The sequence below is a fragment of the Chiloscyllium plagiosum genome, unplaced genomic scaffold (genome assembly GCF_037043375.1).
Source record: "Chiloscyllium plagiosum isolate Xiang-an unplaced genomic scaffold, Cpla_swu_hap1 HiC_scaffold_6, whole genome shotgun sequence".
NCBI lineage: Eukaryota > Metazoa > Chordata > Chondrichthyes > Orectolobiformes > Hemiscylliidae > Chiloscyllium > Chiloscyllium plagiosum.
This window is the reverse complement of record NW_028270144.1, coordinates 116,449,273-116,593,451: the sequence shown is the minus strand read 5'-3', so window position 1 is coordinate 116,593,451 and position 144,179 is coordinate 116,449,273. Positions and strand designations below refer to the sequence as shown.

The 144,179-nt window shown below is 43.8% G+C and overlaps 2 protein-coding genes across 10 annotated transcripts in view; one reads left to right on the top strand and one right to left on the bottom strand.

Annotated features, from left to right (window-relative positions):
- Positions 1–47,908: 47,908 nt before the first annotated feature.
- Positions 47,909–114,964, top strand: LOC122550913 (interleukin-13 receptor subunit alpha-1-like). 5 transcript variants are annotated; one of them, XM_043692344.2, is made up of 11 exons: positions 47,909–48,035; positions 76,710–76,846; positions 79,041–79,186; positions 83,572–83,713; positions 86,275–86,395; positions 88,664–88,845; positions 93,323–93,462; positions 98,246–98,384; positions 99,646–99,742; positions 106,726–106,816; positions 114,324–114,964. In XM_043692344.2, exons 2-11 carry the CDS (start codon positions 76,759–76,761, stop codon positions 114,390–114,392), a joined length of 1,215 nt encoding a protein of 404 aa, XP_043548279.1. In that variant the 5' UTR covers positions 47,909–48,035; positions 76,710–76,758; the 3' UTR covers positions 114,393–114,964. The 5 variants fall into 5 exon arrangements, with proteins under 5 accessions (XP_043548279.1, XP_043548280.1, XP_087844508.1 ...); XM_043692345.2 differs by lacking the exon at positions 47,909–48,035 and adding an exon at positions 50,164–50,183; XM_087988382.1 differs by lacking the exon at positions 47,909–48,035 and adding an exon at positions 54,773–54,908.
- Positions 114,965–121,315: 6,351 nt separating this feature from the next.
- Positions 121,316–144,179, bottom strand: part of LOC122551172 (interleukin-21 receptor-like) — a 61,469-nt gene continuing 38,605 nt past the window's right edge. For 3 of the 5 annotated variants that reach the window (XM_043692798.2, XM_087988386.1, XM_087988385.1), the window contains exons 5-9: positions 142,761–142,894; positions 140,342–140,474; positions 128,764–128,857; positions 127,491–127,575; positions 121,317–125,029 (exon numbers count right to left, since the gene is read on the bottom strand). In XM_043692798.2, coding sequence (XP_043548733.2) covers positions 124,946–125,029; positions 127,491–127,575; positions 128,764–128,857; positions 140,342–140,474; positions 142,761–142,894 — 530 coding nt within the window. In that variant the 3' untranslated portion in view covers positions 121,317–124,945. Of the gene's footprint in view, positions 125,030–127,490; positions 127,576–128,763; positions 128,858–140,341; positions 140,475–142,760; positions 142,895–144,179 lie in introns of all 5 variants that reach the window. The other 2 variants (XM_043692801.2, XM_043692797.2) reach the window with 2 other exon arrangements.

Sequence of the window (144,179 nt, the reverse complement as noted above, 5' to 3'; positions counted from 1 at the left end):
CAAGAAGCCTGAACAAATCAAAGGTAACAGGAGCAAGCTCTTCACTGGTTGGAGTTATACCTGGCATATGGGAAGATAGTCAAGGTTGTTGGAGGTCAGGCATCTCAGCTTCAGGGCATCTCTGCAAGAGTTCTTCAGAGTAGTGTCCTCAGCATGTACAATATCTGGGCTTGAGCTGGAAAATGTCAAGTAACGTTGACATAGAACATAGAAAAGTACAACACAGAACAGGCCCTTTGGCCCACGATGTTGTGCCGAGATTTAATCCTAATGTAAAATATAGTAATTTAACCTACACACCCCTCAACTCATTGCTAACCATGTGCAGAAATTGACGCCACAGAAATGCTAGGCATTTACCATTTCCAGTAAGAGACAATCTAATTATTGCTCCTTGATATTCATTAGCATTATCATCAGCGAATCCCATGCTGACAACATCCTTGGGATTATCACTGACTAGAAACTGAATTGGGCTCAGTAGGAAAACTGCAGCAAGTAACTCACCTTCTAACTCCTCAAAGCCTGCCCACTATCCATAAAGTACAAGTCAGGAGTGTGATGGAATACTCCCCACTTGCCTGGATGAGTGGAACTCCAACGACACTCAGAAGTTTAAGCCCATGCAAGACAAAGCAGCCCACCTGATTTAGATCATATCCACAAAGATGCACTCCGTCCACCATCGATGCTCACGATCAGCAGTATATACTATCTACAAAATATACTGAAGAAAATCATCAAAGATCCTCAGACAGCACCTTCAAAACCGATGACCACTAGGAGGGCAACAGATACAAGCGCACACCACCACTCTTAAGTTCCCTTTCAAGTCACTCACTATGCTGACTTGAAAATATATCATAGTTTCTTGACTGTCGCTGGTCAAAATCCTGGAATTCCCACCCTAAAAGCATTGCGGGTCAACCTACAGCACATGGGATGCAATGGTCCAAGCAGGCAGCTCACCACTATCTTCTCAAGGGCAATAAATGCTGGGCTAGCCAGCGATGTCGACATCCCGTGAACAAATAACATGAACTATATTTAAAAAAACCTTCCATTACCTTGCTCAATAATTGGACTGTATTCAATTTACATTGCTTATTTATGAAAACAACACACCTGGATAGTTTTCCATCTTATCATGTAGGTGCTAGCATGGTAGCTGAACTGCACCCACTAGTAGCTGAACTGGAATAGTATGGCATTAGACATCACTGGGTCTTGAGAATGTGTTTTTAGTAATCGAGCCAACAGCATTCTTGGAGGCTATTGCCTTTGCTGTGACAGTACACGTTAAGCGAATTGATTTGGCAGAAGATCTGGCATGCTGGGATCTTAAGAGGAAGGCAAGACAGATCATCTATTCAGCAGTTTTGGCTGAAGAGAAATCAAAATATTCCGGCCTATTCTTTTGCATTAGCTTAACTCCACCGTCATTAATGATAAAGGTGTTCATGCAGCATCCTCCGCTTAGTTATTGAATTATCTACATTTCAAACCAAGAACTATAGGTCTGTACAGCTTTGCTGTGATCTGTTGCTTGCACATTTCCTTAGTTACGTCAATAGTATGCCAATTCCACCATGTCACATGCATTTAGCCGTGTGTTGTTACCTCACTCGATTGATATTTTATTCTTTTTGGTGTGCCTGGTGCAAATCCCTGGTATGCCCTTCAAACATTAATGATCCAGATTTGATGGTAATGGTGAAGGGATATACCAGACTGTAAGATTACAAATTTATTCTGATGCAGTTGTTGCACAGTTCCTCATGGATGCTCACATTGGCATAGAACCTCTTATATGATGCCATTGCACCTACATGCATAGATTTTCTAATATGTTTTTGTCTTCTTCCTGGTGAACAAAGTTGTTATTTAGCAGACATCAACAGCAACATGTTTATGAATGCAATAACTTGTAAGCAGAATATTTTAAAAGTGATCACTTCAAATTCCTTCGATTGGTTAGTCCAGTTTTGGAATACTGTGTCCAATTCTGGTCTTCCTGTTATAGGAAAGATGTTGTGAAACTTGAACGGGTTCAGAAAAGATTTACAAGGATGTTGTCAGGATTGGAGGGTTTGTGCTATGGGGAGAGGCTGAATAGGCTGGGGCTATTTTCCCTGGAGAGTCGGAGGCTGAGGGGGTGACCTCATAGAGGTTTATAAAATAGCGAGGGGCATAGGAAGGGGTAAATAGAGAAGGTCTTTTTCCCAGGGCAGGGGAGTCCAAAACTAGAGGGCATAGATTTGAGGTGAAAGGAGAAAGATTTAAAAGGGACCTAAGGGGCAATTTTTCATGCAGAAGGTGGTGCATGTATGGAACAAGCTGCCAGAGGAAGCGGTGGAGGCTCGTACAATAACAACATTTAAAAGGCATCTGGATGGATATTTGAATAAGAAAGGTTGAGAGGGATATGGGCCAATGCTGGCAATTGGTACTAGATTAATTTCAGATTTCTGGTTAGCATGGGTGAGTTGGACTGAGAGTGTTTCCATGCCTTCCATGACAGTAAATACTGAACAAAACCACCAATTCTTCACTCTAGTATTGAAACAATTAAAATGCTCTCTCCAGCAGTCCAAAAATATTAGAATGAAATTTATCATCACTCTCCTGACCACTTTTCACATTTCAAGTGGATATATTAAAATTTGCTTTATTTCTTTTAAATTTTACAGCAAGTCTGATAATAAGATTCCTTCCACGAGCACAATAAGCTTCTGTAAAAAGGATCTGGATAAGAGAGGCTTCTCTCGGATTAATCTTATGTGGTTGTATGGCAGCATCTGTGAAGTGAAATCAGAGTTAACATTTTGGGTGAGATGACCCTTCCTCAATTCTGATTGAATAGCTCTATCAAAGACCTGACAGGGAGGATGGGACAATTACCTCCTTAAGATTCTTTTGATCCTTATTGTAGGCAGTTGTGAAGCTTGTAGGTGGCTGAAGCACTCCGTTTTGGTTTATTACACAAAAGGGCCCTCAAATTTAATTGAGTTTTTGATGGAGCAGACTTAAATGTTTTTCATTAGCATCACAACTTGTATAATGCCTTTTATGTTCCAGAAACTTCCCAGCGCTTCCTGGGAATGTTACAAAATGAAATATAACCACATGAAAAACCAAAAGAACTGCGGATGTTGTAAATCAGAAACAAAAACAGAAATAGAAGGAAAAGCTCAGCATTTCTGAGGAAGGGTCCCGGACCCGAAACGTTATCTCTGATTTCTCTCCACGGCTGAGCCTTTCCTCCAATTTCTGTGTTTGTTTCTGATTTACAGCACCGACAGTTCTTTCAGTTTTTATGTGATTGTATATCATAATTATACCCCCTTACTGTTGACCTTTCAACCAAGGGGAACAACTGATCTCTATTGATGTTCCGAGGAAGGGTCAAGATCGAAAACATTAACTCTGATTTCTCTTCACAGATGCTGCCAGACCTACTGAGCTTTTCCAGCAATTTCTGCTTTTGTTTCTGACTTATAACGTCTGCAGTTCTTTCGGTTTTTAAGAGATTTATATTCATACTGTCTATGGTCTTCATAAAAAAGGGGGCAACCTTTTTACATAGTGTAATGTGGATGTGGGTTTGCGCACTGAAGATGTTACCTAGCATGGTGACGAAACTTCAGAAAATAAACCTTCCAGCTCAGCAAACAAACCTACATCCAGAACCTCAACCTGAGCTACAAACCTTCTCAAAGTTCGCTAATATAGTGTGTGGTTTGTATGTGGAATGAACTTCCAGAGGAACTGATCGATGTGAGTACAGTTACAACATTTAAAAGTCTATATCTCCTCCAACCCCCAGCTACCATAAAAACACTATCCCTTACTCCCAATTCCTCCCCCTTCACTGTATCTGCTCCCAGGTGGAGCAATTTCACTCCAGGACATCCCAGATTGCCTCCTATTTCAAGAACCACAATTTCTCCTCATATGTGGTCAACAATGCCCTCCAGCACATCTCCTCCACCTCCCGCACCTCCACCCTTGAACCTCACCCCTCCAATTGCAGGAAGGATAGTTCCCCCACACCCCAGTTCTCATCTTCCAGCCCACCAATCTCCAGATACATTGCATTATCTTCTGCCATTTCTGCCACCAACAGTCAGATCCCACCACCAGAGATATATTTCCCTCGCCACACCTATCAGCATTCCGCAGAGACCATTCCCTCAGTGACTCCCTTGTTAGGTCCACCCCCTCCCCCCACCATACCACCCTCATTCCCAGCACCTTTCCTTGCCATTGCAAGAGGTGTAAAACCTGCGCCCACACCTCCCTCCGCTACTCCATCCAAGACCCCAAAGGATCCTTCTACATCCAGCAGAGATTTTCCTGCACTCCAAACACTTCATCTACTGCGTCTGTGCTTTCGATGTTGTCTCTTCTACATTGAGGAGACAGAACGCCAACTTGAGGAATATTTCAGAGACCATTTCCAGGACACATGCACCAAACAACCCCACCACCCTCTGGCCGATCACTTCAACTCCCCACTCCCATTCTGCCAAGGACACACAAGTCTTGGACCTCCTCCACCACCAAATCCAAACCACCAAATGACTGGACGAAGACCACCTCAACTTCTGACTTGGGACCCTCCAACCACCCGCCATCAATGTCAATTTCACCAATTTCCCCATCTCCCCTCCCCCCACTTCATCCCAGATCCAACCCTTCAACTCGGCACCGCCCTCTCGAAGTGTCCTACCTGTCCATCTTCCCCCCACCTATCCGCTCCACCCTACACTACAACCTATCACCATTAGCCCTGATCTGCATCTGTCTATTGACTTCCAGCTACCTTACCCCTAACCCCCACCCTCCTATTTATCTCTCAGCCCCAGTGCCCCCCTACATTCCTGATGTAGGACTTCTACCTGAAATGTCGATTCTCTTGCTCCTCGGAAGCTGCCTGACCTGCTGTGCTTTTCCAGCGCCACACTTTTTGACAACATTTAAAAGTCATTTGGATAAGTACATGAATAAGAAAGGTTTGGAGGGATATGGACCAAGCGCTGGCAGGTAGGATTAGTTTACTTTGGGATTATACTTGGTATGGACTGTTTGGCCGAAGGGTCTGTTTCCATACTGTATGACTGAATAACTCTATCAGATCCTCCTTCGATCTTCACTGCTCCAAAGTAAACAACCTGACTCATCCTGCCCTTTTCTTTGCTGAAATGCTCCAATACAGACAACATCCTGGTGAATGTCCTTTGCACCCCCTCCAGTGAAATCACATAGTGGCACAGTGGTTAGCACTGCTGCTTCACAGCACCAGAGACCCGGCTTCAATTCCCGCCTCGGGCAACTGTCTGTGTGGAGTTTGCACGTTCTCCCCGTGTCTGTGCGGGTTTCCTTCGGGTACTCTGGTTTCCTCCTGTAGTCCAAAGATGTGCAGGTTAGGTGAATTGGCCACGCTAAATTGCCCATACTGTTAGGTAAAGGGGTAAATGTATGGGAGTAGGTCTGTGTGAGTTGCTTTTCGGAGGGTCGGTGTGTACTTGTTGGGCCGAAGGGCCTGTTTCCACACTGTAAGTAATCTAATCTAATCTAGTTAAAAATCACACAACACCAGATTTTAGTCCAATAGGTTAACCTGGTGTTGTGTGATTTTTAACTTTGTACACCCCAGTCCAACACCGGCATCTCCAAATCATAATCTAATCTATTATATGGTGACTAGACCTCCACAAGATACTCCAACTGTGGCCTAACCAAAGTTCTCGACAGCTCTGACGTGACCTCCCTACTCTTATAATTAATGTCATTACTGATAAAGGCAAATGTCTTGTGTGTGTTCTGAACTACCCAAATAACTTGCCCTGTTGTCCTTAGTGATTTCTGAACAAATGCCCCATGACCCCTCTCGTCCTCTGAGGGAAGTCATGTTCTCAACCCTGGGAAAACATATAACTTTACAGAATGCTGAAAAAAAACTATTCAAAACGGAATGTTAAATTCCTTGCTCTCATTTAAGCCCAAGGGAGCAGATTTCAACATTAATAAAAAAAATCTGGCGCAGATTTGTTGAGAAAATGCAGATGCACAGCAGAAAAGACAAAAGCATGGGAGAATAGGGCTGTTATGAATGGCCGATACAGTTCAGGTTGTACATTTGCTCGCTGAGCTGGTAGATTTGTTCTTGACTTCATCAGAGGCTCACTGATGAAATTACCTAGCATGGTGAACAAATCTACCAGCTCAGCGAGCAAACTTACAACCTGATCCACAACATGAGCTTCAAATCTTCTCAAAACTATAAAACAGTAACCAACTAACACTCCTGACTTAAGGATGACTGCATTGCCAAATACCAGACTAATGCCATTTATGAGTTCGCTGATGACACCACCATAGTCGGTCGAATCACAGATGGTGTCGTAATAGATACGGACGGGAGGTGGAAGATCTGGAAAAATGGTGCATTGAGAACAACCTAGCTCTCAATGCTGGCAAAACCAAAGAACTCATTATTGATTTTCATTGTTACTTATGCCCTCTACACATTAACAGCACAGAGATGGAACAAGTAGAGAGTGTCAAGCTCCTAGGAGTGGTCATCCACGACAAACTTTCTTGGACCGTTCATATGGACGCACTGGTTACAAAGGCCCAACAACATCTCTTCCTTAGGCAGCTGAGGAAATTTGATATGATGGCCAAATTTTATAGGTGCACCATCTGTTTGGATGTATCACTACCTGGTATGGCAACTGTACCATTCAAGATTGGAGACAGTTACAGAGATTGGTGAACTCAGCCCGGACAATCACAAAGGCCAACCTCCCATCGAAAGAATCCAGCTACCAGGCCCGCTGTCAAGGAAAGGCCGCCACCATTCTCAAAGATCCATCCCACCTTGGCAATGTTTTTCTACAACCTCTACCATCAGGGAGAAGGTAGGTACCAGCCGGTTTTGCAACAGTTTCTACCCTACTGTTGTGAGAATACTGCATGGACTCACAAACTCTTAGCATTCGGCTATACCTGTGTTTTTGTTTTTTTCCGCTGTTTACCTATTATTTACTATCTATGCTATTTAACTGTGTGATCTGCCTGTATTGCTCACAAGACAAGCTTTTCACTGTGCATTGGTACATGTGACAATAAATTCAATTCAATTCAATGCTTCCAGTAATTGTTCCAGGTTTTATTTTGGGAATTCTGATAGTATTCAACAGTATTTGGTGAAGAAGTTAGGGAAATTAGCCAATGGCTTAGAAATAGCTAAGTTATTCAAGAGATACCTGTGACAAATCAGTAAGGTATTTTGATGTTAGGAAGATGGTTTCTCAGTCTACAATGTAGCAACCAGGCAGAAATGGGTTCAGGACTGAGCAGAAGTGTTAACCAGAAAATTTTCCAGGTCATTCCATTCTCCAACAATACTTCAAGAAGTGCAAAAATGTCAGTGTCATTGATGACATGATCTACAATGAAAGGTTAGTTATTCCAAGAGTCCTTAGACATGACACTCCTCAGGTGATACACTAAGATCACTCGGGTATTACAAGATGTCACGGTTGAAAACAAAATTTCCTGTGATGATCAGGAATTCAAAATCAGTGAAAGGAATACGATCATAATACCATAAGGCAAAGGAGTAGGCTGTTTGACCCCTGTTTTAGGGATGGCAGGATAGCACAGTGGTGAGCACTGCTGCCTCAGAGCACCAGGGACCTGGGTTCAATTCCAGTCTCAGCAACTGTATGTGTGGAGTTTTCACACTCTCCCTTTGTCTGTGTGGGTTTCCTCTGGGTGCTCTGGTTTCCTCCCACAATCCAAAGATGTGCAGGTTAGATAAATTGGTCATGCTAAATTGCCCATAGTGTTCAGGGATGTGTAGATTATTTGCATTAGTCAGGGGAATGGGTCTGTGTGGGATACTCTTCGGAAGGTTGATGTGGACTTGTTGTGCCGAAGGGTCTGTTTCGACACTGTAGGGATTCTATGATTCAAATCTGCTCCTCCATTCAATAGAATCGTTGCCAATTTCAGTTTCCTGCCCTTTTCCCTATATTCCCCTACTGACAAAGAACCTGTGTGTCTCATATATACACAAGGGCTCTGCCCCACACCTCTATGTGACAAGGAGTTCCAAACACTCTCTATGACAAGAAAGCTTTCCTCATGTCAATCTTAAATTGGTGCCCCTTTACTCTGAAAATGTGCCTGCTGTTCTTAGTCTGTCCCATGATGGGAAAACATCCTCTCAGCCTGCCAAGCCTCTTAAAGAAGTCCCTAACACTGATCCCAATCCTAACACTAATCTTCCATGCTTTAATAAGGTTCATCTCTTTCTTTGAAATTCCAATGAGTAGAGTGCCAACCTGCCTAACCTTTGCTTAAAAGATAAGCCTTCCATATCAGAGATCATCAAAGGGAACATTCTGTAAACTACATTCAAAGAAATAATATCATTCCTCAAATAAGGGAACCATAACTGCACGCAATACTTGGTAGTGTTTCACTAGTACCCTGTATAGTTGCAATAAGTCTGCCCACCACTTATACTTTAACCCCTTTCAAATAACATTCCTCTAACCTTCCTGATTGCCTGGTGCACCTGTGTGCTAGCTCTCTCTGTTTCCTGTCCATGTAACCCCAATTCCCTTTGTGTTACAGGTATCTGCAGTTCTTTTTCTCCATTTTAACAATTCTTTGTTTTCTCTTCCAAAATGAACAACTGCACATTTTCCCACTCCATTTACCAACATTTTGGCCACTTACTTAATGTATCAATTTCTCTCAATTAACTCGAAAATTAAAAAAGAATTGCCAATGCTGGAGATCTGAAATAAAAACATAAATTGCTGGCAAAACTCAGTGGGTCTAGCAGCATCAATGGGGAGAAACCATTTTCAGTCCAATGCTTCTCCATTTCCCATTCTAGGATTGATAAGATTATATTTTTACTGTCTATTTAATATCTTCAGATTTATGCAAGTAGATAATTTAGATTAAACTATATTATCTTTGTTCTTTTCATAATAAATTTCCATCTTCTTGTTGAACAAAACCTGCAGCATTGTGTGCTTCTGTTTCAGTGAGAGACCACTTTGTTAAAACTAAAACAAATAAAAATATGATCCACCAAGTCAGGTTCCTGTTTAAGATCTAACATGACCCATCATGACATCAGCTGAGAATGGGGGGAAGGATGGAGGGGGGGTCGATAAAATGTGCTGGAAAAAGCACAGCAGGTCAGGCAGCATCTGAGGAGCCGAAGAGTCAGCATTTCAGGCAGGACCCTACATCAGGTCCAACATCTGCAGTCCTCAACTATCTGGAATCAGCTAAGAATAGTCAATCTCCATCATCAGTGATGGACAAAATCATATGACTATATACCCTGCAGAGAATTAGTTCTGTGTTAAGTATCATGTTGGATTTTACATCAAACAGAGGAGGAAGTGCTGGATGTCTTGAAATACATAAAAGTGGATAAATCCCCAGGACCTGATCAAGTGTTCCGTAGAACTCTGTGGGAAGTAGCGAAGTGATTGCTGGGCCTCTTGCTGAGATATTTGTATCATCAATAGTCACAGGTGAGGTGCCGGAAGCCTGGAGGTTGGCTAACGTGGTACCACTCTTTAAGAAGGATGGTAAGGACAAGCCAGGGAACTATAGACCAGTGAGCCTGACGTTGGCGGTGGGCAAGTTTTCGGAGGAAATCCTGAGGGACAAGATGGACATGTATTTGGAAAGGCAAGGAGTGATTAAGGATAGTCAACATGGCTTTGTGCGTGGGAAATCATGTCTCACAAACTTGATTGAGTTTTTTGAGAAAGTAACAAAGAGGATTGATGAGGGCAGAGCGGTAGACATGATGTATATGGACTTCAGTAAGGTGTTCGACAAGGATCCCCATGGGAGACTGATTAGCAAAGTTAGATCTCATGGAATACAGGGAGAACTCGCCATTTGGATACAGAACTGACTCAAAGGTAGAAGACAGAGGGTGGTGGTGGAGGGTTGTTTTTCAGACTGGAGGCCCGTGACCAGTGGAGTGCCACAAGGATCAGTGCTGGGTCCACTACTTTTCATCATTTATATAAATGATTTGGATGTGAGCATAAGAGGTACAGTTTAGTAAGTTTGCAGATGGTACTAAAATTGGAGGTGTAGTGGACAGCGAAGAAGGTTATCTCAGATTACAATAGGATCTTGATCAGATGGGCCAATGGGCTGGGAAGTGACAGATGGAGTTTAATTTAGATAAATGAGAGGTGCTGCATTTTGGGAAAGCAAATGTTAGCAGGACTTATACATTTGATGGCATGGTCCTACGGAGTATTGCTGAACAAAGAGACCTTGGAGTGCAGGTTCATAGCTCCTTGAAACTGGAGTTGCAAGTAGATAGGATAATGAAGAAGGCATTTGATATGCTTTCCTTTATTGGTCAGAGTATTGAGTACAGGAGTTGGGAGGACATGTTGTGGCTGTTTAGGTCATTTGTTAGTCTACTGTTGGAATATTGTGTGCAATTCTGGTCTCCTTCCTATCGGAAAGATATTGTGAAACTTGAAAGGGTTCAGAAACGATATACAAGGATGTTGCCAGGGTTGGAGGGTTTGAGTTATAGGGAGAGATTGAATAGGCTGGGGCTGTTTTCCCTGGAGCGTCGGAAGCTGAGGGGTGACCTTATAGAGGTTTATAAAATCATGAGGGGCATGGATAGGGTAAGTAGATAAAGTCTCTTCCCTGGGGTGGGGGAGTCCAGAACAAGAGGGGATAAGTTAGGATGAGAGGGAAAAGATGTAAAAGAGACCAAAGGGGCAATGTTTTCACGCAGATGGTGGTATGTATATGGAATGAGCTGCCAGAGGAAGTGGTGGAGGCTGGTACAATTGCAACATTTAAGAGGCATCTGGATGGGTATATGAATAGGAAGGGTTTGGAGGGATATAGGCCAGGTCCTGGCAGGTGGAACTAGATTGGGTTGGGATACCTGGTTGGCATGGACAAATTGGAACGAAGGGTCTGTTTCTATGCTGTACATCTCTATGACTTTTTGACCCTATAACTATATAAAGTGATCTCGGACTAAGCCCCACTCTCTGCAACTGGATGCTCAGTTTCCTGGCTCACAGGCCACAATCAGTGAAGATTAGAGACAATATTTCATCCTTACTAACACAGGTGCGTACTCAGCCCCCTACTGTACTGACTGTATACCTATGACTGCATCGCCAAATACTAAACTAATGCCGTTACACGTTTGCTGATGACACCACCATAGTCGGTCGAATCTCAGATGGCGATGAAACAGACTACAGATGTGAGGTGGAAGACCTGGAAAATTGGTGCACTGAGAACAACCTAGCTCTCAATACCGGCAAAACCGAAGAACTTATTATTGACTTTCGGTGGGATGTTACTCATGCCCCCCAACACATTAACAGCACAGAAGTGGAACAAGTGGAGAGTGTCAAGCTCCTGGGAGTGGTCATCCACAACAAGCTTTCTTGGACCGTTCATGTAGATGCACTGGATACAAAGGCCCAATGATGTCTCTTCCTCAGGCAGCTTCGGAAATTTAGCATGACAGCGAATGCACTTGTCACCTTAGTTAGGTGCGCCATCGATAGAAACCTGAACACACTCACCAGCCGGTTTCGAAATAGTTTCTACCCCATGACTCACAAACTCTTAGCATTCGCCTGTACCTGCGTTTTTGTATTTGCCGCTGTTTACCTATTATTTACTTATCTATGCTACTTAGCTATTTGATCTGCCTGTATTGATCACAAGACAAAGCTTTTCACTGTGCCTCAGTACACGTGTCAATAAATTCAATTCAATTCAATTTAGTCCTCACTTTCACCTAGTAACTGCGGAAATACGACTGACATAATTGTAATAATACAGGCCTCGTCTGTGTAATTTCCGGGATTTAGTCTTCACGCATTTACGCAGTCTCATTATTGAAGATTGTCTCCTCCGCTAGGATTTGTAGGCCTGTCTTTAATTAATGGGAAGGCTGTTTTTGGTGTAGCATGTTTGGTGAAGAGTGTTTGCAGAAATGCTAACTGGAAATGAGCTTAATATCAAGAAAAGTATATGACTAGTTTTACTTTGAAAACCCAGTTGGAGTCTAGTGTTCCAGCTGTTATCTGACACATGCTCTGTATGAATTCAGCAAAATCCCTGTACTTCTATACCTCATTCATTTCAGTGACCATGCAGAGCTCTCTTTGTCAGTCGGTGGTATTTCCTGATACAATAAAAAACATACACTTCCTGGAATATTGTTTCTGTTGCTCAATTTGCATACGTGGGGGGTCCTTATGTTTTATTGTATCAGGGAATACCACAGATTGAGCAAAAAAGCTGTGCAGGGGCAGTGAAAGGGATGAGTTATAATAAGTTGGGAAGGTTTGCTGAATCTATATACGGCATGCATAAGACCACAGCTGGAATATAGGACACCAGCTGGATTTTCAAATTAAAACTCATCACTAATACTTTTCACTGTTTCCAATCGGCAATGAGTCAACCTATCTAGGAATATTATGACACCACTGGAGCAGACAGAACCCGAATCCAGGCGGCTTGACTCAGAGGCAAGGAGAAAGTGAGGACTGCCGATGCTGGAGATCAGAGCTGAAAATGTGTTGCTGGAAAAGCGCAGCAGGTCAGGCAGCATCCAAGGAGCAGGAGAATAGACGTTTCGGGCATGAGCCCTTCTTCAGGAATGAGGAAAGTGTGCCAAGTAGGCTAAGATAAAAGGTAGGGAGGAGGGACTTGGGGGAGAGGCGTCGGAAATGCGATAGGTGGAGAGAGGTTAAGGTGAGGGTGATAAGGCGAGGGTGATAGGCCGGAGTGGGGGCGGAGAGGTCAGGAAGAAGATTGCAGGTTAGGAAGGTGGTGCTGAGTTCGAAGGTTGGGACTGACACAAGGTGGGGGGAGGGGAAATGCGGAAACTGGAGAAATCTGAGTTCATCCCTTGTGGTTGGAGACTTCCTAGGCAGAAGATGAGGCGCTGTTCCTCCAGCCATCATGTTGCTATGGTCTGGTGATGTAAGAGTCCAAGGACCTGCATGTCCTTCGTGGAGTGGGAGGGGGAGTTGAAGTGTTGAGCCACGGGGTGGTTGGGTTGGTTGGTCCGGGTGTCCCAGAGGTGTTCTCTGAAATGTTCTGCAAGTAGGCGGCCTGTCTCCCCAATATAGAGGAGGTGAATTTGTGACGTATACGGAAGGATCCCTTGGGGCCTTAGAGGGAAGTAAGGGGGGAGGTGTTGGCGCAAGTTTTGCATTTCTTGCGGTTGCAGGGGTAGGTGCCGGCAGTGGAGGTTGGGTTGGTGGGGGGTGTGGACCTGACGAGGGAGTCACGGAGGGAGTGGTCTTTTCGGAACGCTGATAGAGGAGGGGAAGGAAATATATCCCTGGAGTTGGGTCCATTTGGAGGTGGCGGAAATGACGACGGATGATACGGTGTATATGGAGGTTGGTGGGTTGGTAGGTGAGGACCAGTGGGGTTCTATCCTGGTGGCGATTGGAGGGGGCGAGGCTCAAGGGGGGAAGAGCGGGAAGTGGAGGAGATGCGGTGGAGAGCATCGTCGACCACGTCTGGGGGAATATTGCGGTCTTTGAAGAAGGAGGCCATCTGGGTTGTACGGTATTGGAACTGATCCTCCTGGGAGCAGATGCGGCGGAAACGAAGGAATTGGGAATATGGGATGGCGCTTTTAAAGGGGGCAGGGTGGGAGGAGGTGTAGTCCAGGTAGCTGTGGGAGTCAGTCGGTTTATAGTAAATGTCTATGTTGATTCGGTTGCCCGAGATAGAAATGGAGAGGTCTAGGAAGGGGAGGGAGGAGTCTGAGACGGTCCAGGTAAATTTGAGGTCGGGGTGGAAGGTGTTAGTAAAGTGGATGAACTGTTCAACCTCCTCGTGGGAGCACGAGGCAGCGCCGATACAGTCATCGATGTAGCGGAGGAAAAGGTGGGGTGTGGTGCCAGTGTAGCTGCGGAAGATGGACTGTTCCACATATCCTACGAAGAGGCTGGAATAGCTGGGGCCCATGGCTACTCCTTTGGTTTGGAGGAAGTGGGAGGATTGGAAAGAGAAGTTGTTCAGAGTGAGGATCAGTTCAGTCAGTCGAAGGAGGGTGTCAGTGGAAGGGTGCTGGTTGGTACAGCGGGAAAGGAAGAAGCGGAGGACTTTGAGTCCTTCGTGATGGGGGATGGAGGTGTACAGGGACTGGATGTCCATGGTGAAGATAAGGCGTTGGGGATCGGGGAAGTGAAAATCATGGAGGAGGTGGAGGGCATGGGTGGTGTCCCGAACGTAGATGGGGAGTTCTTGGACTAAGGGGGACAGGACCGTGTCGAGGTACGCAGAGATGAGTTCGGTGGGGCAGGAGCAGGCTGAGACAATGGGTCGGCCGGGGCAGTCAGGTTTGTGGATTTTGGGAAGGAGTGGGCAGAGGCAGGGAGACTATGACTTTATCACACAAGCCCTCAATGTTAAATATAAATAGATTTTCCTATTTTTCTATGAAGATTAGATATGTTAGCTTCCAACTGATTGTTCTCTTGTCCCCTATCTTTGAATAATTAATGAAAACAATGGGAGCTGTCACAAGTGACAGCTCCGAAAGCGGTAGAACAATACAGCATGCCCTCAAGTTTGCATTGGGAATGACTAACCTTCCAGACTTGCATTTGAAACCACAACCTTTGCTCTCAGTGCTAAGCGGACTGTCACTGAACCACAGGGAGAAAGTGAGGACTGCCGATGCTGGAGAGTCAGAGTCAAAAAGTGTGGTGCTAAAAAGCACAGTAGTTCAGGCATTATCCAAAGAGCAGCAGAGTCAACATTTCGGGGCATAAGCTCTGAATCAGGAATATGTTGGCGTGGGGTGAAGGGGGCTGAAAGATAAATAGGAGAGTAAGGATATGGCTTGGTGGGGGAAGGTAGCTGGGAAGGCAATAGATGGATGTATTTGGTTATAATTGTGATAGATCAGTGGGGAGGTTGGAAGGAAGATGGACAGGTAGGACTGGTCATGGGGGGTGTGCTGAATTGGAGGGTTGGATCTGGGATGAGGTGGGGGAAGGGAATTTTGGAAACTGGTGAGGTCAATGTTGATACCGTGTGGTTGGAGGGCACCAAGGTGGAAGAAAAGGCGTTCTTCATTCAGTTGTCGAGTAGCTTGGATTTGCTGGTGGAAGAGGCCCAGGACTTGTATGTCCTTGGCAGAGTGGGTGGGGGAGTTGTGGAGGTCAGCTACAGGGCGATACAATTGTTGAATGTGTGCATCCCAGAGATGTTCCCTGAAATGCTCCGCGAGTTAGTGTCCTGATTCTCCGATGTAGAGGAGACCCCCATTGAGAGCAACAGACACAGTAGATGAGGTGTATGGAGGTGCTGGAAAATCTCCGCTGGATGTGAAGAGATCCTTTGGGCCTTGGATGGAGGTGAGGCGGGAGCTGTGGGAACAGGTTTTACACCTTCTGTAGTGGCAAGGGAAGGTGCCAGGTGTGGAGGGTGGATTGGTGGGGGTTGTGAACCTAACGAGGGAGTCACAGAGGGAGGGGTCACTGCGGAACACAGATAGGGCTGGAGAGGGAAATATATCTTCGGTGGTCGGGTCTGATTGTAGGTGGCAGAAATGATGGAGGATAATGCGCTGCATCTGGAGATTAGAGGGGTGGAAGGTGAGGTTGGAGGGCACTGCTTGTCACTGGCCACTCGATGTTTTTTCTCCCTGGCGGTGGAATACAAATAAAGTTTTCTGCATTTGATGTTTCTTCACTGTGTCCTGCACCTACACACACATGACATGGGTGCTGGGGAAAAGTAAGCCATACTGCTAAAAGGAAAAAAATATATATATACAGCCAGATTAGAATCTCCTCAACTGAGAAATGACTCTGAGTTGGCGGTCACAGCTCTAGTGAATAAAGGGTGACTTAGTGACAGGACATCCCTTCTACGCAGTTATTTCACCTAGATACAAGGTACCAGTGTCAGATATGAGCCATGTGCTAAAAAAGCAAAAACAAAACCACCATTAATCCAGCACACAGTGTCCACCAGTGCTCTCGAGGTTTTCAGGGCGAGGTGGGCATCGTGGGGCATGGGGTGCTTTGTTTCCCCCGCCAAGCCTTTTTTGATTTAACCCTACTCAGCCCTTCACTTTTTCATTCACACAGGCTTTGGCCTTAAGGAACAGGGCCACTGGCCACTCGGGGTGTTTTTCTCTTCCCTAGTGGTGGAGATGCCTAGTAGCACTGTGGAAATACTTGCTGAACAATGTTAGAATCATAGAATCCCTACAGTGTGGAAGCAAGCCATTTGGCCCATTGAGACACACTGATGCACTGAAGTGCATCCTAGCCAGACCAACCCCACCCCTGTAACCTTGCATTTCCCATGGCGAATCCACTGAGCCTGCACATCCCTGGATACTCCAGCATGGCCAATCCACCTAGCCTGCACATCTTTGGACTATGGGAGGAAACTGGAGCACCTGGAAGAAACCCACACAGACATAGAAAGAATGTACAAATTCCACACAGACAGTCGCTCGAGGCTGGAATTGAACCCAGGTCCCTGGTGCTTTGAGGTAGCACTGCTGACCACTGAGCCACAGTGCTGCCCCAACCTGCAGTCTGGATCCCTTGGTACCAATTTGGCCTGGGGAAGGTGAGAGGCAGTGTTCTGTCCATCATGCTTATCAATATCTATATCATTAAAGCAACATCAGTAAAGATACAGATAATCCGCTCATTCTCTGATCAAAGGGTTCGGGTAATGACATGGTGCAAGGACAATTCTCCCGGATCAAAGTATCATTTATATAACATGATATTTTGTTATATATCATTGTTACATACATTGTATTTTTCATCGTATTACTGGCAAGTGACGGAAATGGTTTCAAAACGTACTGTGTAAATGTTTCCAAAGTAAATATTCTAACCTCTCACATGAATCAGCAGTAAAGCTTCCTGAAAGATAAGGAGCTATTTAATGCCATCCAGTTTATAACTGGATAGTCATGTCAGAACCCATTGTCAGAATGCATTATTCATTAGTATCTTCCAAGTTTTCTTTTCTGAGGGCTCCTTAATGCATATACTATATCTCAGTCTGGTGTTCATCCACAATGTGATCACAGTTCTGCTGAGCTCTGGAGTTGAATTTTGCCAGTAGGAGCCCAATCACCAAACTGTATTGATAAATCCAGCCTGACCAAGTGAGGCACCAAGAATCCCAGCGAGACTGGGGTCATTTGCAAGCAGAGACAGATGTTCTCAATTGGCTGATGTCATATTTAGCTCAAAGGAAAAATGGTGTTTCAGAGGTAAATGATTTCAAATCAGGACACTTGTACAAGAGTTACTCAGGTCCAACTTGGGATACTTGATCAATGACTTTAACTCCATCGTAATGTCAAAAGTATGGTGTTCATTGATGATTGCACAGTATTTAGTTTCACTTACAACTTCTCAGCTAGTGAGGTTTGTGAATATATGCAACAAAACCTAGACAACATTCAGGCTTGGGCTGATAAGTGGCAGTAACATGCACGCCGCACAAGTGACTGACTATCAACATCTCCAACAAGAAAAGAATCGCAAAACCTCCCCATGATAATCAATATTTGACAATCAATCACTGAATCCTGAGGATTATCATTGATCAGAAAGTGAACTGCCCCAGCCATATAAATAAACAGCAGGTCAACAACTAAGAATCCTACACTGAGTAACTCACCTCCTGACTCCCCGAAGCATGCCGAACAACTACAAAGGTACAAGTCACAACTGTAATTGAATACTGTCAACTTGCCTAGATAACCGAAGATCTAACAACACTTTGAGATTTTTGACACTGTTCAGGAAAAAAATCATCCAACTAAGTTGGCACCTCATGTACCACCTTAAATGTTCACTATCTCCATCACTGATGTACAGCAGTATTTCAAATTTGCAAGATGCACAGTGGCAATTCTTCAAGACTTCTTTGGGTATACCTTCCAAATTTGTGACTTTACTGTTTTATCACCTTTAAGAAGGATGTCCCTTTGAGAGATCACCATTCAAATGAGTAACATATCTGGATGCTATCACATGTCGACAGGTCACAGACTGTCTGCACTGTAGCATCTGAGGCACAGGCTGTGTCTGGGGATTATCTGGACTGCGTATGTTAATTTAGCTGTGAGTAAGTCCATCAGATATCTTCAAGCAAATAGAATCCATGCATCGAATTTGAGTAACATTGAAATAACTCAAGAATATTCTTGCATCTTTCACCTTGATGAACAAGGGGTATAGGACCTGTAACTAATTTCCTATTCAAGTTGCGTACTGTCCTCATTTGAAAATATATCATCTTTAATTTGTGGTTGCTGGAATGTTTACCTGTGTTGTGAAAGTATCATCATCTGATGGATTGCAGTGTGTAAGTAATCAGCTCACAAAGATATTCTCAAAGGCAGTTACACATGAACATTAATAACCCTGCCCTCATCCTGATGGCCACCTTTGTGCATGCTACATCAAGCTGTATGTAAACCCTGGGTAGACAAACACCAAGTGTCACCATTTACTGAGGTTCTACCTGTCCTCGTGTTGTGAAGGATGGGATTGACCTCGATCCTGTGGAACGCTCCAAGTAGTTGGGCTGTTCTGTATCACTTGTCCTACATCGAGAAATTTGCAAAGTAAAGCACCTTTGACCACAAGACCATCAGGAAGTGGTCAGCATGCAGTGTCCTTAAGACTCTGTGGGAAAAGGAGAGAGTGGAACCTATCATGTCAGTTCCCTGAGCAGACTGTCAGACATTCAACAGGTTGCCTCATCGCCAGAACTTCCCAACAGGCACCAAGACATCGCTGGGCTGGTGGTGCGAAGGGCACTGCCTGTGAGACCCTTCATGTACGCTAGGTCGGTCTGAGCCAATGCACCCTGCCCTTGAAATGACTGCAGGGGTGAGACTGTCACACATTCCTGCTGGAATGTGCCTTTACAGTAGAAGTCTGGAGGAAGATGCAATGGTTTGTGTCGAGGTTCATCCCAAGTAGCTCTGTGACACAGGATTCTGTGCTCTACGGTTTGTTACCCAGGACACACACTGAGGCAAACATCAACTGTGCCTGGGGGACCATCAGCTCAGTGAAAGATGCTCTTTAGTCTGCCAAAACTTGTTGGTCTTCCAGAACAAGGGGTTGACCCTGACCCTGACTGGCACATTCCAAGACGCAGGACTACATCCTGAGGGACGCACTGTGAGGAAAGACCACCATCTGAGGTCTTCCTGCTGAAGATAACTGGGGGCCTGTGCAGTTATCAGATCCTCCCAATGCCTCACATATGTGTAAATATTAGCATTGTATGTGTAAGAGAGGTCTTTGGATTTTTGGACATAGTTAAACTGCAATGTTTTGTTTATTTACTTAATATGCAATTGTACAGAACTATAATGCATTTGTGACAATGTATATATACAAATAGATTTTTTATGAATAAAGTGTATTTATTAAATAAAGCTGGCCTAGCCAGTAAAACCCACATCTCATGAATAGTAAAATAAAAGCTCGACAAACCTTTGCCCTTCATGTATTTATCCCATTCCTTTGTAAAAGTTATTGTTAAACCTACTTCCACTACCCAACTAAGCTGTGCCTTCCAGAAGAGAGCAATTCACTGCAAAAATAAAGGCGTTCTCCTCGTTGCCAGACCCTGTCACCTTTGCCACTAATTTCAAATCTGCCTCCATCAGTTATTTACTCTCTCGGTAATAGAACAATTTTGTTTACATAGTACTACATGAAAATCCTTTATAATTTTGAAGATATTCTTCCAAAAGCATTATCACAGCTTGCTACAGTCTGTAGCTACTGCTGTCAGACATAAAATCATGGAATCATAGAGTCCGTTCATTGCAGAAGCAGGCCATTTGGCCTATCGAGTTTACACTAACCCTCCAGAGAGCATCCCACCTAGACCCAACCCCCTCCCCTATCCCTGTAACCTTGCATTTCCTTGCTAATCCACTGAACCTGCACATCCCTGGAGATTGTGGGCAATTTTGCATGGCCAATTCACCTGTCCTGCACATTTTGAACCTCTTCCATTTAAAAAAAAATGTTCATTATATTAGCAAGTTTTGAGAAGATTTGTAGCTCAGGTTGAGGTTCTGGATGTAGATTTGCTTGCTGAGGTGGAAGGTTCATTTCCAGATGTTTCGTCACCCTACTAGGTAACATCTTCAGTGGGCCTCCAGGCAAAGCACTGCTGATAGTTCCTGCTTTCTATTTATATGTTTGGGGCTCTTTGGGTTGGCGATGTCATTCCCTGTGGTGATGTAATTTCCGGTTCAATTTTTTTTCTCAGGGGGTGGTACATTGGGTCTAACTCATTGCGTTTGTTGATATTAGATGTGTGAACCATTGGCTGGGCCGGCATTTCGTGCCCTCCCTAACAGTCCTTTGAGTCAAGTGGCCTGCATGACCATTTCAGAGAGCTGTTGAGAATCAACCAAGTTATTGTGCATCAGGAGTCACATGTAGGTCAGACCAGATATGGATGGCAGGTTTCCTACCTGAAAGTACATTCATGAATAAGATGGGTTCTCACAACTATTGTTTCATGATCTCCATGAGGCAGCTGTTAATTCTAGCTGTTTGTTGAATTCCAATCACACCATCTGCTGTGTCCCCAGAACGTCAATCGCGGTTCTGGATTATTTGTCCAGTCAAATTGCCACCAGACCATTGTCACTTTCCTATACAATTGTCACACAATTGCAGCACATCTATAACCACAGTGTGATGTCTGTCATCCAACTATGCCTGAGCCATCCCCTTTTTCTTCTTAACTCCACTAAGCCCAAAACTCAGATCAAATGGACAAAATTCAGATAATCATGGAATCATAGAGTACAGAAGAGGCCCTTTGGCCCATTGAGTCTGTACTGTCAAAATTATATAGGCAAAAGTGAGGACTGCAGATGCTGGAAACTAGAGTTTGGGTCAGAGTGGTGCTGGAAAAGCACAGCAGGCCAGGCAGTATCTGAGGAGCAGGAGAATCGACATTTCGGGCAAAAGCTCTTCATCAGGAATAGAAGCAGGGTGCCTCCAGGGTGGAGAGATAAATGGGGGGGGGAGAAGGTAGCAAAGAGTACAATAGGTGAATGGGGGTGGGGATGGAGGTGATAGGTCAGAGAGGAGGGTGGAGCGGATAGGTGGGATTGGCAGGTAGAACATGTCATGGGGACAGTGCTGATCTGGAAGATTGGAACTGGGGTAAGATGGGGGGAGGGGAAATGAGGAAACTGCCAAAATTATATGGTGACTTACACTAGTCCCACTTTCTTGCACCAGGCCCATAGCCTTGAATGTTATGACACTTCAAGTGGGTCACCCAAGTATTTTTTAAAAGTTGTGAGGTTTCTCGCCTCAACTATCAGCAGGCAGTGCATTGCAAACCCTCTTCACTCTGTGAATGAAAAGTTTTTTTTTTACTCAATCCCCTCTAAATCGTTTGCCTTTCACCTTAAAATTGTGCCTGATTGTTATTGATCCTTTAACTAAGGGGAATAACGCTTTCTATTCACCCCATCCATGTCCCTCTCATTCACCTCTATTAGGTCTTACCCCAACCTTCTCTGCTTCAAACAAAACAGCTTGAGCTTATCCAGCCTCTCTCCGAGCTGAAATACTTCATCCCAGGCAACATCCTGGTGAATCTCCTCTGCACTCCCTCCATTACAATCACATCCTTCCTGACATTTTCTTTTCTGGTTATCACTTTTTAAGAGTTCTTTTTTGCTCTTGCAATTTGAAGCACCTCTTACTTTGTTTTATGATCAGTAAATGGAATGTTTTAGCATGTATCTTAGCATCTGCATTTAAAAGACTTATAGACTTTCACAGATTTTTATTTATTGTCTAGGTTTCTGAGACTTTTAAGGACAGGGACAAAACAAAGAAGGACAAAGAAAATTTACAGCCCAGGAACAGGCTCTTTGGCCCTCCAAGCCTGAGCCAACCCAAATCCACTGTCTAAACCTATCGCCCAATTCCTAAGCATCTGTATCCCTCTGCTCCCCACCTACTCACGCATCTGTCCAGACCCACCATAAATGAATCGACCGTGCGGCCTCTACTACCTCCGCTGGCAACGCGTTCCAGGCACCCTACCACCCTCTGTGTAAAGTACTTTCCACGTGTATCCCCCTTAAACTTTTCACCTCTCACCTTGAATGTGTGACCTCTCGTTATTGATCCCTCACCCTGGGAAAAAAGCTTATCTCTATCTACCCTTTCTATACTCTTCATGATTTTGTAAACCTCAATCAGGTCCCCCCTCAATCTTCTTTTTTCTAATGAAAACAATCCTAACCTACTCAACCTCTCTTCATAGCTAGCACCTTCCATACCAGACAACACCCTTGTAAACCTTCTCTGCACCCTATTCAAAATATCCAGATCCTTTTGGTAATTTGATGACCAAAACTGTACACAATATTCTAAATGAAGCCGAACTAAAGTCTTGTACAATTTTAACATGACCTGCCAGCTCTTATTCTCAATACCTCGTCCGATGAAGGCAAGCATACTATATGCCTTCTTTGAGGAGAAAGTGAGGTCTGCAGATGCTGGAGGAGCATTCTTGAAGAAGGGCTTATGCCAGAAACGTCGATTCTCCTGTTCCCTGGATGTTGCCTGACCTGCTGCGCTTTTCCAGCAACACATTTTCAGCTATATGCCTTCTTGACCACTCTATCCACCTGTGCAGCCACCTTCAGGTTACAATGGATCTGCACTCCCTGATCTCTCTGCTAATCAACTTTTCCCAAGGCTCTTCTGTTTACAGTATAGTTCATTCTTGATTTAGACTTCCCAGAGTGCATCACCTCACATTTGCCTGGATTAAACTCCATCTGCCATTTCTCCACCCAACTCTCCAGTCTATCTCTATTCTCCTGTATTATTCGATAGTCCCCTATGCTTTCTGCTACTTCACCAATCTTCATGTCATCTGAAAACTTACTGATCAAACTAACAATGCCCTCTTCCAGATCATTTGTGTATATTACAAACAAAAGTGGCCCAGCACTGAACCTTGTGGAACACCACAGGTCACCTTTCTCCATTTTGAGTAACTCACTTCCACTCTCTGTCTCCTGTTGCTCAACCAGTTCTTTATGCACCTAAGAATTTAGCATGTTATGAGATTTTATGAGTTTTCCTGCTGTTAACACTTCACAAAATTACTTATAACAGATTCTACCATGCTTCTAATTTGGCACTGCAACTATCATTCTTTTTGTTATCTTTTGTCCTAAGTAAGCAAATTATCTACTTGTTCCAGAATGACAACATCCTCTTCATCGTCAATCAAGTTTCTTCTGATGTATTCCTTTTCCCACTGCTCTTGTTTTTGGTATTCATACTCAAGCCATATTTTACTTGAGTTATGATATATGTAGGCCCTCTTCAGATCCTACATATAGCCCTGTGGAGTCCCAAGTAGTTGTATAAGGGTGGGAAGGCCTGAAAGGGTTAATGCTGAGGAAGGTGTCTTGAAGGGAGGAACAATATAATAACGTCATGCAGACTTGCAGGACAGACAGCTTAGGACCTTCATAGACTGAGACCTAACATTTCCCCACAGTCTCCATAACAACATTAATCAGATTAATGCAACTTGTAGCTCATTAATATGTAACACATCACATCTTGTTTAAGATGAAAACCTCTTCTCATTAGACTCACAAATGGTTTTCACAGAATTGCTACAGTGTGAAGCAGTCCATTCAATTCATGAAGAACATCCCACCTTATCCCTGCATTTGCCATGGCCAGTCTTTGGATTGTGAAAGGAAACCAGAGCGTGTGGAGAAAACCCATGGAGAGAATGTGCAAGCTCCACAAAGACAGCTCCCTGAGGTTGGAATCGAACACGGCTCACTGTCACTGTGAGGCAGCAGTGGTAACCACTGAGCCACCATGCTGCCCAACAACATTGCCTTGACCTTGACCCTGTAGATGCCTACTAGGTAAAGGATGGTGGCAGCAAATCTAGCAGATAGCTCATATATCACAAGAAGCAGCAATGGGAGTTCATCATATTGCACAAGTCTGTGATATATTATTACCCCTGAAGTGGAACTGGTCTGAATATTTGTTCTCTGTGCAGTTTAAATTATTCAGGTGACAGTACATAACCTAACTGGACTGCTGTCTTGCCTTATCTGAAACTGATCTGATTGTCCATTGTTTAGCCTGATGTGTGCCACTTAGGCTCTGGACAAATCTCATATATTTAGTGCCCATGTCAGATTTCAGCAACATGCCTATTAATTATTGGTGATATGTTTGATCAAATGCTTTTTCATAGTCTATGAAACGTATGTAAATATTCTTGTTTCTTTCTAGATACTCATCATAGATGAATTCTCAGATTAAAGTTAAAAATCACATGACACCAGGTTAGAGTCCAACAGGTTTATTTGGAAGCACTAGCTATCGGAGCAGGTGGTTGGGTTCTCAGGTTAAATATATCCCTTTCTTGTTCCTTCTCAAGGTCTAAAACCATTTTTAGTTCTTGGTTTAAAAGACTGCTTTTCCCCAATTTCAGTTTCAGTATGTGTTATTATTAAGGTCTTCATTGGTCCCATTAATGAGTCATTAAATTTATAGTTCTAGAGCAATTGCACTCCTTAAGAGAGTAAAATTGTCAGTGAGTTCACTGAAGGTTAATGATCATGTCATGGAGTTCAATTCAATTCCTATGAAATTCATATTTGACTGCTGGAAGATTGTAAATAAGTGTTATCAGAGAAGGACATATGGTTAAAGCGCTAACCACTTCATCCTTCTTTCAATTCCTTTCCCGGTCAACAGGTTTAAAATATATAGAGGATGTGTCAAGACCAGCCATAATGTGATAAATGCTTCCACTAATGAGGAAGGTTTGATTTCAGCAATGGTGATATATGTGTCATGCATCATGTGTGCCCTGACATATTTATTTATACCTCAGCTCAACTTTCAACTGAAAAATGTCAACAACACTTTTTTTTAGTTGCAGAAAGTTAGGCAAAGCTGCTTCATCATTATGTTGAATTTGCAACAAGCCATTTGGTCGAATTGTTCTTTTCACTAGCCCTTTGTTCTTACTTGGGACATGGGCACCACTAACAAGACAGGCATTTGTTGCTCTTCCCTAATTTCCCTTGGCTAATCGGGTCTCTTGGCTATCTCAGAGGGCAATGTCAACCATGTTGCTGTGGATCCAGAGTCACATTTAGCCAGACTGAAGAAGGATGATAGATTTCTGTCCCCAAGAGCCAGCTGGGCTTTTAAGACACTCAGCAATGGTTACCATTAAACTTGGGTTTTCCTTAGTTACAGGTCTGGTGAATTCAGTTTTCACCATTGGTGCTGGTGGCATTTAGGCACATGTTCCCAGGATGTTAATGTGGGACTCTGGATTACTTATCCAGTGAAAATACCACTATACCATCAGGTCTCCTCAGTGTTTCAGCTCCAAATAGACCTTCTGTTACTCAACTCCTCTCAGTCTTGAGGAGATGATGGCCGAGTGGTATAATTACTAGACTCTTAGTCAAGATAACGTGCTGAGTTTTTGGATTCACATCCCATCATTGTAGATTTTTGGACTCAATTAAAAATCTGATATTAAGGGTCTAATGATGAGAAGTAAGCCATTGTTGGTTCCAAAAAAAAAATCCAGTTCACTCATGTCTATTTGGGAAGGAAACTGTCATCCTTACCTGGTCTGGCTCCATGTGACTTCAAACCTATAGGAATATAGTTGATTCTTAAACTTCCCTCTGGGCAATTAGGGATGGGCAATAAATTCTGGCCCAGCCAGTAACACCAGTATCCTGTGAATGAATAATAAAAAGAACTAGCTGGCATAATGTTCTATTCCATTTTCTTGTAACCTTCACATTAACTGTATCATCCACCGACATTTCCATCACCTCCAAATGGACCCCACCACCAGGGATATGTTTCCCTCCCCACCCCTTTCCACAAAGACCGTTCCCTCCGGGACTACCTGGTCAGGTCTACGCCCCCCAACAACCCACCATCCTGTCTTGGCACCCTCCCCTGCCACCGCAGGAATTACAAAACCTGCGCCCACACATCCTCCCTCACCACCATCCAAGGCCTCAAAAGAGCCTTCCACATCCATCGAAGTTTCACCTGCACATCTACCAATGTCATTTATTGTATCCGTTGCTCCCGATGCGGTCACCTCTACACTGGGGAGACTGGACCCCTCCTCGCAGAGCGCTTCAGGGAACATCTCCGGGACACCCGCACCAATCAATCACACTGCCCTGCAGCCCAACATTTCAACTCCTCCTCCCACTCTGCCGAGGACATGCAGGTCCTGGGCCTCTTCCACCTCTGCTCCCTCACCACCCGAGGAGGGCTCCACCCTCCCCCTGACCTCCATCCCCACCCCCATTCATCTATTGTACTCTTTGCTACCTTCTCCCCAGCCCCACCCAAACCGCAACCACCACCCCCCCGCCACCCACTCTGATCTAAACTCCGGTTTCCAGCATCTGCAGTCCTCACTTGTGTCTAATATTTAAGCAGTCTTCCCTATGTTTATCCAGTCAAACTCCTTCATAATTTGTAAATTTAATCTGTAGAACAACAATGTTGATAGTTCACCGCAAAAAGTGTTGTAAAAGGATATTGAAAAGCCTGATGAGGGCCAAGTCATGCAAGGCAGGATATTACAAAGACTGAGGGAAAACAATCACAAAGTCCCATTTAGATTATCTTTTATATCAATATTAAGTGCCAAAGATTGTGAGTGTTATTGTTGTCAAGTGAAGGCCAGTACAGAAAGAAACCAAGTGCAAAAGGCAAAGTTTCCAACTGCAAGTGAGATCGGAAAAAAGGAGGCCATGAATAGATGATAGTCATGAACAAATCCAAAAAAAGATTCAGGACGAGCTTCAACCAGAATGTGGAATGTGAAACTCGCAAGCAGAACGAGTATCATAGGGAATTAAATGGGAGGATAGATAAACACATGGTCTGAGATTGGAATAGAAAAATATGCTGAAGAGGTGAGAGGAAGTGTAGGGGGATGTTCTTGTGAAGTATAAACCTGCTGAGCTGAATAGCCTGTGCTATTATTCTTATTATTATGTGATAGCATAAACTATGCCTCTTCAGAGTTAATAGTTGGACATAAGACATTTCTCCAGCAAGTATCCCCCATTATTCAGGTGGGAAGGACAACACTCACCACATTTTGTTCTTAAGTGTCCAGTCACCGCCAGACAATCAACTGTAATGGCTTCTCTTCCCGTCTCAAGTCTCTAGGATCTTGAGGCTCCTTAACTTGCTTCTGATTGGCAACTACCAGCTGCCTCTTGGCCGCATCATCCAAACCCACGACATTAACTTCCAAGTGTGCATTGAAGACATGCAGACCTTTTTTTCTCATGCTTGATTCTTTCAAGGGACCTGCACATTGCTGGTAATGCCACCATTTGTTGTCCTCCTCTGACCACCTGAGCAGTTTGCTTGGCCATTTCACAGTCAACCACTTTGCTATGAGTCTAGAGTCACATGTAAGCTCAACCAGATCATGCTGGACACCTGTTGGAGATGTGTCCTATGTGCAACCATTACTCTGAGGAGCATTAGTTTACTGTGGTCACAATTGCATATTAAAAAGAATAACAGTCTAGACCATTCAGCTTAACAGGTTTATACTTCACAAGAACATACCTCTAATCTTCTTCACCTCATCTTGGCGACATATCTTTCTATTATTTTGTCTGTCCAACTCTTGTTCTCTCCCTCAGGGTTCCATTTCCACCTGTCATTTACTCCTTCACCACCCCTACTTCCCCCACCCCACCCTATCTTCTGCATACATGCCAACCTTTACCTAGCTACAATCAGTTCGGAAAAAGGGTCACTGGACCTGAAATGTTAACTCTGCTTTCTCTCCATAGGTGCTGCCAGACCCGATGAGATGCTCCATCAGTTTCCGTTTTTGTTCCTTGAACTGAAATTTGTAAAGATGCCTGAATCTGGCACACAGATTATAGAACTGATTCGTTAAATTCATATTCCATTGTTTGCAGCAGGGATTCAAACCCATGCCATCAAAGCACGGAATAACTCCAAACATGTCCAGTTGAGGTGGATTGGCAATGCTAAATTGCCCATAGTGTTCAGGGATGTGCAGGCAAGATGGATTGACTATGGGAAATGCAGGGTTGCGGAATTAGGGCAAGGGGGTGGGTCTGGGTGGGGTGCTCTTCAGAGGGGCAGTGTGCACTCGATGGTCTGAATGGCCTGTTTCCACACTGTAGGGATTCTCTGATTCTCTGAGTCTCAGGATTACTTGTCCACCACTATTAGCTGCTATTTACTACTCCATCATTTCTCAACCTCAACTCTATAAATACAACTTGTAATTATATATATAAGGAAAGACATCAGAATATCTCATATTATACTGAATTAAATTGAACTGTAAATTTGAGTTTTAGGATTAAACAATATTGTTTCAACTCATTGAGCCAGATAAACGTTGAGATAGTGGTAATGTGACTGGAGCAGTAATCCAGACACCCAAGTTAATGTTGTGGAACACAGTCTTGAAATGCATCTTGGCAGCTGGGGAAATTTGATTTCAATAAAAATTTATCATAAGAAGTTATCCCAATGGCCACCTTGTAACCATTGCTGATTGTCAATTAGGTTCACTAATGGCCTTTAAGGAAGGAAATCTGCTGTCCTTATCATAGTCTGGCCTACATGTGACTCCAGATCGATAGTAATGTTGTTGGCTCTTAACTGTCCCCTGGTCAAGCCAGTGATGTCTGCATCCCATGAGTAAATTTTAGAAAAAAGCTCTCAATACAACAGGATGCCAACTGTCACCTCCTGCACAAATTTTGATGGTTTTACAATTGCTGGTGGATGCTTAGGGAGAGGCTTGTACTGTCAAAGGTAAGCAATGTATACTAGTGCTAGTGAGGAGAGGAAGTCTGTACAGTACAATACGTCCTGCTCCGTAGACTTACTACATATACTGTATAAGCATAAGCATGTTTGTGACAGTGGCTGGCCTGACATTGTCTCAAATGCAAAGAAAGCGCGCAGGAACATGATCAAACAGCTCTGCTGCAGAGAATCTTGGAAAGAAGATGCAGATCCAGACTTGCTGAATTTCTGAAGTTTGGTTCTTTGAATTTCCCTGAAGTATACAAATGCGCCATCATTGGACAAACACCATCTGAAGACTGTTCCTTGGAAAATATTGAGACACGCAAAGTTACTTAAAAGTTGTTTTTAAAGATGTTGCAGATGTCAGATGGCCTCTGAGTCAGTTGAGTTAAGTCAGCTCTATGATGGGCTGTTTCACCAGACTTCAATTCCCTGAAATGCCCTGAGACAGCTGCCTTATGGGGTCCCCACTGAAGCTAGCAATGCTCCAATCAGATAGCACCCTGCCTCCGTTCAGTGCTTTTAACATGAATTCCAAGGAATTCCATAGTTGCACTTCAAGTGAAACTTGACATTGAGCTAAATGAGATCACACTCAGGCAGATAGCTAAAAGATTGATCAAAGGTTTTATGTGTTTTTGGGAGAAAGGAGACGTAAGATGGTAGAGGAAAGTGTAGATTTCTCATTCTCTTTTAGTCTCTGCTATTTACTTTGTATGTCATTTCTTCTTGGTTAAAAATCACACAATACCAGGTTATAGTCCAACAGGTTTATTTGGAAGCACTAGCTTTTGGAGTGCTGCTCCTTCATCATTCTGGCACAGACAGTCTCACAGGGGGCACCTCACACCTTAAATGCATTATCTGGGCCAACATGACACCAGTTGTTAAAGTTCACTTGAGAATGTAACTTTTAAATGTTCTGCGATTTACATATGAAAGAACTGAAACCAACATGTTCATTCTAAAAGATGACAGACTCAACAAACAATCCAGGTCTTTTTTCAATATATAATTTCAGTTACATCACACTGTAACTTTTGCTATAAATTCTGTGTCTTACAATTTTATACTCCACAACCACAAGATGAAGGAGCAGCACTCTGAAAGCTAGTGCTTCCAAATAAACCTGTTGGACTATAACCTGGTGTTGTGAGATTTTTAACTTCTTTGAAGTAATTCACAATATTAAGAAATAGGTACTAAGTAAAGATTTTCCAGACAATCATGGCAATAGATTTCAACATAAGTGTAGTTACATGTATAACCAAAGTATAATTGGGAAAAGCTAATTAGTCTCAGGAAATGCTTTCCTTTTCTCTGAAAAGATGCCTGGCCAATTCTGAATGATATAGATTATTTGCAGCTTATTATTTATGAAGTGCTAACAGTACAATTAGCTGTAAAACTTTACACTTTATAACTAACTTTACAACAGAAATTAATATTGCAGATCTTACAGCAGTTAGTTAAAACCAGCAATCTTTTGTATTTATATACGTAGTTGGGACAGTGGAAATTAAAAGAGGAATAATAGAGTTTGATAGAGATAGCAAATGGAATACAATGAATAACAGAATTCAAACAGTCATAGAGTCACAGAGTTATAGAGATATACAGCACGCAATCAGACCCTTTGGCCCAACTCATTCTTGCTGACCAGATATCCTAACTTAATTTAGTCCTATTTGCCAGCACTTGGCCCATATCCCTCTAAGCAGGTGCTGGGTACTGCAGGTGCTGGAGATCAGAGTCAAGATTAGAGTGGTGCTAAAAAAAACACAGCAGGTCAGGCAGCATCCGAGGAGCAGGAAAAATCCAGATTTCAGGCAAAAGCCCTTCATCAGAAATGACCCATATCCCTCCAAAATCTTCCTATTCATATACCCATTCAGATGCCTTTTAAATGCTGTAATTGTACCAGCCTCCACCACTTCCTCTGGCAGCTCATTCCATACACGCACCACCCTCTGTGTAAAAAGGTTGCTCCCTAGGTCTCATTTATATCTTTCCCCTCTCACCCTAAACCTTTGCCCTCTACTTCTGGACACCCCCACCCCAGGAAAAACACCTTTTCTATGTAGCCTGTCCTCGCCCCTCATAATTTTGTAAACCTCTATACGGTCACCCCTCAGCCCCCGATACCCTTGGAAATAAGCAAGTCTGGGACAGACCCGAAGTAGTATAACCAGTAACTTTGGAATGTTAATTAATAAGATGCATTGAAAGATCACAAGGTCTGGAGATTACAATGTCTGCTAATCACCATAAGAGCATGGGAATCTGAGGCTTTCTATAGGAATGCCTATCATTGGTTAGATGTTTCACTCACTGGGTGTATGGAATAAGGGGATAGGACACAGTGACCACACTCTATATAATTATTATAAGACAGAATGTGTAAAAATGCTATCTTTCACTGTAAAAATCGGAATGCATCATTGATCTCTCTTCTGATCTGAGCCATATATTAAGAGAATGACTGGGTTCTCACATCAAGGCCAGATTCTGAGAAAGTCTTTGGTTCACTCCCTAGATTAGCCAGTTGTTGTTTGAATGAATGACTGCTACTTGCCTGAATCTCGCTTGCCTCCTGAGTGTTTGTCCCCAGTCATGGGCTGTTACGGTCCTACAGACTCTATCCCTTCTATGATGAAGCACACAGAACTGTAGACAATACTCCAGCTGGGTGAAGTAATGGCCTAGCGACATCATGGCTAGGCTATTAATCCAGAGACCCTGGTAACATCCTGGGACCTAGGTTCAAAACGTGCGGTGAGCAGATGATGGAATTTGAAATCAATCAATATTTGGAGTTAAGACATTAATGGTAAGGTCCTGGAGAGTATTGCTGAACAAAGAGACCTTGGAGTGCAGGTTCACACCTCCTTGAAAGTAGAGTCATGGGTAGATAGGATAATGAAAAAGGCGTTTGGTATGTTTCCTTTATTGGTCAGAGCATTGAGCATAAGAGTTGGGAGGTCATGTTGCAGCTGTACAGGACATCGGTTAGGCCACTTTTGGAATATTCCGTGCAATTCTGGTCTCCCTGCTATAAGAACGATGTTGTGAAACTTGAAAGGGTTCAGAAAAGATTTAAAAGAATGTTGCCTGGATTGGAGGAGTTGTGCTATCGGCTATAGGAATAGGCTGGGGCTGTTTTCCCTGGAGCATCAGAGGCTGAGGGGTGACATTGCTGAGGTTTATAAATCATGAGGAGCATGGATAGGATAGATAAACAATGTCTTTTCCCTGGAGTGGAGGAGTTGAGAATTAGAGGGCATAGGTTTAGGGTAAGGGGGGGGGGGTGGGGAAAGATATAAAATAGGCCTAAGGGGCAACATTTTCACACATAGGCTGGTGTGTGTATGGTTTGTATATGCCAGAGGAAGTGGTGGAGGTTAGTACAATTACAGCATTTAAAAGGCACCTAAATGAATATCTATGTGAATAGGAAGGGCTTTGAGGGACATGGGCCAAGTGCTGGCAAATGGGACTCGATTAGGTTGGGATATCTGGTTGGCATGAAGGAGTTGTACCGAAGGGTTTGTTTCCATGCTGTATATCCCTATGACTCTATGACTCTAAGAGCCTGATAATGACTGTGAAACCATAGTTGATTATCAGGAAAAGAAACGTCACTAATACCTTTTAAGGAAGGAAACTGCTGTCAGGAAGGAACTGTTGACACTTAACTACAGTCCAGGAAATTAGTGATGCCACAGCCCATGAATAAATTTAAAAAGAAATAGTTGAGGTCTAACTAGTGTCTTAACATCTCTCATTGCATGGACACCCAGGTTTCTCTTCTCTCACACACCCACTTTCATTAATAGTGCCCACTTTCATTAATAGTGCCCACTTGTGTTCTTTGTACTAAAATGCATCACCTCACACTTCCCCACATTGAACTTCATCTGCCACCTATCCACCTACTTTACCAAAGAGACTTAGCAGTTCAAGTGCGTAGACCTCACAAACAGCTGCAGAAAGTGATCAAGGACGCTAATGGAATGTTGGCCTTTATGTTGAACCGACCAGAGTATAGCAATATAAAACTCTGGTTAGATCTTACTTGGAATACTGTTAGCAGATCTGGGTATTACATCTTAGGTAGAATATATTGGCCTTGGAGGGAGTAGAAAGGGGGTTTACAAGAATAATTTCTGGGCTTTTGGAGTTAAGTTATGAGGACAGATAACACAAATTAGCACCGTTTTCTGTAGAATTTAGATGTTTAAGAGGTGATCTGATAAAATTTTTTAAGATTTTAATTGGAAAAGACATAAAGGTGAACAATTCCACTGGTTGGGGTTTCTAGAATAGGGGACATAGTCTGAGAGTCTAGATTAGAGTAGTGCTGGAAAAGCACAACAGGTCAGGCATCACCCAAGGAGCAGGAAAATCAAAGTTTTGGGCAAAAACCCTTCATCAGGAATGGCTGATGAAGGGCTTTTGCTCGAAATGTCAATTTTCCTGCTCCTCAGATGCTGCTTGACCTGCTGTGCTTTCACAGCACTACTCTAATCTTGACTGTAATCTCCAGGATCTGCAGTACCCACATTCACCTAGTTGACGTAGTCTGAGAATTAGGGCCAGACCATTCAGGTGCGATGTTAGGAAGCACTTCGACACAAAAAGAGCAATAAGGATTTGAAACTCTCTTCCACAAATGGCAGTTGATACTAGATTGGTTTAAATATTAAATCTGAGGTAAATAATTTGTTTGTTAACCAAAGCAAGGGAATAGGACCAAAGGCAGGTTTATGGAATTAGGACACAGATCGGCCATGATCCCATTGAATGGCAGACCAGGCTCAAGGGCTGAATGACCTCCTCCTGCTTGGATGTTATTATGCTTCACGAATGCATCTATGTTTTTTGACTTTCTACACTGTTCTTCAAACAGTTCACAATTCTCCCAAATTTCATATCATCCAAAAATGTTTGAGACTGTTCCCTGCAAGAGATCTTGATCATTCATGTATGTCAGGAAAAACAAGTATCCCAGTTTTGACATGTGAAGAACTCCACTACAACTCGCCTTAAACATCTCTATTGGCCACTCCACCCTGCTTCCTGTCCCTTAGCCAATGTTGTATCAATGTTGCTATGGCACTGTTTATTTCACAGATTATTAGCATTCTCGCATTTCTGTTGTGAGGCACTGCATCAAAACCCTTTTGGAAATCTATGTATACCATGTGAGCCCTTCCCTCATCGATGCTCCCTGTTTCCTTCTCAAAAGAATTCCAGCAATTTTGTTACATAAACTTTTCCTGGAACAAATCGAACTTCTTTTTTGTCAATTCATTTATGGGATGAGTGGCCAGTATTTATTGCCCACTCCAGAGGGCAGTTAAACAGCAACCACGTTGCTGTGGGTCTGGAGTCACATGCAGGCCAGACTTGGTTAGGATGGCAGCTTCTTTCACTAAATGAAGTTATTGAACCAGATGGGTTTTTCTGACAATTAACAATGGATTCACTGTCATCATTAGACTCTTAATTCCAGATATTTATTGAATTTAATATATTGACTTACAACTTTGAAACAAACACACACAAAAGAATTGAATTCCAGAGGTGAGGTGAAAGTGACAGTCCATGGGATCAATGTTATATTTGATGGAATGTGACATCAAGGAACAGGAATTAACGGGGGCAAATTCTCCACTAGTTGGAGTCATACCTGGCACAAAGGAAGATGGTTGTTGTTGGAGGTCAGTATCTAAGCTACAGGACATCTCTGCAGAAGTTCCTCAGGGTTGTGTACTGGACCCAACCATCTTCAGTTACTTCATCAATAACCTTCTCTCCAACATAAGGTCCATCATCAGAACTGAGGACACTCGCTGATGATTGCACAGTGTTCAGCATCATTTGCAACTCCTCAGATACTGAAGCAGTCCATGTTCAAATGTAACAACATTGAGACAATATCCAGGCTTGGGCTGACAAGTGGCAAGTAAGATTCATGCCACACAAATGCCAAACAATGACCATCTCCAATAAGAGGCAATCTAACCATTTCCCCTTGATATTCAATGGTCTTATTATCACTGAATGCCCTACCATTAATATCCTGGGGATTGCTATTGACCAGAAGCTCAACTGTACTCGCCATGTAAACATAATTGCTTCAAGAAGGTTAGCAACACTGTGACAAGTGATGAGTAACTCACCTCCTGACTCCCAGAATCTGTCCACCATCTACAAGGCACAAGTCAGGAGTGTGATGGAATATCCCACATTTGTCTGTTAGAGTGCAGTGCCAACAACACTCAAGAAGCTTGACATCATCCAGGACAAGGCAGCCCACTTGATTGGTACCACATCCACAAGGATCCATTCCCTCCGCCACTGTTCAGAAGCAGCAGAGTTCATTATCTACAAAATGCAGTTCAGAAATTTGCCAAAGATCCTCAGACAGCACCTTCCAAAATTATGAACCCTTCCATCTAGAAAGACAAGGGACAGCAGATACATGGGAACACCCACCACCTGGAAATTCCCTCCAAGCCACTCACCATCCTAACTTGGGAATATATTGCCTTCAGTGTTGCTGGAACAAAGTCCTGGATTTCCCTCCTGAAGATTGTTGAGGGTTAACCTACAGCGCGTGGACAACAGCAGTTGAGGAAGGCAGCTCACCCCCAGCAATAAATGTTGTCTAGCCAGTGATGCCCATGTCCCATCAGTGAATAAAAGTATTTTTACTTGTTATAACTTTAATTATATTAACCTTACTCTTTTACTATTAATAAACAATGGAATAGAAAGCAGAGATTAGAGTTGGAATTCTTCACCCTTATTCCTGAATCAGCTCCCTCTCCTCCAGTAAAGTCTTTCTTTCCCCCGTGCTAGTTTTGAAATATATTCTTTCCAAAGTTCAATGTTTTTCTTTCAAGGGATGTGTCACTGACCCATTTTCTCTTTATCTCGCTTTCTTTCTATCTCTATTTCCTTTATGAATCTAAACAGTGTACATTTCCTCTTTTTATGTGGTTTCCATTAACCAGTTGTTTTAAGTATTGTTTTTTTTTCACTCTCTACAAAATGCTAAAAAACACAGAATCAGCTGACTCATTGTCAGTATGTTCGCTGTCCCTTTCAGGGAGGTATCTGATAAGTCCTCCTTGTGAAACCGGATAGGTCGGTTTGCCTTTATGGGAATTTTAAAGAAATGGTAAATGCTTTTCGCAGCTGGATAAATACCTGATCACTTGATAGAGGATGTATATGCAAAACTGGCAGTGGGGCTGTCCTTCATGAAGTTGGATATAAGCCTTCAGTCCTTGCAATTTCTTTTGGAGGAGGATTCCCAGAAGAATGCTACAGTTACTGCTCATAAGGGTTTACACCAATATACAAGATTGCAATTTGGGGTATCATTAGATTAGATTCCCTACAGTATGGAAACAGGCCATTTGGCCCAACAAGTCCACATCAACTCTCCAAAGAGCAACCCACCCAGACCCATTTTACTTTGACTAATGCACCTAACACTATGGACAATTTAGCATGGCCAGTCCACCTGACCCGCACATCTTTGGACTGTGGGAGGAAACCCATGCAGACACAGGATGCATGTGCAAACTCCACACAGACAGTCGCCCAAGGCTGGAAGCGAACCTGGTTCCCTGGCACTGTGAGGCAGCAATGCTAACCACTGAGCTGCCATGCTGCCCTTAGCCTGTACAATGTTTCAGCAAATGATGAAGAGCATTTTACAAGGTCTATCCTAAGTCGCCATTTATCAAGATGATGTGCTAAAAACAGGGAAGACCAATAAGGAGCATTGAGAGAACTTGGAAATAGTCCTTAGATGTTTCACCAAGGTGGCTGTATGCCTTTGAAGGGAAAAATATATGTTCCAAGTGACCTAGTTGGTCTACAGAGTTGACAAGACCAATTACTCCTGTTGGAAGATAAAGTGAGTGCAATCAAAGGTGCCCTGGCTCCCATGTCTATACCAGAGTTCAGGTCTTTCCTTTTTAATATGATTTATTATTGTCACATGTACCTAGGTACAGTGAAAAGTTTTGTTTTGCATGTAGTATGGGCACAATACAAAGTGTGTTAGGGAAATAGAACAGAAAAATGTGTTGCTGGAAAAGCGCAGCAGGTCAGGCAGCATCCAAGAAGCAGGAGAATCGACGTTTCGGGCATAAGCCCTGCTTCAGGAACATACAATGTTACAGCGGCAGAGAAGGTGCACGAAGCGCGAGAGCAACATCAAATTTAAAATTGGAGAGGTCCATTCAGAAGTTTAATAATCACAGAGAAGAAGTTGTTCTTGAATCTATTGGTACTGTGTTGAAGTTTTTGTATCTTTTGCCTGACTGATGATATTGGAAGAGATCATTACCAGGGTGGGAGAAATCTTTGATGATGTTGGTTGCCTTCACAGGGCAGCAATATGTGCAGATGAGGTCAATGTGTGGAACACTGGTTTGCATCATAGATTGGGCTGTGTTCACCACTCTCCGTAGTTTCTCACGGTTCGAGCACAACAGTTGCCATACCATACAGTGCTGCATCTGGGTGGAATGCTCTCCACAGTGCATCTATAAAAATTGGTAAGAGTCTTTACAGACATACCAAATTTCCTTAGTCCACTGAGGACATAGAGGTGTCATTGTGCTTTCTTAACCGTAGCGTCAAATGGGTGGGCAGGACAGGTCTTGGTCCTTCGGTTGATGAACTATTACTGAAGGTTCATACATAACCTGGCGTCCATCCTGGCACCTTTGCATCAACTCTTAAAAAAGGGTCAGCCTTGGGAATGGTCGTGTAACCAAGCCATAGCCTTCAAGGAAGTGAAAAAACAGCTTTCATCCTCTAAGGTCCAAGTGAGATCTGGTGTTGACATGCGCTGCCTCCTATACAGCATTGATGCTCATGGGTGGCAAACGGATAGAAACGCTCAATAGGATATACACCCAGGACTTTGGCTAATGCAGGTGTAAATATGCTCAGGTAGCGAAGAAAGGCTTGTCAGTCATATTTGGAGTCAGCAAGTTCCACCAATACCTCCACAGTTGTGATGTTATAATAATGGACCACAAGCCCTTGCTAGGTGTACTTGAAGATGATAAGGCAATGCTGCCCATAGTTTCAGGCTAAATTCAGCGATGGGCTCTAATAGTAAGTGCTCATAATTACAAGTTGGAACACCATCCAGGAGGCCAAGTAGCAAATACAGATGCATTGACGCACCTCCCCCTGGCAGATACATCACAGATGATACCACCGCTGGAAGAGTCTGTAATGGCTTTAAATTTTCTGAACACACTTCCAGTCACAACTGACAATATCAGACTTTGGATGCAGGAAGATGGCAAAACTGAAATAACTAGAAGTGATTGGAGGGCAAAAGGGCTGTCAGGCCAGAAATTGAATCTTTTTTGGACCTGGAGAGGATGGCGTATTATTATGGAGCAAAGGTTGCTGTCAGATACTGGCTGTACTCCATCCAGGTCATCCAAGGGTTTGCAAAATGAAGACGTTGGCAAGAAGATATGTCTGGTGCCCAGGATTGGGGGGGGCAGTGCACACTGTGCCAACAAGGGCAAAAATTACTGCCAGCAGCTCCCCCATATTCATGGAAATGGCTGGGTAAACCTTGGACTTGGTTCGATGCTCACTATGTCCTTTCACGGGCTCAATGTTCTTATTCATGGTGCATCCCTACTCAAAATGGCTGGGTGCCAAAAAAAAATGTGTGCATCACTTGCAACGCACAGATTCCCGGAATTGTCGGTCACAGATAACAGGTCATCATTTATCAGCAGGAAATTTGCATATTTTCTAAAGTCAAATGGTATTCAACATATAAGGATAGCTCCAAATTATCCATTATCTAATGGTTTAGCAGAAAGAGCAGTCCAGACTTTGAAGACAGGCTTAAAGAAACAGACTACAGCTTCATTGGATACCAAACTGTCCCGGTTCCTGTTTAATTACAGGACCACCCCTTCATACAGCCCCAGGGATAACTCCAGCAGAGTTGCTATTGGGGAGAAGATTCTGCACCAGGTTAAATCAGATCTTCCTGGACCTGTGGGTGGTGCTTGGGGTGATGTGCTCAGTGAGTGAATAGTTTTTCTTCAGAGTATGAAATTTGGTGTAAGAACTATGAGAATGGCTGTAAAGTATAATTTTGAGTTCAATATGACTGTTCTTCAGAATACCAGAATTGCTGTTTCTTTAAATAAAAACCAATATTCCATTTGCTTTCCCCATTACCTGCTGTATTTATATGTACACTTTTTATGATTTCACATGAAGGCTGCCTCTGTGTTATAGCTTTCTGTAGTCTTTCTCCATTTAAATAATATTCACATCTCCTCCTCTTCTTACCAAAGTACATACCCTTATAGGGCAACTTTATCAAACAGAGGGTAGTACATGTATGGAATGAGCTGCCAGGGAAGTTGTGGAGGCGAGTACAATTGCAACATTTAAGATGCATTTGAATGGATATATGAATAGGAAAGGGTTTCGAGGGATATGGGCTGGGTGCTGGCAGGTGGGACTAGATTTGGTTGGGATATCTGGTCGGCATGGACGGGTTGGACTGAAGGGTCTGTTTCCATGCAGTACATCTCTATGACTCTATAGATTCTTTGCATCATTCTCACCACTTTCCTTCCCAGTTTCTTTTTGTCTACAGGTTTGCCTATACTATGCTCACTTCCATCATTCCAATTTAAAAAAGACCAAAGGAATTATTCATTGGTGGCTAATTCACTTTTTTTTATTCATTCACGGATGAAGGCATCACTGGCCAAGCCAGTATTTATTGCCCGTCCCTAATCTCCCAGAGAGCAGTTAAGAGTCAACCACATTGTTGTGGGCCTGGAGTCACATGTAGGCCAGCCTGGGTACAGATGGCAGATTCCTTCCCTAAAGGACATTAGTGAACCAAATGGGTTTTCCAACAATGGGCAATGGATTCACGATCATCGTTAGACTCTTACGTCCAGATTTTACTGAGTTCAAATTAATTAATTTGCTGTGATGGGATTCGAACCTGGGTCCCCAGCACATTACTTATTCCACAATTGCACTTACAGAAGTAGGGTCATAGGAATGCTATCTAACTATCTGAGAATCTAGACCCACAGGGGCACTACTGAGGCCAAATCTCAACCTTGGAGGCTAGGAGACGTTTGTTGGATCAAGGATTGAGTATTTTTAAATACAAATCAAGGTCCTGCTTTCAGTTTGTGCGTATTTTAAGTAATCATTAAAAAAATACAAAAGCCAGAATTGTCTGCAACACTGTCCCCATCCCAGATCAATTCATTACTGTAGCAATTTTCTGCGAATCACAGCAGTTTGTCAAATTTGAAGTTTCTTCAAACAAGACATTCCTTTTCATACTGGGGCAGAAAAAGGGTTTAAATTGTTTCAAAAGATTTTAAATTTTGTGAAAATAAAATCTTATCTGACTGCTGTACACAATTGAAATTTTACAATGTTACTGTATAGATTTTTAAAAGGTCAGCCCACACCTGCATCTCTGCTCTACCTTACAGGCACCTTTATATTTTTTTTAAAAATGCAATCAAATTACAGTACAAAGTACTTTATAACGCATACTCTAATTCTAACAAAGTCAAGCAATTCAATTGTTTCCCATCCAAAAATCTGAAGTGGAAACAGAAATTGCTGGAAAAGTTCAGCAGATCTGGCAGCATCTGTGGAGAGAAAACAGAGTTAACATTTCAAGTGCTGTGACCCTTGTTCAGAAGTTCTGAAGAACAGTCACAGAACTCGACGTGTTAACTTGGTATCTCTCTCCACACATGGTGCCAGACCTATTGAATTCCTCCAGTGTTTTGCTTGTTTTAACTTGTTCCTGCATTTCCTCAGCTAAAAATGTAATACAAAAGTGTGGAGCAATCTTGGAAGGTCAACCACTTGAAGTGTGAAACACTTTATAAGTTATCAGTCTGAGTTTGGTGAGAAAACACAGATCTGTTCACCTCAGTATTCGTTTTTAGTTGCTTTAGTGCCCACTTATATCTGACTATAACTCTGTAAAACAGACATGGGGAGGTGGTTTTATGTTAAAGATGCAGTGTGAGATGTTATTGCAATCTGTGTCAATCAACTAATGCTGCCATACTAATTTTGGCAGCCTATTAACCTGCACTTCTTAACAAATGCTTAATTGAAGCAGTAATCCAATGTGAAAATATGCCATTAGCAAGACCTGTCTTGCAAAAATGTGCAGTAATTTCCTGGCAGGTTGTGTGCAATTCTTTCTCAATTATTTGAAAACAATCACTTTGTGCAAAGTTAGCCTTAATCTCTACCCTTGCTTTGTCTGCATGTCTGTCTCTACCAACTTAACTCAATGGGAAGTGAGGGATCTCAAAGAGTAGACTAAAGCAGCTGAGCTTATTCTCTTTAAAGAGGAGGCATTGGAGAGGAGACGTGAGGGAGGTTCAAAATCAACAGGGGAGAAGCTGTTCCAGACTCAACAGCCAGAGAGTGCCAATTCAAGGTGATTCGACAATAAAAGCCATGATAATATTGAGAAAAACTGTATTTCTGTTACACGTGTTTGCAATCTGAAATGACATGGTAGGACATGAAGGAAGGAGATCCAATCAGAGAACTGAATATTTAACTTATGGGAAAAGAGACTCACATGGCTTTATGATAACATTAGGTCATGTAATGGTGTAGCGGAAATATCTCTAGTTATAGAGTCATAGAGATGTACAGCATGGAAATAGACCCTTCAGTCTAACCCGTCCATGCCGACCAGATATCACAACCCGATCTAGTTCCACCTGCCAGCACCCGGCCCATATCCCTCCAAACCCTTCCTATTCATATACCTATCCAAATGCGTCTTAAATGTTGCAGTTGTACCAGCCTCCACCACATCCTCTGGCAGCTCATTCCATTCTTGTACCACCCTCTGCATGAAAAAGCTGCCTCTTAGGTCTCTTTTATATCTTTCCCTTCTCATCCTAAACCTATGCACTCTAGTTCTGGACTCCCCGACACCAGGGAAAAGACTTTGTCTATTTATCCTATCCATGCCCCTCATAATTTTGTAAATAAGGTCACCCCTCAGCCTCCGACACTCCAGGGAAAACAGCCCCAGCCTGTTCAGCCTCCCTGTGTAGCTCAGATCCTCCAACCCTGGCAACATCCTTGTAAATCTTTTCTGAACCCTTTCAAGTTTCACAACATCTTTCCGATAGGAAGGAGACCAGAATTGCATCCAATATTCCAACAATGGCCTAACCAATGTCCTGTACAGCCGCAACATGACCTCCCAACTCCTGTACTCAATACTCTGACCAATACAGGAAAGCATACCAAACGTTTCTTCACTATCCTATCTACCTGCGACTCCACTTTCAAGGAGCTATGAACCTGCACTCCAAGGTCTCTTTGTTGAGTAACACTCCCTAGGACCTTACCATTAAGTGTATAAGTCCTGCTAAGATTTGCTTTCCCAAAATGCAGCACCTTGCATTTTTCTGAATTAAACTCCATTTGCCACCTCTGAGCCCATTGGCCCATCTGGTCCAGATCCTGTTGTAATCTGAGGTAACCCTCTTCGCTGCCCAGGATGTGGTGGAGGCTGGTACAACTGCAACATTTAAGACGCATTTGGATGGGTTTATGAATAGGAAGGGTTTGGAGGGATATGGGCCGGGTGCTGGCAGGTGGAACTAGATCGGGTTGTGATATCTGGTCGGCATGGATTTGGTGTCATCTGCAAACTTACTAACTGTACCTCTTATGCTCACATCCAAATCATTTATGTAAATGACAAAAAGTAGACGACCCAGCACCAATCCTTGTGGCACTCCACTGGTCACAGGCCTCCAGTCTGAAAAACAACCCTCCACCACCACCTTCTACCTATGAGCCAGTTCTGTATCCAAATGGCTAGTTCTCCCTGTATTTCATGAGATCTAACCTTGCTAATCAATCTCCCATGGGGAACCTTGTCGAACGCCTTACTGAAGTCCATATAGATCACATCTATTGCTCTGCCTGCACAAAGCCATGTTGACTATCCTGAATCTGTCCTTGCCTTTCCAATTACATGTACATCCTAGTTAGTAATCCATAACCTACCAGGCTAATGTAATCATAGCAGATTGTGGCCTTTGAAAGGAAGCAGAAATAAAATTTGTGATGAAATGCTAGCTAATGGTTAACATTGTTGTTAAAAACATACCTTGTTCACTAATCTCCTTGAAGAAAGAAATCTGGCCTACATTTGACTCCAGACCTACAGCAAGTCCTGAAGTCAATGATCAGTTCTTTAGTTTTGCTGATTTGGAGGTGCCGGTGTTGGACTTGGGTGGACAAAGTTAGAAATCACCAGGTTATAGTCCAACAGGTTTATTTGGAAGCACTAGATTTTGTAGCGCTACAGACAACCACCTGATGAAGGATCAGTGCTTCGAAAGCTAGTGCTTCCAAATAAACTAGTTGGACTATAACTTGGTGTTGTGTGATTTTTTTAAATTTGTCTTGCTAACATTGAAAGAGAAATATTGTTATCATTGCACCACGACAACAAATCCTTCCTGTATTGTGACTCATCATTGTTTGATATTCATCTTAGAACAGAGGTGTGTCATCAGCAAACTTGTCGATGGTGTTCTAATGAAATTTAGCTATAGTCTTGAGTGAACAGGGAGTACAGTATGGGGGCTGAGTGTGCATCCTTGTAGGGTGGATATTGTGGATTAGTGTGGAGGAGTTACTGTTGTCTATCTTCACCGACTGACTGTGCGTCAGGAAGCTGAGGATCCAGTTGCAGAACAGAGCTGAGACCTAGGTCTCGGAATTTTGAGATTAGCTTCATAGGGCTTATCGTGATGAAGGTGGAGGTGTAGTCGATAGGTTGGAGTCTGAGTTGGGTATCCTTATTATCCAGATGTTCCAGAGATGTGTGTAGCGTGTAGTGAAATGGTGTTAGCTGTAGACCTGATTCACTTGTTGAGGGAAGGGGACAGTGGTTAGAATCTAACTGAGGTATCCAACATTCTGAGGGGCATAGACAAGTTAAGTAGAGGAGAAACATTTCTTCGGTCAATTCACCAAGGAACCAATTTTAAGATAAGCAGTGGCAGTTTCCGAGAGGATTGGAGGGGACAACAAAAATCACCCAGAGGTTGGTATCTGGAACTCACTGTCAGAAGGGTGACAGAGGAGGGATCCCGCATGGCATTTAAGAGTTATGTCAATGAATACTTGAAGTGCTATAGCATACAAGGCCAAGTGCTGGAAAACAGGGTTAGAACAGGAGATTGTTTGATGACTAGAATGGACATGATGGGTTGAAAGGCTGTGGCAGCATGGTGGCTCAATGGTTAGCACTGCTGCCTCACAGCACCAGGATTTGGAGGTGCCAGTGTTGGACTGGGGTGGACAAGGTGAAAAATCACATGACACCAGACTATAGTCCAACAGGTTGATTCGAAATCACAAGCTTTCGGAGCACTGTTCTTTTGTCAGGTGAAGTTAGAAACTGTTACTCCGTATCTTAACATTGACGAGGGAAAATGTTTCCCCCTATTTGATCTGTCTATCAAATCTATGGCCCTTAATCAGATTCTAACCACCTGATGAAGGAGCAGTGCTCCGAAAGCTTGTGATTTCAAATAAACCTGTTGGACTATAACCTGATGTCATGTGACTTTTGACCTTTACAATGCCAGACACATGGGTTTGATTCCATCCTCGAGCGATTATGCAGAGTTTACGCATTTTCTCCGTGTCTGCGTGGGTTTCCTCCGGGTGCTCCGGTTTCCTCCCACAGTCCAAAGATGTGCAGGTGAGGTGGATTGGCCATGCTAAATTGCACATAGTGCCCAGAAACATGGAGGCTAGGTGGATTAGCCATGGGAAATGCAGGGTGAGAAGGATAGGGTGGGTCTGGATGGAATGCTCTTCAGAGGGGCTATTGTGAACTTGATGGGCTGAATGACCTGCTGCCACACTGTAGCGATGCTATGGTGCAAAAACTTTATAAATCTAAATCCATTCATTGCCTCACTATGGGATTGGGTGGTCCTTCCAAACATCTGCCACTAAGTTAAAAAACAGCTTGTCACACTCTTTCATCAAAGAGAGAGAGAGATGGCTGGTGATGATTTAACCTGAGGGTCACCATGCCTCAGGTGAAGAGAGAGGTGAATCCTTCAAAGTTACCTCAACTGATGTAGAAATTGAACTCATGCTAGGGTGCCATCATGTTGTATTGTCAATCAGCTGTACAACCAACTGAGCAAGCCAGACCCCAATATGCTACTACATTAGTGGGAAAGCTGTCAATGTTTCACAAAGGAGCAATTTATTCCTCTTCATCGTCATCCCCATCCTTCATGTGTGCACACTCCTATTGAGATAAATCCCAAATATTTTTCTATTAAGTTATCCTTCTGCTGCTTCTCACAGCCTCAACTCTAGGCCAAAGTGAGGACTGCAGATGCTGGAGCTTAGAGTCAAGATTAGAGTGGTGCTGGAAAAGCACAGCAGGTCAGGCAGCATCCGAGGAGCAGAAACAAATCGACGTTTTGGGCAAATCGACATTTCGGGCAAAAGCTCTTCAATCAGGGAGCCTTGAAGCTTTTGTTGTGAGTTGGCAGTTCAACTGCAGAACCCATCGCACTGTCCACTGTCAGCCAACAGCTCCCAAAAACTAGTGGAATGTGGGCTATGTCACTTTTTTCCCATCTTGAAAACAGACCTTGGGGCATGAAGTTCCACATGTGATGATGTTGCTCCTTTAACAAGCTTATGTTATCCTTGGATGTTTTCCAAAGGGGTTGTAAAAGTAGAGGTCCTGATTTGTCTGGGCTAGACGACTTTGATTATGGCGAATGGATACTGCCTAACGCAACAATCAGGGAAAAGAGCTTGTAGGTTTTTGTTTCAAAACACTTGTAAAACGAAAGGGGAGTGGCCAGTTCTCCCAGTTCAGGGATTTTTCTCGTTTGGTTTAGTTTTTAGCTGGGTAACTAGAGGAACAACTGCAGTGGAAGAGTTTACATGCTTCAGCAAATGATTCCTGGCTGACGCTCTCACTCTCTGATGTCTCTCCTGTAAGAACCTGTATTTGAATTTACCTTTTTTGCCAAAGGGTGTGTTATTGAGGATGTTGCAGGAAATTGGAACAGCTCCTTTATTAAGTTGCAAGGGATATTGTGTCAGTCGGGTTTTTAAATTGTTGTTATTGTAAATTCTGTTTTCGTTTGGCTGTATTTGGCAGTGTGTAAATAGCTCCTGTTTTACTTAGAGCCAAGGGGTTTGACCAGCTTCATCACTCCTGGAATATCCACCTTACATCTGCCTGAAACAACTAGAACAGTTAAAGCTTGGGCTACCTTCTTAAACTGTTTTGAAGGGGTCTGGTCTGGCCCATAACGCACATTGCATCCTATTTGCCCCAGTGCTGGAACAGAGTTATTCATCCACCAATCAGGGAGTGTGAAGCCATGCGAGCTGCTGGTCTTCACCACAATGAAAGGCTGCTTAAAGTGAGTAAAGGCAGGTAGTTAAAAAGGCATGTATCAGAGTTGCCTTAGTTAGTTAAGGCATTGAATTGTCTCACCAGACGGGTTGCTCTCTTCTTAGAGAGAAGTGACCAGTGGTGATTTAACCTGAGGGCCACCAGACCTCAGGTGAGAGAAGAGGTTGAGAAGGAGAGTCTTTCATGGTAACCTCAAACCAGGGTGATAGATATTGAACCCATGCTATTTGCATTACACTGCTCTGTAAATCAACAATCCAGCCATCTGAGTTAAACCAATTCCCCATAGGCTACAAAAGCTCGAAGGTTATGTTGTAGCTCTGTATTGTCTAAGTTAAGCCACAGCAGAAGTACTGTAGGTAGACACTATAGGGAGGATGCGACTGCCCCAGAGAAGATGCAGAAGACAGTCACTAGAATGAAAAAGGAACGATAAAACTACTGGAAATCTGAAACAAAAACAGAAATTGCTGGAAAATCAAAGCAGGTCTGGCAGCATCTGTAGAGAGAAATCAGAGTTAACATTTTGAGTCCAGTGATACTTCCTCATTCCTGCAATGGCGAGAGATTACATAGGCTGGGATTAATCCCTTAGAGTGGAGAAGGCAGAGGCACAGGGACAAGGGGACTTCATTAAGGTGTATGAAATTATGAGGGGAATGGATAGCGTCCAGTCATAGAGTCATACATCACAGAAACTGACCCTTTGGGGTCAACCAGTCCATGCGGAACATAATCCCAAACTAGGCCAAAGTGAGGACTGCAGATGCTGGAGCTTAGAGTCAAGATTAGAGCGGTGCTGGAAAAGCACAGCAGGTCAGGCAGCATCCGAGGAGTAGAATCAAATCGACGTTTCGGGCAAAAGCTCTTCAATCCCAAACTAACCAGCAGGGAATCAATAATCAGGAGCCATGGCTGAAGGGTTTGGTGGGGAGGAAATTCACCCAGCTGGCAGTGGGTCTCCGGAACGAATTACCTGAAAGGATGGTAGAGGCTGGGAACCATAACAACAGTTAAGTATTCAGATGAACACCTGAAATGCGGTGGCATGCAACGGTCGAGTGCTAGAAAATGGGACGAGAGTGGACAAGTGCTTGTGACCAGCAAGGATCCGATGGGCCAAAGGGCCTCTTTCCTTGCTTTCCTTCCCTGTGCCCTTTGAGCATGTTAAATCCTCAGCCTCACCTCCGCAGCTTTTTTTTGGGGGGGACTGCTGCTGTTTTTTGTTTGTTGTTGCACTATTGCAGGAGTGACAGCTGGAGCATGTGGCCACACGCCTGAACACAGCCAGCTCAGAGCGATGGAGCTGATAGCTGGTGAGAGGGAACTCTTGACAGCATCTCCGAGTGAGTCACAAAGGAAATGGATTTTGAGAACGAGGGTTCGATATCCTAAATAGCCTCTTATATAAAGGGCAGCTGGAATGTCTGTTGAAGTACTTGGGGATTAACTTTGGAACTGAGAGAAGAGCTTTTTACACTGTCCCTTGGGTAAGTGGTCGGTCGCTTCTGTCAATGCAATGCCTTAACGAATTCGTCTCTAATGAATAAGGCAGGCAGAGGGCTGAGATGTTGCTCGCTGTTCTGGCTGCTGGATTCTCCCACACTCAGAACCCAAACTAGCCTCACGAAACTTTATTTCTTTATTACACCCTAGTGTTATTCAACTGCTTTATTGACACTTACAGCATAGCCTGGCAACTCATTCAGGGTTTTAAACGGAGCTGCCGCCCTTCATTGTATTGTCAAACCCTAGCCCTGACTTCAGGTGGATCTGAGAGATTCCTCTGTATTATTCAGTGGATATACAAACTCCATGTGTACTCCCTTTCAACCAACCGCTGTCTAAAATCTAGCCCCTGCCTGCGTGGGATCTTGCTGTGCACAATTCTGCCCTTCTCTCCCCGCTCCCCACAAACACAACAAGGCTCAGGGATAATCGACTCCCCTCTATTTTCTACATAACAGCCTCTTAAGTCGGAAAGTAGGTAATTAACTGTAAACTGTTTTCTGAAACCACTTCCCCAAGTAATGAGGTTGAAAAGGCACAATTTTTCTGATCGCTGTCTCTGACAAGCTAGACTTTCCTGGCAAGATCGCGTTCCTGAGCAGCCCTGAACTGCTCTTAAGAAAGTGCTGACAGGCTTTGGGTGCGAACTTCCACAGCTCCCCGTGGTGAAAGTGCTTCCAAAAAGTTATAAAATCGTATAGCGGAAGCAGACCCTTTGTTTAACTTGTGCATGCTTACCAAATTTCCCATCCTAAACTTGCCTGCGTTTGGTCCACCTTCCCCTAACCCTTTCCCATTCATGTACCTGTCCAAATGTCTTTTAAATGCTGTAACTGTACCTGCATCTACCACTTCCTCTGGCTGTTCATTCCACATATGAACGACCCTCTGTTTGAAAAAGTTGCCCCTCTGGAGCCTTTTAAATCTTTCTCCTTTCACCTAAAAAAAAGTACCCTAATTTTGAACTCCCCCACCCTTGGGAAAAGAGCTTTGCTATTCACCTTCTCTATGCCTCTCATGATTTTATTAACTTCATTAATTTCACTGTGCCTCAGTACACGTGACAATAAATTCAATTCAATTCAATTCAGTTCAACTTCTATAAGGTCACCCCTCAGCCTCCGATGCTCTAGTGAAAAAAAGCCCTGCCCTACCCAACCTATTTTTATAACTCAAACTCTCCCATACTGGTAAGATCCTGGTAAATCTTTTCTGAACCCTCTCAAATTTAATAATATCCTTCATATAGCAAGGTGACCAGAATTGTATAAAGTACTCCAAATGTTGAATTTGGGGATTTTAACCCAAAATGATGAAGAATTGAATAGTTCTCTCAAGATGGTGTGGAATTTGGATGGAAAACTGTTCAGCCTCCAGCTACAATTTCCCCCTTTGAAGTACATTCCATTCATGATATTATGTGGTTAAAAACACTTGAGATTGAAACATAAGAAGGCTGTTTTCCTTAACTTGTTGCTCTCTGTAAGAACCATTATTGTCACTCCAGACTGACTCAATTATTTAAATTCATAAACAGAGGGATTAATGGGAATGGTTCTGTTCGGTGCAAGCAATTACTGTATCACTTTTTCAAAGATGCGATATGACAAACTTGGCTGCATAGCTACTGAATCAATCTAACAGACAAAAGTCATGAGCTATAAGCCCCAGCTTACCAGTGTGCAGACTGTGCAGTGTAACTCTGATAAAAGGTATACTAACATTGGAGCAAGTGAGGACTGCAGATGCTAGAGATCAGAGTCGAGAGTGTGGTGCTAGAAAAGCACAGCCGGTCAGGCAGCATCCCAGGAGCAGGAGAATCGACGTTTCAGGCATAAGCACTTCATCGTAAAAGCAGCAATTCGGAAACGTCCAGGTTTGAAGGGTTTTATGGCCTTTGATCATAGCCAACAGATGCTGGCTCAAGCAAAATGCTTTCAAGTTTTTAAAAAAAACACTTGTATAATGAAAGGGGAGTGGCCAGTACCTCAGCTCAGCTCAGGGTTTTAACAGTCTGGCTGTTCACTGAAAGCAGTAGTCAGTTTAAGGGTTGCCAGTCCAGAAAACAACACCATGGAAGAAGATGTTCTAGGCTGAATCCCTCTGCCATCTCTCTCTCTCTCTCTTCTGTAAGACCCTCTGTTTGATTTTACCTATTTTTTGCCAAGGGGTGTTTTTTGGGGATTGTTGCAAGTATTTAGAACAGCATCGTTAAGTTGGGTTAACCTGTTGGGTTTTCAGATAGGTTGTTATTCTATAGTCGAAATGTGCAGCGCTGGAAAAGCATAGCAGGTCAGTCAACATCGGCGGAGTAGGAGAGCCAACATTTGTTGCCTGGTATGGTAGAAAGATCGTATGAGGAAAGGCTGAGGCACTTGGGGTTGTTTTCATTGGAGAAAAGAAGGTTTAGGGGTGACTTGATAGAGGTGTACAAGATGATTAGGGGTTTAGATAGGGTCGACAGTGAGAATCTTTTTCCGCGTATGGAGTCAGCTATTACAAGGGGGCATAGCTTTAAATTAAGGGGGGGTAGGTATAGGACAGATGTTAGGGATAGGTTCTTTACTCAGCGAGTCGTGAGTTCATGGAATGCCCTGCCAGTAGCAGTGGTGGACTCTCCCTCATTATGGAGAAAGTGAGGTCTGCAGATGCTGGAGATCAAAGTTGAAACTTTATTGCTGGAACAGCACAGCAGGTCAGGCAGCATCCAGGGAACAGGAGATTCGACGTTTCGGGCACAGGCCCTTCTTCAGGAATGAGCAGAGAGTGTTCAGCAGGAGAAGATAAAAGGTAGGGAGGAGGGACTTGGAGGAGGGGCGTTGGAAATGTGATAGGTGGAAAGAGGTCAAGGTGAGGGTGATAGGTCGGAGTAGGATGGAGGCGGAGAGGTCAAGAAGAAGACTGCAGGTCAGGAAGGCGGTGCCGGGCTGGAGGGATTCGGCTGAGACAAGGTGGGGGGAGGGGGGATGAAGAAACTGGTGAAGTCCAAGTTCATCCCCTGTGGTTGGAGGGTTCCCAGTCGGAAGATAAGACGCTCCTCCTCCGACCGTCGCGTTGTTGTGGTTTGGCGGTGGATGAGTCCAATGACCTGCATATCCTCGGTGGAGTGGGAGGGGGAGTTGAAATGCTGTGCTACAGGGTGGTTGGGTTGGTTCGTCCGGGTGGCCCAGAGGTGCTCTCTGAATCGCTCCGCAAGTAGGCGGCCTGTTTCCCCAATATAGAGGAGGCCACACCGGCTGCAGCGGATGCAGTAGATGATGTGGGTGGAGGTACCTCCACCCACATCATCTACTGCATCCGCTGCAGCCGGTGTGGCCTCCTCTATATTGGGGAAACAGGCCGCCTACTTGCGGAGCGATTCAGAGAGCACCTCTGGGCCACCCGGACGAACCAACCCAACCACCCTGTAGCACAGCATTTCAACTCCCCCTCCCACTCCACCGAGGATATGCAGGTCATTGGACTCATCCACCGCCAAACCACAACAACGCGACGGTCGGAGGAGGAGCGTCTTATCTTCCGACTGGGAACCCTCCAACCGCAGGGGATGAACTTGGACTTCACCAGTTTCTTCATCCCCCCTCCCCCCACCTTGTCTCAGCCGAATCCCTCCAGCCCGGCACCGCCTTCCTGACCTGCAGTCTTCCTCTTGACCTCTCCGCCTCCATCCTACTCCGACCTATCACCCTCACCTTGACCTCTTTCCACCTATCACATTTCCAACGCCCCTCCTCCAAGTCCCTCCTCCCTACCTTTTATCTTCTCCTGCTGAACACTCTCTGCTCATTCCTGAAGAAGGGCCTGTGCCCGAAACGTCGAATCTCCTGTTCCCTGGATGCTGCCTGACCTGCTGTGCTGTTCCAGCAATAAAGTTTCAACTCTCCCTCATTATGGGCATTTAAGCGGGCATTGGATAGGCATATGGAGGATAGTGGGCTAGTGTAGGTTAGGTGGGCTTGGATCGGCGCAACATTGAGGCCCGAAGGGCCTGTACTGCGCTGTATTCTTCTATGTTCTATGTTCTATGTTCTATTTCGGGCATAGGCCCTCCATCAGGAATTTGTGGGAGTGGGGACGAAGGAAGCTGACAGATAAATAGGATAGTGAGGGTTGAGCTGGCGGGCGATCATCAGCACGGTGATAGGTAGATAGAGGTGGGAGGATGATGGTCATAGGCTAGAGCGGAGGGTGGAGTGAATAGGTGGGAAGGAAGATGGACAGGTAGGACAGTTCAAGAGGGTGGTGCTGAGTTGGAGGGTTGGATCTGGGATGAGGCGGAGGGAGGGAAGTTTCCTCATCTCCCCTGCCCCCACTTCATCCCAGATCCAACCCTCTTAACTCGGCACCACCCTTTTGACCTGACCCTGTCCTCCCTGTCCATCTTCCTTCCCACCTATCCACCTGACCCTCCCCATCAACTTTTCACAATTACCCTCACCGCCTGCATCCACCTGTCACCTTTCCAGCTACCTTCCCCTAGCCCCACCCCCATGCTCCTATTTATCTCTCAGCCCCCTTCCCCCTCACATCCCCACATTCCTGATGAAGAGCCTATGCCCAAAACTTCAATCCTCCTGTTCCTTGGATGCTGCCTGACCTGCTGTACTTTTCCAGCACCACATTTTTCAACTCTGACTCTCCAGCATATGCAGTCCTCACTTTCTCTAAGTCATTAAGTGTTCTGTTTGCTTTTATTTATGTTTCATTCAGTAATCTTGTAACTAAATTCTGTTTTGTTTAAAACTGAGTGGCTTGGCCAGCTGCATCCCTCCTGGAATATCTGCGTTACACCTGCTTCAAACAACTTGCAAAGTTAGGGTCTGGGTCACTTTCTTGAAATGTTTTGAAGGGGTCTGGCCTGGTCAAGTGCTCATTGAAATATAAAAATATGAGGTGACCTTACTGAAGATTCATAGGGGACTTGACGAGGTAGGTTCTTCCCCCTGTGGGAGACTCCAGGGCACCAGACGGTATAACCTCAGGATTGAGGGTTGCACATATGAAACATGATGCATTGAGCCATGATCTTATTGAATGGTGGAGTGGATCAGAAGGCTCCAACATCTCATGATCAAAATATTGCAGAAGCTGGAACTCTGAAACAAAAACAGAAAGTGCTGGAGGAACTCATCAGGGCTAGTAGCAGCTGTAGAGAGGAAATAGTTTAGGAAAGTTAATATTTTTATTCTGATATTGCTCTTCTTCAGAACTGTTCTAAATGTCTCCAGCTGCTGAGTTTCTCCAGCATTTTCTGTTTTTGTTTTGGTGTAGCTCTGGCCTTGAGATCACAATTATATTGCTTAATTTGTACCTATGCTTCATAGTGACAGTTTCCCTGCAGGACAACTTGAGTGCAGTGTTGTGTACATGTGTCTGTTTAAATACTGTCATGTAGTGTCACTGATAGACATTATTTGTGGTATAAATGATAGTTGACGTTATAGTGGTAATATCATTGGATCCATCATTCAGAGATTATGGTTGATACACTGTTTAATTCATTTTTGTGAAATAGGAAAATGCCTTTTCTGTAATGGTGACTATGATAATGAATATTAACTGTGGTAAAAATCCATCTAGTTCATTAATGTCTTTAATGGAAAGAAATTTGCCAACCTAATTTCAGATCCACAACAATGTGGTTGTCTTCTGAAGTGGTCTAATGCGCACATACGTTCCACAGGGAATTAAGGGTGACTGGCATACACTAGCCTTGTCAGACATCTAGATCCCATAAAAGCATAAATAAATTTCTGCTTGTTGTGTGAATTCTGTTATGCAAAAATGTTTGCTCAGAAATTTATTAGTTCTGAGATAATGCTACAGACTGTACACATTATTATCTTACAGCTTTGAAGGAGGCCATTTGCCTCATCATGTATATTGCTTGCATAGATCTCACTATTAAACCATACCCCATAGCCCTACAATATGGATCTCACTTGTGAATCTGCTCCAGGCCCCCATTCAACAGTATAGTCCATGTCACATAATTTCATTGCCAAAACAATTAACTGTTCTTTCCTCTGCTCATTCTTATTTCTGAATGTACACAGATTTGAACTTTTGTAAGCTAAATCGCATGCATCTTAATGTCCGCTAGCCAGAGGAATTAATAGGCTGATAGGTTGCAAGACAATAGCAAAGAGAAGAATTTACACAAGCGTCTTCACAGATGCACAGACTTCCACAAACGATTTATTCGATAAACACATCTCCAACAGAACGGTGCTAGGTTTAATGTCTTAATACCAGGGCGAACTCCCCTATTCTTCTTCAAACAGTACATTGTGATCTGTCTGAGAGAACAGGCAGGGGCGTCCTGGTTTGATGTGCCATTCTAACAGTGCAACGTTCATTTGACTCAGCCCAAATTTTATAGACAATGTTCTATAGTCAGACTTGAACTCTCAACCTTTTAAAATAGAGGCAAGGCACTACCAATTGTGCAATGGCTGGCATTTAGAATGCAGGTGTATTTCCACTATGCAAATTTACTCTTTTTTAAATCCCCCTCGGGAGATTGAGACATCTATTGCAGAATGCACTTGCTTTATTTACCCCAGGCGCAGTGCTCGCTCTGACTTTCATTTGATTCTGCACTTGGAGTGATCCCAGCTGCTGTTTATATCTAAATAACTTCTTGCACTGTATCAGTCTTGTGGTGTATGTTAACCGACAGTGCCGTGAGGGATAGATCCAGGATTTTGACTGAGCTACAATGATGCAATGGTGATATATTTCAAAGTCATGATGATGTATGGCTTGGAGTGAAACTTACTCCAATGGTCATGTCCTAATCTTTCTCCATGGTAGAGTTGGTACTTTCAGAAGGTGCTGGTGAAGGAGTCTAGGTGAGTTGCTGCATTGTATCTTATATGTGGAGGTGCTACCGATGGACTGGATTGGACAAGATCATAGATCACACGACACCAGATTATAGTCCAACAGTTTTGTTCAAAAACACTAGCCTTTGGGGAGCTGCTCCTTCATTGGTGCACTCGATGAAGAAGCAGTGCTCCAAAAACTAGTGTTTTCAAACAAACCTGTTGAACTCTAACCTGGCGTTGTGAGATTTTTGACCTTGTAACTTATTCTTGGTACATACTGTTGCCACTGTGTGTCAGTGGTGAGTTGAGTAAATGTTTCAGTCGATGGTGTTATGGATGCAGCCGATGGGAATATCGGTCAAGTCGGATCCTGATGTGGAAGCTGACTTGATAGACCATATTTTTACCATATGTTTTAGTTGGTAATTTGGTTTTGGTGGTGGTCGGTGCTGAATATGTTCACATGAGGCTGCCAATGCATTTTTTGTTGATAGAATTATTACACGAAGAGTGAAGTAATCAAAGCTATATAAATGTACAACAATTTGAAAGTGTCTTGTGATAAACAGAAAAAGGAATGTTTCAACCACTATTTTTCCCAGTAAAGTCCTTTATAAACACAGTCCCAGTGAAGTATCACTCTTATCTTAAGTCTTAGGTTTCTCATGTAACTGACAAGGCTTTAATGTTCAGATTTCTGCATATTGACTAGATGGAATTCCCACCATTTCTCCCAGAGACACAAACTCACAGGTTAACCAACCATTAGGAAAAACTTGAAGTTTTTCCCAACACTTCTGCTTAAACAATTAAAAATCTATGAAGTTATTTTCTGCCTGAAGACTTCCACCAACTCAATTCTTTTCTACTGGTGTAACTGTTTTTGTCTGAACTGAAGCCATCTGTTTTTATTTTGTAACTCATTAAAGTTCATGTGTTAGTAAGTAACTCCCAAAAACTTGCTAGTTACTTAAAGTGTTACAACATTCTTGAAAATTATGTTTGAACTGAATATCAACAAGGGTGTTGCCAGGGTTTCAGAGTTTGAGCTATAGGGAGAGGCAGAATAGACTGGGGCTGTTCTCCCTGGAGTGTCGGAGGCTGAGGGGTGACCAGTTTAAAGGTTTATGAAATCATGAGGGACATGGATAGGATAAATAGGCAAGGTTTCTTCCCCTGGGGTGGGGAAGTCCAGAACGAGAGGGCATAGGTTTATGGTGAGAGGGGAAAGATATAAAAGGGACCTAAGGGACAACTCTTTCATACAGAGGATGGTGCGTGTATGGATTGAGCTGCCAGAGGAAGTGGTGGAGACTGGTACAATGACAGCACTTAAAAGGAATCTGAATGGGTATATGAATTGGAAGGGTTTAGAGGGATATGGGCCAAGTGTTGGCAAATGGGACTAGATTAGGTTGGGATATCTGGTCGGCATAGACGGGTTGGTCCGAAGAGTCTGTTTCCGTGCTGTATATCTCTATGACTCCATGATTCTATGACTTTCTTATCCCATAGAAAGCAAAACCTACCTCACAAAACACAACTTTAAAATTGTCTTTAGAACCAAAAGTTCCAAATGATATTACATTACAAAACTTTATCACAATGGATCAGGTACTGATCAAGTGAGATGCTTTGTAATGCATTGAGATTCTTGAATGTTGTCAGAGCTGAATTCATAGGCAAGTGAAGTGTCTTACATCATGCTCTGAGTTATAGAATCGTAGAGTCATAAAGTTGTACCGCACAGAAACAGACCTTTAGGTCCAACTTGTCCATACTGACCAGATATCCTAAATGGATCTAGACCCAAACTTTTCCTATTCATATCCTTATCCTGATGTCTTTTAAACTGTTGTAATTGCACCAGCCTCCACCACTTCCTCTGGCAGCTCATTTGAGACATACACTAACCTCTGTGTGAAAAGGTTGCCTCTCAGGTCCCTTTTAAAACTTTCCCCTCTCACCTTAAAACAATGCCATCTAGTTTTGGACCCCCTACCCTGGGAGAATGGCCTTGGCTATTCACCCTATCTATGTGTCTCACAATTTTATAAACCTCTCTAAGTTCACCCCTCAGCCTCCGACACTCCAGGGCCCCAGCCTATTCAGCCTCTCCCAAAACTCAAATCCTCCAACCCTGGCAACATCCTTGTTCATCTGTTCTGCAACCTTTCTAGTTTAATGTCATCTTCCTATAGCACAGAGGCCAGAACTGAACACAGTATTCCAAAAGTGGTTTCACCAATGTCCTGTATAGATGTAACATGACCTCCCAACTCCTGTACTCGATGCACTGACCAATAAAGACAAGTGTACTAAATGCCTTTTTCACTAGCCTGTCTACCTTTACCTTCAAGATGGAGGACAGGCTCAATTCAGCAGGGTAGCAGATGTATAAATACATCATCTGCTGGCAGGCACAGACTGCTCAGAACCGGAGGAGTTACAAGTGGTACAAGTGGCACTGTGCCATCATATCAGCAAAGGTCCTTACTTCCGACATAATGATGGACAGAACAATATTGACAAAGATGAGTGGGGCTCAGACACAACCCTGAGGAGCTCCTGCGTGATGACCTGGAACTGAGATGCTTAATCTCCAAAGGAGTCAGCCTTCCTTCTTTGTGATTGGCATGACTCCAGCTGTCTCCTGGATTCCCATTGATTCCAGTTTTCGTTGGGCTGCCACACTGCAGCCTTGACATCGAGAGTAGTCAGCTGACTTTACATCTTGAGCACTGCACTTCTGTCCATGTTTTTACAAAGATTGTAGTGAAAGTCTACAGCTGAGTGTTCTTTGCAAAATCCAAACACAGTGTTGGTGGGTAGGTTGTTGCTGGTTAAGTCCTGCCTGGTTGCAATATCAACATTTTCCATAACTTTGCTGTGAGTCAAATCAGCTAAGGACTGGAATCCATGATACTGGGAAACCCCAGGAGGAGGCTGAGATGAATCCATGGCTTTGCATTTCTGTCTGGAGATGATTGAAAATGCTCCTTGTCTTTTGCAACAGTGTGACTGAGATTGGGAATGATTGTCTGAGAGAAATGAGAATGACAACAATACTATAAAATCAGAAACTGCTGAAGAAACTCAACAGGTCTGGCAGCACCTGTGGAGAAAGAAACAGAGTTAATATTTCAAGACTGACACGACTCTTCATCAGAATCGAACAACAATTTGCTTTTCCTGTATACAACAGCCATGAACCTGCTGTTCATTATGCTCCTGGCTGTAATATACTGTGAAAGCACATTATTGTTTGATTAGATCATAGAATCCCTACAGTGTGAAAACAGGCCCTTTGACTCAACAAGTCCTCACCGACCCTCCGAAGAGTAACCCACTCAGACCCAGTTCCTTCTGACTAATGCACCCGACACTATGGGCAATTTAGCATGTCCAATTTACCTGACTTGCACATCTTTGGATTGTGGGAGGAAACCGGAGCTCCTGGAGGAAACCCACACAGACTCAAGGAGAACGTGCAAACTCCACACAGACAGTTGACCGAGGCTGGAAGCGAACCTGGGACCCTGGCACTGTGAGGCAGCAGTGCTAACCACTGAGCCACCGTGCCACCCGTCATTGCCAATCCACCTGACCTGCACATTAGATTAGATTACTTACAGTGTGGAAACAGGCCCTTCGGCCCAACAAGTCCACACCGACCCGCCGAAGCGCAACCCACCCATTCCCCTACATTTACCCCTTTTACCTAACACTATGGGCAATTTAGCATGGCCAATTCATCTGACCTGCACATCTTTGGACTGTGGGAGGAAACCGGAGCACCCGGAGGAAACCCACGCAGACACGGGGAGAATGTGCAAACTCCACACAGTCAGTCGCCTGAGTCGGGAATTGAACCCAGGTCTCTGGCGCTGTGAGGCAGCAGTGTTAACCACTGTGCCACCGTGCCGCCCACATTATTGGACCGTGGGAGGAAACCCACACAGACACAGGGAGAATGTGCAAATTCCACACAGACAGTCACCTGATGATGGAGTTGAACCCAGGTCCCTAGCACCGTAAGGCAGCAGTGCTAACCACTGAGCCACCATGCCATCCTATACTGGCCAAGTAGGCTCAAAGTGTTGAATAGCTAACTCCTGCTCCTATTTTTGCATGTTTTATTTTATACTCAGGGCATCTCACAAGAGCATTCACAGACATAAGGTAACACCGGGACAAAGACCCTAATGTCTTTGTCACCAATAGGGTCACCAATAGGGGTTGAAGGAAGTAGGGAGTGCTCAAAAGGTCAGAATTCTCAGAATATCATAACACTGAAAGATTTTAGAGCAGTAGAGAGTGTAAGGCAGTGGAATGGTTAAAGAGAATCAAACACATTGGATAAGAACGAATTGGAAGTGGAGTGCAAGTGACAAGTTTCATTTTCTCGCAGTTTAGGAACAGAGATTTGTTGGGCGCCACATTCGAAGCTCAATAAGGTAAGTTTATAGAAACTGGCAGATGTTCACACATAAAAAGAAGTGCAGACTCTGTTTATCATAATGAGGTGGTTAAGTCCAACATCTTAATGAATTTGCACTCCTCGTGTGGGAGTGATATGTAACAATTGTGCACTTCAGGCATTTTTAATCAACCTGTTTAACTTAGTCATGAGGCACCACTGGAGTAGGCAAGACTTGAACGCAGTCCTCCCTGGCACAGAGGTAGGGATACTACCACTACACTACAGAAAATTATGCACTTTAAAGTTGCATCAATGTGGAGGACCATCTTATAACGTTAAAGCACATTAAGAGCACTGGTTAGGAAATGAGATTACCAGCTTTCTGAATAACTGTGAGCAGTGTTTATTATTTCTTGCCAATCAATATTTTAGAAAGAAAGAAAGAGTTGCATTTATGTAGCACCTGTTGTAGTATGGAAGGTCCCAAAAGTGCTTTACAGCTTATTTAGCATAGGGCCGTGAGCGGTGTTAAGCATAAGTTATCACCTAGTGAAATGTAATGATGACCAGATTATCTGACTTTGGTGTTGATCGAGGGATAGGTGTCTGCTGGATCACCCAAGCCATGGAGATACCTCAGGTAGCCAAGCAGGAAGCTGGAATAACACAGCAAGCCAGGCAGCATCAGGAAGTAGCAAAGTCAACGTTTCCGGCATAAGTCCTTCCTCAGGAATCAAAACATTTTACATCCAGATGAAGATCAAACAATGTTACTGACAGATGCTGATACTTAGATGATGAACTGGATGGGGGCAACCACACAACTTTGTTTGACCCTGGTCTGGATGTAAAAAGTTCTGATTCTTGATGAAGGGCTTATGCACGAAACGTCGACTTCTCCAACTCCTGATACTGCCTGGCTTGCTTTGCTCTTCCAGCCTCCTGCTTGTCTACCTTGGTTTTCAGCATCTGCTTTTTATTTGACTCTTAGCATGGAGATAGCTCAGGCTCTGAAATAATGCTGTGGAATGTTTTACATTCAGAGGAAAGAAGGGACTCCAATGTACCAGTTCACCAGCACCTATGACAGTATATGTAGAGCTCTCTCAGTGTACTTAGATCTCTGGAGGGACACAACTTTTTTACTCAAGGTGCTACTAAGTGAGCCAGGCCTAGTAGGTTTGATTGTTGAATGAAAACAGATGCACAAGAATGGCAAAGAGGAACTGAAAACCCTCAGAATAAAGTTCATTACAGTTTTTCGACTGGCAGTGGGCAGTAAATGTGTGCAGTTGTTTATTTTCTGTTTCCACATGCAAAATCAGCACTTCCTCGGCCTGGCGGATGAAGTTTGAGTTTATTTTTAAGCTCAGTTCCCAATCAGCTGCTGCTTGTGCAGTGGATTGGAAAAGATTATTGAGGCGTACCAGTGAAGCTGCAAAAGCAAAGCAAAGGCCTTTGGCTTGTGCAACAAACAACAATGAATTAGTCAATATTGGACATAATAAAATAAGTCATAGGGTCACAGAGATGTACAGGACGGAAACAGACCCATTAGTCCAACTCGTCTAAGCTGACCAGATATCTTAAATAAATCTAGCCCCATTTGCCAGTATTTGACCCATATCCCTCTAAACCCTTCCTATTCATGTACCCATCCAGATGCCTTTTAAATGTTGCAATTGTGCCAGCCTCCACCACTTTCTTCGACAGCTCATTCCATATACGCACCACCCTCTGTGTGAAAAAGTTGCCCCTTAGGTCCTTTTTAAATTTTTCCTTTCTCACCTTCAACATAGAACATCGAACATTATAGTGCAGTACAGGCCCTTCGGCCCTCAATGTTACACCAACCTGTGAAACCAATCTGAAGCCCATCTAACCTACACTGTTCCATTTTCAATACGCCTTCCAGTTTTGGAATCCCTACCCTGAGGAAAAAGCCTTGGCTCTTCACTCTATCCATGCCCCTGATGATTTTATAAACTTCTATAAGATTAGATTACTAACAGTGTGGAAACAGGCCCTTCGGCTCAACAAGTACACACCGACTCGCCGAAGCGCAACCCACCCAGACCCATTCCCCTACATTTACCCCTGCACCTAACACTACGGGCAATTTAGCATGGCCAATTCACCTGACCTGCACATTTTTGGACTGTGGGAGGAAACTGGAGCACCCGGAGGAAACCCACGCAGACACGGGGAGAATGTGCAAACTCCACACAGTCAGTCGCCAGAGGCGGGAATTGAACCCGGGTCTCTGGCGCTGTGAGGCAACAGTGCTAACCACCGTGCCACCGTGCCGCCCACCAGCGTCTGATACTCCAGGGAAAACTGCCCCTGCCTATTTAGCTTCTCCCTATAGTTCAAACCCTTCAACCCTGGTAACATCTTTGTGAATCTTTTCTGAACCATTTCAAGTTTAACACATTGGTAGTAGGGAGACCAGAACTGAATGCAGTATTCCAGAAGTGGTCTGACCAACGTCCTGTACAGCAGCAACATGGCCTCTCATCTCCTATACTTAATGCACTGACCAATAAAAGCAAGCATATCAAACGCCTTCTTCATTACCCTGTCTACCTGTGACTCTGCTTTCAAGGAACTATGAACCTGCACTCAGGGATCTCTATAATAAGTAATATTCACCAGGTCCTTACCATTAAGTATGTAAGTCCTGCCCTGATTTGCCTATCCAAAATGTAACAGTATCAGGAGGAGTAGGCCATTCAGCCCATCAAGCCTGCACTGTCATTCTATAAGATCATGGTTTGTTTCCTTAGGTCTCAACTGCTCTTTCAAGCTAGCTCCTCATAGTTGTCAACTTGCTGATATTTCAAAATCGATCTACCTCCTCTTTAAGTATATTCAGTGATATATTCTCCATAACTCTCCGTGGTAAAGAATTCCAGACCTTCACCACACCACCTACTCAGAGAAGAAATTTCTTTGCATCTCAGTTTTAATTGAGGGTTTGAGACTTGTTCTGGTGGTAGAAACATCTTCTCAATAAATGCCCTGTCAAACCCCCTCAGAATCTTTAAAAGGAGGTGGGACAAGTGATATTCCGACATGCAAAAGCTGCTCTGGCTCGGTTGGTGGAACTTTAAATTAGACACTTGCTCATTGACTACAGTGCCCCCTTCAACACCATTATCACCCCTAGACTGATCTCAAAACTCCGAGACCTTGGTCTTGGCTCTGTGCTCTGCAACTAGATCTTGAGTTTCCTAACCCTCAGACCACAATCAGTGAAGATAGACAACTGCATCTTCTCCACGATAACCCTCAAGACTGGAGCCACCGAAGGATGCCTTCTTAGCCCCCTACTGTACTCCCTGTGCACCCTCGACTGTGCTGCCCAATTCCAAACAAACACCATCGACAAGTTTGCTGATGACATCACCGTAGTGACAGCTAACAAATAATGATGAGTCAGAATGCAGAAAGCAAATCGAGAGCTTGGTGGTGTGGTGCAGTGATAGTGACCTCTCTCTCAATGTCGCCAAGACTGAAGACCTGATCATTGACTTCAGAAAGGAAGGAGGAGAACACACCGCCATCAATATCAATGGAGTGGTGGTTGAGAGGGTTGAGAATATCAGGTTCCTAGGAATGACGATAACCGACAACATGCCCTGGTCTTACACTGTAGATGCGATGGTCAAGACAGCACAACAATGCCTCTTCTTCCTCAGAAGGCTCAGCAAATTCCACAATTCCATGAGGACCTTCACCAACTTTTACAGATACACTATTGAAAGCACACAGGGTGCAGGATGGCTTGGTACAGCAACTACTCTACCCAGGACCATAAGAAACTACAGAAGGTTGTGTGCACAGTACAGGCCATTATGGAAGCTAACCTCCCATCTACGGACTCCATTTATGTATTAGGTTGTTGCGGAAAGGTTGCCAACAGCATCAAAGACCCTTCCCAACGTGGTAATGACCTCCTACAACCTCTTCCATCAGTCAGAAGGTACATAAGCTTGAATATATGCACCAACAGGTTCAGGAACAGCTTTCTCCTTGCTGTTATTAGACTGATGAATGGACTCCTAACTTTAAATAATGCTGATCATGTTAATGTTGATTGTGTTTGGTATGCATCCTGTGCAGTGTAACCTGTATGCTTCACTCTGTCCAAGTTATTTTTCACCCTATGATCTGTATGTCCTTGCTTATTCTGATCTGCCTGCAAACAAAGCTTTTCACTGTACTTAGGTACACTGATAATAAATTAAATCATCATCATCATCAGAAGCTGTCAGGTAGTCAAAATTGATTCTGTGTTTGCTATTTCAAAGAAAGTGGAACATGTGGGCTCTAGGCAGTATTGCTATTAAGTTTTCTACTTTCACTTTTACTTCAACTTTTCTACATTTTTTCTCCTCCACTTTGCTAACTTACCACATGCTGGCAGCTCTACTTTACTTTCTCTCAGCCCTAAAAAAGAAGTACATCTAACTTGTAGCTGGTCAACTGAAGTTCAAAAAACACTGACAAGGAGTAGCCAACAAAAACAGAAGTGTTTACTGGTGAATCTCCACAGGTCTGACAGCATCTGGCAGTGGGAAGAAAGCAGAGTTAACATTTCATGTCCAGCAACTCTTCATCAGAACTGACAGCAGCCAGGAAAAAGTAACATTTATGCTGAAGATAAAGTTGGGAAGGTGGGTTCAGAGGTTAGCCGATAAGTGGAAAAAGAGCCCAGAGAGAGAGAGAGAGGCATGTGAAAGGGGAAGACAGGTGAGGAGTTTATTGGTAGAAGGCGAGGAAAGAAAAGAAGCTGAATAAGTCACAATGAGAGTCGAGAGTAGGAGGGAACGTCCTGTGAGCATTTTATGTCATGGCAGGTGTGGGGTGAGTAAAGAAAAATGGAGGATGGAATCAGGCTCTAATGTTATTGAACTCAATGTTGAGTCCCAGTGGCTGCAGGGCCCCACGGAAAATGAGATGTTGTTCTTCGAGCTTGGGCTGAGGCCTAGTAGAACACTACAGGAGGCCGATAATAGAAATGTTGGCATGGGAACACACTGGTGTGTTGAAGTGGCAGGTGATTGGAAGCTTGGGCTCATTTTAATGGACAGAATGGTAGGTGTTCTGCAAAGCGGTCACCCAGTTTCCATTCCATCTTCCCAACATGGAGGAGACCACATTGTCAGCAATGAATACAGTAAATCGCTGCTTCACCTGGTGGGTATGGCTGGGGTCTTCGATAAGGAGGGAGAAAGCAAATGGGCCGGTGCTACACCTTCTGCGATTAGAGTCATACAGTGTGGAAACAGACCCTGCGGCCCGACTCGTCTGTGCCGACCCACATTCCTAAACCGAACTGGTCTCATTTGCCAACATTTGGCCCATGTTCCTCTATACCTTTCCTCTGCATGCATCTGTCCAAATGTCTTCTAAAAGTTGTAACTGTACCCAACTCCACTGCTTCCTCTGGCACTTGGCTCCATATTCACACCATCCTCTGTGTGTAAAGGTTGCCTCTCAGATCGCTTTTAAATCTTTCTTCGCTTACCTTAAACCTATGCCCTCTAGTTTTGCACTCCCCAATCCTGGTGAAAAGTCCTTGGCTATTCAACATATCCATGTCTCTCATGATTTATAAACCTCCATTAGGTCACCCCACAGCCTCCTATGCAGCAGGGAAAAAAATTCCAGCTAATCCAATCTTCCCTTATAACTCCAATTCTCCAATCTCAGTCCAGTCTCTACAATACCCTTGTAAATCTTTTTTGCCCCCTTTCCAGTTTAATAAGATCCTTCCTATAGCAGAGTGACCAGAATTGTACACTGTACTCCAAATGTGGTCTTGCCAATGTCTTATACAGCTGTAACATGACGTCCCAACTCCTATACCCAGTGGCCTGAGCGATAAAGGCAAGTGTGCCAAAGGTCTTCTTCACCTCCTAGTCTACCTACGACACCACTTTCAAGGACTGTTTGATTGCAAGGGAAGGCGATATAGATAGGTGTTGGGAGTGGAGGAGGAGTGATCCGAGGTCCCAGAAGAAATGCTTCCTGTGGAATCCTGATGGAATTCCTGTCTCCTCCAGTGGGATGCCAAGGCCAGGCACATGTTCCCCTCCCCTCTGTCAGCATTCCACAGTTTGTGTTTGATGTTAAGGTGTAGTTAAGCCTGGGTTTTAACTCTTATTGTGAGTTGCAGGGGGTACTCCACCATCTAGCTCTCCACAGACCGAAGCCTCACAATTTTCCCTTAACAAAGAATACTTCATTTTACTATTTGTAAAGAACAATACAGTTCAAATTTGTCATTAGAGCAAGATTAATGCAGTTTCTTTCAATTCAACATGTGGTTGTTTGAGATGTCTCTTGACAAACAGTTTAACATTCACAAGGTATATTTGCATTTCTGGCTGCATGTTCACTGGTGAGTACAGCCCATGGGGTTTTGCACATCCTCTGGCCCCACAGTCTGCTATGGCCTTAGACTATGAGTTTACGCTGTTCAGCCTTTTGTAATGGCTGCCCCAAGCTTTAGAACATACCTTAGTCTTGGAACTTGGAACATGCCAGTTGGTAACACTTGCCTATGGACGGTTCTGTAAAAGTTACAGTGTGTCTAAACAACAACTTTCACTGACTGATGGTCCCTCTGCAGCCCATAGAGCTGCATTGTGGAAGTCTTCAGGATGAACCTTAGCAGAAAAACTTTCTTTGCAAAGATACTTCCCGGGATGAAGTCTCTTTCCAACCACAGCTACCTTGGGGGCAATGAGCAGAGGTAATGAGACTAGGTGAAGGGAGGTCACGCATCACTGTCAGTCAACGTATCGCTTTGTTGTTTGTTGAAATGCCTGATGATGAGTCATTCTGTCAAATCATTCGACAAACGTGCCAAAATATTTTTTCCACATGGCTTCAAGGGTGTTGTGCATAGACTGCTACCTGTCTGCACAAATCTTTCCAAAAAGAATGAGTGATATGGTCTGGTTCAACTCATTGCAGGGTTAAACAGAGCCATCCATTGCAACACTGTGGGATGGGCAGAACCTCAGCAAATACAAGAAATCCTGATAGGAGTTTACAAAATGATGAGAGGCAGAGATGGGGATGGCAGTCAGAATCTTTTTCCCAAATTTGAAATGTCTAATACTAGAGGGCATGTATTTAAGGTAAGAGGGGGAAAGTTCAAAGGAGGGGCACATTTTTTACACAGAGGGTGGTAGATGCCCGGAATGCGCTGCCAGGGATAGTGGTGGAGGCAGATAGAATAAAGGTGTTTAAGGGGCTTTTAGATGAGCATATGAAAAGGCAAGGAATGGAGGGATATTGACCAAGGGCAGGCCGAAGTGTTATGTTTGGCACAACATTGTGGGCCATAGGGCCTTTTCCTGTGCTGTACTGTTCTATAAATAATGCCACTTGGTGGATAGAACATAGAAAAATAAAGCACAGTACAGGCCCTTTGGCCCTCGATGTTGCGCTGATCCAAGCCCACCTAACCTACACTAGCCCACTATCCTCCATATGCCTATCCAATGCCCGTTTAAATGCCCATAAAGAGGGAGAGTCCATGACTGCTACTGGCAGGGCATTCCATGAACTCACGACTCACTGAGTAAAGAATCAACCCCTAACATCTGTCCTATACCTACCACCCCTTAATTTAAAGCTATGCCCCCTCGTAATAGCTGACTCCATATGTGGAAAAAGGTTCTCATGGTCAACCCTATCTAAACCTCTAATCATCTTATACACCTCTATCAAGTTACCCCTAAACCTTCTTTTCTCCAATGAATACAGCCCCAAGTGCCTCAGCCTTTCCTCATACGATCTTCCTACCATACCAGGCAACATCCTGGTAAACCTCCTCTGCACCCGTTCCAGTGCCTCCACATCCTTCCTATAGTATGGCGACCAAAACTGTACACAATGCTCCAGATGTGGCCGCACCAGAGTCTTATACAACTGCAACATGACCTCAGGACTCCAGAACTCAATTCCTCTACCAATAAAAGCCAGTATGCCATATGCCTTCTTCACCGCACTATTTACCTGGGTGGCAACTTTCAGAGATCTGTGTACATGGACACCAAGATCCCTCTGCTCATCCACACTACCAAGTATCCGACCATTAGCCCAGTACCCCATCTTTTTGTTACTCTTACCAAAGTGAATCACCTCACACTTACCCACATTGAACTCCATTTGCCACTTTTCTGCCCAGCTCTGCAGCTTATCTATATCACGCTGTAACCTGACACATCTTTCCTCACTGTCAACAACTCCACCGACTTTCATATCATCCGCAAACTTGCTCACCTAACCTTCTAGCCCCTCCTCCAGGTCATTTATAAAAATGACAAACAGCAATGGTCCCAAAACAGATCCTTGCGGAACACCGCTAGTAACTGCACTCCAAGATGAACCTTTACCAACAACTACTACCCTCTGTCTTCTTCCAGCCCGCCAATTCCTAATCCAAACCTCCAACTCACCCTCAATGCCATATCTCCATATTTTTTGCAGTAACCTACCATGGGGAACTTTATCAAATGCCTTACTAAAATCCATGTACACCACATCTACCACTTTACCTCCTTAGTCCACCTCCTTAGTCACCTTCTCAAAGAATTCAATAAGGTTTGTGAGGCACGACCTGCCCTTCACAAAACCATGCTGACTATCCTTGATCACATTATTCCTATCCAGATGTTCATAAATCCTATCCCTTACAATTCTCTTTAAGACTTTGCCCACAATAGAAGTGAGACTCACCGGCCTATAGTTACTAGGGTTATCCCTACTCCCCTTCTTGAACAAGGGAACCACATTTGCTATCCTCCAGTCTTATGGCACTATTCCTGTAGACAACGAGGACATAGAAATCAAGGAGAAAGTGAGGTCTGCAGATGCTGGAGATCAAAGTTGAAACTTTATTGCTGGAACAGCACAGCAGGTCAGGCAGCATCCAGGGAACAGGAGATTCGACGTTTCGGGCACAGGCCGGCCTGTGCCCGAAACGTCGAATCTCCTGTTCCCTGGATGCTGCCTGACCTGCTGTGCAGTTCCAGCAATAAAGTTTCAACATAAAAATCAAGGCCAATGGCTCTGCAATCTCCTCCCTTGCTTCCCAGAGAATCCTAGGATAAATGCCATCAGGCCCAGGGGACTTATCTATTTTCACCCTTTCCAGAATTTCCAACACCTCTTCCCTACATACCTCAAAGCCATCCATTCTAATTAATTGTGACTCAGTATTCACATCGACAACAATGTCCTGTTCCTGAGTGAATACTGACGAAAAGTATTCATTCAGTGTCTCCCCAATCACTTCAGCCTCCACACGCAACTTCCCACTACTATCCTTGACTGTAAATGGATTTTGGTGGCAAATGGATTTTGCAAAGAATATTTTAATATCTGGACCTCATTGTCAGAGGCCAATCTCCATCTCACACCTTTTCCTTCTGACAAATGTGAGCATGTGCAGATAGCATATCAGGAAATCACTCAAAAATTCAAGGAATAAAGAAGGGGAATGAGTAGATGGGTCCAAAGTTCCAAAGACTTTGGAAGAATTAGCAACCACCATTAGCAGCTGCAGAGGCAGGGGGCTAGGGGTGAGCAGGAAGAGTGGTGACGGTGGTGGGTGGTCTCAAAGTAGTGATCTGCAAAACTGAATGGAAAGATAACATAAAGTGTGCAGAGCAATAAGCTAATGATAGACTAACCCAAACCCATCCTCTGTTAGATGATTGAGATAAGAAGTAGTATTGCACAAGTTGATTATCCACACAATTTCCATCTATGCTCGGCAAATTGCAGGTTGCTTGAAGGATTTGGTACTAAATTGCAGGTTTCATTGTATCTATGTGCCAAAGAGATAAGGTTGGCAACACTGGACAGACATAGATTTTCAGATTATTTTGTGGGATATGGGCGTCGCCAGGCCTAATTGCTCTTGAGAAGATAGTGATGGTGATTGACCTTCTTGAACGGCTGCAGTCTGTGTGATGTAAATAGACCCACAATACCCTTAGGGAGGGAATTCCAAGATTTTGACCATTGACAGTGAAGGAATGACGATTTAATTCCAAGCCAGAATGGTCTATCACTTGGACGGTCGATGCTTGATGGTTTCACCTCATGAACATCTGCCTCCACCTCCATCCCATAACATGTTATACTCTCCATTACTTTGCTGTCATGGCCGTCCATCCTCTTGCCTAAGACCCCCTGAAGACTCATCTCTGCAGGGGAACACAAAGTTGGGGTAGCATCATTTGCAGGGGTCTTTCATTGTGAGGTTTTAGTGCCATACCCAAGAGTTTGGATCTAAAAGAGACAGGGTAAAAACAATGACTGCAGATGCTGGAAACCAGATTCTAGATTAGAGCGGTGCTGGAAAAGCACAGCAGTTCAGGCAGCATCAGAGGAGCAGGAAAATCGACGTTTCAGGCAAAAGCCCTTCATCAGGAATGGCTGATGACAAGAGAGACTGGTCAAGGATAAGACAAGATCAAGATCTGTCTTCAATGTCAGACTTCTGTCAAACTCTCTTTATTGCACATCAGTACAAATGCAGCTATACATAGTAGACTGAGATATTCAACTTCATTTTACATTGCTAAGGAACTGTTGTCTACATGGGCTTTTTTAAAACATAGAAATATAGAAAATAGCAGTAGGATTAGGCCATTTGGCCCTTTGAATGCTATGCCATTCAGTATGATTAGGGCTGATCATCTAACTTATGACCCTGTTCCTGCTTGCTCCCCATATCCATGCTCCCTTTAGCACTCAGAACTACATTTAACTCCCTCCTGAAAACATTCAATGTTTTGGCCTCAACTGCTTTCTGTCGCAGAGAATTCCCCAGGCACACCACTCTTTTGAGTGAAGACATTTCTCCTCATCTCTATCATAAATAGTCTATTCTGTATCCTTAGACTGTGATCCCTGGGTCTGGCCCCCCCACTCATGAGGAACAACTTTCCTATGCTTACCCTGTTCAAATGCTGTATGTTTCTGAGTTCTCCTCTCATTCTTCTAAACTTCCATGAATATAGTTCTAACTGATCCAGTCCATCTTCATGCATAAGTCCAGAACTCAGGCTGGTAGAAATTCAAGCCTAATTAGCTTCTCCTACACTGTACTACTTATGCCCCGTAGATATCATTGTGTGGCTCCTTCATGGTCTTAAAGCCCTTACACACCAGGGTGTCCATAAATAACACAGTGTTGCCAGAAAAGTGTGCCTTTGATTAGCCTGGGACTAGTTAATTTCGGATATTTGGTCAGCATGGGTGAGTTGGACCAAAAGGTCTGTTTCTGTGCTGTACATCTCTATGTCTGCCTTCTCACATACTATCTGTGCCTGTCTGCAGGGGATGCTGTCACCTGTGTTGCAGACAAACTCTCAGGGCCATAAATTTCCTAGGTCCTGGAATTATTTTTGCCAAGCGACTGAGAAAGTGGGCATGTCACAAACCACCAAACTAACCCACAACAAAGATGACCCAACAGACACCTGAGTGAGAAACATATCAAAGAGACAACTATCATACACCAAAAAAGCTGTACTAGTGAGGGGACTCAATTAGAACTGCAAGGACGCAAGGAAGACTGACTTCCTAGCAGCACTGGTATGTATGTTAAAAAGAAATGGACTTAATGATGAAACACAGCAGACCATCAGACAACTCATAGTACCCACACTGACAAGAAGAAGACACACAAACACCTTGAACATAAAGGAGAGAAAAGTCCTGGAAGAACTAAGAAAGGACCACAAACACAGCTGACAAAGGCCAAATGACAGTGGTAATGGACAAGGTAAAAACAATGACTGCAGATGCTGGAAACCAGATTCTGGATCAGTGGTGCTGGAAGAGCACAGCAATTCAGGCAGCATCCGAGGACAGGCAAAATCGACGTTTCGGGCAAAAGCCCTTCATCAGGAATAAAGGCAGAGAGCCTGAAGCGTGGAGAGATAAGCTAGAGGAGAGTGGGGGTGGGGAGAGAGTGGCATAGAGTACAATAGGTCAGTGGGGAAGGAGATGAAGGTGATAGGTCAGGGAGGAGAGGGTGGAGTGGATAGGTGGAAAAGGAGCTGGGCAGGTCGGACAAGTCCGGACAGGTCAGGGGATCGAGTTTCTGGAGGTTAGAAGCTAGGATGAGGTGGGGGAAGGGGAAATGAGGAAACTGTTAAAATCCACATTGATGCCCTGGGGTTGAAGTGTTCCGAGGCGGAAGATGAGGCGTTCTTCCTCCAGGCGTCTGGTGGTGAGGGAGCGGCGGTGGAGGAGGCCCAGCACCTCCATATCCTCGGCAGAGTGGGAGGGGGAGTTGAAATGTTGAGCCACTGGGCGATGTGGTTGATTGGTGCGGGTGTCTCGGAGATGTTCCCTAAAGCGCTCTGCTAGGAGGCGTCCAGTCTCCCCAATGTAGAGGAGACCGCATCGGGAGCAACGGATACAATAGATGATATTAGTGGATGTGCAGGTAAAACTTTGATGGATGTGGAAAGCTCCTTTGGGGCCTTGGATGGAGGTGAGGGAGGAGGTGTGGGCGCAGGTTTTACAGTTCCTGCGGTGGCAGGGGAAAGTGCCAGGATGGGAGGGTGGGTCGTAGGGGGGCGTGGACCTGACCAGGTAATCACGGAGGGAACGGTCTTTGCGGAAGGCGGAGAGGGGTGGGGAGGGAAATATATCCCTGGTGGTGGGGTCTGTTTGGAGGTGGCGGAAATGTCGGCGGATGATTTGGTTTATGCGAAGGTTGGTAGGGTGGAAGGTGAGCACCAGGGGCGTTCTGTCCTTGTTGCGGTTGGAGGGGTTGGGTCTGAGGGCGGAGGTGCGGGATGTGGATGAGATGCGTTGGAGGGCATCTTTAACCACGTGGGAAGGGAAATTGCGGTCTCTAAAGAAGGAGGCCATCTGGTGTGTTCTATGGTGGAACCGCTCCTCCTGGGAGCAGATACGGCGGAGGCGGAGGAATTGGGAATACGGGATGGCATTTTTGCAGGAGGTAGGGTGGGAAGAGGTGTAATCCAGGTAGCTGTGGGAGTCGGTGGGTTTGTAGAAGATGTCAGTGTCAAGTCGGTCGTCACTGATGGAGATGGAGAGGTCCAGGAAGGGGAGGGAGGTGTCAGAGATGGTCCAGGTAAATTTAAGGTCAGGGTGGAATGTGTTGGTGAAGTTGATGAATTGCTCAACCTCCTCGCGGGAGCACGAGGTGGCGCCAATGCAGTCATCAATGTAGCGGAGGAAGAGGTGGGGAGTGGTGCCGGTGTAATTACGGAAGATCAACTGCTCTACGTAGCCAACAAAGAGACAGGCATAGCTGGGGCCCATACGTGTGCCCATGGCTACCCCTTTGGTCTGGAGGAAGTGGGAGGATTCAAAGGAGAAATTGTTAAGGGTGAGGACCAGTTCGGCCAAACGAATGAGAGTGTCGGTGGAGGGGTACTGTTGGGAACGTCTGGAGAGGAAAAAACGGAGGGCTTGGAGGCCCTGGTCATGGCGGATGGAGGTGTAGAGGGATTGGATATCCATGGTGAAGATGAGGTGTTGGGGGCCGGGGAAACGGAAGTCTTGGAGGAGGTGGAGGGCGTGGGTGGTGTCTCGAACGTATGTGGGGAGTCCCTGGACTAGGGGGGATAGGACAGTGTCGAGGTAGGTAGAGATGAGTTCAGTGGGGCAGGAGCATGCGGAGACAATGGGTCGGCCAGGGTGGTCAGGCTTGTGGATCTTGGGAAGGAGGTAGAACCGGGCAGTGCGGGGTTCCCGGACTATGAGGTTGGAAGCTGTGGGTGGGAGATCTCCTGAGGTGATGAGGTTCTGTATGGTCTGGGAGATGATGGTTTGGTGATGGGGGGTGGGGTCATGGTCAAGGGGGCGGTAGGAAGAGGTGTCCTCGAGTTGGCGTTTGGCTTCAGCGATGTAGAGGTCAGTGCGCCAGACTACCACTGCGCCCCCTTTGTCCGCTGGCTTGATGGTGAGGTCAGGATTGGAGCAGAGGGATTGGAGGGCTGCGCGTTGTGAGGGTGAGAGGTTGGAGTGGGGGAGGGGGGTCGACAGGTTGAGGCGGTTAATGTCCCGGCGGCAGTTGGAAATGAAGAGGTCGAGGGCAGGTAATAGGCCAGCGCGGGGTGTCCAGGTGGATGCAGTGTGTTGGAGGTGGGCGAAGGGGTCCTCAGAAGGTGGGCGGGAGTCCTGATTGTGAAAGTAAGCTCGGAGGCGGAGGCGACGGAAGAATTGTTCGATGTCACGGCGTGTATTAAATTCATTGATGTGTGGATGGAGGGGGATGAAGGTGAGTCCTTTGCTGAGGACTGATCGTTCGTCCTCAGTGAGGGGGAGGTCTGGAGGGATGGTGAAAACTCGGCAGGGCTGGGAGCTGGGAGCTGGTGTGGGTGTAGAGCTGGGAGTGGGGTCGGAGCCAGTACCTGGAGTGGGTGTGATGGTGGGGGGAATGGGGGTAGAGTCATGAGCAGGGGTAGTGTTCCCCTCGGGGTTCTGGGGGGTGGGGATAGTGACAGTGGGGTCTGTGGGGGGCGTGTCAGCAGAATGCAGGTGAGTGGCGCTGGTGGGGGCGGAAGTGGTGGCAGACACGGCAGTAGGGGTGGCGGAAGTCACTGAGGGTGTGGCATCGGCGATGATGTGAGGGCCAGAAGTGGCTGTGGGAGTGGCCATGATGGGGGCAGAAGTGACATCATCAATCAGCGTGGGGGTGGTAGCTGCATCAGCCGCATGGCTAATGGCGTTTCCGAGGCCAGGGGAATCTTCTGGAATGTTCAAGGAGCGCTGGTTATGGAGGTGGGTAGATAAAAGTTTGTTGTACTTACAGTCTTTGATGTTTGAGATGGGTAATGGACAAAGCAGGCGACATCCAAAAGGCAGATACTGACATCTACCAACAGAGGGAGTTGGAACTGACACCAATACTAGCTAATGGGATTAGCACACTACAGAACCTATATTGAAATGGACTCATAACCAAGACAGACTTCCAAAATATGAAACCAGAAGGCATGACCATCCAGTGATTCTATGGACTCCCCAAGGTACATAAACCCGACAAATCCCTCAGACTCATAGTGTCCCTACCGGGAAGACCTGCGCACAGACTAGCCGAGGAACAACAGTGAAGGCTTCAACACCTCATTACCGGAGCCACACATCCCTTCCATTCATCGCAGGAATTCCTGGACAACATCAGGAACATTAATATCAACAAAGGTGAGGTGATGGTCTCATTCCATGTTACGGCACTGTTTACTTCAATTGAGATAACTTTAACCAAAGAAACTACAGCAAAACTCTTGGATAACCAGAACAGACCAAACTGCCTACAAACCCATCAACAAAGACAGCATGTTAAAGCTACTTGACCTATGCCTAACACACTCCATCTTCAACCGCCAGGTATAGGAACAAATCAATGGGACACCTATGGGCTTACCCATCATTGCTGAAGCAAATACTCGAACAGACAGCCCTGCCACAGATCCGACCCAACCGATGGATCAGGAGCGTGGGTGACACTTTTGTGATAATCAAAAGAACTGAAATTGAACTTCAGAAGATCAACAGCATTTTCACCGTGATCAAATTTACAAGACAGGAGGAGAACATCAAATAACTCCCATTTCTTGATGTAATGGTTACAAGGACACAGAATGGTGAATGCACAACATTGCTGTTGCACAGAAAGATCACGCGTACTGATCAGATCCTAAACCACAATAGCAGCCAACCAAACACCCACAAGAGGAGCTGCATGAGGACCTGTTCAAGAGAGCAGCAACACACTACAGCATCTCAGAACTGCAAATAGAGGAAGAAGAACACCTACACAAAGTCTTTGCCAAAAATCAGACACACTCACAGCTTTGTCTGTAGATGCCTGGTGGACAAGCAACACCAAGAAGATAAGACACACCCTAACACCATGGCTACTCTCCCATACATCAAAGACATTTTGGAACTGAGAACCTTCTGCTCTGACCAATAGGGATCTTGACAAGACACAAAGTGAAAGCCACACTCAGACAGTGGTTCACCAGAATAAAGGAAACGATACCCACTGTGTGTAGGACGAAAGTAATTTACAAACTTCCATGCTGCAACTGCACTAAGCATTATGTAGGATAAACAGGAAGACAGCTTGCGACCTGCATCCATGAACACCAAGTAGCAACCAAGTGACATGACCAAATCTCCCTGGTATCCATATACACAGAGCACGAGTGTGATTAGGACAATACAACAATACTAGGATAGGTCAAACAAAGAATAGCAAGGGAATTCCTGGAAGCATGGTACTCATTGTCAGACTTAATCAACAAACACATTGACCTGGACTCCAATATAGAGACTGTTGCAATGGAAATCTGGAACTGGTACAAACCAGAAACAGCTCAAACCGAACCACATCAATTTGGAGTGGAAGAGTACAGTAGCGCTTCACAGGAAGCAACACAACACTGATGGTGTCACCTAGAAAGGGGATGAAACATCTGCCAATAAACCTACCAGCTCGGCGAACAGACCAACAACAAATCCAAAGCAGGCGTATCTCGCCTACTGTCTGATACATTTGGGTTTGCTTCTTAGGAGTCCAAGTCTGTAAAGAATTAATGTCATATTGGAGTTGTCTTTGCCCCTTGAGTGTTGACCCATAAAAAGGCCATTAGATATAGGAACAGGCCAGTCAGCCCATCAAGCCTGCTCCTGCTTTCAATAGAATCATGGTCGATCTGACATTCCTCACTTCCACCTTCCTGTCCTTTTCCTGAAACCCTTGGTTCCCCGGCTGATCAAGAATCTTTCTATCTCAGCCTTAAATGAACACAAGGATTCTGATCCCATAGCTCTCTGTGGCAAAGAGGGGCAAAGATGTTTACCTAACACACTCTTTGATGGTGTAGAACATGAGATGAGTTGTGGACACTGCAGTGCCTCTGGCCCTCGACCTCGCCCTCAGATGAGGTCAGGTGTCGAAGGTAACCTTATCAACCCTGCCAGGCCAGTAGGTTGGTGAAATCAGGAAGTACTTCTTCACGTAGGGAGTATGGAACTCTCTTCAATAAAAATAATAGATGGGGGCTCAATACTTCATTTTAAATCTGAGGCATTCTGTCCAATCAGATACCTATGGATTGTTGAGGCTAGCATATATAATTGTATGTTTTGAATGGATTCATGCCTCTATTGAACAAACAGATGAGGAATTTCATACAAGTGGGTTAAATAGTCATGGGTCATCTTTATCCCATTAAACATACTTTTAGGTTGGAATTATTTAATGATAAGTAAAACTATTTTGTACTTAATTTTTTGGAAAAAAATTAAAAGTTGTAGTATGGCATTCTAAGAGATTAAGTATTCTAATCTGTTCATATACTATTCCTTAGGTGGGTCACATATACCAATGATTATATAGGTCCCCTGTGATCTGGCATCATGCCTGTCATTGCATCTTTCCTACTAATGGCCATTCTTTGGACAATTACAGTCAATGAAGATGCTGTTATATCGCTGGAAGAAATGAGTAAGTGATTTCAACTCTTTTGGTATTTAACTTAATCCATGCACAATATCGATTTCCTAAACCAGGGCAGTAGAGGACAATCTGAGATTTACCGCTGCATTACTGTTTAAGATATACTTCAGCCTCTTTTCTCTTCCCTTCCGCCCCCCACGCGTGAGAAACCAAGTCCGTTTTTTTAAATAACCAAATTAAAAACAAAACTGCCCACTCGGAGCAAGAAACCAGCTCCTCACTTCGATATCCAATCACCCTAGTGATCAAATAGCAAGCTGTGGTAAAAACAAGGACTGGAGATGCTGGAAACCAGAGTCTAGATTAGAGTGGTGCTGGAAAAGCACAGCAGGTCAGGCAGCATCCAAGGGCCTGCTCCTCAGATGCTGCTTGACCTGCTGTGCTTTCCCAGCACCACTCTAATCTAGACACAAATAGCAAACTGTGCCCACCAGGCCCAGTGTGACACAGCTCAAAACACATGTGGAGAAACAACAGAATGTTTTAAAATGGGGAAATTATATACTTCACCCTCTGTGTTGCCCGCCATTCTCTGAAAATTTTCAGATACCACATGCTCCCTCTCCAAGTGCTCACAGGCACAGATATCGCTAGAACCCTAGCTCATTTGTTTTGTCATATTCACTAGAAAATGATCAATTCACCCTCTTAACAAAGTCGGAAGTTGCATGACACTGGGTTATAGTCCAACAGGTTTATTTGAAATCACAATCTTTTGGAGCGCTGCTCCTCCATCAGGTGAACCCGGTGTCATGTGACTTCTGACACCCCCATTCCATCACCGGCACCTCCACATCTTAGCTCCCACTTAACAAGGAGCAATAACAAATGCTGCCCGTCAGGGGCAGTGTAGTATTAACAAAAATAAAAGAAAGGGAAGGGAACAAGGGTAGGGATTAAATCGTAATAGCATTGGAATGAGAAATAAGGCATTTCAGCATCCCCAAGGGGAAACCCAGCTCTTTTTAAAGAATATTTTATTCTTTTGACCCATAACAGTTATTACACATAACCGAGCAACCTTCCCAAAACCATTGTGCTTTTTAAAAACCTTTTTTTCAACTAATAACCCCCATCAGTAAAATAACCGTGTATTGAATATTTACAAGAGAACCCTGCCAAATGGTGATGCAAACCATCAAAGGTGGTCTGGGAGGTGACTCAATCAATTTGGAGTCAGAGGAAGAAATAAGGCATTGAGATGGACGTCACATAGTCCTTCTCCAAGGACACCCGGGTAACGAATGTAACCATGGGAGAGGGGCAGACAGTTGGCAGAGATGACACGCTCCACAGCCTGCTGCCTGGTCTTGTGGATGGTTACTTTAACCAGGCCTGCGATCAGGAGAAATACAGCTCTTTTTGTCGAAAATATTTTATAAATCCTCCACTTAATCGTCAGCTAATTAAACAATAACCACCACAGTCCACGAGGGCTAATGAGAAGCAAGACATTAGTGGAAATGGAGCCAAGTCAAACTGATATTTGGAACCCAAAATCCAGCTCTATTTTGTAATTTTGAAAGGAAAAATTCCACCACCAAATCACCCAATTAACTAAATAAATGCCAGTTCTACAAGCACTGCCCACCAGAGACAGTGTAACAATCACAGGTAAGAAACAAATGGGGAAAACAAGGGAGGGAATTAAATTAAAATGGAGTTGGAGTGAGTGAGCCCCTCCCCCAGTTCCCACCTCATGTGGCACAGTATGTGGAACCATTTTCTGAGACCTTTGCAGCCCCTGTGGTGTAGGTGCAACCATAGAGCTGTTAGAAAGGGAATTCCAAGATTTTGATTCAGTCGCATGAGAAGGACTTTTGATAGGCAAGATACATTCTCATCCACGAGAAGCAGAACATTTAGATTTTGGTGTTCATTATAAAGAAAAACCAGTAATATTGTCTCCCCACTATCAGACACAGTTCACCTTATTCTTTTCAGGTTAGCTTATGTTATACTGGAGCTGCCAACTTGACAAAAGGTCCAAGGTTGTCATTTTCCTTCACTAGGCACAATAAAACAGGCGAATGAGATTTTCATTTTAAATTATTTCTGATGTCTGACTTCAAATCCAATACACTGTTGGTTCATTTTGGGAGTCCATCATAGGTCAAGTGTATGTTCCATTTATCAACAATACACCATCCCTTATTAACCCTGTTTGTATTATTTTATCAAGTTAAGTCGAATCCACCTACGGATATTAAATTCGCCCCTGGTCGTTTGGGAGAGCACATTGTGTCCTGGAGCGGAAGCTGCAATTGTACATATAATGATACCTATTACTGGTTTCGCAGCAGTTATCTGGATAAAAAGAATGAAACGGTAGGCACTGTACAAACCTTGAGTCTCTATTTTTGAATTTTTGGAATAGCCATATTGAAAGAAATGGGCTTTATCTGTCCTATAAATTCCTATCTTTTAAGCTGAAAGGTTTAGTGAGATTTTTTTTTAAATGTATGCTTTCATTGGATGTGGGCATCTTGGGCTGGGCCAGCATTTATTGTCCATCTCTAGTTGCCCTGGAGAATGTGGTAGTGAGCTGCCTTCTTGAATAGCCACAGTTCATATTGTGCGGGCAGAAACCAAGAGTTTCAAGATTTAACAGTGAAGGAAAGGCAATACATGTCCAATTCAGAATGGCAAGTCGCTTGGACAGGAACCTGCAGCTGCTGGTATTCCCATGTATCTGATTCCTTTGTTTCTAGATGATAGAAGCTGTCAGTTCACAGAATCATAGAATCCCTACAGTGTGGAAACAGGCCATTTAGCCCAACAATTCCTCTCCCGCCCTCCAAAGTGTAACCCACCCAGACCCATTCCCCCACCCTATTATTCTACATTTACTCCTGACTAATGCACCTAACCTACACATCCCTGAACACTATGGGCAATTTCGCATGGCCAGTTCACCTAACCTGCACATCTTTGGATTGAGGGAGAAAACCAGAGCACCTGGTGGAAACTAGATTCTGAAGGTATTGTCTATCAATCCTTGGTGAATTTCTGCCATGCATTTTATATACCCCTTACTGCTATTGAGTATCAGTGGTGGAGGAAGTGAATGCTTAATGATGGTGCCAATCAAGCGGGCTGCTTTTTCCTGGATGGTATCAAATTTCTTGAGTGTTGTTGGACTTGTACACATTCAGACAACTGGAGAGAATTCCATCACATTCCTGACTTGGACATGGTGAACTTTGGGGAGTCAGGAGGTGAGTAACTCGCTGCAGTTTTCCTAGTGCCTGCCCTGCTCTAGTAAGCACTGCATTTATGTGGCTATTCTAGTTTGGTCTCTGGACAATGGCAATGTCCAGGATGTTGAAAGTGGAGGATTCAGTTATGGTAATGCCATTGAATATCAAGGGCAATTGTTTGATTCTCTCATGTTGGTCATTGCCTGAGATTGTTAAATGTATCACATCTCCATGACACTGGACTCCTTTGGCTAGAACTTCTGTGAGCATGGTCTTCACCTCCACAACTACCTGATGAAGGAGCAGTGCTCCAAAAGCTAGTGCTTCCGAATAAACCTGTGGGACTATGACCTGTGTGGGAACCATAGACAGTATCCTATCTGGATGTATCACAGTGTTGCATGGCAACTGCTTTTCCCAAGATCACATGAAAGTACAGAGAGTCATGAAAACAGCCCAGTCCATCGCGCAAGCCAGCATTCCATCTATTGACTCCATTTACACTTCCTGCTGCCTCAGGAAAGCAACCACCATAATCAAAGACCTCTACTACTCCAGGTTATACTCTCTTCCACCCTCTTCTGTTGGGCAGAAGAAATAAATGTTTGAATACATGTACAGACAGATTCAAGAACAGCTTCTTCCCCCATTATCAGACTTTTGAACAGGCCTCTCAAAATTAGTTCAGGTCTCTCTCATTGCAGCTGTAACACTGTTCAGGGGAACCTCAATTATCCGAACGTGATGGGCGGACTGTATTTCGCTCGGATAATCGATTATTCGGTTAATCGATTCAGTGCCTTTCCTCTGGGGCTCGGAGTTTTAAAAGTCTGCTCCCCGTTCAGGAGGCTGCAGCAGCAGCAGCACAGTGCGCGAGACCTCACCCCCAACACCGCCCCCCCCTCTTCCAACACCAAGCAACACTATCCCCGCCCCAACACCATGCAACACCTCTCTCTGCCTCAACCCGTCCAACCCCGCCCAACACCTCCCCCCGCCCCAACCCAATGCATCACCTTCCCCCGCCCCAACCCCGTCCAACCCCGCACAACACCTCCCCCTGCCCCAACTCCGTCCAACCCCGCCCAACACCTCCCCCCACCTCAACCCCATGCAATACCTCCCCTCACCCCCAACCCCATCCAATCCCGCCCAACACCTCCCCCCTCCTCAACCTCATGCAACACCGCCTCTCGTCCCCAACACCTCACCTCACCCCCAACCCTGTGCAACACCTCCTGCAATTTTTTGACAAGTTCCACTTTTGCCCTGTACAGACAATGTTGGAGAGATTATGTGGGGAAGGGGTGGTTTAGGGTCACCCCTGTGTAGAACTCCAGGGAAAGTGTGGGGCGAGAGTGAGGGTGGGAGGTCAGTCATTTGGAGACAGTGCCTGTTTAATCATTGTAAACAAAAGAAGTGATCACTGTTGGAAACATGTCTTTGATGTAATGTTTCTATCGCGACCTCGCGATCTCCTTCGGATAATCCGATTTTTGGATAATTGGTATTCGGATAGTCAAGGTTCCTCTGTATTCTGTACTCTGCTCTGCTACCTTGATACACTTCATATAGTACAGTATAGTGCCCATACAACACACAGAACAACACTTTTCACTGTATCTCGATACATGTGACAGCAATAAATCAGTCAATGGACTGCTTTAGTATCTGAGGAGTCATGAATGGTACTGAGCATTGTGAAATCATCAGCGAACATCCCCACCTCTGACTTTATGCTAGAGGGCAGGTCCTTAATGAAGCACCTTAAGGTGGTTGAGCCTAGGACACTACTCTAAGGAACTCCTGCAGAGATGTCCTGGAGCTGAGATGACTGATTTTCAGCAACTACAACCATCTTCCTATGTGACAGCTATGTCTTCAACTAATGGAGAATCTACCCATTGATTCCCATTGACAACAATTTTGCCAGGGCTCATTGACGATACTCAGTCAAATGCAGCCTTGATGCCACGGACAGTCACTCTCATCTCACCTTAGGAATTCAACTCCTTTGTCCAAGGCAGAATCCAAACAGGGTGTCATTGAGCAGGTTATTGCCAAGGAAGTACTGCTTGATATCTCCATTGATGACACCTTCCATCACCTGATAATCAAGAATAGACTGATGGGGCGATAATTGGCTGGGTTGGATTTGTCCTATTTTTATATACAGGACATTCTTGGGCAATTTTCTACATTATTGGGTTGATGCCAGTTGTAATTCTACTGGGATAGCTTGGCTAAGGGACTAGCATATTCTGGAGCACAAGCCTTCAATGCTGTTGCCAGAATGTTGTCAGGGCCAGTAGCCCTTGCAGTATCCAGGGTCTCCAACCATTTCTTCATATCGTGTGGAGTGATTTGAATTGGCTGAAGACTGGTATCTGCAATGCTGGGGATTACTTGAGAAAGCCAAGATAATGTGCTGCCCCCCCCCCCCCTCCAATCATTGAGGTTGAGGATATTTTGGGGCACTTCCTCTTCTAGTGAGTTATTTATCGTCCACTACCATTCACAAATGGATGTAGCAGGACCAGCAGAGCTTACATCTGTTCTATTGGTTGTGGAATTGGTTAATTCTGTCTATCACTTACTGTTTATTTGCCTTTATAATCCATTTTTAGTTCAATAGTTTCCATTATTAACTTGAACCTATGTACTGATTTTTGGCCACTTGAGATAGTTACACATCGTTGTCATTCACGCTGCATGTATTGGATGGGGAGTAAATATTGGTCCAGCCAAAGATACCTACATCTTATGATTGAAAAAGAAATACTCTCTTCTGTCATTGACTAACCCTATCAGCTTACACATTTGAGTACAAGAGTTGGGATGTCGTGTTGAGGTCATACAGAATATTGGTGCCGCCTCCTCTGGAGTACTGCCTACAGTTCTGGTCACTCTGTTAAAGGAAGGATATTATTAAACTGGAGAGGGTTCAGAAAAGATTTACCAGCATGTTACTGGGAAGAGAAAGTTTGAGATCTGAAAATAGACTGGAAAGACTAGAATTTTTTCACTGGAGTGTAGGAGGTACAGAGGGTTATAAAATCATGAGTGGCATATATAAGATGAATGGCAAAGGTGTTTTGAATACCTCAAAGATGGCATTCAAAAGTAAGCCGCATTTTTTTAAAGTGAAAGGAGAAAGATTTTAAAAGGGCACATAAAAAGGGTAACTTTTTTACACAGATGGTGTTAGGTGTTTGAAATGAATCACTAGAGGAAGTGGTGGATGCGGGTACAGTTACAACATTGAAAAGACATTTGGATAAGTTCATGAACAGGAAAGCGTTGGAGGGATATGGCTGAAGTGCAGGCTGGTGGGACTAGTTAACTTTGAGAACATGGTTGGTGTGGGAACATGGTTGGGCCAAAGGGTCTATTTCCATGCTGTATGACTCTATGACTCTATTCTCTCCTTTATGTCATGCATTTACCTGTCACAAATTGAAGTTTGACATTGCCATCAGTAACTTTCAAGCTATTTTACTTTTGTTAAACTAGTTAAATGATATCCTCATTAAAACACATGAACAGAAAATAAATATGGAAATCCATCGAGGAATACTTGTTCAAGTTAAACTATCCAAAGGTGATGAAAAGTCGACATCTAGCAATTGGACTAAAATGATTTTTCACCCATCACGTACGTTATCGCTTTACTAATTTGTTTATGTGGATATTTTTGTGTTGACATTTTTTTTAGTTGTAAAGCTTAGAAACAGGTCTCCCATCTCAAACTTGCAATCTATTACCTGCCTTCCCAGTTATCCAAGTACAGCCTGTCGTTGGGGGGGTGATCATATTTCTCACATGCCTGTGAGTGTCAGCGTAGCCAGCGCACCATGTTTTTGCTGCCTCATTTTTACAATTGCATAGGGTGTTCTTGCACAACTAAAGAGCCTTGGTGAGATCACAGTTGGAATACTGGATACAGTTTTGGTCATTTTATTGAAGGAAGGATATGCTTGCCACAAAAATAATGCATCTCTTTCACCACATCTCCCCTGGCACTCTACACTCCACATCCTTCCCTCAGCTATAGCAAAATAGGTGGCCCCTCCACACTTCACTTTAGCTCTGATGAAGAATCATCTAGACTCGAAATGTTAGCTTGCTCTCTCCATGGATGCTGGCTGACCCGCTGCAATCTCCAGCATTTGTTGTTTTCAGTACAGATTCCAATATCTCCTGTAATTTTCACCTGACATCTCAGAAATGCTTTCCAGTTAATAAGGTACTTTTTGAAATGCAGAGTCTTGTAATGGATTAAATGTAGCGACCAATTTGCACAAATAAAATTCTCTGGGAGATGGCAATGTGACAATAGCCACATTCTGTTGATTAGCATTTGAACAGAGGTTTTAGATTAGATTCTCTACAGTGTGGAAACAGGCCCTTCAGCCTAACAAGTCCACACTGACCCTCTGAAGAGCAACCCATCCAGACTCATTCCCCTACATTTACCCCTGACTAATCCACCTAACATTGCGGACAATTTAGCATGGCCAATTCACCTAACCTGCATATCCTTGGAATGTGGGAGGAAATCGGAGCACCCGGAGGAAACCCACGCAGACAATGTGCAAGCTCCACACAGACAGTTGCCGGAGGCAGGAATTGAACCCGAGTCTCTCTGAGGCAGCAGTGCTAACCACTGAGCCACTGTGCCGCCCCAATTGGTTAGCTCAGTTGGCTGGATGGCTGGTTTGTGATGCCAGTGGAATCTTTTCCATTAATCTGAGAGGACAGAGAGAGTCTTGTCTGAATACCCTTTGGAAGCCTTGCAGAATCACTTGTGTAGTGAAACATACCCTCAGTATTGCAGTTTTTTTTGGGCTCAGCTCCCGAGTGAGATTTAGAACCTGGAATCAGCGTTGAGACTGCTACCAACTGAGTTATGTCCGGACAAATATTATTGCAACCAATATCCCTGTCAGAGAAGCCCAAAAGACAGTCTTTGTCTGGGATACTCATTTTGTATTACATGGGGGAGAAATGTCTTTTCTGGCATTTTTAGGGATGATGATTAAATGTGGGATATTTATTCAACCATTACTGGAGCATGCTTTCATGTTACGTAAACAAGATTTTAGATTTAATCAGATTCCAGGTCGTGACACCAATCCATTGTGCCACCTAATGACTCTCTCAGGTATCACCATACCCAGGAGCTTTAAGCTATGATCACTTTGGAGACAGTTGAAGTGTTAATAGAGTGAAGAAGATTTTCTAAGATTACAAAGGGGTCATCATCAAATGGGTCAATGGGCTGAAAAATGGCAGATGGTGATCAATTTGGATAGATGCATGCTATCGCATTTTGGAACAACAAAGAGGGCCATACTTATAGAACCAATGGTAGGATTCTGATTAGTATGGTAGAACAGAGGGACCTAAAGGTTCAGGTTTAACTTTTTGCAGTTTGCGCCACATATAGACAGGGTGGTCAAAAAAGTGCCTTCATTGCTCAGCCTTTTGAGTTGGGAAGTCATGTTGAGGTTGTTACAGGGCATTGGTGAGGCCCCTTCTGGAGTACTGTATCCAGTTCTGTTTGCCCTATTGTATATTATTAAGCTAAAGAAGGTTCAAAAATGATTTACCAGCATGTTGCCAGGTGTGGGAGATTTGAGTTATAAAGAAAGGCTGGGACGTTTTTCACTGGCGTGTAGGAGATTGGAAGGTGACCTTATAGAGATTTGTGAAATCATGAGGGGTATAGATAGAGTTAATGCTATTGGTTGTTTTTTTTCCCTAGGATGGGGTTATTCAAGACCATGGGCATATTTTTAAGGTGAGATCAGACAGATTTAAATAAAAGACATGAGGGGCAAGTTTTTTATACAGAAGGTGGTTCATGTGCGGAATGAACTTCCTGAGGAAGTGTGGATGCGGGCACAGGTACAACATTTAAAAGACACATAGATACATACATGAATAAGAAAGGTTTGGAGGGATATGGACCTGAAGCAGACAGGTGGAACTAGTTTAGTTTGGGACTATGTTTGGCATGGACTGGTTGGGCCGAAGGGTCTGTTTCCATGTTAATGGCTCTATGATTTTGGGAGAACTGATATCATGCTAATGAATTTTGTCATTTTTGAAATCCCACGATATTACGGTGGGTGTTGAATATGACTTTGGATAGAAGGGATTACTCTACAGGCATAATTTTATATTCTTTTTCTAATAATTTTGCTTACACAGGTGATGCATTTACCTCAATTGACAATCTCACATGTGTTTTTTATGGAACCACCTACATGAACTGCACTTGGAACATAGCTGAAGATGCACCCCCAGATGCAGAATACTTTTTATCCTACAGGTGAGGATCCCCTTCCATCTATCTATTTTGCATTCCTGTTATGAGTATTGTATTAAATCTAGGAACTAAATTGTTATGTACAAGTGTTTCAATAGGAAACATTTTAGAGCTGTATCCCTGATAAACTTGTAATATGTAACAGAACCAATAGCAACCTCTATAAGGCAACTTCAACCAGGGGTCTCACCTATCCAAGCAGCCTGCAGAATTAAGCAAGATAAACTTTCCATTCCTTCATTGAAGTTCATTGTTAAGAAAAATTCATAGACCATTTTACACTGGAGTGTAAGCGTTTAAGGGCTGGTCTTACAGATGTTTATAAAATCATGAGGGGTAGAGATAAGCTGAATGATAGGCATCTTTTCCCTAGGGTGGGCAATTTTAAGACTGGGGGCATGTTTTTAAGGTGACAGAACAAAGATTTTAAAAAGACATGAGGAGCAACCTTTTTGCACATAGAGCGGTTTATACATGGAATGGACTTCCAATGGAAGTGGTGAATGCGTGTACTGTTAGAACGTTTAAGACATTTGGATAAGTTCATGATCAGGAAAGGTTTGGAGGGATATGGACCAGGAGCAGGCAGGTGAGACTAGTTTGCGATTATGGTTGGCTTAGACTGGTTGGATCAAAGGATCTGTTTCTGTGCTGTATGACTCTTACAATACTATTGTCTTATTTTTGTCTAGATATTGTTTAGATAAGTTTTTGAATTTTTAAGGCAAAGAAGCAGGACATTAAACCCAACCAGTCCATGCCAGTATGTTCTTTTTGAACCTGCACCTATCTCTCCACATTTAAATGTAGTCCTCTAAACTTATCTTCCCTATCTGCTTGTCTAGCTGCACCTTATATTCATTGATACCTGTATTACTCCTTATGGTAGTAACTTCCACATTCTTGCCATTTCATGAGTAAAAACGTTCCCTGTAAACCCTCAGTTGGATTTATTGGTGATTAATTTATACTGGCAGTCTCTAGTTTGCTGTTCTCCAGAACAGGAAATCCCTCTAAAATATGGAAAGAACTGTGGACATTGGAAATCTGAAATAAAACAGAAACTGCTGGAAATTTTCAGCAGGTCTGGCAGCAGCTGTGGAGAGAAATCAGAGTTAATGATCTCTCTGTACACACTACATCAAAATCTTTCACGATTTCGAATGCAGTTATTAAATTCTGGCCCCAAACGATATGCATTGCACACCCACTTGCATTTTCTAATCTTTTTAGACTATTAAAAGCTCGGCTTTTGGTTTACCACTGAATCAGCGATTTCGGGAGGGTCTCCACTGCCTGGGGATGAATGGGAGGTGGCGACAGCTCATGTGAGGACGGACATGGCGAGGGACAAGTGAAAGAGTTTATTTATGTGTTTTTTTAAAAAGTCACAGCTGACTGCATGCTAATCCTGGAGGACCAACCCTAGAGAGTGGGGAGTGGTCCCAGTGAAGTTCATCATCGAACCCCGTCCCCCCACCCCCAGCCCAACTTCCCAGAGTCATTGAACTGTTATGACACAGAAGGAGACCATTTGGCCCATCGGACTTGTACTGGTTCTATTACCTAGTGCCAATCTCCTGCCTTTTCCCCACGTCCCTGGATACTGCTTCTATCCAAATAATCATTCAACGGCCTCCTGAATGCCCCAACTTAACCGGCCTTCAACACATTTCCAGACAGTGCATTCCACACCCTAACTATCTTTCTTTTCTCATGGCATCCTCACTTTGTTTGCATATAATTTTAACTCTATGCCCTCTCACTCTTTTCCCATTTACAAGCAGGAACAGTTTCTCCCTATTGACCCTCTCCAGGTTTGCTCATATTGTTGAAACCCTCCGTGAAACCATTCTCAGTCTGAAACCATCACATTGAGTTGGACTGGAGGAGGGTCAATGTGAATTGGGAAATTCTTGCCAATGTGAAGGTGGGATCATAATAGACTCTACAATGAACAAGAATTGATCTTCATTGGTTGCCCACCACTTCTTAGTGGACAGTTGGTCGAACTTTGACACTCTCTGCCAACCACCCCCTCCTTCTCTCTCTCACACACACACTCATCACCGTCATCGTAATCATTGCAAATGGCTCAGGGTCAGGATTGTGACTACGAGCCAGTGAAGATTCCACCATCGCCTGAATTGAATTTAAAATCTTGCTTATTGTCTGTCCATCTTTTAATCTTCTTGTTCACTAATCCAGCAGCCTTTCTAACTATAGGTCACAGTATGAAGGAATTTATTGCTCAAATGTTATCTTTTCAAGGAAAGCATATGCAGATGATGTAAAGAACTGCACACATTATCAGAGCAATGGACAGAGAAATGTTGCCTGCTATGGTCATAAATATGAAGAGCACTTGCTCACTGAGGTGAACATTTGTGTTAGCGAATTGAGCAACAAGACAAAATTACCATACTGCAGAAACATTTTTCCAGCCACCTACCGTAAGTCACAATGTCTTTCTTTCCATTCAGAGCTTTTCAAATGTAGATAAATGTTAATCAAGATACAATCAATGTTTCTTGTCCCATATCACCATTAAGTGACGTCCATGGCTATGTTTGAATATATTGTAGCTTAGCCTTTTTGTGGATAAATTACCTTTAATTTGGCGACTTAGTAAGAATCTCACAGGCAATCCAGTACTGAAACAATAATTCAAATTTTATCAACCAAATATTAGACCCCTCTGGTAACATGTATAAGCTCGTGACCCAACTTAGCTATTGCCCGCTTAATGGTGAAATTTGGCCAGAGCTTCAACTGATGGTGGTCTGTCTCTCCAGGATTGGAATCTTGTGCAGTGTTGTTCTTTGAAATTCCACAGGAGGCTTCTGTTGTTTGATCCTTATACAAATTTTCATCCTTCGGAATCGGGGTAGTATACTGATGATTTCTTTAGAGTCTTTCATCCAAGATACTGCAACTCTGTAGCTGGCATTCTTATCAAAAGTAGTTTTTTTGCTCCTTGTTGCATTTGGCACTGACTGTCTGTTTGAAGATGCATCTTTCCTGTGACTAACTCTTTAAACTCTTCTACAGAGCAGTCTGTTATCCTTTGTGGTGGTAAAGTATCCAATTTATCAGGCAGTTGTCAAAGCAGTTTTGTTTATGTAATCTCACCAAGGCACGGCTAATTGCTTCAGTCTCTGTGTAACATCTTGTTTTTTATTTATTTAACTATTTATTCCGGAGTTAATTGCTGTTTGTAATAATTTATTCTTTAACTATTTATTCCGGAGTTAATTGCTGTTTGTAATAATTTATTCTTTAACTATTTATTCCGGAGTTAATTGCTGTTTGTAATAATTTATCTCTTGTTGATTCATTCAGTCCATAGACAGTTACAGAGAATAGGGGAGGCGATAGCCTAATGGTATTATCGCTGGGCTGTTAATCCAGTGACCCAGATAGTGTTCTGTGGACTCAGGTTCAAATCCCACCATGGTGGAATTTGAATTCAATAAGTATCTGGAATTACGAATCTAATGATGATCACAAATCAATTGCCATTTCTTGGGGAAAAACCCATCTGGTTCACTAATGCCCTTTAAGGACGGAAACTGCCATCCTTGCCTGGTCTGGCCTAGACATGACTCCAGACACATGTGGTTGACTCTTAACTGCACTCTGTGTAATTAGGGATGGACAAAAAATGCTGCCTAGCCAGTGATGCCCATGTTCCATGAATGAATTTTAAAAAAAGTCATAGAGATGTACACCACAGAAACAGACCTTTGGTCCAAAGTATCCATGTCGACCAGATATCCAAAACTAATCCATTTTTATTTGTCAGCACTTGGTCCCTATCCGTCGAAACCCTCCCTATTCATGTACCCATCCAGATGCCTTTTAAATGTTGTAATTGTACCACCCTCTACCTCTTCCATACACATACCCTCTGCGTGAAAAAGTTAAACCTTAGGTCCCTTTTAAATTTTTTCCCCCTCTCACCCTAAAGTGCCCACTAGTTCTGGACTCCCCCACGCCAGGGAAAAGACCTTGTCTATTTACCCTATCCATGCCCCTCATGATTTTATAAACATCTGTAAAGTCACCCCTCAGCCTTCGATGCTCCAGGGAAAACAGCCCCAGCCTATTTATCCTCTCCCTCTAGCTCAAATCCTGGCAACATCCTTGTAAATCTTTTCTGAACCTTTGCAAGTTTCACATCCTTCCTGCAGCAGGGAGACCAGAATCAAAGTTATCAGAGTTCTGAAGCCTATAATATCACAACCTACTAATGAAAACGCATCGCCAGCATTATCTGCAGTACTGCCTGTTCGAGAGATTAAGGAGTCAAATTCTCCCACCACAAATGTAGCAAAAATCTGCCAAACAACTCTGGGAAGAAAAAGCTGTTGGGAATGAGATTCCAGATCGTGACCTTCAGAACAGAGAATAAGGAGAATGCCAGATAAGCCTGCCCTGGTTTTCAATATGATATAACTTAGTCAAACATTTCAGAGTGTTTTACTCACCACGCCCCCATTACCCGATACATCATGAGTAATCTGAAACATATTAATCTCAATGTTAAACACACTCAAAATCTGAAATTCCCCAGCCTTCTGTGGTAAAGAGTTCCAACATTCACAATCCTCTGAGCAGAGTAATTTGCCCTCATCTCGAACTCAAGTGTCACGCCTTTTATTATTTAACTCTACTCCCTGTTTAAAAATAAAAGAAAGAACTGCAGATGCAGGAAATCAGTTCTGAAGAAGTGTCACTGGGCCCAAAATGTTAACTCTGCTTTCTCTCCACAGATACTGCCTGACCTGCTGAGTTGAGAGGCTGGACAGGTTTGAGAGGGTGGTAGGTTAGGAATTGGAATTGAGAAGAAAGATAGACTTTATTGAACTTTTAAAATACTTAGGGGACTTAGAGATGACTTAGAGACTTAGACCCTTCAGTTCAACTGTTCCATGCCGACCAAATATCCGAGATAAATTTACTCCTATTTGCCAGCATTTAGCCCATATCCCTCTAAACCCTTCCCATTCATATGCCCATCCTAATGCCTTTTAAATGGTGTAATTGTACCAGCCTCCACCACTTCCTTCGGCAGCTCATTCCATACACGTACCATCCTTTGCACCAAGACATTGCCCTTTAGGACCCTTTTAAATTTTTCCCCTCTCACACTAAGCCTATGCCCTCTAGTTTTGAACTCCCCCACCCCAGGGAAACTTCTTTCCCATAGCAGGGAGACCAAACAAATTACACAATACTCCAAAAGTGGCCTAACCAATGTTCTGTATAGCCACAATATGATTTCTATACTCAGTGCACTGATCAATAAAGGCAAGCATACCAAATGCCTTCTTCACTATCCTACCTACTTGAGACTCCAAGTTTAGGGAAATATGAACCTGTACTCTTAGGTCTCTTTGTTCAGCAAAACTTCCCAGGATCTTACCATTAAGTGTACAAGTCCTGCCCTGATTTGCTTTTCTATAAAGCAGCACCTCACATTTATCTAAATTAAACTCCACCTGCCACTCCTCAGCCCATTGGCCCAAGATCCCGCTGTACTCTGAGGTAACCTTCCCCGCTGTCCACTACACCTCCAATCTTGTTGTCATTTGCAAACTTACTAAATATACCTCCTATGTTCCCATCCAAATAATTTATATAAATGGCAAAAAGCAGTGAACGTGTGGCACTCCACTGGTCACAGGCCTCCAGTCTGAAAAGCAACCCTCCACCACCACCCTCTGTCTTTACCTTCAAGCCGGTTCTGTATCCAAATTGATGGTTCTCCCTGAGTTCCATGATATCTAACCAGTCTATCACGAAGAACCTTTTCGAACACCTTACTGAAGTCCAAATAGCTCACGTCCTCCACTCTACCCTCATCAATCCTCTTTGTTACTTCTTCAAAAAACTCAATCCAGTTAATGAGACAAAGCCCTGGTGACTAACCCTACTCAGTCACTGCCATTCCATATTCATGTAAATCCTGTCCCTCAGGGTTCCCTCCAACAACTTGCCTACCACTGACATCAGGCTCACTGGTCTATAGTTCCCTGGCTCTTCCTTGCCACCTTAGTAAGTAGTGGTACCACATTAACCAACCTCCAGTCTCCCGGCACCTCACCTGTGACTATCGATGATACAAATATCTCAAAAAGGGACCCAGCAATCACTTCCCTACCTTACCACAGGATTCTAGGATACACCTGATCAGGTCTGGGAGATTTATCCACCTTTATGCATTTTAAGCTGTACAGCACCGCCTCCTCCTCCTATGTAATATGAACATTTTTCAAGATGTCGTTACTTATTTCCCCACTTTTAAAGTTTTCTTCCACATCCTTCTCCACTGTAAACACTGATACAAAATACTCGTTTAGCATATCCCCCTTCTTGTGTGGTTCCACACATAGGCAGCCTTACAGATCTTTAAGGGCCTTATTTTCTCCCTAGTTACCCCCATGTCCTTAATGTATTTATGAAATCCCTTTGGATTCTCCCTAACCATATTTTCTAAAGCTATCTCCTGTCCCCTTTTTGCCCACCTGATATCCCTCTTAAGTATACTCCTACTGATAGGGATGTGGAGAAGGTATGTCCTTTTGTGGGAGAATCTAGGACCAGAGGGCATAACCTCAGAGTAAAGTGTCACCCACTTAAAATACAGGCAAGGCGGAATTTCTTCTTTCAGAGAATAGTAAATTTGCATTTCCTTCGGGCTTTCAAGTCTAAGGCAGACAGCTTTTCTTAATCAATAAGATAATCAAGTGTTGTGGGGAAAGTCAGAATTGTGATCAGGCATGATTTCATTGAATGGCCTACTCCTCATATACCTTACTGTCTATGAAACTCGTCAGCTGTCATTTAGTCTTCAGCCATAACTTCAGAACTGTTTCAGCAATCTCAATACATGCGCTGGTTTGAAGATGAATTCTCTTGTTCCAGAAAAACTTGACCCTCCAATAAATATTGTGATAAACAAAAGCACTGATGAAGTAAAATGGGAACTTCCAGAAATGGGTCTTAATGACGATTGTCACACCTATCAAATAAATATCACAAACTGGAGTGACCAAAAGCATGAGGTAAGGAAATAGCGTAGATCTTACTAGTAGTTCTAATATGAATGAGCCAAACTATTGCCTGCCTGAGATGAAAGCTAGCAATAATTCAAGATGGCAGCGCGCCATCACCTGATGAAAGGGATCTGGATGTGCAGGTCCATAGATCACTGAAGGTAGCATTGTAGTAAAAAAGGCCTATAGTGTCTTCATTGGAAAGGGCTTTGGGTATAAGATATCCAAGTTATACTACAGCTTTACAGAACTTTAGTTAGGATAGACTTGGAATATTTCGTACAGTTCTGGCCACTGCACTACTAGAGGGAAATGGATGCTTTGGAGAAGGTACAGAAAAGGTTTACCAGGATGTTGCCTGGTATGGGGATTTTAGCTACAAAGAAAGGTTGGATAGACAGGATTTGTTTTCACTGGAATGCAGGAGGTTGTTGAGGGGCGACCTAATGGAAGTTTATAAGATTGTGAATGTGCATAGATAGAGTGGAAAGTTCGAGTTTTTTCGCAGGGTGGAGGGGTCACTTACTAGGGAACACAGGTTCAAGGTGCAGAAGGGAAGTTTAAAAGAGATGTGCAAGGCTAGATTTTCACAGAAAGGGTGGTGAGGGTCTGGAATGTGCTCCCAGAGGAGGTGGTGGAAGCAGACGCAATAGCAGCATTCAGGAAACATGTGAACGGTAACAGGAATAGGAAGGGAATGGAGGGATACAAATCCTTTAAGTGAAGACAGTTTTAATATGGAAGGGTAAAATGTGTCGGCGCAGACTTGGAGGGCTGAAGGGTCTGTCCCCATGCTGTATTGTTCTTTGTTCTTTGTCACTGGGATGGGCAGAAAATGCTGGCCAAACCAGAAAAGTCCACATCCCATCAAATAATAAAACAAGTTACCACCAGAGAAGTTGACACTGAAAATTACTCCCTTCTTAAAAATCCATTAATCAAGTGAGACATAGGAAAAAGGAGTCACACATACCCAAAAGGATGCAGTAGAATCTCAATGATCAGAACTAGATGGGCGGGGAGTATTTTGTTCCGATAATTGATCGTTTGGATAACCGGAAAAAAGTGGTAATTTGAGTGCCTATTATTGACCTTCTCTCGGTTATCTGGCATTGCACGCCATAATGCCATTTAGATGATAACTGAATGCTGAATTGCCTAATCCCATTTTTATGGGACCTTACAACTTTGTTCAGATAATCCAAAAATCAGATAATTGATGTTCGGGTAATCGAAGTTCTACTGTACATCATTTGTCGGGTCACGGGCGTGAAATGTTAACTCTGCTTTCTCTTTAGAGATGTTGCCGGACCTATTGAGATTCTCCAACAATTTCTGCTTATTTCACGTCATTTACAATGTGATGTTTTTATGAAGTAGGCTTGCAATGCCATATTGATGAGGAATTTGTATGGAATAATACAGAGCGTTCATTATGTTTCTTTTGTGTAGAGAAGTGTTATGTTAATTGAATTTAGTAGGTCTGACAGTAAATGTTGCCAAAACCAAAATTTTGCAAAAGTTGGAAAAAGAAAATTTGAATGTAAAATGAAAAAAAACTTTATGAATAGGAATAATTTTCCAACCCTAAATGATTTTGAGTATATGTATTCAATCCCAATCTTCTCTCTGCTCCAAGGAAACAGTCCCAATTTCTTCAATATCTTTCATTTATCTATTCATGGATGTGAGTGTTGCTGGCGTATTGTCCACCCTGAATTGTCCTTCAGAAGGTGCTGGTAAGCCAGTTTCTTGAACCACTGCAGTTATCTGGGAGATCCACAGCACTGTTCAAGAGGGAGTTCCAGGATTCTGAACCAGTGACAATGAAGGATCAGTGACAATGAAGGATTAGTCATATAATTCTAAGTCAAGATGCTGTGTGGCTTGAAGCTGATCTTGCAGGTGGTAGTGTCCCTATTTATTTGCTGTCCATATTCTCTCAGTGATACCTACTCTCTATCTGCATAACCGAAGTTACTCATCCCTGGAATTCCTGTGAATTTTCTCTGTACTTTGATCTGATTGATTATTATCAGATGTATCGAGATACAGTGAAAAGTATTGCTTTGCATGTATTCCAGGCAAATCACACCTTACATAAGTACATCAGGGTAATAGAACAGAATGCAGAATATAGTGTTAAGATACACAGAAAGTACAGAGAAAGAACAACTTTAATATATGAGAGGTCTATTCATAAGTCTGATAGCAATGGGGAAGAAGCTGTTCTTGAATCAGGCCCTTCGGCTCAGCAAGTCCACACCGACCCTCCGAAGAGAAACCCACCCAGACCCATTCCCCTACATTCACCCCTGACTAATGCACCCAACACTATGGGCAATGTAGCATAGCCAATTCACCTAACCTGCACATCTTTGGACTATGGGAGGAAACCTAGTTCATGTATTCAAATTTTTGTATCTTCTGCCTGAAATAAGTGGGTGAAAGAGAGTATATGCAGGGTAGGACAGGTTTTGATTATGTTGACTGCTTTCCCAAGGGAGTGGGAAGTATAAATGGAGTCAATGGATGGAAGGCTGGTTTTCATGATTGACTGGGCTGCATTCACAACGCTCTGTAATTTCTTACTCCAATGCCATCACATTCTTCCTAAAGTATGGTGCCCAGAACTGAAGGCAATGCTCCAACTGAAGATAAGTCAATGTTTTAGGCTTGTACACCTTTGTTTTGCCATGGGGTGCCTCAGTCTGAACATTGAACACGAGATGGCACGGCTACACCCAATGAATGGCTTGTCTTGCCCAATGCCACTTGCTGGAGTATAAGCTGCCTCAAACCTTCCCTCATTGCTCTCCATGTCCTCCTGTGCAAACAAAGCTAATGTGATGGGAAAAAAATATGTTTTTCACTCAGAGAGTAGTTGGTGTGCGGAATGCACTGCCTGAAAATGTGGTGGAGGCAGGTTCAATTTAGACATTCAAGAGAGCATTGTTTGTGGATAGACATGGTGTGCATAGCTGTGGGGAAAAGAATGGAGATTGGCATATTTAGGCACAATGGGTCAAATGGCCATCATAATTTTATGATTCTGTCCTAAAAAGCAGGACGATGCCAAAATATATCATGGCCTGCACTGTATGTGTGCAACATGCTGTTTCTCAAATCCAAAATTTAAAAAGGCTGTACATTTAAAATGGCTTCTGTATTAAAGGGATTCTGAGTTGCAACAGGCACTTCATTGCCTTGTCATTGTATAACTTTCTCTTTATTCATTTGTTCATGAAATATGGACATCACTAGCTCAGTCAGCATTTAATGCCCATTGCCAGAAGACAGTTAAGAGTCAGTCACACTGTTGTGGGTCTGGAGTCACAAGTAGGCCAGGCCAAGTAAGAATAGATTTCCCTCCCTAGTGAACGAGATAGCTTTTATGACAGTTAGCTGTGATTACATGGTTGCCATTAGGCTAGCTTTGTATATCAATTATACAGTCATAGAGTCATAGAGATGTGCAGCATGGAAACAGACCCTTCAGTCCAACCCATCCACGCTGGCCAGATATCTCAACCCAATCTAGTCCCACCTGTCAGCACCCAGCCCATATCCATCCAAACCCTTCCTATCCATATACCCATCCAAATGCCTTTTAAATGTTGCAATTGTACCAGCCTCCACCACTTCCTCTGGCAGATCAGTCCATACACGTACCACCATCTGTGTGAAAAGGTTGCCCCATAGGTCTTCTTTATATCTTTCCCCTCTCACCCTAAACCTATGTCTTCTAGTTCTGGACTCCCCGACCCCATGGAATAGACTTTGTCTATTTATCTATCCATGCCCCTCATAATTTTGTAAACCTCTATAAGGTGACCCCTCAGTCTCTGATACTCCAGGGAAAACAGCCCCAGCCTGTTTAGCCTCTCCCTATAACTCAAATCCTCCAACCCTGGCAACATCCTTGTAAATCTTTTCTGAACCCTTTCAAGTTTCACAACATCTTTCCGATAGGAAGGAGACCAGAATTGCACGCAATATTCCAATAGTGGCCTAACCAATGTCCTGTACAGCCGTAACATGACCTCCCAACTCCTGTACTCAATACTCTGACCGATAAAGGAAAGCATACCAAACGCCTTCTTCACTATCCTATCTACCTGCGACTCCACTTTCAAGGAGCTATGAACCTTTTCTTTTGTAAAGGCGCGAAAATTGGAAGGGAAATAGGGACTGATCTGGATCCTTCCTCTTGCCAAATTTCAGCCAAACTGCTGCAGTATTTACAATGAAGGCTGATTATTGTCACTTCAATTGATTTTTTGAGTATTGTTGATTTATTTTGCTCTCACTGATCCCTGCTAATTAAATTCTCCTTTGACACTGGTCCACTAATATTACCATTGTGCCATTACTTTCCCCCGTTTTACTACCCACAAGAAAAGATAATATTATGAAGTTAAAGTTTTCCAACTAATTGTTCAAAATCTACTTCAGAAGATTTCTAAGGATTTCTTAGGTGGGTGTTCCTTTTCATAGGTGAGAAGGTCCACATCCTACCCACTGTGAACATGTGTCATGATATATCTGAACAATCTTATTTCTGATTGAAAAGAAAGGAGCCTGCTGGAGAAACTCATCAGGTCTGGCAGCATCTTTGGAGAGAGAAACAGAATTCATGTTTCGAGTCTGGTGTGTCTCTGCTGAGTTTCTCCAGCATTGTGTTAGTTTCAGATTTCCAGAATCTGCAGTATATTTTGTCACTGTCTTCAAGGTGAATTATTGATGTTAGACACGTTATGTTATACATTTATAACCAATTTGTTTGTTTTAGGTTCGAGAAGTGAACAGTGCCAAATATGTCATGAGTAGAGATCATGGGAAAAGATATTCAGTGAAAATCAGGGCAACAGTGAATGATATGTGCTTCAAAAGCACTCTCTGGAGTGAGTGGAGTAAGCCCCTCAATATTGGTAAGGACATCCCTTTAGGCTAACCTTATGAAATCACAGTGATACATTGCATTTGTTCAGTTGCTAAACTTGAGAGGGTTCAGAAAAGATTTACAAGGATGTTGCCAGGGTTGGAGGGTTTGAGCTATAGGGAGAAGCTGAATAGGCTGGGGCTCCTTTCCCTGCAGCATGTATCAAATGAATAAATAACCAAGGTCTTTTTTTCCCTGGGTGGGGGAGTGCAAATCTAGAGCGCATAGATTTAAGGTGAGAGGGGAAAGATTTAAAAGAAAACTAAGGGGCAAATTTTTCACACAGAGGGTGGTGCATGTATGGAATGAGCTGCCAGAGGAAGTGATGGAGGCTGGTACAATTGCGACATTTAAAAAGCATCTGGATGAGTAAATGAGTAGGAAACGTTTAGAGGGATATGAGCCAAATGCTGGTAAAGTAGATGAATTTTGGATATCTGATCAAATATGGACAAGTTGGACTGAAGAGTGTGTTGTCGTGCTGTACATCTCTATGACTCTATGATTCGATTGCTTTTAACACAGAGTCTGGAGGTAACAGTGGTGCAGACAAGGATTTCAGCAGCAGTTGGGTCAAACCAGGAGTGGGGACATGGCAATGTTACAAAGGTAGAAATATGCAGATCTTGCCTATTGAGGGTTTGGAAGATCCCATTGGGATTGACAACGATTGAAAATGGCTTGTCCTGAAGAACAATCATTAGACTCAAACCGTTCACTCTGTTTCTTGCTCCACAGTTGTCATCATGACTGTTGAGTTCCTCAAGTACATCTAGTTTTGAGTTTTTGAAAACTATTTGGTAGCTGAGGAGGGATTGTTGGAACAGGCAGCTGGAATGAGGAGTGTGAGCTGTGTGATCCTGACCTATCCTTCAGCCCTGCATTGGAGTGTGACTTCTCTGCCAGAGTAGAGCTTGAAACTAGAAAGTTGCCACTCGCACATAAACAAGCCCAACGTCTCGTGCTCAGCTGTGCATTTCCCTTATTTTTGAGACTTATCTCCAGTTGTCTTGTTTATTTGTTGCACAATAAACATTTAATCAGTTATATTAATTGATAAATCCTATATTATTAATATTTATTAAGTATGTTGTATTCATTTTGTACTCTTCTCATTGTCCCTGTATTCCCTTGAGTTCACAGTGACCAATTAAAGATTTAAAAAAAGAGGAGGGAAATGTGGAAGGGTATCTGATCTTGATACATGGATGACACCAATGAGTAAAGGAATATTGTCTTCTTGCTTTCAGAGATTGAGATGAAGAATTTCTCCCTTTCAACAATTATAGCAGTGGTCACACTTAATTTTATTGCAATGGTTTTGGTGCCGATATTCATCTGTACAAAGTAAGTTATTCCTCTGGCTACATTTATTAATCATAGATTAGTCTACTATTGAAGGAGCCCAGTCCAAGGGTCTTGTGGTCATGTGCTTACCTTTAAGTCAATGGTTTCACCTGCCACAAAGGTGTTTTCTAACATGTCTGAACAGGTTGGTACCTTTTTTTCGAGAAGGAGCCTATTCAACCCATCGTACCTGGAACAATCCAGCTAGGCCCAATCCCTTGCTCGTTCCCCATACTTTTCTCCTGCAGTGACATATAGAAACCTAGCAAATAGGTGCAGGAGTAGGCCAATTGACCTCTCAGGCCTGTATACGGCTGATTCTGCAATTTCAGTCTCCCACTCCTACCTTCTCTCCATACCCCTTGATCCCTTTAGCAGCTAGGGTCACATCCAACCCCCCTCTTGCATCTATCTAATGAATTGGCCCAACAGCCTCCTGTGGAAGAGAATTCCACAAGTTCGCAACTCTCTGAGTGTATAAACTCTTCCTCATCTCAGTTCCGAATGGCTTGCTCCATATTCCTAAACTGTGACCTGTAGTTCTGGACTTCCCCAACATCGGGAACATACTTCCCACATCGAGCCTGTCCAGTCCCATCAGGATTTTATACATTTCTACAAGATCCCCCGTCATTCTTCTGAATTCCAGTGAGTATAAGCCCAGTCGATCCAGTCTTTCTTTGTATGTCAGTCCCACCATCCTGGGAATCAGTCTGGCGAACCCTTGGTAAACTCTGTTTCTAACATTTTACTGTTTCACTGATGGGATATGGGCAGCCCAGTATTTATTGCTCATCTCTAATTGCCCAGAGGGCAGCTAAAAAGAACCACATTGCTTTAGGTTTGGGATTACGTGTTGATTAGACCAAGTAAAGATAGTGTTTCCTTCCCTAAAGGGCATTAGTGAACCAGATAGTTTCTTCTGACAATCAACTATAGTTTCATGACTGTCATTAGACTTTTAAGTCCAGATTTTTATTGAATCCAAATTCCAACTTCTGCCACTGTGGGATTTGAAGCCAGGTCCCCAGAATGTCACTTTGGTTTCTGGATTGAAAGCATACTGATAATATCAGTAGGTCCTCAGCCCCCCATCTAATTATTTAACCATTTTCTATTTGAAAGTTACAAGTGGATTTTCTTCCATCACCCGATCAGGCAGCAAATCCCTCCCGAACCAAATTCTAAGTTCATTTAGCATTCATCTTAAATCTGTGCAATCTGGTTATCAACTTGCATGTACGTCAAAAGCTTTGATTTATATAAAGGCTTCAATTTAATAAAAACTCCTCACAGACCCATTATTTGACAATGAAACACCAAAGAAGATATTAGGGCACATGACCCATGCTTCATCAGGAAGGTAGGATGTCTGGTTCGATTCCACCCTAAGGTGACAGGCACTGGGGAGTTTGCACATTCTCCCCGAGTCTGTGTGCATGTGCTCTGGTTTTCTCTCACAGCCCAAAGATGTGCAGGTTAGATGCATTGGCCATGCTAAAATTGTCCATAGTTGTAGTTGTGAGTATGTTCGCCGAGCTGGGAGGTTGATTTGCAGACATTTCGCCCCCAGTCTAGGTGGCATCTTCAGTGCTTCGGAGCCTCCTGTGAAACGTTGTTGTACTGTGCCTTCTGGAATTTATTTGGTTCCGTTCCTGCGGCTTCCGGTTGTCGGTATATTGGATCTAGGTAAATGTGTTTATTGATGGAGTCCATGAATGAGTTGCATACCTCTAGAAATTCTCTGGCTGTCCTCTGCTTAGCTTTCCTATGATCGTTGTGTTGTCCCAGTCGAATTTATGGTCCTTGTCATCTATGTGTATGGTTACTAGGGACAGCTGGTCATGGCATTTAGTGGCTAGTTGTTGTGGATGCGGATTGCTAGTTGTCTGCTTGTTTGTTCAATATAGTGTTTCATGTGGTCTTTGACTGTGTCCAGAAGACACAGTACAGCAGCGCTTCACAGGAGGGTCTCTAGGACTGAAGATGTCCCCTCAACAGGGGACAAAATGTCTGCAAATCAATTTCCCAGCTTGACAAACAAACCCACAACTACAGCAACTGGCAGCCAAGCTACAAGTCTTTACGCTCACCTTGAATTGTCCATAGTGTCCAGGCATGTATAGGCTAGGTATCCATCTAAGCCAAGCAAAATGTGGGTTATAGGGATAAAGTGGGCATGGGTGGGATGTTCTTTGGAGGCTCGGTGTGGACTTGATGGGCCGAATGGCCTGATTCCACTTTGTAAGGATTCTATGATTCTTTAAAGGGTGTTAGAGAAACAGAAAGGTTCAGGAATAGTATTACGAGTTTAGGACTTCGGCAACTAAAGGTATAGTTGACAACTGGGGAGGGATTTAGAATCGGTGTGCCCCAAAGGCTAGAGCTAAAAGAACGCAGGTATCGAGAATAATTCTGAAGCTGTAGGAGGTAACCCAAATAGGAAGGATTTATAAGGATCTATGAGGGTTTGGACCAATGCTTCCCAAACTTTTTTCAATGTCACCCAATTTTAAGGTTTGTGTGAGGCGGTGCAGAAAATCTTCTCAAACAAGAAAAGGGAGTCAGAGCACACAACCCCAACATTGCAACTCATGATACCCACTTAGGTTGCCAATCCTAATATTCTGCCACAGAAGAATGAGTAAAACAAGATGAGATTTATTAAACTTAGCACCAAGAGTCGAACTTTTGCTTAAATCCAGTGTAAGTAGGAGAAAACATAATAATATGGGTGCGTGAAGACATGGACAGTGGAGCTTTCGATGCCATCAAGATTGTAAGAATGTAGCCAAAGCAGTGCCATGTCCCACCTTATAGGGCACTAGTGCGTGGACAAAATACTTGCTGTATTTTAACTGTATTGGTCTAGTGGTTGGAAGAAATTCAAAGAAGATTTGCCAAACTATTATCCAGACGGGACAGTAGTCTTTTGAAGAAAGGAAAGGCTAGACCTGTATCCACTCAAAGTTGGAAGAGTAAGAGACAACTTGACTGAAGCATATAAGATCCCGGTGAATATTGAAAGGGTGGAAATACAAAAAGAGAATGGGGAGAAACAGAGATTCTAAAACTAGGGACCACTTAAAAATAAGTGATCACCCATTTAAGATAAAGATAACAAGTCGATTTTAATTATTTTTTGAACTCTATATGACAGGGGAGTGAAAGCTGAGTCCTTGAATGTTTTTAAGGTTAAAAATCACACAACATTAGGTTATAGTCCAACAGGTTTATTTGGAAGCACTAGCTTTTTAGGCGCTGTCTCCCCATCAGGTGGTTGTGGAACATGACCATACGACACAGAATTTACAGCAAAGGGTTACAGTGTCATGAAGTTATAATGATATAACCCTGTGTTGTGTGATATTTAACTGAAGCTGTTTAATATATCATTACAACTCCATGACACTGTAACCCCTTTGCTATAAATTCTTTGTCGTATTGTCATGTTCCACAACCACCTGATGAAGAGACAGTACATCGAAAGCTAGTGCTTCCAAATAAACCTGGTGGACTATAACCTGGGGCTATGTGAGTTTCAACTTTGTCCACCGCAGTCCAACACCGGCACCTCCAAATCATAACATTGAGGTCAATTCTTAACAAGCAAGGGGATGAAGGTGGCACGGTGGCTCAGGGGTTAGCACAGGGACCCGGGTTCAATTCCAGCCTCAGGCAACATGAGTTTGCACGTTCTCTCCGTGTCTGCGTGGGTTTCCTCTGGGTACTCTGGTTTCCTCCCACAATCCAAAGATGTGCAGGTTGGGTGAATTGGCCATGCCACTGTTAGGGATTAGTCAGGGATAAATGTAGGATCGGGGAATGGGTCTAGGTAGGCTACTGTTCGGAGGGTCGGTGTGGACTTGTTGTGCTGAAGAGCCTGTTTCCATTGTGTAGGGAACTTAATCTAATCATGAAGGGTTAATGGAGGTAGGTACATTTGTGGAGCAATCAGAGCGGTCATGACTATACTGAATGGAAAAGCAGGCTCAAGAGACTGAGTGGCCTATTCCAACTCCTAATCAATAAGTTTGAAAGTGAATGAAAGGCTTCAGGCAGGATGAGGAAAAGAAGGAGGGATAATTTCTCATAGTCACAGTCATAGAGACTATCAAGCCTGGTTTTGATAAGTATTTCCATACTGTTGCAAGGTAGAAACCAGCAACACAGACATTGTGTTCCATGCAATGTAGACACGGATTTTGGAGGAGATTTGGGCACCACATTGAAGGAATGAAAAGAGTCATAGTAGTGGGTCAGGATGGAGGGCTCAAGGTTTGAATGTTTAAGCAAAGAGTTGATGAAGGAAGATTTGAAAGAGAAGGCATCAGTACATGAGGACTGAGGAAGATAACAAGTGACATGGGGTCAGAAAATTCAAGTTGGCAGTATAGTGGGAATAGGATTTATGCGGCAGAATGTCAAGATGATCAATATGATGTTGAAAATTAAAGAAACATTAGCTTGATCATCAAGTGGGAGGAGACAGTTGAATCATTCATAAGATTAAAAGAGTGTGACCAAAAACAAAGTGGGTTCCTCACTTTTGTTTTGGAGCTGAGGATGGAGAAGAAAATATGATGGGGATGGAGAAGTCAAGTTGACAGTGGAAAACAGAAGCCAGAACTTATCTTTGCACTCCCAAATGATTCTCAAATGGTGCGTAGTTGTGGCAGAGGAGATGGTCTTTAATGTGGTCAGATTTGGTGACATGTATTTAAATCTGTTGTCTGCAATATCCATTCAAGTTTGACTACCCTGGACTTAATGGGAATGTAAAAGAAGATTGTGTCAGGGGAAAGCAGTCAGGATGAGAGAAAGTAGTGGTTTTAATTAAAACCTCTTTACTTACTATATTAGAACCATTCACAATTTTAGACATGCAATCAAATCTCTGAAATACTTTGTTTTAAGGAGAACAAACTGAAAAATTGTTATGAAAGGTAAGTTTAATAAATATTAAAAATGGCGAAATTGATTGCAATAATTGACTTATCCTTGCTGAATGACCTTTTAGTAGTGAAATCACACATATAAAAATGTGAAAAGATGAGACTCTGGGACTACTTTGTCCAATCCATTTTGAGTTTCCATTTTGGCCATCTATGAGTACTTTAATGAAGAAAATCCCAAGCCTGGTTCATCCTTCCTGAAAGTTGTAAACTTTCAATTCTCATACTATGCATAATAATCTCAGGTGGAATTACCATGAATGTATTGAACTGAATTGAGTTGAATAGAATTAGCTTTATTGTCACGTACTGAAATACATGCAGTAAAAAGTGTGCATGTCCCCACTTACAGTACCACCTTAGGTACAAAGGTATATCTTCTTCAGTTACAAGATCTTAGAAAAATAGAGAAATAAAAACTCTGACATTGTAGAAATAAAAGTTCAGAATAAAGGCCTTCCAACCCAGACCATGCTGGCATCAGGTGACACTGTATCTTGGCTTCAGACCATGCCAGGTTTCACCTCAAGGTTCATGAAGTTGGGACATTGCTCTGGAATCACCTCAAGACCAGGAGGCCGTAATGAGCCCATGCCAAGCTGAGAGACCGCCACATACAGCCAGAAGGCCAAGGGGAAGCCACGTCAGGCGGCTGCCACATGGGGCCGCTACACCAGGCTGGAGGGAAACCACACCACACCTGGGGACTGCCTCAGAGGGCTGCTACGCCAGGCTGGGAGAGCACCTCACCACACTTGGGGTCTGCCACAGGGAGCCGCTATGCCAGGCCAAGAGGAAGCTATGCCAGGAGGCTGCCATGGGAGGATGCTACCACATCGTGTATGCGCTGAGGCCAGTGGTCATCAGAGGCCAGAAGTCGTTGGAGGTGTGAGAGAAGAAGGAGAAAAGAACACAAAGAGGGATAAAAAAGAGAAGATAAAGATTGGCGGAGGGCATGAGCTCCAGCCGAGGCATCCTATTCTGCAGCCATCTTGGACTGGACATCATACAGTTAGATATATAATGTAGGTAGATATACTATTACCATGTAAAAAAACAGAGTTCATGTTCTTGAATGACAACATGATCCCTTTTCTCAAGCTACAAATTGCTGAGTCAGGGAAACTTTTGCAGCTAAGTAGAGAGCAGGGTTGTCCAAGGATGTATCTACCTTCTGCTAGAAACTGCGATAATTTGAAATAATTCTTCTAATATTTTGCCCAATGTTTTGCCCTATCTTCAATATGGTAGTGAGGTCCCTTAGCTGGGAGGTGTGAGAATAGTGTGCAGGCTGGAGGCCATGTTATTTAAAGTCATCAATCACAGCCTCAAAATAGGAGACGCCATTTAGGACTAAGGCAAGGAATCATAGAATCTCTACAGTGCAAATGGGGTCATTTGGCCCAACAAGCCCACACTAACCCACTGAAGAGTATTCCATCCCATCCCATCCTATCCCTGTAGCCCCATATTTACCATTGTTAACCCACCTAGTCTGCACATCCCTAGACACTATAGGTAATTTACATGGTCAACCCACCTAACCTGCACATCTTTGGATTATGGGAAGAAATGGGAGGATCCGGAGGAAACCCACACAGCCACGGGTGGGATTTGCAAACTCCACACAGACAGTTGCTTGAGGGTGAAATTGAACCGAAGTTCCTGGTGTTGTGAGGCAGCAGTGCAGACCAGTAAGCCAGTGTGCTGAACCTAAAGAAAGAGGAGGAATTTCTTAACTCACAAGCTTGTGAATCTTTAGGATTCTCAACTTTAGAGATCAATGGAAACGTGTTCATCGACCAGATAAAAGGCAGAAATTGATATATTTCTACACGTTAACTGTATTAATTGACACAGGGATAGGACTGGAAAATTACATTGAGGCAGTAAACCATGATCTGATTGAATGGTGGAGTGTCTGGAGGAGCTGAATGGCCTATTTCTGTTCCTATTTCTTCAGTTCCCATGATAACTTCACCAAAATATTCTAAAAATAACACGGCTGTACTTTTGTACTCTTACCAGGTTCAACTTATGGTCAAAAGTGTGTCAACCAATCCCTGATCCTAAGGAGAATTTCAGAGGCCTCTTTGAAGAATGTGATGGTGATTTTAAGGTAACAAGCTAAACTAATGAATAACAGAGGCAGAAAAATCCCCCACAGGACATGTAAAATTGTCATTGTTTACTCTGGGTGAAGCTTATAGGGGTCCGGGCAATTTGGGTTATAACGAGATTGGTGGCAGAATGGAACGAGCAATCCAACAAGGCCTGTTTTGATATTTCAAGCCTCTCACTCCATCATTGTGACAAGCATTGAAGTGAGATTCTTGCCAGGCAGAGTTGAGTTGACAATACGGTGGATTATTGCTGGTTAAATGCCTTGTTAATGGCTCAAGATGTTTCATTAACATGCAGCTTCCTATCTTACCAAACATGGAGAAATCTTGACATGGAAATCAGAGTGAGTACCGCTGAATGATATTCCTGTTGGACATCGGACAGCAACAACTCATGGTCACCTGTACACGCAACCGCACCCATGGACATTGGCACCTGAAATGCGCCAGCCTCCAAGATTCTACATGGCATATTTCTGATCTAATTGCAAGACTCTTCTGTGCTTTAATCCTGTACCTCAGGCTGTACTGGCAACTCTCATTGTGATACTACAGCCCAGCTCATAGATTGGCCCAGGCTGCATCTCTGGGCTCTTTACTTTCTGTCACAGTGCCTACTCACTCTGAATCTGCCTGGATGTTCACAGCACCTCCGCATTGCCCTGCATTTTTGCACCTTGCCCCCTCAGCATAACAGGTTCAGAATACTTCTGTCGTGTCTTGCTGTTTAATGTAGATATCAAGCCAGGAAGATTGTTATGGTTTTCAGCAGGCCTTCTATTAAGTGAAATGATAGAGCTTTCATCAGGGGAGCGTAAAAAAGTCAAGAGCAGCCTCCAGTATCAGTCCAGATGTTTGACTACTGCCAGTCAGGTACTCGGCGTGGTCAGAATCAGGATGTGGTCCATATCAGAGATGAGGAGAAAGGGAGGACTGCAGATGTTGGAGATCAGAGTCAAAAAGTGTTGGCGTTGGAAAAGCACAGCAGATCATTTCTGAAGAAGAGCTTATGCTCGAAACATCGACTCTCCTGCTCCTTGAATGCTGCCTGACTGGCTGTGCTTTTCCAGCACCACACTCTTTCAGTCAAAGATGAGGAACCAACTGTCAGGCATCCCACCACCTCTCTCAACTCTTTTCTCCATGCTGTGGCTGTTTTCCCCCTGGAATGTTTATCTGAGAAGTATTGCTTTTGCTCTGTGGCATTTGTGGCTCACTAGTCATCCCTCACCTTTGAGTCAAAGAATTATGAACTCAAGTCTTATTCTACATTGTAACATTGAACTCTGAGGTAAGAATGCACTGTTGAAGCTGCTGGCATTCAGAAGTGAAAGTTGTCTGTCTCTCAGATGGGCGGGAAATAGCCTGGGATAATATTTTGAAGGAGGGTACACTCTGCTGTCCTAGGCACAGACACTGGATCAATCACTTTCTCATAGCTGTTATGGAAAACCCATCGTGTGCAGGTTTGTCACCATGTTTCTACATTATAACAATGACTCACTTTAACTGTCTGTAAATAATGGTGAGACAGAACTGACTCTGTTACATAAATGCAAGATCTTCCTCCTTTTTTTAATCAGATGCCCAGGGCCAGAAGAAGTTTTCAATCAATCACTTTACTAACATTACATCAGCTGCTGTGACGCAATATGCACCCATACCCCGAGACCATTTGTCTGAGCTTCTGGATTACTAGACCTTACCACTCTACCACTGTCCTCCCTTCTAAAAGAAGAGCAAGAAGAAACTTGGCTGTTAATAAGATCATGAGATGGAGGAGCAGAAGTAGACCATTCAGCCCATCGAGCCTGCTCCGCCATAAGATCATGGTTGATCAGATAACCTTCAATTCTATATTCCTGCCTTTTCCTCCTGACCCTTGATTCCCTTAGTCATTAAAAATCTGGCGATCTCAGCCTTGAATCTATTCAATCCTCTTGAGACACTAGTTGAAAAAGAAGTCCAAAGATTCATTACCTTCTGAGAGAAGAAATGTCTCCTCATCCCTGTTTAAATGAGCAACTCCTTATTCTGAGATTATACCCTCTGGTCCTAGACTTTCTCTCAAGGGGAATCAAGTTTTTCACATCCATCCTGTCAGATCCCTTTCGTATCTTTTAATAAGGTCACCTGTCATTCTTCTAAATTCCAAATAATCTAAGCCCAATTTACTCAATCTCTCCTCATAAGGAAAACGCTGCATACCCAGGAGCAACCTTGTGAACCTCAACTGGACTGTTTCCAATGTCAATGAATTTTTCTTATATAAGGAGGCAAACCTATTCTCAGTAATCCAGCAGTGGTCTAACTCGTGGCTGATTAGTGGCTTTTATGGTTTTCACAAACCCTTGCTACGTTTGTAATCCAATCCCATTGCAATAAAGGCCATCATTCCATTTTCCTTCCCCAGTACCTACTAACGTTGAATAGCACCCTTAGTGATGCTCAAACATGGAGGATGCCTGCTTTACAAGGACAAATAACCTTGCAGCACCATCTCCCAACCTCACGGTGCACCAACGTGTTTTTCAGCCAATTCTTTAGCAGCAGCATCAGAGATACAGTGTAGGAAATGCGACAGCGAGTTTGCAAAGCACAAATAGCAGTGATATCATGACTAGAAGATCAGTTTTAGTGACCATGTTTGAGTAATAAATATTGTTTGTCTCCTTACCTCGAAATTGTGCAGGATATGTTGCATCCACTTCAGGATGGTAAGGCTCAGCTTAATATCTGATTTAAATGACAGTGATTGACAACATTGCCTCTCCCCTGCAGTACTGCACAGGAGCATCATCCTAGATCATGCATTTCATACCTCTGATGGGATTGGAATGTGAGGATCTTTTAAGTTGGGCATGAGTCTGTGGACTGAGCCATGCCTACATTATGAGACTCTCAACAGTGAATAGCATTCACTTGTAGTGTGTCTTGGGCAATAATGGATAGGGTGATGGGAGGGAAGGTGAGGGTGGGTGACTTGAGCTTACACATCTTGTTGCCTGAAAGTATCAGACTGGACAGTTACCATTTCAGAGCCTCATAAACTCAATAGAGTCATAGACTTGTAGAGCATGGAAACAGACCCTTTGTTCCAACTTGTCCATGCCAACCAGATGTCCTAAACTATTCTAGTCTCATTTGCCAACATTTGGTCCATATATGTCTAAGCTCTTCCAATTCATGTATCTATCCAGATGCCTTTTAAATGCTAGAATTGAACCAGCCTCCACCACTTCCTCTGGCAGCTCATTCCACACACTCACCACCCTCTGTATCAAGTTCCCCCTTAAGTCCCTTTTAAGTTTTTCCTCTCACCTTAAACCTCTGCCCTCTAGTTTTGGACATCCCCACCTTGGGAAAAAGACTTTGGCAATTCATAATATCCATGCCTTTCATGATTTTATAAACCTCTATAAGGTTAGCCTTCAGCCTCCAAATCTTCCTATAGCTCAAACCCTTCAATCCCAGGGAGATCCTTGGAACTCTTTTCTGAATCCTTTCAAGTTTCACAACATCCTTCTGATCGAAGGGAGACCAGAATTGAAGGCAGTGTTCCAAAAGTTGCATAATCAATGTCCTGTACAACCTCAACATGACATCCCAACACCTATACTCAATTCACTGACCAATGAAAGCAAGTGTACCAAATGCCTTCTTCACTACCCTGTCTACCTGTGACTCCACCTTCAAGGTCACTTTGCTTGGCAACACTCCCCAGGACCATACCAGAAAGGGTATAAGTCCTGCCCTGATTTGTCTTAACAAAATGCAATGCCTCACATTTATCTAAATTTAACTTCATCTACCATTCCTCGGCCCATCGACCCATCTAATTAAAGTCTCATTATACTCTGAGATGATCTTCTTCATTAGAGTGGTGCTGGAAAAGCACAGCAGGTCAGGCAGCATCCGAGGAGCAGAGAAATTGACTTTGATTTTCCTGCTCCTCGGATGCTGCTTGACCTGCTGTGCTTTTCCAGCACCACTCTAATCTTGACTTTGATTTCCAGCATCTGCAGTAGCCACTTCCACCTAACCTTCTTCGTTGTCCACTGCACCACCAATTTTGGTGTCATTTGCAAACTTACTAGTTGTTTCTCTTTTATTCATATTCAAATATTTCATATATGACAAAAAGCAGTGGTCCCATTGCCAATCCTTGCAGTACACTGCTAGTCACAGACCTCCAATTCCAAAAATAACTCTCCACCATCACCCTCTGTCTCCTACCTTCAAGCCAATTTTGTATCTAAATGGCTAGCTGTCCCTGGATACCATTTGATCCAACCTTACTAACCAGTCTACCATGTGGAACCTTGTTGAATGCCTTGCTGAAGTCTATATAGACAACATCCACCACTCTGCCTTCATCAATCTTCTTGGTCACTTCTTCAAAAAACACGATCATGTTCATGAGAGAGGATTTCCCACACATAAAGCCCTGTTGACTATCTGTAATCAGTCCTTGCCTTTCCAAATACATGTAGGTCCTGTCCCACAGAGTCCCCTCCAGCAATTCACCCACTTCTGACTTCAGATTCACTGGTCTATAGATCCCTGGCTTTTCCGTGTCACCTTTTTAAAATAATGGGACCATAGTAACCACCACCCAGGCTTCCGTCACCTCACCTGTGGCTATTGATGATACAAATATAGAGAAATCTCGATTATCCGGCATTTGATTATCTGAATATCGGATTATCCATCAAAATCACAAGATCCTGATGCTCGGCTAAACTATGCTATGCTGCATTTGATTATCTGGAATTCAATAAACCAAATGGAATACTGCCCGCCTGTGTCTTTTTGATAATCGAGGTTCCCCTGTAGCTCAGCAAGTAGCCTAGAAATCATTTCCCTAGTCACCCACAGAGTTCTAGGTTACACCTGATCACGTCCTGGGCGGCACGGTGGCACAGTGGTTAGCACTGCTGCCTCACAGCAACAGAGACTCTGGTTTAATTCCTGTCTCAGGCGACAGACTGTGTGGAGTTTGCACATTCTCCCTGTGTCTGTGTGGATTTCCTCCCACAGTCCAAACATATGTAGGTTAGGTGAATTGGCTGTGCTAAATTGCCCATAGTGTTAGGTGTAGGGGAATGGGTGTGGACTTGTTGGGCTGAAGAGCCTGTTTCCACACTGTAAGTAATCAAATTGTTATGCATTTTAACCATCCAGCACCTCCTCCTCTGTAATATCTGGACACTTTTCAAGATGTCATTATTTATTTCCCTACTTTCCTTTTCTCCCACAAACTTCTCAGCAGTAAACACCGATGCAAAATACTTGTTGAGCATATCTCCCTTTCCCTGTGATTATTAGTCACTGACCAGTCTTCTGGCACCTCACCCATGGCTATTGATGAGACATGTATCTCAGCAAAAGGCCCATCAATCTCTTCCAGCTTCCCTCACATTTCTGGGATACACCTAATCAGATCTCAGGAATTTATCTGTATTTATTTATTTTAGGACTCCAGCACTTCCCTTTCTGTAATATGAAAATTTTTGAAGATATCACTGTTTATTTCTCCAAGTTTGCGAGCTTTCATATACTTTGCCACAGTAAATACTGATACAAAATATTTGTTTAGTATCTTACCCATCTTCTACAGTTCCACACAGAGGTGACCTTGTTGAACTTCAAGGGGCCTTATTCTTTCCCTGGTTATTCTTTTGTCCTCAATGTATTTAGAGTCATAGAGCCATAAAGATGTACAGCACGGAATCAGACCCTTCGGTCCAACCCATCCATGCCAACCAGTAATCCCAACCCAATCTAGTCCCACCTGCCAGCACCCAGCCCATATCCCTCCAAACTCTTCCTATTCATATACCCATCCAAATACCTCTTAAATGTTGCAATTGTACCAGCCTCCACCACTTCCTCTGGCAGCTCATTCCATATACGTACCACCCTCTGCATGAAAAAGTTGACCCTTAGGTCTCTTTTATATCTTTCCCCTCTCACCCTAAACCTATGCCCTCTAGTTCTGGACTGCCTGATCCCAGGGAAAAGACTTTGCCTATTTATCCTATCCATGCCCCTCATAATTTTGTAAACCTCTATAAGGTCACCCCTCAGCCTCCGACGCTCCAGGGAAAACAGCCCCAGCCTGTTCAGCCTCTCCCTGTAGCTCAGATCCTCCAACCCTGGCAACATCCTTGTGAATCTTTTCTGAACCCTTTCAAGTTTCACAACATCTTTCCGATAGGAAGACCAGAATTGCATGCAATATTCCAACAGTGGCCTAACCAATGTCCTGTACAGCTGCAACATGACCTCCCAACTCCTATACTCAATACTCTGACCAATAAAGGAAAGCATACCAAACATCTTTTTCACTAACCTATCTACCTGCGACTCCACTTTCAAGGAGCTAAGAATCTGCACTCCAAGATCTCTTTGTTCAGCAACACTCCCTAAGCCCTTACCATTAAGTGTATAAGTCCTGCTAAGATTTGCTTTCCCAAAATGCAGCACCTCACATTTATCTGAATTAAACTCCATCTGCCACTTCTCAGCCCATTGGCCCAACTCGTCCAGATCCTGTTGTAATCTGAGGTAACCCTCTTTGCTGTCCACTACACCTCCAATTTTGGTGTCATCTGCAAACTTACTAACTGTACCTCTTATGCTCACATCCAAATCATTTATGTAAATGACAAAAAGTAGAGGACCCAGCACCGATCCCTGTGGCACTCCACTGGTCACAGGCCTCCAGTCTGAAAAACAACCCTCCACCACCACCCTCTGTCTTCTACCTTTGAGCCAGTTCTGTATCCAAATGGCTAGTTCTCCCTGTATTCCATGAGATCTAACCTTGCTAATCAGTCTCCCATGGGGAATCTTGTCGAATGCCTTACTGAAGTTCATATAGATCACATCTACTGCTCTGCCCTCATCAATCTTCTTTGTTACTTCTTCAAAAAACTCAATCAAGTTTGTGAGACATGATTTCCCAAGCACAAAGCCATGTTGACTATCCCGAATCAGTCCTTGCCTTTCCAAATGCATGTACATCCTGTTCCTCAAGATTCCCTCCAACAACTTGCCCACCACCGAGGTCAGGCTCACCGGTCTATAGTTCCCTGGCTTGTCGTAGAATCTTTTTGGATTCTCCTGAACCCTATTGGCCAAAGTTATCTTATGTCCCCTTTTTGCCCTCCTGATTTCCCTCTTGATTATACTCCTATTGCCCTCATACTCTTCGAAGGATTCACTTGATTTCAGCTGTCTATATGTATCATATGCCTCCTTCTTTTTCTTCTTCTTGAACAGAACCTCGATTTCTCTCATCATCCAGCATTCCCTACACCTATCAGCCTTGCCCTTCACCCTAACAGGATCACATTCCCATCTGGATTTTCATTGTCTCATTTCTGAAGGCTTCCCACTTTCCAACCGCCCCTTTACTTACACATTGCCTTGCCAAGTTAGCTTCTGGAGAGGGTTGACAAACAGCAACATAATACCCATGTTTTTTCTCTCCAACAGACATGGATTAATAAGAATCCATTACTGGCGACCAACCCAGAAGAATGCATTCCAACAACATTGAAATAAGTCTAGAAGCTTATATCTAAAAACTGGTATCAAGTGCAACTTTATTCTGGACTGCCCTTCATGATTACAACATTGAATGGACATTTGTTTCACTTTGGGTTGAGATGTGCATTTGAAAAGGAAAGTGTAATCTCTACTGCTATTGATGACAATTTTTACACGCTCTATTTCTCAGCTCACTGTAGTGTTTGCTTTACTGTTTGATGTACATATTTTTTGACCCTCACCAGATGTTACAGAAGACTGTCCAGGGTTGAGAAAAGCCTCAAGAGGCTGAGGACAGAGAAAAAGAGAAATTATGCACAGTGAAGAGAATTGGAGGCACCATCAAAGAGGAAGAAAAGGTGGTGGGGGGAGAGGGGTGAGGGGCAGGAGGATGGGAGGGCTGCTGGAATAGTAAGGAGACAGAGGAAAGTGGAAGCATCAAGGGCATAAAGGAGGGACAGGAATGATGGAGATAGCATTCACTGAGGAATGGCCTACAGGAAATAAATCGTCAAATTAAATGTGAATTAAATTGGAACTGTTAGTTCTGTCCATTGTTCCAATATTTGAATAAAAAGTAAACATTCTATTACTGTGTTGTCTGCCGATTAGCAGTGTCAAAGTTTTTTAAAAACTTATTTCAAAGGTGACGGACATTACTGAAAAGGCCAGCATCATTGTCTGTCCTTAAGTGCTCTTGAACTGAGTGTCTTACTGGGCTTTTTCAGTGAATAATTAAGAGTGAACAGCATGGCTATTATTCTGAGACAAGCATATGCCAGACCAGGTAAGAGCAGCACAATTCCTTTATTAAAAGATACGTGTGAATTTTTGGTAAAATCAATGGTAATCTTAGTAATGGTGACCACAAAACTTATCAGGTTTTATTACTTGAATTTTATTATGCTCCTAGTTAATGGTAATACTGGATAATTAATATTTTAGAATGAAACATACCTTGATAGTTCATGTTTTATTTTTATAATTGGTTAGCATGTGGTTATCCACTGAAACATAATGACAGGAGGCTGCAGATGTTCTTTAACAAAAGAACATAACTATTACACAAAATAAAGAAAACAAATAAATGATACAGTTTTTTTAAAAAAACATGTAAAAATCAGCAAAACAAAATTTTAATCTGTTTCTGAACACTGTCCTTCACAGATGTATAATTCCAAGAAATTTCACTCTGATCTCAACCTTTACTGAACTGACCCCGCTTTGCTTTGAGTGTGGCAGCAATTTTATAAATCATTCCTGAGTTTACCAGCAAGCCCTGTTCACAATTCTGATGGTCCAAACTCTTTCAGTTCTGCCAGTTTGAAGATTTCTATCTGAACTCTCCTGGCTTTGAAGCTTCACAAACAAAACCACTCCAGCTCGGTTGTCTGAGCTCCTGAACTGACTTGATTCTCCTGCAGGGAGAAGCTGTTTCATCTGTTGAAGTGAACTTGTCTTCCTCTGAACTAAAACTTTGAACCCTCTGCTCTGAATTAGAAACTAACTTGCTTGAATCTGCGTTGTAAACGCAACAATATAAACAGTTAATCTCTTAACGCTACAGATGCAAACTAGACAAGTGACTGAAGTCTCATACCTTCAAAATTATGTGTTTACTATCCAAATGACCTCAAGGTATTTAAACAAAAAAAACTTATGGGACAAACCAAAACCCATATGGCTCTGCTTTTTCTTAAAAATCCAAATCCCCAAAGTGTAAAACATAACATCACAATTTTAAAATTTTCTCACGGTCATAATGGGTTTTCAGTTCTTGTCCTCAAAGCATTACTTTGGACTTTTGGCTTGCTAGTCTAATGACATTACAACTACATGAACTTTCTCTAGAATTCCTACAGTGTAGAAACATGCTATTCAGCCCAACAAGTCCACACTGACTCTCCGAAGAGCATCCCACCAAACTCACACCTCTACCCTATCCCTGTACTTCTTGTGGCTAATTCACCGAGCCTGCACATCCCTGGGCACCAGGGGCAATTTAGCATGGCCAATGCACCTAACCTGCACATCGTTGGACTCATGGAGGATACCCATGGGGAAAATGTACAACGTTTACACAGACAGTCACCCAAGGCTAGGGTTGAACCTGGATCCCTGGTATTGTAAGGCAGCAGTGCTGACCACTGAGCCACTGTGGAGCTAAGCAAGATTCAGAGCTGTGCAAATATGATAGGATTCAAGGTAAAGCCTGATGCTACATTTATTCATTCAGACTTCATTTTCCAGTGGGTTTCATTGTTGAATTATCAGGATACTGAGCCAGCGCTGTTTGTTCCTTTGCCTGGCCAACGGCACTGAGTGTGATTATGGGGGTCTGACCAAATCTGGGAGTCGAATGCACCTGGATTTGTGATCTGTCGCTGCAACTTGAGGGTCGCTCAATGGTTTATTTTTCCGCTCAGTATAAACGTCAGCCTTCATGGGCTGCATTTGAAAAACACTATAATGCAATTACATCTGAAGATGGGTCACTAGACTCAAAACATTCATTGCCTTCTCTCCACAGATGGTGCCAGATCAGATGAGTTTTTCCAGGTATTTCTGTTTTTGTTTCAGATTTTTAGCATCCATGGTAATTTTTTGTTTTATGAACACAATTATATCATGTAAAAAAAAGCAGTATTTATTATGACCTAAAATTAATCAAAAACGTAACAAATATTCTGTAGCAATTGTTTTAAAATGTCAGTAACACATTCAAGTGTTTTCTATATTTTGATGACATATCCTTGCAAAAATGTCTTTACATTCAGAGTAAGTGCCACTTTCACCCAAACAGATAGAGTGCTTCAGAAAAATATAAATAATAAACACACATATCTATAATGCTGCAGATTCCTACAATTTAGGCTGATCCAGTTTCAAGACTGATCCAGTTTAATACTGCAGGTGTGCAAACTCACAAATGATATTGATTGCAGACAACATAAAAATAGGTGGCAAGGCAGGTTGAAGAGGGATACAAACAGTTTACAGAGAGATATTGATAGCTTAAGTAAATTGGCAAAAGGTTGGCAAATGGAGTATAATGTGAGAAAATGCAAAGTTGTTCATTTTCGAAGAAGAACAAAATAACGGAATATTAGTTAAATGCCAAAAAACTGCAGGAAGTTGCAACACAAAGGAACTTGTGCATGAAACGTGGAGAGCTGGCACATGGGTGTAGCAAGTAATCATGAAGGCTAATTTCAAAGGAGTTGGAGTGTAAGACTTCTTCTCGGTGCTGGTGAGGCCACATCTGGAGTATTATGAGCACTTCTGGTCCTCTTATTTAAGGAAAGATATAATTTCATTGGATCGTCATCAGATCATTATCCACTCCTTTGTCTGTCCAACCACTCTTCTCTCTCTTGGGGTCTATCCCCATCTATCGTTTTACTCCTTACCTCGTTCCCCCTACCCTATCTTCTGCATAGAAACCAAAACTTTCCTAGCTACCATCAGTTCTGAGGAAGGGTCACCGGACCTGAAACAATAACTCTGATTTCTCTGCACAGATGCTGCCAGACCTGCTGAGGTTTTCCAGCAACTTCCGTTTTTGTCTATAATTTCACTGGAGGCAGTTCAGAGAATGTCCACCAGGATGATGCCCGGTATGGAGGGACTTTCTTGAGAGCAAAGGCTAGACAGGTGGGAGTCTACTCATTGGAGTTGAGAGGAATGAGAGTGATCTCATTGAAACATGTTGGATTCTTAAGGGGTTTGTCAGGGTAAATACTGAGAGGACTTTTCCCCTCATGGGAGAGACTAGGACCAGAGGCTTGAGCTCAGAATAAAGGAGCATTGATTTAACACTGAGGTAAGAGGGGAATGTCTTCTCTCAGAGCCGTGAGAGTCATTGGAACATTTTGCCACAGAGAGCTGTGGGGACAGAGTCCTGATGTATATTTAAGGCTGAGATAAATAGATTTTTGATCAGTTGGGGAATCAAGAGTTATGGGGAAAACACAGGAACATGGATGTGAGGAATGTCATCAGATCAGCATGATCCTACTGAACTGCTAGAAGAAGTGGTAGATGATGTGTGTTTAGTTACAACATGTAAAAGACATTTGGACAGGTACATGGATAGGAATGGTCTAAATGCAAGTAAATGGGACCAGTTTAGTTTGGGAAACTTGGTTGGCAAGGACAAGTTGGAGACAAGAGTCTGTTCCCACGCTGTATGACTCTAAGACTCTACAAATCAATGTATGTAAAAGACAGGTCAATAGTATGGAAAATAAAACATCTCGGTTTTACTAAAGAGTACAAGGGTGAGTACATTATGTTAAATTTCTGCAAAACAGTGCTTTCAACTCAATTAGATTCCTGAAGAAGGGCTCATGCCTGAAACGTCGATTCTCCTGCTCCTTGGATGCTGCCTGACCTGCTGCGCTTTTCCAGCAACACATTTTCAGCTTTCAACTCAATTAGTTCTGCTCACCACACTTTAGGAAGGAAGTGAAGGTTTTGGAGTGAGTACAGAAAAGATTCATGAGAATGGCTTCAGGGATTAGGAACTTCCATTATGTCTATAGGTTGGAAAAGAAAACATTGAGAGTAAATTTCATAGTGATATTTAATGAGGTATCTAGATATATTAAATAAGGAGAAAATGTTTCCAATGCTGGAAGGATTGAGAAGCTGAGGATGCAGAATTAAATTAATTGGCAAAAGAAGAATAATAGAATCATAGAGGTCTTCACATGACAACAGGCCCTTCAGCCCAACTTGCCCATGCCACTAGGTTTCATAATTAAACTAGACAACTTCATTATGATCTCAAAAGTACTGCTTTCGAATTTTGGGGAAGATGCTTCCACTTGATGATTTCAAGAGGGAATTGAATTGTTATCCAAAAAGGAGAGTGTGCAGGGTAATAGGGAGAAGATGGGAGCATAATGCTTGCTGAGTTGCTGGTTCAGAGAGCTAGCACAGATTGGACGGGCCTACAGGCCTGCATTCCATGATTCTATGATAATCTCAAAATTGGAGCTGAGCTTTCAGTGATGGTGTCAGGCAGCTCAAAAGCTGGTGGAAATCTGGAGCTATTTCCCAAACAGCTTACAGGCATTGGAGTCAAATTAGAAACTTCAAAACTGATATCGATGGACATCTGCTATGTAAAGACTCAAAAGGATCGCAAGCAAGATGGCACATGGAGTGACGATAAAGATTGGCTTTCATCTGATGGAATGATGCAAGTGGCTGGAAGGGCTGAATGGCCTACTCCTCTTCCAATCATCCTTTAAATACGTTTGTGATTCAGGAATGCACAATGCATGAACAGGCAACAACAGAACGGCATATGTGTGCCAGAAACCATTTGATCGCTCAAGGGTGGTAATAGTAGACGTAAAAAGTTCGGCCAATATCAGCAAAAAATGAAAAATCTGACAAATTCCTTTCTGACTGGTTTAAGCAAACAAACTTTGTTGAGGTGATCTCTCTGGCCTGATAATCCCTTACAGCATTAGCCCTTTATACAAGATGACCTTCAACCCTGAGAGAAACAAGTTCAGATTTTACATGATCTCAATGATAGTGAGTTTTGAAAAGATTTGTAGCTCAGGTTGAAGTTCTGGATGTAAGTTTGCTCGCTGAGCTGGAGGGCTTGTTTTCAGACGTTTTGTCGCCATACTAGGTAACATCATCAGTGAGCCTCCGGTGAAGCACTGGTCCCGCTTTCTATTTACTTGTTTAGGTTTCCTTGGGTTGGTGACATCATTTCCTGTGTTAGTGATGTCATTTCCGGTTCTTTTTCTTAGATGGGGTCCAAGTTGATGTGTTTGTTGATGGAGTTCCCATTGGAATGCAATGCTTCCAGGAATTCTCTATCACTGATATCCTTAAATACAGATGAGGAAGGACATTACTTTGCCTGGGAAAACACATCTATCCTGGGACCAGCCAAACAGAGGCACACGTGAGAATTCTGGAAATGACATCACCAACCTAAGGGAACCTAAATACATAAATAGAAAGCAGAACATAACACCAGCTTCACCGGAGGTTCACTGATGATGTTACCTAGTATGGTGACGAATCGTCTGAACAAAGAACAAAGAAAATTTACAGCCCAGGAATAGGCCCTTCGGCCCTTCAAGCCTGAGCCGATCCAAATATACTGTCTAAATGTGTCTGTCAATTCCTAAGCATTTGTATCCCTCTGTTCCCCACCTACTCATGCATCTGTCCAGACGCATCTTAACTGAATCTACCGTGCCTGCTTCTACCACCTCTGCTGGCAACGCGTTCCAAATGCACACCACCCTCTGAGTGAAGTACTTGCCGCGTGTATCCCCCTTAAACTTTCCACCTCTCACCTTGACCTTGAAAATGAACCTTCCAGCTCAGTGAGCAAACTCACATCCATGATCTCAATGAATTGGAAATGATAACATAAATGTGCAGCCTCTTGCATCAATTCTTGGGGTGAATTTATTTTTGCAAATACTTTCTGTCTTGTTCAAAAAACACACGATCTACAGACAGTCAAGTCAATGTACCATTTTATAAATTCCTACTTTGGAAATAAAACCAATCTGAGTCCGGATTGAGACACAGACAGACTCCAAACAAGGCTTCACACTTAAAATGCATTGTCTGACCTGAGATGTCACCTCTTTTATACTGACTTGAAAGTATAAATCAATCAAAACCTGCATCTCTATTACAACTGATTAAAGATTTAATAGCCATCTCGGTTGGTTCAATACATTTGGCATCAGTTGGATAACCCTTTGACCTTTTACTTACAAATTCTTTGTCCGATGTATTCTCTATCACTAGCTACCTGAAGAAAGAGCAAAAGCTTGAGGCTTCAAGTAAACCTGTTGGACAATAACCCAGTGTCGTGTGATTTTTGACCTTGTCCACCCCAGTCCAACATCAGCACCTCCACATCATTGAAGAAACAAAGGAAAAGCTTTTAATCAGCAATAAACAATGGTTGAAGGAACTTTATGCTAATCTGTTAAATATTTAGATGACACACCACAGGATTTTCAGGTCATGAAAACTTGGCTGTCAAATGAAGACTTTTTTTTTATTTGAGCAGTTCTTTATCTGTTAGATAAACAAAGCACAAGCTTAGTTTGAATAATGACATGCAAAATTTGTCAGTTTGCAGATTGTAAAACCAGTTTTATTGTATTATTATATATCAGTACCATATGTTTCTGTCTGAGTCCAGGCTAAGGCAAAGCAAATTACTTAGTGATAATTATTTTTGCACTAAGATGTTACACAATACCTGTGTACTTCATCACTTTTATTATTAATTACAATGAAAATTAATGAGCATTTCTGACATAACTTAGCTTTTACTCCTGAGATGTTCAAGTATACCCAATCTCAAAAGCACAATTGTTTTGCATGTTTTAATGTTTAACATTGGCACGTGCTTCATGATTCTGATAAAAGCTTCTGAACTGGTTCAGAAAGACAAGGAATGTGCAAGTTCAAGCAGATATTAAGATGATCAAAGACTGCCCCAGAAATGTATATTGGCAACATACATGCATGCTCTTTCTGACAAAAAAACATAACCGTATTACAATCTTAGAATTTCTTCAAGCTCTGTGTAGGAAATTAGAAGATTGCAGTTACTGTAGTATTGCAGGAAATCTTTCAGTGATCTTCACATAGCAAGATCCCATAGAGAGCAATGAATCATGCTTTGGTTGAGGGATAATTATTTGCCTGAGGAAACAAGCAAATTGCACCCTGGAGCTATGAATGGATAATGATGGTAGAGGCACCAACATTTCTTCCACTAGGCAGCTGACCTGCTCTTACCTCCTGCTGTTGGCCTGTATTGGTAGGACTTGTAGCTTGATTCCCAACTGGTTGTTCCAGCCTGAGTATATCTTCCTTGGCCATCAATCCTGAAGTGAGACTTAAGCCTGGAGTTTCTTGCCCAAGGTAGGAATATTATTTAGTGTGTCATAAGACCTCCATATATAAGTTTAATTCCCTCTTCAAATTAGTTGACAAAAATTGCAGCTATCGTCAGGGTGTGGTTTCAAGAATGCCTTGCACAGTTCAGCAAGACTGCCCTATTTTAACACTCGATTTGACTCACAGTCATGAGTAGTATTCCATTTACCCTGTTTATTAGTCATTGAACCTGTATGGTAACATTTTCTGTTTCAAATGCAAAGACATTTAGACTCCTCTGTACAACAATATTCTGTTGTCTCTCTTCATTGAAATGTTATCTTGCTTTTTTACTCTTTCTGGTGAAATGAATATCTTTATATTTACTCACATTGCACATCTGCCAAAGTTTGCCCACTCATATATTACCTACCTACGTATACCTTATGGGGTCCTCTTCGCAACTTACTGTCAGATTTATCTTTGTCTCATCAGCAAATTGAGCAACAATGCACATGGTCCCTTAATTCAATTTAGTTATATTTCTCATTGGTTTTAAGTAGTTGACAGACTGGTATTGATCACTGTGGCACCTCAGAGGGTTTTCCAACCTCAAAACCACCCATTTACCTCGACGTACTGTTTCCCATGAGGCAGCCAATCCTCCATTTCTGTTAATATATCACCCCAATCCATAAGTTCTTCTCTTATGCAGTAAACATTTATGTAGCACCTTACCTGACGCCTTTTGGAAACCAAAATACATTACATTTACAATTTCCTCGTTATCCATCCTGCTATTTAATAATCAAATACCTCCCATTTATTTTCCCAACACAGACTCCTGTCCCTGATCAGGGCCTAGATCTGAAATATTTATCCAAAAAATGCAGGTCAGAGCAAATTATTTCAGATGCTGAAATCTGTACTGAAAACAACAGGTGCTAGAGATCACAGCGGGTCAGGCAGAACCCAGAAAGAGCGAGCAAGCTAACGTTTCGTGTCTAGAAGTCATCCAGACTCAAAACGTTAGCTTACTCTCTCTCCGTGGAAGCTGTCTGACCTGCTGTGATCTCCAGCATTTGCTGTTTTCAGTTCAAAACTCAGGCTTCAGCTCGACTCAGATTCAGAGTTTCTCAAGCTGTTGGCATTTAACTACAATTGTATTTGTTGTGGACTACATACCCATTAGCTTCCAGGAACTATAACTGCAATAATTCACCTGCTTTGTCATTCCTCTTCTTACTTAAGTAATTACACTTTATTACAAAGTTTTGAAATATAATTGAATTAACTATTTATAGCTTTTAATATCGGTAATGCCCTTACATTTTGTTACTTGCTTTAGATTGTTTCTGTAGCTTAGCCTGAAATACCAATTTAGCCCTACCTGTTTTTATCATGTGTATTTAGTGAGCAATGCCTCTTACCCTCATCTCACTGAATTCCCATAGTCACCAAAATCCTAGACTCTCAGGTAAACTTCCACTCCAGTGAAGCTGCTATAACGATCATTATTAATTCAATTATTTCAGGGATCCTCTTAATTACCGACTCTGAAATCAATATCCTATTTCAGGGAGAAAAATACAGGAATACTCATCAACTGATTACTTCCTTACATTCCATTGAAAGTGCATTAACAATTCTCTCCTTGTGCGAACTGCCTTGCTCTTCTTTAAAAACACAATAGAATCTTTCACATCTCCAAATGGAGATTTAGTTCTTGTGTTAAATTTTTGGAGAGGGGTTCAAACACACAATCCTCTCACTCAGAATGGTGTTACTGAGCCAGGAAAAACATGTGTATATTCAGGCCTGGTCTGTCAACACATGCCCACTCCATAATGAGGGGTACAGACAGGGATAATGGCAGGTGTCTTTTCCCTCGGATGGGGGATTTCAAGACTAGCTGCCACATTTGTAAAGCGAGAGGACAGAAATTTTAAAAAGACATGAGGGGCAAAATGTTTATACAGAGGGTGGTCCATGTGTGGAATTAACTTCCTGAAGAAGTGGTGGATGTGGGTACAATTACAATGTTTAAAAGACATTTGGATAAGTTCATGAATAGGAAAGGTTTGGAGGGATATGGGCCAGGTGCAGGCAGGTGGGACTGGTTTAGTTTGGGCTAATGTTCATCATGGACTGGTTAGACTGAAGGGTCTGTTTCCGTGCTGTATGACTCTATGACTATGACTCCAAAGGACAAAAAAGCACTGAACGTAGCTGACATATATGAGAGTGAAAGTTCATGCATCCAAAAGAAAAAAAAGAAGCAGCATTTTAGCTTATGAGTTATTACTCAGAGAAAATACAGTCAATGGATTATCTTGTTATTGAACAGGTTTTCTGCTGCTGTATTCTGATTGGTATTAATTGTTTCATGTACTAACATTGTTTGATCACTTCAAAACAGGGTGGCAAAGTGGTTCAGTGGGTAGCACTTCTGCCTCACGGCACCAGGGACCTGTGTTCGATCCCAGCCTTGGGCGACTATCTTAGTGGAGTTTGCATGTTCTCCCTGTTTCTTCTGGGTTTACTCCCACAGTCCAAAGATGTGCAGGTTAGGCGTTGTCTCCAGTGAAGTACGGGCTAAATGGATTAGCCATGGTAAATATGAAGTCTGGGTGGGATACTCTTCAGAGGGTTGGTGTGAATTCTTCTGCACTGTAGGGATTCTATGTATAAATCTCGTCTTCCACTGTAACTGTAATGCATTCCTCAGGTATTTTGGCTACCAAGGATTTGGCATTGATCCATTCCTGATCAAAGCAAAAGGAATCATGTCAAATATCTTTGCCGAGACACATGCTGTATAACAGATTCCTTAATTTATCTATTACAGCAGATAAACTCACTTTGCTGCAAACCTGAGTTTTAATGATTGCAATTGTAAATGCTGCCATGTCAGGAGTCTTCCCACGGCCTCCCCAACTTCCTCACTCTGTAAAACTTTACATTGCAGATGCTTGGGAATGGAAATGGCTTGGAACCTGTGCTGGGGTGGCACAGTGGCACAGTGGTTCGCACTACTGCCTCACAGCACCAGAGACCTGAGTTCAATTCCTGCCTCAGGCAACTGTCTGTGTGGAGTTTGCACATTCTCCCCGTGTCTGCGTGGGTTTCCTCCCGGTGCTCTGGTTTCCTCCCACAGTCCAAAAATGTGCAGCTTAGGTGAATTGGCCATGCTAACTTGCCTGTAGTGTTAGGTGAAGGGGTAAATGTAGGGTGGGTTGCTCTTCAGAGGGTCGGCGTGGACTTGTTGGGCTGAAAGGCCTGTTTCCACGCTGTAAGTAATCTAATCTAAAATCCGATCCCTTCATATATCTGCTGGTCAAAACAATATACCCACTTGAAATACAAGTAGCTCCTTGAAAAAGGCCATTCTGTCATTCATTTATATCATCCGTACCCTAGTAACATTAAATAAAATAGATGGCTGAACATTCCTGGTGACCAGCATTGCTTGGGAATTTGTGGGAGATTAAATTTTAATGGCTGGTTCAACTATACATTCAGCTGGATCATGGCTAATCATCTATCTCTGCATCCTTTTCCTGAACTAATCCTCTATCCTTTGCTGTCACTAGTCTCTAGAAATCTATCAATTTCTGCCTTCAACAATCCTCTTGGGTGGACAATTCCAGTGATTCACTACCCACCTCCCTAATTCCATTTTAGTACTCTGTCCCTTATTCTGAAAATAGGCGGTGGGCAGCACAGTGGTTCAGTGGTTAGCACTGCTGCCTCACAGCGCCAGGCACATGGGTTCGATTCCTGCCTCGGGTGACTGTCTGTGTGGAGTTTGCACATTCTCCCCGTGTCTGCGTGGGTTTCCTCCATGTGCTCTGGTTTCCCCCCACAATCCAAAGATGTGGAGGTCAGGTGAATTGGGCATGCTAAACTGCCCATAGTGTTAGGTGCATTAGTCAGAGGGAAATAGGTTTGGTGGGATTACTCTTCAGAGGGTTGGTCTGGACTTGTTAAGCTGAAGGGTGTGTTTTCACAGTGTAGGGAATCTAATCTAAAAAAAAATCTCCCCCTTGCCTCAAGACTCACTTTCCAAGGGAACTATCCTGTTCACATGTACTCTGCCATGCCTTGTAAGGGTGTGCATTGACTTGGTCACTACCCTGTGCTGTTAGAATTTCCAAGCCACATGCAGCTTTGCATGGATCACAACTCAAAGACATCATTTTCACAACAATCTCCATATAAGAGATTTTATCCAGTTTTCCATACACTATCAAACTAAAATCACAAAACATTGGCGGGTCAGGCAGTATCAATTTGGAATGCATACTCTGTTTCTGTTTCCATAGATTCCTGACTGACCTGCTGACTATTTACAGCATTTTCTGTTTGGATTCCAGATTGGGCGGTACGGTGGCTCAGTGGTTAGCACTGCAGCCTCACAGTGCCAGGAACTCGGGTTTGATTCCAACCTCAGGCAACTGTCTATGTGGAGTTTGCACATTCTCCCCGTGTCTGTGTGAGTTTCCTCCAGGTGCTCTGGTTTCCTCCCACAATCCAAAGATGTGCAGGTCAGATGACTTGACCATGCTAAATTACCCATAGTGTTAGATGCATTAGTCAGAGGGAAATGGGTCTGGGTGGGTTACTCTCCGGAGGGTCAGTGTGGACTTGTTGGGCCAAATACTGTAGGGAATCTAATCCAGTCTAATTAAAAAATGGGGCAGCACAGTAGCTCAGTGGTCAGTACTGCTATCTCACAATGCCAGGGACCTGGGTTTCATCCCAGCCTCGGGTGACTGTCTGTCTAGAGTTTATACATTCTCCCTATGTCTGAGTGGGTTTCCTCCCACAGTCGAAAGATAGGCAGGTTAGGAGGATTGGCCATGCTAAGTTACCTATAGGATCCTGGAATGTGCGGACTACGTGGATTAGGCATGGGGAATATAGGGTTGTGGAAGGTCAGATGGTCATTTTGGACTCAATGGCCAAATGGCCTGCTTCCACAGTGTAGGAGATTCTAGGATCTCCAGCACCAACAATATTTTGCTTTTGACCAAACTGTTTGCAATCCCAGTGTCATTTGTGACATTGGGCAACCCGTTTGGTCATCCACTAAAGTCATTACTTCGAACTCTGGAATATGGCCCACTTGACAGAATGTCTTCCTGCCTTAGAAGCACTACATAAATGTACATTGTTGTGCATTCAATATTCCTTTTGCCACCATCCATTAGTACCATAGGTTACCTGAAAATTGCCATGGTTGTGGTCAAATAGACCTTTAAACTTCATTTCAGGATCAGGGATTGGTTGCCACAGTTTGTCCAATGACCTGTAAGAATAAAAATATCCAATTAGAAAGATTTAGTCAAAAGATTATTTTCATCTCTCACAGGATCAGGAGTAGGCCATTCAGCCCCTTGGGCCTGTTTTGTCATTCAATGGCATCATGGGTATAGTGATTGCAAAAGAGTGTCGTAGTGGCTCAATGGTTACCATTGCGCTAGGGACCAGGGTTCAATTCCACCCTTGGGTGACTGCCTGTGTGGAGTTTGCACGTTCTGTGCGGACATCCTCAGGATGTTTCAGTTTCCCATAACCGTCCAAAGCTGTGCAGATTAGAGTGGATTAGCCATGGGAAATGCAGGCTTCCACACTCTAGGGACTCTATGAAAAGATCAGCCAGCTGCACATCACAGAATATAAGTTCCTGTGATTGGGGTTGTTAAACTGGTCCAGTTAGTGAAACCTGGTTGACAGAGAAGAATGAATGTCAGAGATATTGAGCCCCTCAGTAACCGATGCAGAACTACTGCCAAAGGTTCTGTATTTGTAAATGATTGGTGATGGGATGATGAATTATTTCAATGGCTGATCTGTGGCCTAACTCCATATATCTGTCTTTGGCCCATTTCTCATAATACCTTCGCTTAACAAAATTTTATCTATTACAGATTTAAATTGAGACCTGCTGCCTGAAATAACTTGCTAATATGCTTGGACTGGGTGGCTGTGGTGCCTGACGAGTGAGTCCAATTGTATGACTGAGTGCCTGTCATGAAATCTGACCAAAGGCTGCATGTGATGTTCACAGGCATTTCTTTCTGTTCGCTGTGAGTATTATTTGGGCAAAGCTGCTGAGTTCAGTGCCTATGCCCTGAGGGAAAGTGAAGGAGATTCCTTTAGCGAGCAAATACCCAGTCTCTGGCAAAGCCAACAGCTGGAAGAAGCTGATAAATTTTGGCTGAGTCTTAGGCCTACAGACAGCTCAGCGAAACAGAAGCAAAATGCTGCAGTCACTGAAAATGTGGGATAGAGAAAAGTAAACAGGAAGGGCTGGGAAGACACAGCAGGCCAGGCAACATCTACAGACAGCGAGAGTGAATTGCGTCAGGTTGATGACTTATTGTCAGAAGGTTCAGAAAATGTTGCCTGCTAAGCTCTTGATTTCTGAATTTACTACCCTGTGCCATAAGTACTGCAATGCCGTGCGAAAAACAGAATTAGATAAGAAACTTACTTTCTGCAAGTGAATATCACCAGGAGCATCAGAACGATGAAAGCAATCACTACTGCAATCATTATCAGCACTTGGAAATCGTTCGGTTCTGCCTCTGCAAATAACAAGACAACCTCAGATTACTGACTTTCACAATTCACTGACATGTTTCCGTATGAAATGGGGATAACTGCGTGTGAGGTGGACTGGAATACAACATGGATTTACGACATGATGGGGATTGGCGGCTGGGGGAGGGGGTGGGGGGGGGGAGGTGTCAGTTGGTGGGACATCTAGTCTGCGATCCCGAGTCCCTTGCCCTTTGTCTTGGACGCGGTGGCCCTCAGGTGAAACCAGCACCAGCCCTCTCTCTCTCTCTCTCTATCTCTCTCTCTCTCTAATGAGAGAGCCGTCTCAGACAATAGCGACTTCACCTCACATCCAGTTAGGTTTCTCACTAACTCACAATTGTGTGAATGCAGACAACTCTTGTGGATGTTGAGAAAGGTTCCTAATGGGACTTGGCTGAACACCCAGGCCTCCCTCCTGAGATGTAACACAGAGAACTGGGGTGGATCGCACAGCAGATCTCAGTGGGTTGGCTGATAGCCTATATCCCACCTGTCAATCTTCCTTGCCACCTATCCGCTCCACCCTCCTCTCCGGCCTACCACTTTTACCACCACCTCCATCCACCTATTGCACTCTCAGCTACATTCTCCCCAGCCCCACCCCCGTCCCATTTATCTCTCCACCCTCAAGGCTCTCAGCCTCATTCCTGATGAAGGGTTTTTGCCCGATACACCGATTTTCCTGCTCCTCGGATGCTGCCTGACCTGCTATGCTTTTCCAGCACCACTCTAATCTTGATAGCCTATTTTGCCTGATTTGGGATGCACAGCTACAACTGCACTTAGCCAGGACATTCTTCATCTAATAGCAGGCAACAGTGATTATTCACTGTCAAATACCTTAAGCATCCCTTTTTATTTGGGTTTTACAGCATAAAGAGTGATTTTACTGAGGTTCTGTGACGGGATTTAGCTTCAGTGGTGCCCAACCTTTCTGCGCTGACCGGCTACATAGTATAACCTGACAAGGACCATAACAGTACATTTTGGAATGTCTAATTAGATTAGATTACTTACAGTGTGGAAACAGGCCGTTCGGCCCAACAAGTCCACACCGACCTGCCGAAGCGCAACCCACCCATTCCCCTACATTTACCCCTTTACCTAACACTACGGGCAATTTAGCATGGCCAATTCACCTGACCTGCACATCTTTGGACTGTGGGAGGAAACCGGAGCACCCGGAGGAAACCCACGCAGACACGGGGAGAACGTGCAAACTCCACACAGTCAGTCGCCTGAGGCGGGAATTGAACCCGGGTCTCTGGTGCTGTGAGGCAGCAGTGCTAACCACTGTGCCACCGTGCCGCCCAAAATATAGTTGTAAAAGCCACAAAATTAGCAATCAATAAAGTTGGTGTATGGAATACAGTGCACAGACGATAGGTAGGTCATAACTTACCCTGCTTGTGGGCAGGTCAGGAACAGGAAACATAAGATGATAAACAGTGCCACGCCAATCAGGAAAGCAACAAATGTAGGAAATAGAACAGGAACAGACCACTCAGCTCCTCAAGTCTGCTTCATCATTCAGCAAGATCATGGCAGATCCTGTATCACGACACCATTTTCCTACACTATCTCCATTCCCTCCATATGTTTAATATCCATCGATTTTGTTTTTAGATTAGATTACTTACAGTGTGGAAACAGGCCCTTCAGCCCAACAAGTCCATACCGACTCTCCGAAGAACAATCCACCCAGACCCATTCCCTTACATTTACCCCTTCACCTAATACTATGGGCAATTTAGCATGGCCAATTCACCTAACCTGCATATTTTTGGACTGTGGGAAGAAACCAGAGCACCCAGAGGGAACCCACACAGACACAGGGAGAAGGTGCAAACTCCACACAGACAATTGCCTGAGACAGGAATTGAACCCAGGTCTCTGGCGCTATGAGGCAGCAGTGCTAACCACTGTGCCACCATGCCACCCATTTCTGGCTTGAACATGCTTATCATGCATCCTGATGGGCTGAATGGCCTACTTCTGCTCCTAAGTTTAAATGACTGAGTTTCATAGTTCTTGGAAGTGGAGATTTCCAAAGACTCATCACCCACTCCTCATTTCAGTCTTAAACAGCCTTGAAACTCTTGTTCAGAGACTGAGTCCCCTGGTGCGTGATCCTTTGTTTGAGGTAAACAACTGTCTATCCTCTTGAGCACTGTTAAAATTTGCTATGCTTACATAAGAAAAATTAGGAGACATCTCTTCACAAAGGTGTGTTGGAGCTATGGAACAATGTTCCACAAAATGTGATAAGATTCAACCCCAGCTAAATGAGTTTAGATGAAAACAGAAAGTTCTGGAAAAACTAAGCAGGTCTAGCAGCATCAACGGAGAGAGAAATACAGAGTTCAAGTCCAATGTGACCCTTCAGAACTTAAACTGAGACCTGTAAAGGACCTGTCGAACACAGGGACAGCATGGTGGCTCAGTGGTTAGCACTGCTGCCTCACAGTGCCAGGAACCCAGCCTCAGGCAACTGTGCAGAGTTTGCAATTTCTCCCCTGCATGGGTTTCCACCGGGTGCTCTGGTTTCCTCCCACAGTCCAAAGGTGTGCTGGTTAGCTGAATTGGCCATGCTAAATTGCCCATAGTGTTCAGGGATGTGTAGGTTAGGTGCATTAAGATCAATGTTTCGGGCAGAGGACGAGGCTCATTCTTGATGAAGGCCTTCTGCCCGAAACGCTGATTTTCCTGCTCCTCAGATGCTGCCTGACCTGCTGTGCTTTTCCAGCACCACTCTAATCTTGACTCTGATCTCCAGCACCTGCACTTCTCACTTTCGCCTAGGTGCATTAGCCAGGGGTCAATGTAGAGTAAATAGGTAGGGGAATGGGTCTGGGCGGGATACTCTTTGGAGGGTCAGTGTGGACTTGTTGGGCCAAGTGGTCATTTTTCACACTGTTAGGGATTCTCTAAAAATAAAGAGATTGAAAGACAAGATCGGTGGATTGGGACAATATATTGAGTCTAGGTTACAGTGGTGCTGGAAAAGCACAGTAAGTCAGGCAGCATCCGAGGAGCTGGAAAATCGATGTTTCAGGCAGGTAGCCTCTGTGGTAGAGAGATAAATTGGAGGGGTGTGGGGCTGGGAAGAAGGTAGCCAAGAGTACAATAGGTGGATGGAGGTAGGGATGAAGGTGATAGGTGGGAACAAAGATTGGCAGGTAGGACAGGTCATGAGGATGGTGCTGAGCTGGCAGGTTGGAACTGGGGTGAGGTGGGGGATGGGGAAATGAGGAAACTGGTGAAGTGCACATTGATGCCCTGGGGTTGAAGTGTTCTGACGCAGAAGATGAGGCTTTCTTCCTCCAGACGTTAGGTGGTAAGGGAGTGGCGATGGAGGAGGCCCAGTATCTGCATGTCCTCGGCAGAGTGGGAGGGGGAGTTGAAATGTTGGGCCATCGGGCAGTAGGATTGATTGCAGTGGTAAAAACAATTACGTCAAATGCTGGAAACCAGATTCTGGATTAGTAGTGCTGGAAGAGCACAGCAGTTCAGGCAACATCCGAGGAGCAGTAAAATCAAACACTTCTTTCGCCGCCTCTGCCTCCGAGCTTACTTTCACAACTAGGATTCCCGCTCACCTTCCGAGGACCCCTTCGCCCACCTCCAACACACTGCATCCACCTGGACACCCCGCACTGGCCTATTACCCGCCCTCGACCTCTTCATTTCCAACTGCCGCCGGGACATTAACCGCCTCAACCTGTCTACCCCCCTCCCCCACTCCAACCTCTCTCCCTCACAACGCGCAGCCCTCCAATCCCTTTGCTCCAATCCCGACCTCACCATCAAGCCAGCAGATAAAGGGGGCGCAGTGGTAGTCAGGCGCACTGACCTCTACACCACTGAAACCAAATGCCAACTCGAGGACACCTCTTCCTACTGCCCCCTCGACTATGACCCTACCCGCTATCACCAAACGATCATCTCCCAGACCATACAGAACCTCATCACCTCAGGAGATCTCCCACCCACAGCTTCCAACCTCATAGTCCGGGAACCCCGCACTGCCCGGTTCTACCTCCTTCCCAAGATCCACAAGCCTGACCACCCTGGCCGACCCATTGTCTCAGCATGCTCCTGCCCCACTGAACTCATTTCTACCTACCTCGACACTGTTCTATCCCCCCTAGTCCAGGAACTCCCCACATACATTCGAGACACCACCCCCATGCCCTCCACCTCCTCCAAGACTTCCGTTTCCCCGGCCCCCAACGCCTCATCTTCACCATGGATATCCATTCCCTCTACACCTCCATCCGCCATGACCAGGGCCTCCAAGCCCTCCGTTTCTTCTTCTCCCAATGTCCCCTACAGTACCCTTCCACCCACACTCTCATTCGTTTGGCCGAACTGGTCCTCACCCTTAACAATTTCTCCTTCGAATTCTCGCACTTCCTCCAGACCAAAGGGGTTGCCATGGGCACCCGTATGGGCCCCAGCTATGCCTGTCTCTTTGTTGGCTACGTAGAGCAGTTGATCTTCCGTAATTACACCGGCACCACTCCCCACCTCTTCCTCCGCTACATTGATGACTGCATTGGCGCCACCTCGTGTTCCCGTGAGGAGGTTGAGCAATTCATCAACTTCACTAACATATTCCACTCTGACCTTAAATTTATCTGGACCATCTCTGACACCTCCCTCCCCTTCCTGGACCTCTCCATCTCCATTAATGATGACCGACTTGACACCGACATTTTTTACAAACCCACCGACTCCCACAGCTACCTGGATTACATCTCTTCCCACCCTACCTCTTGCAAAAATGCCTTCCCGTATTCCCAATTCCTCCGCCTCCGCCGAATCTGCTCCCCGTAGGACCAGTTCCACCATAGAACACACCAGATGGCTTCCTTCTTTAGAGACCACAATTTCCCTTCCCATGTGGTTAAAGATGCCCTCCAATGCATCTTGTCCACATCCCGCACCTCCGCCCTCAGACTCTACCCCTCCAACCGTAACAAGGACAGAACGCCCCTGGTGCTCACCTTCCACCCTACCAACCTTGCATTAACCAAATCATCCGCCGACATTTCCGCCACCTCCAAACAGACCCCACCATCAGGGATATATTTTCCTCCCCACCCCTTTCTGCCTTCCGCAAAGACTGTTCCCTCCGTGACTACCTGGTCAAGTCCATGCCCCCCTACAACCCATCCTCCCATCCTGGCACCTTCCCCTGCCGCCGCAGGAACTGCAAAACCTGCTCCCACACCTCCTCTCTCACCTCTATCCAAGGCCCTAAAGGAGCCTTCCACATCCATCAAAGTTTTACCTGCACATCCACTAATATCATTTATTGTATCTGTTGCTCCCGATGCGGTTTCCTCTACATTGGGGAGACTGGACGCCTCCTAGCAGAGCGCTTTAGGGAACATCTCTGAGACACCCGAACCAATCAACTACACCGCCCCGTGGCCCAACATTTCAACTCCCCCTCCCACTCTGCCGAGGACGTGGAGGTCCTGGGCCTCCTTCACCGCCGCTCCCTCACCACCAGAGGCCTGGAGGAAGAACGCCTCATCTTCTGCCTCGGAACACTTCAACCCCAGGTCATCAATGTGGACTTCAACAGTTTCCTCATTTCCCCTTCCCCCACCTTACCCCAATTCCAAACTTCCAGCTCAGCACTGTCCCCATGACTTGTCCTACCTGCCTATCTTCTTTTCCACCTATCCACTCCACCCTCCCCCCGCCCCCGACCTATCACCTATTGTACTCTATGCTACTTTTTCCCCACCCCCACCCTCCTCTCACTTATCTCTCCACCCTTCAGGCTCTCTGCCTGTATTCCTGATGAAGGGCTTTTGCCTGAAACGTCGATTTTACTGCTCCTCGGATGCTGCCTGAACTGCTGTGCTCTTCCAGCACCACTAATCCAGGATTGATTGCAGTACCCACTTCTGCCTAGGGCAATATATAATTCAGTCATGATTGAATAGAACAGACTAGAAGAGCCAAATGGCCATTCCTGTTCCTATTTTCCTGGATTCCTTGGCTACCAATGGGAGGAGGAGACTTTCATGCCAAGCCATACCCTAACTCTCTGATATACTTATCATTGCTATCACCATTGCAGACAATAATGACTCTCTTCCACTCTCAGAGTGAGTCCATAGGTGGCTGTACAGTCCAATGTGACTTCTGCAGACTCTGCTATACCTGGGACAGAAGATTGTCGTTGGAAGGGGTGGATGTGCCTTGGCGTTTTCCCGATAGCAAGTCTCAAAGTTTTGGATGCTTTCCCAAATGCTCCTCCTCCACTTTGGACGGTCTTTGGTCCAGTGATTCCAGGTGTTGGTGGGAATGCCGCACTTCACCGGTGAGGCCTCGAGGGTATCCCAGAAGCACTTCCAATGTCAATGTGGGGCTCACCTGCCATCTTGGGGCTGAGCACCTGCTTGGAGAGTCTCATGTCGGTCAGATCCCAGCCCATCGCAACCAATTGAGGGTGTGGTCAGTGCGTCGATGCCAGGGATGTTGGCTTGGTGGAGGATGCTGGTGTTGGCTCGTCTGTCTTCCCAGCGGGTTCGCAAGTTCTTGCGTAGTCAGTGTTGGTAGGATTGCTCCACTGCCTTGAGGTCCCTGCTGTGGATAGTCCACGTCTCAGAGCCATACAGGAGGGTGGGAACCACCACAGTTCTGTAAACCATGAGCTTGGTGTCGGATCTGATGTTGTTTTCCTTGAAAACCCTTTTCCTTGGATGGCTGAAGACTGCGCTAGCACACTGGAGTCAGCGCTGGATCTCTTCACCAATAGTTTCTTTGGCCGACAGGACACTTCTGAGGGATTGGAAGTGGTCAACATCCTCTACGGCCTCCCCATGGACCTTGATGATTGGGGATTTGCTCTACAATGCCAGGCCTGTTTGACAAAGGACCTTCGTCTTGTGGATGTTCAGGGTGAGACCCACGCTCTCATATGTCTCCATAAAGATGCTGACAATGGTCTGGAGATTGTACTCTGAGCTTGCACATACATAAGCATCACCCGTATACTGCAGCTCGATGATACTGGTTGGAGTAACTTTGGTTTTGTTTTAAAGGCTGTGAGAGGTTGAATAATTTCCCACCGATTCTGTAAATTTGCCCCACTCCAGCAGCAGTGAGGTGAAGCATTGCAACAAGGTAGATCGAGAACAGTGCTGGGGCAATGACACACCCCAATTGACACCAACCTGAACAGTGAATGGTGGGGGAGCCATTGGTCATTACCATAACTTCCATGTCATTGTGCAGCAGGCCAGAAGGATGGTGACAAACTCCGTGGTGCATGGTGCATGGAGAAGGAAGCTCCATCATGCTTCCCGATTGACGGTGCCAAATATCATAGGACCATAAGACACAGGAGCAACAATTAGGCCATTCAGCTCATTGAGTCTGCTCGGCCATTTAATCATGGCAGATAGGTTTCTCAACCCCATTCTCCCACTTTCTCCCCATAACCCTTGATCCCCTTGACAGTCAGGAACCTACCTCAGTCGTAAAGGCATTTGTAAGGTCAAAGATGACCATATACAGGGATAGGTTCTTTTCTCTGCATTTCCCCTGCAGCTGTCACACAGTGAAAATCATGTCTGTTGTGCCTCTCTGTGGTTGAAGCCGTACTGTAATTCTGGGAGGAGTTCCTCAGCCACAGGGAGGAAACAGCTGAGGAGGGCCTTGGCGTTGACTTTTTCAACTGTTGACAGCCAGGGGATTCCCCTGTAGTTACCACAGTCAGATTTGTTCCCTTTTTTGAAAAATACTCCCGACTCTGGTATCTCGGGGCTCTACCAGGATGCTCTCCTCCTTCCAAATAAGGCAGACAAGGGCTTGTAGCTGCAGCAGGGGCTCTGTGCCTCCACACTTCAATGCCTCAACAGGGATGCCGTCTGCTCCAGCAGCCTTATTGTTCTGGAGCTGGCTGATGGCCTTTTCTGCTTCTTGCAGGGCTGGGGTGTTGTTGGGTTTGTGGCATGGAGTGTGCAGTGGGATGCGTTCAAGGACACTCAGATCAACATTAAAAATCACACACCACCAGGTTATAGTCCAACAGGTTTACTTGGAAGCACTAGCTTTCAGAGCGCTGCTCCTTCACAACCACCTGATTGGAGTAGGACTCCAAAAGCTAGTGCTTCCAAATAAACCTGTTGGACTGTAATCTGGTAAAAACAATGACTGCAGATGCTGGAAACCAGATTCTGGATCAGTGGTGCTGGAAGAGCACAGCAGTTCAGGCAGCATCCGAGGAGCTTCAAAATCAACGTTTCGGGCAAAAGCCCTTGATCAGGAATAAAGGCAGTGAGCCTGGAGCGTGTAGAGATAAGCTAGAGGAGGGTGGGTGTGGGGAGAAAGTAGCATAGAGTACAATGGGTGAGTGGGGGAGGGGATGAAGGTGATAGGTCAGGGAGGAGAGGGTGGAGTGGATAGGTGGAAAAGGAGATAGACAGGTAGGACAAGTCCAGACAAGTCATGGGGACAGTGCTCAGCTGGAAGTTTAGAACTAGGATGAGGTGGGGGAACGGGAAATGAGGAAACTGTTGAAGTCCACATTGATGCCCTGGGGTTGAAGTGTTCTGAGGCGGAAGATGAGGCGTTCTTCCTCCAGGTGTCTGGTGGTGAGGGAGCGGCGGTGAAGGAGGCCCAGGACCTCCATGTCCTCGGCAGAGTAGGAGGGGGAGTTGAAATGTTGGACCACGGGGCGGTGTGGTTGATTGGTGCGGGTGTCCTGGAGATGTTCCCTAAAGCGCTCAGCTAGGAGGCGCCCAGTCTCCCCAATGTAGAGGAGACCGCATCGGGAGCAACGGATACAATAAATGATATTAGTGGATGTGCAAGTAAAACTTTGATGGATGTGGAAGGCTCCTTTAGGGCCTTGGATAGAGGTGAGGGAGGAGGTGTGGGCGCAGGTTTTACAGTTCCTGCGGTGGTAGGAGTAAGTGCCAGGATGGGAGGGTGGGTTGTAGGGGGGCGTGGACCTGACCAGGTAGTCATGGAGGGATGTTGTGTGATCTTTCACTTTGTACACCCAAGTCCAACACTAACGTCTCCAAGTCATGACTCGGATCAAAGACAGATCCCTGGTTGTGGAGGTCTCTGGAGTGCTCCCCTCAGTGTTGTTTGATGGTTCTTTGTCTTTGATAAGAGTCACTCCATTCTTGGCCAACAGTGTGGTGGGGTCTTTGGGGTTAGGTGGTCTTGACATCCCAGAAGAGACCCTGCAAACCATGGCTGTCAGCCATTCGTCGGGCCGCCAGTATTTTCCCCATCCACCACCTGGGTGTTCTTTATGTCACAGGCTCGTTGTTAGACCTTGGCCTTCAGTCGCCTGTGGGTCTGCCTTTTCTCTACGGAGTGCATTGGCTGTTGTACACTCAGAAATGCCACGCGCTTCCAGCTTGTCAGTTCTTGGATCTCCTGATTATTCTCATCAAACCAGTCTTGATGTTTCCTGGTTAAGTGACCGACTGAGGTTTTGCAGGCATTGACAATGGCGGCTTTGAGGGTGGACCAGAGGCTGTTGGAATCCTGTGACTTGGTGTTGCTGAGGGTCGCTAGGTTTGTGGAGAGGAACTGGTTGTATGAGGCTCTCTTTTCCAGGTCTTTGAATGCCTCAGTGTTCAACTTCTTGCGGCTCTGCATCTGTTGTTCCCGCTGCAGCGGAGCTGCATTTATGTTGATCCTGGCTCAGCCAGGTAATGGTCTGTCCATCAGCCAGCAGCTCCTGTCCCATGGGGTGGGTGATTCTATTGTCTTTCTGATCCCTCACTCTGACGATGACGCATTCATGGACGTGGTGGTGCTTGGAGCACAGGTGCTGCCATGTTGTTTTGCATGCATCCCTTTGACAAAACAGTGTGTTGGTGATGAGGAGGTTGTGTTCACATCATTTGGTCAGAGAGAAGGGTGCCATTGGCATTTTGCTTCCCCACTCTCTCTTTCCACATTACATCACCCCAGAGATCTGCATTTTTGCTGACTCTGGCGCTGAAGTCGTTGAGCATGATTAGTTTGTCCGCCGCAGGAACCCGTGAGAGAGATTGGTCAAGGCTGGAGTAGAGTTCTTCCTTGCCCTCAGCTGCTGCATCGAGTGTTGGTGCATGTACACTGAATCTCCTGACACACTGGGTCCGAGCAAGGGAGAGCCAGAGAGTCATGACGTGTTCACTTCTTCCACAGGGGGAGTCTCTGAGTTGGTCCATCAGTCCAGTTTTCGATGGTGAAGCTGACTCCATACTCATGGTGCTCCTCTTCGGCCTGCCCTTTCCAGAGAAGTGTATAGTCCTCACTTTGCTCTCTGAGCTGTCCTTCCCTTCTCTCCTGCCAGGTTTCACTGAGGGCAGCGATGGCAGCATTGAAGCGCACAAGTTCCCCGGCAACAACATTCTTATAGTGCTAAAGGATTAGGGTATTATTCTTCAGACGACATATAAATATGAAATGGCAATTCCTTTCACAGTAGAATGTTACAGTCAGCTTTCACAAGTTTGATACATAATGTAGTCAACCATGCTACAAAGGAGCTGCCCACAAGAAATAAATCACCACTTTCCTCTGGTCTAACTCTATTCCTGGTTCGACCAATACAGTATGCATGCTAAGAGCTATCAAGAGAACAGAGGTCTGGGTTATTGTGAGGAATGAGCTTCTGGGGGATATTGAAGGTGAGGAGGGCAAGGGGATGTGGGGAAGGAGTGGTGTGGAGGTTGGATCAGAGCTTTGAACAGAGATTGGAGATCAGAATGGTGAAAGAAATTTGTGCATGGTTCAGATTGACGGTGCCCTGTGCAGCGCAGAATGAAAGTATTGGTTGGGTTAATAAGAGGCCTTCATTTGTGGGGGGCACAGATACAGTTGGGTGGTTCAGAGGGAAGATCAGGAAGGTCCAGGTGGGGGTGTGAAATGCTGGGGATTCACAGTTTAGACTGACCGGACCAGAGCAGGAAAATGGTCCTCTGAGTATTTCAAAACTCAAAAGTACTGTAGGTTACTTGGTGGATTTCCCAAGGCCTACAAAACCAAATTGAATCATGATGGGACAGACCCTTTATAGGACAGCCAAAGACCACATATATGGCCCAGCACCAGTTCTGGGATTGAGATAATTGGTGGCGTTAACAGGGTCTCACATATCATCCATTACCCCAGTTCCCACTCTAAGGACATTCCATTGGATTTGATTTGGGCCATGCTCACTGCTGATTGAAAATCTCAGTCAATGTGGCAGCATTGGCATAATAACACACATAATTCATGTATATTATGCTGAACCATTTGCTCATTAGATCCACCCCCCCACGCATTACTTTGCCAAGGGCTCAAAGTGGGAATGACGAAGGAATCAGTATAAAGGACAGAGATGCTAAATTGTTCTACCTGCTCAATCTATTCTCAATCCCAATGCATTTTAAATTGTAATCCTAGGTGTGTGATGCAAACCTGGTTAGGAGAGGTGATAGTCTTACCAACAATGATAGCCTCAGTCCAATCACTCCAGATAGAAAAGTCCAAGTGATTATTAATTCTTGCTCTCACTTTTACAGAGTAGCTTTGCTTCCGATTTTCAATGTTCCAGCTTTTGGATGTTACATTTTCAATCTAAAATGATATAATAATCATTAGAATTTCATGAATGATGCTATATACGTTAGTGCAATTCATAAGGCTGCAACTGTACAAGGTGCTGGTGAGACCATGCCTGAACTACTATGGTTTGGTCCCCTGATTTCAGGAAACATATTATTTCATTGGAGTTGTTCAGAGATTAGATTAGATTAGATTAGATTAGATTACATTACAGTATGGAAACAGGCCCTTCGGCCCAACAAGTCCACACCGACCTGCCGAAGCGCAACCCACCCATACCTCTACATTTACCCCTATACCTAACACTACGGGCAATTTAGCATGGCCAATTCACCTGACCTGCACATCTTTTGGACTGTGGGAGGAAACCGGAGCACCCGGAGGAAACCCATGCAGACACGGGGAGAACGTGCAAACTCCACACAGTCAGTCGCCTGAGTCTGAGTTGAGATGTTTGACTCGGATGATCCCTTGTATGGAGGTAAGGGACTGTCTTATGAGCAAAGGTTAAACAGGTTGGGACTCATTGAAACATATAGGATTTTTAAGGGGCTTGACAGGGTAAGTACGGAGAGGATGGTTCCCCTCTTGGGAGAGTCTAGGACCAGAGGGCATAGTCTCAGAATGAAGGACCTCCAATTTAAGACTTGAATGAGGAAAACTGTCTTCTCTCGGAGGATTGTAACACTTTGGAACTCTTTGCCACAGAGAGCTGTGGGGCAAGAGTCCTTGTGTATATTCAACAAGGAGATAGATAGATTCTTAGTCCGCATGGGAATCAAGGGTTCCAGGGAATGGGCAGAAAAGTAGCATGATCTTATTAAATGGTGGACCAGGCTCTTGGGCCTGAATGGGAGACTCCTATTTCTATTTCTTATGGGCTTACATTACTTCAATTTAATGCAGAGAAATTAGTCTATAGGGTAATGGATGTTGAAGAAAAGACAAAATGATGCCACTTGAGAAGCAACAAACTGTATACAGTGTATCTGAAAATCTGAAACATAAACAGAAAATTCTGGAAATACTCAAGAGCATGTGTGGGGACAGCAACAGTTAACTTTCCAGGTTGATGACCCTGCATCAGAAAAGGTTAATCTTAAACATTAACGCTATCTAAAAATGCTATCCAATCTGCTGGAAATGGAGCTATTCCTGCTAATCTGGAGTAGGGTGTGGGCAACATTCCAGTTTGAGTTTAAAAATTGCAAGCGGCATCACTATGTGAAATAAAACAAAATCTTCTTGGCATTCTTGACTTTCAATGACACTACCATGATGGGTAATGTATCCTGCACATCTAGCTTCATTAGTAGCGTTGTGGGTGATGGATCCTCACCACTGCTCACCATGTTGAATGAGTTAGCAGTGACTCTTAGTCACTGTAAGATAGATTTGCTGCCACCATCCTCCTTTCAGGTTGGGATCTACTGGATCTACTTTGTCTAGTGTGGCAGAGATAAACCACAAGATAGATAATACAAAAGATCTTGTCTTATATAAGAGATAGTTTATTGCAAGATAGAAATCCAGTACAATTAACATTGGTATGTTAGCTAGGCCATGAGGAGGTTGAAATAGTAAGTCTATCTCCTTCAAAATCCACATTGTTTTCCCCAGTAAGTCTTTATGGCAACATCATATTGAGTGGAGCTTAATGCGCTCCTCAGCATTAACCCTTTCAGAACCAAGCATCTTCTGCAACTTTATACAGCAAACAATGCCAGGGACTGCATGCATACAGGCATTTGTTACATGACCCTTTTGCGCATCGACTTATTGCATTTACAGGTTGGGATATGTATAACTGCACCAACTATAATTTACCTTTAAACAGAATCGTCAACATCATAGTGTGCCTAAAGAGAAGCATGTGACCTAAAACTTGATCAAAATGATAGGTTTTAAGGTCATTCTGAAGGCGGAGATGTAGAGAGACTTAGTGAAGGAAATCCAAGGAATGTAGGATCAAGGCACTGATAGGCACTGTTAATGATGGGGTGATGAACATCAGGGATGCACAGGAGGTGAGTTGGTTTCAAGCAGAGATCTCAGAGGTTTCATGCGCTGGACGAGGTGACAGAGAGAAGAATCTGACGATTCAAGGAGAAATTCGAAAACAAGCATACAATTGGATCATTTTGAGACCAGGAGTTGATGTAAGTCAGTGAGTACAGGCATAATGAGTCATTGTGTGTTACCATTTTTAGGACAGGAGAACAGAGTTTTGACAGCTGCTGTAAAAGTGATGTGGGATTGTGTTGAGTAAAACAATTAGTGAGATCCAAACTTATTTACCTTCATGACGTTGGTACTCTGCTCTGTGACTTGTATCTGATAATAAAAGTCAAAGGAAGGATGTGTACCTTCTGGTTGATCCCATATTACTGCATTTTCTTTGACTGTAATGTTAATTGGAGGACTGACCTTATCTAAATCAAGACAGATAATATATTAATGTTAAAATGTTACAGGTTCCTTCAAATTATCATCCATTGCCATTATATTTGGTACAGAGCACTTGCTTTTCTCATTCATTCATGCAATGTTGGTGATGTTAACTGGGTTGGCATTTGCTGGGACCAGTGTTTTTGCCCCTCTATTTGCACTTGACAAGCTGTTTTCTTGAAAACCTACAGACCACATGCTGTAGGTAGACCCACAATGCTGCTGGAAGTCAAGGATTTTGGCCAAATGACGTTGAAGAAATTATGAAGCATTTCCAAGGGTTGGTGTGTCCATTTATCGGTTGCCCTTGTTCTTTTAGATGGTAGTGCATATGAGTTTGGAAAGTTCAGTGCATCTTGTAGATGGGAAACACTGCTGCGAATGAATATTGGAGGTGCAGGGAGTGGTGCTTGTGGATACAGAGCCAATCAAATGGGCTGCCCGGTCCTAAACAGAGTATTTTTGAGTATTGTTGGTGCTACACTAATCCAAACAAGAAGAGGAGTATTCCATCACAATCCTGATTTGTACCTTGTAGATAGTGGACAGACTTTGTGGAGTTAGGCGGTGAGTTACTTGCTGCAGGATTCCTTACTTTTCATTTGCTTTTGTAGCCACAGAAAAAAGTGGCCAGTCCAATTTAGTTTATGGGCAATGATAATTACTAGGAAATCGATAGGGCTTTAGTGATGGTAATGTCATTGAATTCAATGGGCAATGGTTAGATTGTCTCTTACTGGACATGATCATTGCCTGGCACTTGTGTGGCACCAAAGTTACTTACTAATTGTTAACCCAACCCTGAATATTGCCTGGGTCTTGCTGCATTTGCACATGGATAGCTTCAGTATCTGAGGAGTTGCTAATGGTGCTAAACATTGTGCAATTCTTTGTGAACATCTCCATTTCTGGCCTTATGATGGAGAGAGGGTCATTGATGAAAGAGCTGAAGATGTTTGGACCTACAGTGATAGCTCCTACGAGGCCCATTAATTAAACTCCCTGTGGAGCTTGTTGAGTATGAGTTTCTTTGGTAACAGACGATGGCCCACCCAGATGGAACTCATCACTTGAGCCCTTTATAAAGCAGACCGTGAGGGGCCTCCTATGACACAGAAATAGAGTTCTATCTCTGGACCAGGAGGCACAGGTTCAAGTCCCACCTGCTCCAGAGGTGAGTAATAACACCTTTGAACAGGTTAATTAGAAAATAAATAAAATAAAAGAAAATAAAGCAGACCATGGTGTGATATGGTGACGGAGACATTA

Excerpts from the sequence above, each read along its gene's own strand:
- LOC122550913 (XM_043692344.2), top strand. The coding sequence starts at position 76,759 with ATGCCTGTCATTGCATCTTTCCTACTAATGGCCATTCTTTGGACAATT. Across the intron at positions 76,847-79,040 it reads TATATCGCTGGAAGAAATGA|TTAAGTCGAATCCACCTACG; the intron begins GTAAGTGATTTC and ends TATTTTATCAAG. Across the intron at positions 86,396-88,663 it reads GAATACTTTTTATCCTACAG|GAAAGCATATGCAGATGATG; the intron begins GTGAGGATCCCC and ends TATCTTTTCAAG.